A 110677-nucleotide genomic window follows, 5' to 3' on the forward strand; every position below is an offset into this window, starting at 1 on the left:
AGAATTAGTCTAATGGAATAATTAACCAATCTGTTTTGTGGGAAAATGAACATATATTGGATGTATGTATTAATTCAGACTGTATTTGGTTTTGAGCATATGTGTATTTTTGTTGAGCTTATTACCTCGCTCAAACTTTATTTGTTTTTGAGCATATGTGTATTTTTTCTGAGCTTATTAAATTTTATAAGTTAGATTTAATTTTTTCCCGTCGAAACTCAAATTTAACTAAGCTTATATTATATATAATGTTTTTGAGTTTTATTGTAATTTTTTGAGTTTAATGTTTTTAAGTGAATGAACTTAGAAACTTTAAAGTAAAACTCATGATTTTTAAAACAAAGCTCAAAAACTTTATTATAATGTTCATAAACTATACAACTGGCGGTATTACATATTTACATTAGATGTATAATCTACTTACTACTATTTTGTTTCATAATGTATAAATCACCATAATTAGCTTTTTGTAATAACTAATATAGTCCCGATTCTATAATTTCACTTTTGGCATAAAAAAAAGATACATTTTATGAAATATATAAAGGAAAAAAATAACTCGTAAAAAGATAATTACGACACTCTATAACGTATAAAAAAATATATTAGAATTAATTCGAATAGATACAGAAATAATAAGACGGAGTACCAAGTAGTCCAAGTTAACTCATGCATGTTCTATAATGATAGATCTATTTACGTCTTGTAGGATAACGAATAAACTAAAAACTATATCTTGTTGTACTAAGTAACAATTTAGATAAGACGACTTTCATAGTTGCATGCAACATGCCAGCCAATAATAATGGAGCATTTTAGTATAGTTTAAATATTCGGACAAGATATTATTGTTACAACATAATTTTTTATTTAAGACGGAAAACTTATAACAGTTAAATAACATAGATAAAACAAAAGCAGAATACTTATATACACAAGTATTAGTCAAAAATCATTGTAATCCGTATCTATGTAAAGAAAATATTATTCGACCCATTTTAATTTTAAGATCGGATATATTTGTCTTAGGAGAAACTAATCGTCGGCCGACCGAAATGCCACTTCTGTGAAATATTCGTATATTTTAGGGAACATTATTCGTATATATCCATTTAGTCGTTTACTAATTGCTATGGAAGAGTGGTGATTGGTTCAAACTTCAAACTTTAGTTTTCTATCCTTAGTTTTCAAAGTAAGCTTAGTTCTGAGGTGGTCAACTTAAGCATGATTCATGCATGCCACATATCTATTTGAGAGTTTATAATTTATTTTATTGATTATTACTCCCTCCGTCCCGGTCATTTGTTGTCCTTTTCCATTTTGGGGTGTCTCAATCATTTGTTGTCCTTTCTATTTTAAGAATGAACTTGATGAGTAAATTGATCATTCACACTCAATTTGTTCCACATGTCATTTAGCTATTAGCTCTCTCCTCTTTCCTTGGTCTTTGTGCCAAAACCAAAGGATAACAAATGACCGGGACGGAGGGAGTATATAATTATTTCATTATATTACCATATGACTTGGTTTTAAATAGTTGGGAGTCAGATCTTTAAATGTTTTGTTATGAAGTCAACAATTATTTTTACAACGAAATGATCGAACATCTAACATAGTACAGTAGCATGTAATTATTTGACCGCCCAAGGCCCAACGACCATACTTTGTTTAATAGTAAAATGAATCCAAGTAAATATCATATGACAAATGTAATCAAGTGGTAGTATTTAGGTTAAAACCAATATTACTATTTTATTAAGCAAGACTAATTCCACCCTTTGGTAGGTGCTTATAAGTTACTCCCTCCGTTTCACTCATATATTTACACTTTCTTTATTTTCACCTCACAAAATAAAGAAAGTGTAAATATATCACTGGAACATAGGGAGTATTAGCTTTTATATGTAAAAAGTAATTGAGGTAGTAATTTGTGTGTTTTATTGCACCCTTTCATTACATGGTGAATGCCAATTATGACTATTTCTTGATTTTGTTTAGATTTGGCTTTGTGGTAGAAAAAGCAAGAGAATTTATGAATGATATTCATCGAGTAAAAAGGGTGATATGTTGTTTAATTTGTAAGATATCACGTTGAAGCGAAATTTACTTAGTGCGTACCTAGAAAAAATGTAGCGGTTGTTTTCTTCAGAAAAAAAATATGTAGCGTCTGTGGTTTGCGGGTTCAGTCGTTATCCAAAAAAAAAATATATTTATTGTGTATTGTCTAGAGTTGAAAATAAGGTAAAGAAATATTAGGATATTGTAACAATGTGTAAATAAAAATGCAGGTTGATAAATACTCGTATGTAATAGATCACCGATAAGGCGATAACAGAACCACAAATAACAAAATATACCTTGAAACAACTTGAAAATGTCTAACATCTATGTTATCAACCATAGTACGTATTCTGAGTCTCATCTCATGTCCCATCTTCTATTCCGTCACATATCATTCGAGCACGTCATTATTAATCATATACCGGAGCATAAAAACGCGATACAAGGTCCGTGAATTTCTCGTTTTTCATCCTTAAACAATCTCTCTAGGCAGACCTGAAAAATGTGTTACCCGAGCCGGACACGGGCCGAGCTAGTTCGGGTCAGAATGCGGGATCCGATACGATCAGGTAAGGTTAATTAAGTCAGATTCAGATCAATTTCCGCTCTTTTATTATCGATTTATTTAGCGATAATGGGACGTGTGTAACAATAAACATTTGGATCGTGTCATATTAATCGGATCAATCTCGTGTTCTCAGTTCGAATATCGGGTCGGGTCAATTTTCAGAGGTCTAAGCAAGTGTCTAATTAAGCACCCTAACCCTACCAACGGCTCCAAAAATTCAAATTCAAAAATTCCCCCAAAACATTTCCATTACCTCCGAAACTCCATTATCAATCACTTCATCATTCACTCTCTCTTCCATCATCAACAACAATGGCGACACCATCAACATACCAAAACACTCCTTCCAAAACCCCTTCTAAATCATCCCATTCCTCCAAACGTCCCCACCACCAAATCTCCCAAAACCCGAACCCAAACCCTAATTCTTCAATGGATCAATTCAAGTCCAGATTCGAGGCGTATAACCGCCTTCAAGCCGCTGCTGTTGCATTCGGTGAGCAGCTTCCGATTCCAGAAATTGTTGCAATTGGTGGACAATCTGATGGAAAAAGCTCTCTTCTTGAAGCCCTTTTAGGTTTTAGGTTTAATGTTCGGGAGGTTGAGATGGGTACTAGACGGCCTTTGATTCTGCAGATGGTTCATGATTCTTCTGCTCTCGAACCCCGGTGTCGATTTCAGGTCCCTGATCATTGCCCTTATGCTTTTAATTTTGTTTTCTTGATTTTATTGTATAATTGTTTGATGATCTTGGGATCAATTGATACATTATTAGTCTTCTGTAAGGCGGTTTTTATGCTATTATTGTGTAGAATGGGTCTCAACTACGTAGAACATGACGCGTAAATGTGAAAAAGAACTCCTTAGTTACCAAAAAGAACCGTTTTACAATATAAAAGAACTATGAAGTATCTGTGATGGTTATTATATGTTGTTTCAGTGATTATTGTGTGGATTAATCTTGCAAATGTCATGAATGTATGACTGTGGGGGCATTAGAGGTGTTAATTGGTCAATAAATTGGTTAAAGGGTTTTAATTTCGTCGTTGGCCAATATGTTAGAATTACAGAAGTTACCCTTATGTTCTACATTTTGGGATAGTATTGAAATTGTAAGGTTTCCAATGTAGCTAGAGAAGATGATTCATCTATAATGGTTGTAATTAATCAGAATTTCGTTGTCGTTCCAAAGTTCACCCCTTTATGGATATATGGCTATTGCAACAGTAGATGTTTAACATTTGTTGATAGGGTTAGAATTATGAGTGATTCTGCTCGAAATTTTGTTGGGTTTAGGGCAATGAATTTGGGTATGTGTGTGGAATGTAGGCCCCTTCTGTTAATGTGGTATGCTTTGTGTGGGTTGTGATTCAGTTTATGTTGATAAATTCCATTTGCTGCAGTCTGAATTTCGATTTTGCGTGTGTTTAAGATTGGTTTCTTAATTTCTTAGCCGCCAAAGGCTGAATTCATAATTAATTCTTTCCTAGATTGATGTGTGCAGTTTATCTGTGTGCCCCCTACCCCGGCTTGAACGCTGTTTAGATGTTGGGTTTTGTCTGATTTTTTAGTCACATTTATTGTCATCTATTCATTTTACTACTACAAATATCACTTAGCGACAAACAGCCAAGTCAGCATCGATGAATTAATGGTGCAAACGTGGATCAAGGGTTTATGTTCTGGGCTTATTTATCCGGCTTCTAGAGCCTAGAGGTTTTTGGCGATCATTTTTAGTTTTAACTTAATGTGACATGAATGTCTGTTTCTCTCACAAGCAGGCTCATCGGGAAATTTAATGTGTTGAAGATATTTCTAGCAGTTAGATTCACTTGTGCATTCAGAAGTTACTTGTCAAATTATTGCAAGACTATAATTTACAAATCGAATAGTAGGTAGGTTAGATACGGTATTATACTTCTGTGATGGGTGTGCATCATCTATACCTGATGATAGCGCTGCATAGTGTTTCCTGGTAGCAGTGAACTCTATCCTGCAGTATGTAAACTGTGACTGTTGGTGACAGGAGGAGGATTCTGAAGAATATGGAAGCCCAATCGTCCTGGCATCTGCTATTGCAGATACCATAAAATCGCGTACTGAGGCCCTTCTGAAGTCCACTGGTACAGCAGTTTCTCCCAAGCCTATTGTTATGAGAGCTGAATATGCGCACTGTCCAAATCTTACAATCATTGATACCCCCGGCTTTGTTTTAAAGGTAATCTCTTCGAGGTTATGCTATATTTGTAAACATTTGTTTTTTTTTTCTCTGGAGTGGGGACTGAGATTGGATTACTGACATTGACAATTCTTTGGTTGGTATGCAGGCTAAAAAGGGAGAGCCAGAGAATACACCTGATGAAATCATATCAATGGTGAAGTCATTAGCAAGTCCACCTCATCGCATAATCTTGTTCCTTCAACAAAGTAGTGTTGAATGGTGTTCATCATTGTGGTTGGATGCTATTCGGGACATTGACCCATCTTTCAGACGGACAGTCATTGTCGTGTCAAAGTTTGATAATAGGCTTAAGGTACAATCACATTATGTCCTCTTGTTGATTGTTATGTTTCATGTTTTCCCTCGTGTTACTTTATTCGTGTTAATTACCTTTCCTACATAGAGATAGGTGATTGTAAGGGTTATTCCATCATTACCTTTTGATATTTAAATAGATTAACTAACATATCACATTTTTATCAGGAATTTAGTGACCGATGGGAGGTTGATCGGTACTTAAGTGCAAGTGGATACCTAGGGGAGAATATACGTCCCTTTTATGTAGCCCTTCCCAAGGACAGAAACACAGTCTCTAATGATGAGTTTCGCCGCCAAATATCTCAAGTTGATACCGAAGTTATGCATTACCTGCGTGATGGTGTTAAGGGGGGTTTCGATGAAGAGAAGTTTCGCCCCTTTATTGGTTTCAGCGCTCTTAGGGAGTTCCTAGAGTCTGAGCTTCAGAAAAGATACAAGGAAGCTGCCCCAGCTACTCTGGCATTGCTTGAGCAACGTTGCAGTGAAGTAACTTCAGATTTGGCTAAGATGGATGCCAAGATAGAGGCAACTTCTGATGTTGCTTATCTTCGACGATCTGCCATGTTACATACATCTTCCATGAGTAGCCATGTGGTAAGTAGATAACCCTGCTTATAAATTTAACTTAAATACAATGCTATAATCTTTTTGCGTCTTAAATGTCATTTATGGGTTGCATAATTAAATGAGGAATACACAAGGATTTGGGTTGGTCTTATATGCAAGATCGTCTCATTGAAGAATCACTACCAGTCTCGGTCATATGATAACATCTTGGAAGCAATGAAACTCACATAGACTTCCATGTTATTGATTCTTGAAGGGAGCGCTGATTGATGGAGCTGCTGATCCGCCTCCAGAGCAATGGGGAAAAACAACTCAGGAAGAAAGGCTGCAGAGTGGTATTGGTGGGTGGCCTGGTGTCACTGCAGCCATTAAACCCCCAAATTCCACATTACGGTTGTATGGAGGCGCTGCTTTTGAAAGAGTCATGCATGAATTTCGATGTGCTGCTTATTCCATTGACTGTCCCCAAGTTTCAAGAGAAAAGGTAGATTTTTTGTTCCAAACTTGATGACCATTAAATGTCTTCTGAAACGGTTTTTACGATAACTTCTTATAAAACAATCATTGAAGAATGAAGACACAAATAAATACCCATAGCATAAATTATTCGTGTAGAACCATATACTCTGCGACTATGCATTGTGTGATGAAGTTTGATGTTTGAAGATTATTTGGACCTTCTAAAAACAGGTTGCAAATATTTTGCTCGCTTATGCTGGTCGTGGTGGTGGTCGAGGAACAACAGAGGCAGCTGCTGAGATTGCGCGTACTGCTGCTAGATCGTGGCTAGCACCTCTGCTTGACACTGCTTGTGATAGGCTTGCATTTATTTTAGCAAATCTTTTTGATCTATCAAGTGAAAGAAATCGCTGCCTGAACTCAGACTGTAAGTATATGTATGATGCTTGTTCGTCTGTTCTTGATTAATTCATATGATTGAATGCAACTGAGTGAAGTTTGTTTCGTCTGTAGATGGGAAGAAAACAGGAGACATGGATGGCTACGTTGGTTTCCATGCAGCTTTGATGCACTCCTACAATAAGTTCATCAAGGATCTCGCGAAACAATGCAAACAGCTAGTTAGACACCATCTTGATTCAGTGACGAGCCCTTATTCGCTTGCCTGTTATGAAAATGAGTCAGGCTTCGGTTCTATGCTAAATCCGTCCTACAGATTCAACCAAGCGTCTCCTGCTTCACTTTGTCCCGAAATATCAGACAGTGTTCGGGCATTGCGTGATGAAACAGTGACAAATCAAGAGAACATACCCCCAGAAAACAGTGCCCGTGAGACTACACCAGGTACGCAAATTATTTTCTGAGACGGTTTAACAGTAACCCTTTAACATCATAAATTGGTGACCATATTACGACTTTTATTGTTAATACCATGTTACTGGACCAGGTAAGGGCCCAGAAGGTAGAGAAGCCCTTCGAGAGAGTCAAATAACGATTCCTGAGACACCTTCCCCTGATCAGCCATGTGAATTAGGTTATGGTTTGGTGAAGAAAGAGGCAGGAAATTGCATGGAAGTCGGAGCAAGGAAACGACATTCCAGAATGTTGGGTAACAGTAGAAATGCTGACGGTCCAAGAATTCAGAATGGCGGTCTTCTTTTTGGGTATAATAGTTCTAGGTCTGGCTCTGCTTATGATGACATATGCTCTGCAGCAGCTCAGCATTTTGCGCGTATACGTGAAGTTCTTGTTGAACGAAGCGTGACAACAGCATTAAATTCCGGGTTTTTAACTCCTTGGTAAGTAACACTAACTGGTTTCCTTTATCACCAAGCATCACTTGCTCTCTGAAATCAGTGCATTCTTTTTTTTTTTTTTTTTTTTTTTTTTTGATGACGAGGGGTTGAATCCCCCCGGGCCCATGCATTCCCGCACCACCACATGGACCATGTAAGTCACCCCCTTCGGGGGCTGCAGTGGCAAATGATATCGCCCCAGCTGGTAGTCGAACCCAGGACCTCTCAACTCCTGCATTTCTGCAAGAACCCGGCTATCACTGGACTAACACCACTTGGTTAACAAGAATGCATCATATTACGTAACCACACGACTTGAATTGTCTACATCCCCTTAAAACGCGTCATTGTGTCTCAAAATTAAGACGCGAGATACTCTATTAAACAAAAGTAACGCGTTATGAGACATGTCTTCAAAACTGAAATAATTTTTAAATATGTTCCAGTTTCGGAATTGAAATGGGGAGATGTTTCCGACATATTTATAGTACTACATGGTTCATGTAAACTGTACTATATGGCCTTGGACCTGCATTCCTCTGTTTATGTGTTCAGATTATAAATTACTCGACATCTGAGATTAAATTGTTTCAATAACTTGCAGTCGAGAAAGGTTGATGGTATCACTTGGAATAGATTTGTTTGCTGTAAATGACGAAAAGTTCATGGAGATGTTTGTTGCGCCAGGAGCGATTGATATCCTTCACAACGAAAAACAATCTCTTCAAAAGCGCCAAAAAATTCTTCAATCTTGTTTGAATGAATTCAAGAGTGTTGCCAGGACACTGTAATTAAGGTACATTTCCCTTTTCACCGCGGGTTACTTCAATTTCCTCAATTGTATTAGATTGATCATGTAAGCTGTCATCTTTGTTGTATGATCACCAAAATCGCCACTTCTTCGTGGTTGTTCTGAAATGTCACCTAGTTGAAGTTTGACAATAAGAGCCGAGTTCTTTGTACTTTTATAATCGATATGTTTGTCTTCGAGAAGATTGCATTTGGTTTTGCTTTTCGAATCATTGTCATTTTGCTCGCTCAGCGTTTAGTGAATCGTACAACAATGAAAAGTAAACGAATTCATTAATAGAACGCGAAAATGTTTACAAATACACATAATATGTATTTCTTTTATTTCGACGTAATAGTTTGCTTCATAATAAATCATCTTATTTTTCTAGTATATAGTTGTTGCATACATAGAAAATAAGAGCATATGAAAGGGGCATAATGGTAATTTCAGTGGAGATCCCTAGCACAGTGAGTGATGTAGGTGCAACCTCTCCGGTAAGGGTTCGCCCTAGCGTTGCCTCTGCAATAATAGTAGGACTGCCCACGTCGGTTGCATGGGACTCTGTCCTTCCTTAGTGCATCATTGCTTATAAACCTGTTTCAATTCATCACATATTTTGAAAAAACGTATACATTCAAATGAAACAGAAAAGTTTGTTTTCTACTTATGGAAGATGATCGACTTGTCATGTTTTGATAAGATGGTTTTACGATAAGATCGATAGATGGACCTATAAGTGCTGACATATTTTTCCTTCACGAAAAATATGGACTCAACAGGACCGGACCTTCTCTCGACATAACTAAGAATTTTTTTGATTTTTTTTTTGGCTTGGAATTGTATATACAGTATACTCTCAAAAATTTGAATTGCAACATCCTCTATCTACTAAATAAATAGGCGAACTCTATCCTTTTCACGCCAAAAAGTATATTCTCAAAAAAAGGAAACTAATGATAATTATGTCCATTCACTAAATAAGCAAACTTACAATTATAACTTAATTCATCTATTATATTTTCATTAAAATTAATTTTTTCATCAAATTATATTATTTTAATTAAATTCTAAATTATACAGTATTATTTTAATTAAAATAAAAAATTTGATATAAAACAATAAATTGCTAAATCTTTTATTAATCCTATTATTAGATGATGAATTGACCCATATTCTGTATAAAACGATGTTGTTATTACTTTCGTGACAAAGAAAATTGAAAAAAAATATATAAATTGAAACTCATTAGTTATATGCTATAAAAATATTTTCATCAGAATATATTTCAACTCATTACTCAATTAATTAGTTCTAACTTTTATTTATCCAAGCAAAATATAATGAGAACAAATATAAACAATTACAAGGTATCAATATTATATAAATAATTTTATAAAAATATTACACTTTAAATACCGTGCATATAATGCACGGAGTCTAAACTAGTTTGCATATTAACCAAGAACTATTTACGACCAATGTTCATGTTTTTCGGAAAAGAAGATTTGATGACGACGAGCTCATATATTAGGAACTAACTAACTCGTCGATAATTTTATCAACTAAGCTAGAAAAAATCATAATTATAAGCCATGCTTCAAATAGATGTACGTACCTTCTTACCCTGGCCAACTGACGACGACCGCTCTCAGAGTCCAACATATCCTCCTCATCGCCGATACAATCTCCGACACGTCCATTACACATTCGCGTGTTCAAAAGCCCATCATCACCGGAGCTCTGGCGAGTCATACCCCAAGTGGCATCATCAAATGATGTCGACTCGACCGCAATCACCAAAGCCAAGAGTAGAGCAATTAGCCATAATTTAGTAGCCATGCATGCAAATTAATTAAATTATATATTATATTAGATTTTGAAGAAGAGAGGAGAAAGAGTTTCAAAATGTATTTTTATGATATTTTTTGTTTGTGTTTCTCTTCTCTTCTTGTGTAGTAAAGTTAAGGGAGAGATGAAAGAATATAGGAGGGTAGGGTTATGGAGGGAAAAAAATAGGGAGATGGGTGATTGGTTAAGAGTATTTTATGGGGGATTAAATTAGCTAATTAATAATCATTATTTATTTTTATTTATTTTAAATTTTTGAGATTTTATGGTTTTTCTATTTTGGGAAAGTTATGATTTTTTTAGGGATGGGAGAAAAATTATGATTGAATTTTGGGTGATTGATTGTTTGATGGAAAGTAATTATGTAGGTGTATGTAATAATCTATGTATAGTTGCATGATTAGTTTCATTCCTATTTCCTACCTATTTATGATTTTTATTGCACACATTCTCATTTGAGGCGTTATTGTTTGTATTACGTTTAACACAGTTTAAGTACATATTATTTTTGTCAATAAATAATACATATGAAAAAAATAATATATTTGTCTTATACTCCCTCCGTCCTCGTCATTTGTTGTCATTTGGTTTTGGCATAAAGACCAAGGAAAGAGGAGATGGTCAATTACTAAATGACAAGTGTAACAAATTGAGTGTGAATGATCAAATTATTCATTAAGTTCATTCTTAAAATAGAAAGGACAACAAATTATTGAGACACCCCAAAATGAAAAAGGACAACAAATAACCGAAACAGAGGGAGTATAACACAAGTTGTATGTAACTAGATCTGTCTTAAACTTAAACTGAATAAAATCGTCTCATGGACAGTTACTGTTTTTATTGTGAGTTTTGAGTTTTGATATCATATACTACTACTAGCTGAGATGATGAGGGTATGACACAAATAAGATTATACTTCCAGTGATACAATATCATCATACAACCAAGTTATATCTTATCGAGCTTATGTGTAATTTTTTTTGAGTTTTCTTAAAGTTACTTTTTTATGTTTAAGTGAGTGAATTCGGAAATTTTATGGTATAGCTCGACTTCTTTAAAACAAAACTCGAAAACTTTATTATATAGCTCGGGTTTTAAAGCATACAACTGGTTATAGGATCTATTAACTAAGGGTATGAGACCATCTTTATTGGTTTGTTGCCATCTAGGCATCTACACACTTAATTTTTCTAATTTCTTTCTGTTTGATTGTACGGTTTTCAATGTGATACTTTAACCACATTTTATGTTAATTTTTTTAATACTTAATTTTGTGAAAGCCTTTTGGATGATCATTCGTTATCGTATTAGGTCAAAATAATATTTTGACCAAAAAGTCAAATGGTAGTACATGAAAAATTGGAGGCAGTATATATTGTAACACAATTAACGTCCATGTTCTCTTTTAGAACATGCATTGTAAATTGTAATGGCTACCCAAGGAAACGAAGGACAATATGCTTAAGCGATATATAGGACGAGAAAGAGCAATTTGTACTCCATATATATATATGATCAATATGCGTAACCTGTTTGCATGATTTAACAAAATGACTTGGACAGCCAGATAAGATAATAAGAATAACGTAAACAAATGCTTAGGACGGAAGGTGATCCGCGTCCTTTTTCAGAACATGCACTGTCTTTTTTACGCGAAGTCTAATTTTATGGAAAAAAACTTTAATTAAACTAAAGTCCGTCATTCAAACAATCAAATTAAACAAGCAATGTGATTTCAATGTCCAAAATAAATGAAATTTACGGAAATAAATATATAGAAAATTGCAAATTATTAAGTCTAAAACCAGGAAAGTAATGCGAATGAAATTGACAAAATTAAGATCGCTACGGTGAAGGTAACTTTGTGTCCTCCTGAATGGGCCGGAGCCGGAGCCGGAGCTGGAGATGGGCCATCGACTTCTTTTCCTGACGGTGATATAGTCGGGGACACCGGTGGTGATGGAGACGGAACTGGAGATTTTGAACTTGGTGACTTAGCACTGGATGGTGCTGGTGCTGACTTCGGTGGAGTAGAAGGGCTTGGTGACTTGGCAGATGGTGACGGAGGACTCGGTGACTTGGCAGATGGTGACGGAGGTACAGCCGGTCCATGTGGCACAGGATGTCCTGGACTCGGTGGTGACTTGGCAGATGGTGGCGGAGATATAACCGGTCTATGTGGCATAGGATGTCCTGGACTTGGTGACTTGGCAGATGGTGACGGAGATATAGCCGGAGGATGACTTAAAACAGGAGAAGCATTAAATCCCGGGAACGAGAAATAAAAATAAGAGCGACGAATGTTAGCGTCGGAGAAACTAATGGAGAGAATAAAAAAGAAAAATAACACCCAATATTGACTCAAAGAAGCCATTTTTAATAAAATTGAGAAGAAATAAAATCGCTTTAATCGCTTCAATAATGAAGTGTGTATCTTTATATTTATACGTGGGAATTAGAGGGCTAGGTTAAACTAAAGAATATTCAAAGAGAATGAAATGAAATATTTGTTGATTATTATGTGATATATAATACAAGTATGGTATAAATGGATTTTATATAGTTTATATAAATAAAGAAGATCATGGAATAATTTACATAGGTAAATAAATAATTATGTTACCATTTTAAAATGAAATCATTAATTTTTTAGGTAATGATTTGATATTTGATTTCCATAATCCTAGTGATTGTAGATCAAAGAATAATCGAAATCTTGCATAGTTTTCTTTTTAATTTATTGTTTTAGTTTTTAATTTTGTTCGTGTCTTATTCGTTTAAGTTTTCGGCTGAACTGGACTGAATTTAATGAACTTGGTCTGAATTGAACCGAAATAAATTGAAGTAAAAGCTAATTTGTGAAGAGATAACTGAACTGAATTGAACTGAAATTAAGTCCAAAAGAACAAGGCCTAATAATGTTTCGAAGTCACCAAAAAATAGTGATAGTGTACTAGTGTTTACAGAATAGGAAAATAAAATAGCGTCACCCGGTGATAACGAATTTCAGTAACATCCTTTCACATAGTATCCTCCGAAGTAATTCACAAGTCTAATGTACTAATCCCTTTTAAGTCAATTTTTTTGTACATTAATGACCATAAAGTCTAGTACAAAGACGGGTTTAAAGATTATTTTAACTATTAGGTTAAGACCGCCTTAGAACATGTTTTCAATTCCTTGTGATTCATAGACTAAAATCTCAACTCATTGTATAATTTCAGCACTTATAGGTTGTAACTGAACTGATCCCGGATTTTCGCCGTCACGAGACGGTTGCTCAAGTGCAGTCCATTTCTTGAGACAAGTAACTATAAATAGAGCACATGTTTGAGAGGCAATTCCAACAATTAGCCCAATCCATAGACCCTGTAATACCGAAAACAAGAGCTTAAAAGTTAAAAAATATCAAAATCTAAATAGTATAAAAGTTGAGTTCTTTAGAGCTCTCCTATTGGCCCCTTCAATTCAGGAAAAAAAAAAAAGATTTTTTTTTTAAAGTAGTCCCTAATGCAAGTAGTGGGGGTTAGAGTGATTTAATTTCTTTCCTCCCTCAATACAAACATACAACCATTATCTAACATTACAATATACAAAGCATCTGTTAAAAAATAATTGTGAACGTGAAAAAAAAAACGAAAAATTTGGCCAATTGTTTACATTCTCTTAAATTCAAAATATGACTCAAAATCATTTTTATTTCAAATATGTCGTAATATAATACCTAACTAGCATAGATCCCGCGCTATGCGCGGTATATATAGAGTATTTATTTTTTAGGGTGTTATTTATATTGAAAAAATAATTAAAGAGAATCAAGTAACGTTATGAAATGTGTATTTTTAAGAAATAAATATATTTTTTTACCATGAAATTAATGATTTCTTTATTTAAATAATTCTCCAATTGTTTTAATGAATTTTCTATTATCACAAAGATAATGATAGGTATGTGACGATTTATTCTCTAAAATTAAAATAATAACATTTAATAAAAAATTTACAACGTGCAGTTTTAGTTTAACATCAAATTTAATTTATTTTGATGAAAAAATTATAACAATTAATAAAGTTAATATTTTAATAAAAAAGATACTCCCTCCTATTCCGAATAAGTGTCCCATTTGGACAATGGCACGAAAATTAAGGAATATAGTTAAAATAATGAAAATTATTGTATAGGGATAAGAATATATGAGTTAAATAATGAAAAGTATTGAATATGATGGGTTATGGGTGGTTGGGGTGGTAAATAAATAAAAGAGCTAAGGGTAGGAAAGTAAAAAACCATGTCCAAATATGGCAAATGAGACTGTTATGTGAATAGACGAAAATGGCAAATGGGACAGTTATTTAGAATAGGAGGGAGTAGTTTATAATTTTAATCTATACTAAATAGTTTAATAAAAAAGATACCAGTTTAAAGAAGAAATATTTTACTTGTTTCTTGAATTAGATAGATGTATTCGGAGGGAAAGAAGAGAAATATTATTCTTTGAGCAGTAAAGGAGATTTTATTAGTAAATATAGATAGTGGATACAAATTAAATAGGAAATAAATATTATCTAGTATAATTCACTTGGGCGGGAAATGTAAGCGGAAAAATTTAGAGATGTGTTAATCTTTTAGTATATAGGAGATTGTGGATTTTATGACAATAAAATATATGTTTAACAAATTTTATCAATGCAGATCGTGCAATTTTTGCACGGGTATAAAACTAGTTTAACATAAATATGATGCGAATTAGCGAGAAAATTTAGCGATTTGTATAACAAGTATCGCTTTACCTTCGCGTGATAATGGAGCGTAAAGGCGAATAAGCAAGCAACCGGGATACCAATGCCGAAGAAAGCACTCAGGTTTATGAATGTAGTCAGATTTTGCCAACCACATCCCCTGCTCACTCCTAGTTTTTGCAATTAAAAACAAAATTAATTACGTAGTTAAAACAATTAATCACGAAATTTTATACTGAAATTATAATTACGCGAAATTATCACCTGATAATATGCATTGTATGGAATCCAAAGATAACCCTATGCAAAGCAGAGGGGTCATAGAAGCAAAAGACTTGATTATTTCGACGTTGTCACTAAATAACTGTGCCCATTTTTTGCATCCAAATCCTAATGCTAGTAGCATTATAGACGTTAGCACAATCGACAACTTCATGGCTACACCCATTGCGTGTTTAGCTTGATCTGGTCGGTTTGCTCCGAGTTCATTAGACACCCTTGTGCTGCATCAGTACACATAATCTTACAATAGTAATCGATTCTTCTCTATACGAAAATGAAATGCCGAATGCTAATGTTGATAGATTAGTTAGTACCTTGCTGCAGCACTCAAACCGTAGGTAATATTGTACGCGATTCCTCCAGTCGATATGCTGGTAAGAGTTCAGAAATAATTACATCAAATTCACAAAAATAGACCTGGCAAAATGGGTCAGACCCGATCCGAATAGGCTGACCCGAGACCCGAAAATGACTCGAACTTGCTTGACCCGAATATGACCCGAAATCCGAATTGACCCGACCCGACCCGACCTGAACATTGTCTGACCCAATGTTGACCAGACCCAAGGTGATCCAACCCAACCCATAATTGACCCGATCCCAAATGACTTGAAGTGACCCAAAACTATTAGTACGAAGTCATTACTATTATACTCCCTCCAATTTCCTTATATCTTCCCTCTTTCCTTTTTCACACAAGTTTGATTATCTTCCCTCTTTCCTTTTTTTGGTAAGTTTCATTCATTTTTTATTAATTTCTCTCTCCTAAAAAATCAACAACTCTCATTACTTTATCTATTCTTTATTCATCATTCATTCTTTATTATTTTCTCTCACCTATAAATTTCACAACTTACAATAATTTATTCTACTTTATTCCTTCTTTCTTCCCCTTTCTTAATTTTTGTGCCCAAAAGAAAGGGGAAGATATAAGAAACTTGGAGGGAGTATATATCTTCATTGGTTACAACAATCCCTAATAAATAGTTAAATTTGTAAAATAGTTTTCATAATCAAAATGGTACTAACTTAAGTGCTTAGCCATTAACTCAAAAGCAACCCGACTCAAAATGTTCCAACCCAAAACGACCCAACAACAGGTTACCTGAAATTGACCCGAAACCCGAAAGTGACCCAACCCAGCCCGAAATGTGTGACAGACCCGAAATGACCGGCCCACTCTGACCCGACTCATACCCAACCCAAGTGACCCGTTTTGCCAGGTCTACACAAAACTTTTCCTAAACAATGATTCGTGATAGGGTTAACCTGGCCCGGCCCGCCAGGGCCCGACACGGGTCCTAAAATTCCAACCCAGCTTGCTCTTGATCCGCCCCGGGCCCTGGCCCGGACCAAGCATATCACAGCACGGCCCAGCCAACCCCCCCCCCCTCCCCTCTCCCTCTCGGGCCTGGTCGGGTCTGACCAAGATAGCCCGGCCCAGCCCGAGTATAGGTCTAATTCGGGATGTAGGAAATGAAAGTATGCTTACCACATTGCCACTAGAGAGGTACTCGCTTTTGAGTTCGGCATAAGACCGGCTAACATTATCACAACCTCGAATGCCCAGTATTCTAAACTGAAACATTAGCAATATAGCATGTAAAACTTTATTCAAAACCCGTAAATGGCGTAAATGAAATGGTTCGGAGCAATGGTGAAGCCAGGATTTGAGCTTAGGGGGGCCAAAAATTTTTGGGGGCTGGATAAGTAATAATGTAAGGTACAGCTGAAAAAATCGAAAAATTTAACCAAAAACTTCGAAAATCTCAACCGTCGGGAGGGGTAACGGGCCCTGCTAGGTCCCGCCCTTCCACCCCCCTCCCCAGCTCCACCACTGGTTCAGAACATGATGAAAGGGAAACAAATGAGGACGAAGGACAGTCATATTACCAAACCATAGTAGTAGAAGGCAAGGCCAATTTCAAGTTAGTAAGGATGAAACGAAACAACTCTTTCGAGAAACCCTTCCATGTTTGCTTCAATGTTCCGGCATACCTCACATAAACCATTAGCAAAACAACCGAAATCCAGAATGTAATTGACGTTGCCAATGCACCTCCTCGAAAACCAAGTGTAGTATAACGAAGCAAGATATAAACAAGTCCGAATTGCAATAACAATGGAAGCAGAGAACAAAAGACTAAGGGCCAAACCACAGATTGAGTTTGAAGAAACCTCATTATATTCTGCAATGTACCATATGCATATATTCCCGGGATTTGGTATCTCATGTAGATAGCTGCTGCATCGGAAACCTCGTGATTTTGGTGAAGCAAAGTGATTAGAATTGGTTTTGTGTACCACCAGATTATGGATATGAGAATGGAGAATAGAAATGATATAATGCAAGATGTTTGTAGATATATTCCTAACATTTTGTATTGTTTTGCTCCATAGGCTTGTCCACATAATGTCTCTAGTGCAACGCTGAGGCCCGTCTACATAACAAAGTAACAGTCGTTCTTGTATAAGATGGTTGTATTATACAATAATAATGTGCCGTAATAAACATAGGATCGGTCAGTTGTACAGTAATTGAAGGAAGGGAGCCACAAGGGCGATTTAATGTTGGCAGGGTTTGAACCCAGGTCATAAGTACCACCAGCTCGTGACATTATCAATAAGATTAATAATGAGCGAGCTAAGTAATTAATTTCACCTGAATGAAGTTAATTAATAAAAATGAAACAAAAAAAAATTAATTTAGTTTAAAACAAGTTAAACATGATCGTCTGTACTAGAATTTTATAAACCGAATTAAACTCGTCATTTTTCCATCTAGTAACCTGGCAAACGGGTCATTCAATTTAGGTCATGTAGACATGTACCAATCGACTTAGTTTAAGTCAGTTCAGGTCGGTTAATAATGAGCAAGCTAATTAATTTCACCCCTGAATGAAGTTAATAAAAATGAAACAAAAAATTACAATTTCAATTAAGAAAATTGAATTTGAGAAAGTTAAACAGGAATTACAGGATCATATGTACTAGAACTTTATAAACCGAGTTAAACTCGCCATCTTTTCATATAGTCACCTGACAAACGGGTCATTCAATTCAGGTCGTGTACCAATTGACTTAGTTTATTTTAGTTCAGGTCAGGTATATATGATCATGTCTTGTTCAGTTCAATTTATTTCAGTTCAGTTCAGTTTAAGTCAGGTTTATTAAACCGAGACTAGAAAAATGAGAAGAGAGAAAAACAAACCATGATAGCATAACCAGTGACATTAGCCCAAGAATTAGCAAGAGTAGAAGCAGCAAGTTGAAGGTCTCCAAGGTGACCAGCAAACATAACTGATACAACTGGGATTAAATAAAATATGACATTTGTTAACACCATTGGCGTTGCAAATAATATCTGTCTTTTCGCTTCGTCGACGTCCACCACCTTTTTCCACCACCTTTCTTCTCCTCCTCTCAACTCTGACGACAACTCCGCCATTTGGCGCAATCAACCTTGTCACCAGTGAAAGGTCAGTGGCGGAACCAAGATTAAAATTCAAAAAAATTATCGAGTTTGCATATACAATTCTTAAAATATTAAAGTAAAAAAATTGATTTTGATGGGAATTTAGGGATATTTAATTTCTCAATTTCTTGCTTAAAGTATGGAAAATCAAGGGGGAAAGTTAGAGAAAGTGAGAAAAAATGTGAGGAATTTGGACATTTAATTTCAATTTCTTGGAACGTAGCAAGTAGTAAAGTAAGTGAGGCATGCAAACAATCGAAAGTAAGGGAGCAGTGGAAAAAACCAAACAGGTGGCTGCCCAATTTTGTTGGAAACATGCAGTTTAAATCATGAATAAGATCAGATCGTTTTATGGTGTGAGACGGTAATTTTATTTTCTCGATGAAATTTCTACTTACCTCCTCCATACCACACCAATGGTAATATTGAGAATCTTGATACTATTCATTGTCGTAGGGAATCTTCGATATTATTCTTAATCTATAAGACAAAATATAGTCATATGAGATCTTGTTTGATTTATCGTCATGAATGCTATAAGAATATCAATCTTTTATAATTTTTAATAATGTGTAACTAAAAATATTCACGTTGCAAAACGTGTCTCGATAAATGTGAAAAAGTCAATGTTACCATTGGTGTGGTATGGAGGGAGTAATTATTATGAGGTTTAAACTCTCGTACGTACCCAAAAAATCATACTCCCTCCTTTTTATATTATATAAGTCGTTTTACTAAAAAAAATATTTTTTTATATACTATTTTACATTTAAGCCATTAGAATGGTGAAAAAAAAAGATTTTTTTATTTTTAAAGAGCATTTAGGACACCTAACTAATACAAGTAATATACTCCGTAACATTTTCTAATACTTTCTTATTTTATATTGGACAATAATCTAAAATCTAAAACGGCTTATAAAAAGAAGTAAGCAGTAAAGCCGTTTTATACAAACATTTTTGTTACGACAAATACACCATCTTTACAATTAGATCATCACTTCTTTAGATTTACTCGTTTTAGTTACATAATTCTAGACTTCTTTTATATAATGGCCTTGGTCTTTAATTTTTCCTTAAATAGTGGAATTTATATCATCTTATATAATAATTAGTTCTCTGTTTTTTAAGTACAAAATGAGAAAGAAATTGAACAAACGTAAAAAAGGGCAAGAAATCAAGTTGATTGAGTGCCTAAAAAGAAAACGGAGGCTAGTAAAGACAAAATATGAAAAGATCAAAAAAGAAGAATCCCCACTAAACTAAAAGAATAAGAAAACTCAATATTTTTTCCGCCTAAATACATTCTCCTATAAGTGGGCCTATTTTTTTATTATCTTAATTCACTACAATTCAATACATTAGTGGGCCAACGAAAATTCAATGGGTAAGTATAATTTTTTTTTGGTAAAACAAGAAACTCGGTTGGCCCCAAACATTGATATTTTATATTAATATTACCTTATTTAATTATAATAGAATTTCCATAACTATATGCGCAATCTTTGTCACAAATAAAATATTCAGTATCCTATATTTCTATACATAGATTATAGAGTATAATTAATAAGTATAATTAATACAAATAAAATCTCCAAAATCTTATGATGTATAAATAAATTTTGGGTTATTCTACGTAGTAACCCTGTGTTTTTCTGAATTCTAGCTGGTAACCCTTCGTTTTTCAACTACCCACATGGTAACCCTGAACTTATGAAAAAAAGGTTCTCCATGACCTTCAACTTTTATTCCGTTAAAAAACTGCGTTAGTTTGAATGTTTATCCAGACTTGGGCTTGTCTTTTACACTTCAAATGCTTAAATGACCAAGTAACTATGGTTTTCTCAACTCAATTAAAATAAATAAACCACGAATTTTGCTAACAAATAATTATATTATAGGTGTGTTAAGAGTATAATTCATAACATTTTTATTATCATTCTTATTATTATCATCATTTTTATTGCTTAACAAAGAATATTAAAGTAGTAAATATATTGAAACACATCTTACTTTTGTTTTTGTTATAAATTATATTAGATTATAATTGATATTATATTATTATTATTTTTATAAAAAAAAACAAAGGTAAGATGTGGATCGGTATTTTTACTACTTTAATATTCTTTGTTAAACAATAAAAATGATGATAATAATAATAATGATAATAAAAAGATTATGAATTATACGCTTAAGTCTTACCACACCTAGAATATAATTATTTGTTAGGAAAATTTGGGGTATATTTATTTAATTGAGTTGAGAAGACCATAGTTAGTTGGCCATTTAAGCATTTGAACTCTAAAAAACAAGCCCAAGTCCCAATAAACATGCAAACTAACGGAGTTTTTTAACGGAATAAAAGTTGGGGGTCACGGTGAACTTTTTTTGATAAGTCAGGGTTACCATGTGGGTGGTTGAAAAATGAAGGGTTACCAGCTAGAATTCAAAAAAACACAGGGTTACCGCGTAGAATAACCCATAAATTTTTCCATTTTAAATAATGTACAAAAATTAACTTTGCTCTTTTTAATCTTTCCATCTTATACAACTATACAAGCTAACATGTTTTGTTTTAATGTCCATATAAAAATGTGTTATTATTATTGTTATTTTGCGCTTTTTTATATATTCTCTTCATAAAAAGATCTAGGATGCTATCACTATAAAAATTTCTTTGAATAATATTTTTTTTTTATAATATTACTAACATTATAATAAGTATTCAATACAATACAACATACTATTATAACTACAACTCATTTATGTAAAAATTAAAGCTCAATTAATTTAACCCTTACAAATGCCGTGCTTTAGCACGGGATCTCAACTAGTATTGATAAAAAGTAGAACGATTTTTTAAAATAATGGTCAAAAATAAAATATTTGTTATTTTGGGTCGGTTTTAAAAATATTTGTCAAAATGTTGTCCATGTAGGCTTGAGTTTTCAAAACCTAAAATACGGAACAAACACGCCATTATCAATAACGTGTTTTATGAAGGAAACACGCCATTAACATTGGCGTGTCTTTACAGTTTTTTCCCAACTGACAGATTCCCATTAACTTTAAAAAAAAAAAAAATTATACATACACGCCATTGGGAGTGCGTGTTTCCTCTCCGAAACCCGCCATTCCCAATAGCGTGTTTCCTTTAGTCCATTTTATATAATTTTTTTTTTCTTACTTACAATAAACACGCCATTAATAATGGCGTGCCTGTTCCGTGTTTCAGGTTTTGAAAATCCGAGCCTACGTAGACACCATTTTGACAAATATTTTTAAAACCGACCCAAAATGACAAATACTTTATTTTGACCATTATTTTAAAAATGGATTCTAAAAAGTACGGAATTAGGCCAAATTGAATTAAGCAGTTAAGGTCAACTGAAGATTGAATTAAGCTGATAAAAACTGGGCTTTGATGTTACGGGATAGGTGGCAATCGGGTCAGTCGGGTCTGGTTTGGGTTGGGTCAAGCCGGGTCGGGTCATATCGGATCAGTCACCTCTTTCGGGTCGGGTCGGGTTCGGGTCATTATCGGGTTGGTTCATTTCGGGTCAAATGATGTATCGGGTCGACTCGGGTTTGGGTCGGGTCATTATCGGGTCGGGTTATTTCGGGTCAAATGATGTGTCGGGTTTGGGTCGGGTCGTTACCAGGTCCGGTTACTTTATCACATTGCTTCAATTTTTTACCATTAAATTTAGTTTTTAAGCATTATTTGGTTTAATTACTTCATTATTAAGTCAAACATAACAATTTAATTACAAAATCACTTTCATTTTGATCAATATTAAGCTTAATAATTGTCGTTTCATCAATTTAATCGAGTCAGGTCAATATCGGGTCGGCTCTGGGTCGGGTTCGGGTCACTGATCATCAGGTCAAGTCGGGTTACGGGTTGTCATCGGGTCGGGTCGGGTCGGGTCGGTTTCGGGTCACTGGTCATGTCGGGTTACGGGTCATCATCGGGTCGGGTCAGACTTGTCAGCTCTAGATATATATATTGATCATTTCTTATTAATGTAGTGTCTCTTAGCAGATTTACTGTTATACTTAGCAGGATTTACTAATTAGATATTGGTTATTGAAACCCCGTCTCATATAAGTTTTTGTGTGGTATCTGACTATATAATGTGTGAAACCTAGGACCAGTCCTAACCATTTTGAGGCCCTAAGCAAGTGCAATGGAAAAACTTTATATAAAGTTCTTCCTTTGTCACATCATATTTTGACAATCTCAATAATCTCAAATTTTTTGTCACAATGGAAAAAACTTTAAATAAAGTTCTTCTTTAATCCATAACTAATTGATAATGTAATTAATTGGTTAATTTTTCATCGGAACTCACAATTTGTTCTTGTTTTTTGAAAGAATTTGGTATTTGTTTTCAAACCAAATTTGTTAATTTAAGAACAAACTTTTGTTTGCAATGGGACAAACTTTATTTTAGAGTTTGATTTGACAAACCCAATAAAAAAAACTCTTCATTGCTATTGCTCTAAGCAAAACTGTAATTTGGAGCCCTAACACTTTAAAAATCTTTGTTCAGGTAATTTATGTGTCATTATCTAAAACAATCCCCTATCTACTAAAAGAACTAGTTTGAATATCAGTGCGTTGCAACGGGGTAATTAACTTATTTATAATGCAAAAAAAAAAAACGTTATAAGTGTCTAATGTTTACATTCTATGTCTAATGATTTGTTTATATATTATTAAAATATCTCTTTCAAAAAAAATAAAAGATTAATATATATGTGGTTTAACTCTTATTTATAATCACCCTACCTTATACTAATCTTTCGATGTAGGACAATTCTACTATTTATAAGTAATATATTCACCAAACTTGATTATTTTTCTGATGTGGGACAACTATACTATTTATACGTAGTATATATTCATCAAACATGCATTGTTTTTCAATGTGGGACAAATAACATACTCAGAATTACACCATCTTTTTTTTTCACTTAGTTCGATATCCAACCAGATCCTGAATACCGAATACAGACAATTGCTACTCATTATGTCTAATAGTTATAGTTATATTTAATAATATGATCAAGTACTCTCCATTAATATCATTATAATATTGGAAATTTTTCATGGTAACCTTGAACTTTGATAGATTACACATGGTACCCCTAATTTTAAGTTTCTACCAATGGTACCCCTCTGATTAGAGTTGGCATAAAGGACCGCGGGCTGGTGGGCGGCACGGCCCAGCACGGCCTGGTGAGAAAATCGAGGAAGTACGGGCACGACACGACTAGGCTTGAGACGAGCTCCGATGCGACTTTCTTCAGAAATCTGTGCCCAAGCACGGTTGAGCCCGGCACGCACCAGGCCTAAATAATAAGTATTAAACCATTTTTTAGCGAGTATTCGATTTCCTCTCTAGACTTGTTTATTACACACTAGCAGCCTCAAATGTACACTATTCTTTCTCAAATTTGTGAGGTCGCTTAAACTGGCCCGAGAAATTGTCCTTATGATTTACAGACACTTTTGTTTCGAGTCCCGTGAATCCCGAAAACCATGTATTTTAAATTTCAGTTTGAGCCGTTCGAGAGGCCGTAGTGGGTTGTGCTTCTTTTTCTCCTGGTTTTCTCCACGTGTCAAGAGTCGCTTCAGAAGTTATCCTGTTCGATTTCAGCCCAAATAACAAGTATTAAAACATTTTGAACGATTCTCTGATTTCTGGCCAAGACTGATTTATCACACATCTCCCCCTCGTCACCAAATAAAAAATAATAAAAAATATCCAATTGACAGGAAAAAATCGGGTCATCAAATTAAGTTTCGAATTCAAATTCTTGATTAGTAGCATTTGAATTTTACATAAAAAGTACCATTCCATATTAATCAAGTTTCAGTTACAACCCAAATTTTGAAATTAGATTGGTTTGAGGGTTTGGATTTAGATTAGTGATCCGATACAAAATTGATATTGGTTCAGTGATCAAAATTGAATTAAGAACTAGTTAGCTGCTAACTAGACTAAAATTGAATTTCCTTTATCACTTGATAGTTCAATGCTCGCCCAATTCTTGAGCTTAGTGACTAGAAAAAGAGTACCACTTTGTGCCGCGAGGCCACATATTAAACCGATCCAAAGACCCTATACAAAAAAAACAAGGTAAACAAAAAAGTTGCATCAGAACATATACTAGTAATTTGTAAAAACGAGTTATCCTAGTTTATAGTACCGAGTTTCATTATCACTACGACACTAAGTCACATTTTTCAAATAATATGACTACCTTGGCATACATATGGAGCTTGAAGGCAAGCAGACACGCGATGGACATGCCGATGAAATAGAATGTTCCCAAATTGATATAAGTAGTCAACTGCTGCCAGCCACATCCTCGACTCACCCCTGTTACGCGACCAAAAAACGTTTAATACATCGGATATAAACAAATGTACACGAGAAGAATGAGTATTATGTACTCGCGTATATGTCAGACCTGATAAAATGCCTTGGATGGAGTCCAAAAATATGGTTATACAAAGAAAAGGCGTCATTGCAGCGAATGCTTTGATAATTTCAGGGCTATCACTGAACAAGCCTGCCCAAGTATCGTGTCCAAATCCTACGGTCACCATGATGGCTCCTAGCAGGATCGATAGCTTCAATGTTACACCCATCGCGTTCTTTGCTTGATCTGGCCTCCCTGCCCCTAGCTCATTTGAAACCCTTGTGCTGTCATGAGGATCAAAATCTCAGGTTTTACCATCTGGTTAGAATTTTATTATCAGACCGTCTTATATACGACCTTTTTTTTTCCTAGGGCCGTTATGAAGATTATTACCTTGCTGCAGCACTCAATCCATAAGTGAAATTGTATGCTATAGCTTCTGTATTAACACTGATAAGATCATAACAATTTTATTACATCAAATTAAGTCGGGTTTATGATAAGAATATATATACTTCATTTATCATACCATGTTGCAATAAGAGAAGTGGTTGTTTCCGAGTCGGGCATCAGGCCGGCTAACAGCACCAAGAGCCCGAACGCCCAATACTCTAAACTGTGATTCAATGCATTAAAACAGAGGAAATATGTATATAAGTTCAAAGATATATCGATACTAGTCCACATTTCGGCTGAAAGGAGCTGAACTGAACAATACTCGAGAATTGTATCTACCAAGGCCCTGTTCTTTTCGGCTGAAAGGAGCTGAACAGAACAGAACAGAACAGAACAAAGCCAGAAAGAACAGGGCCTAACTGTTATCTCACAATATAACAAATGGGGAGTATACTTACCAAACCATAGCAGCAGAAGGCAAAGCTAACTTCAAGTTAGGAACAACATAACGAAACGATTCCATAGTCAAACCCTTCCAAGTATGCTCAAACTTCTTATCAAATTTGACATAGATCAACAACATTAAAGCCGACACCCAAAACGTGATAGAAGCGGCCAATGGCGCTCCCAAGAAACCGAGGCTAGTACAGTAAACCAGGACATAGTTAAGGCAAAGGTGAAGAAGCAACGGCGCAACTGAGCAAACAACAAGAGGGAACACAACAGATTGAGTTTGAAGGAATCTTAGGATGTTTTGTAGGATTCCATAGGCAAAGATTCCTGGGATGAGACATCGAAGGTAGGAAGCGGCTTGTTTCGAGATCGTAGGTGTTTGATGTAGGAGAATAAGGAGTGGTTCTGTGTACCACCAGATGATTGAGATTATTATGGAGACAAATAAGGAGATTATGCATGATGCTTGGAGGTGTATTCCCATTTTGTTGTATTGTTTAGCTCCATATCCTTGACCACATAGTGTTTCTAATCCACCACTTAGCCCAAGCTACTATACACCAAAACAAAACTTAGCATAAGAAACAATCACATGTATGTAGTGCTATGTTAAACCGGCACTTTACTTTGGTTACGACACGACACTTAGATAATTCATTTTTAACCAAAAATTGAAAACTTCGCGAAAGGTATACTCATAAATTAGATCTGGCAACCCAGTTGTCTTAAACAAGAATTTGTGAAATTTCTACGAGTCCTTAGATATTAGCCCCTGTAACAGTGATATCTATTTGACCCATTTTTATGATAACGGATAAGTAAAATAATATGCCAGAAATCGAAAAAAAAAAAAAGAGGAGAGAATGAAGAAAAGGGAATAAACCCCGACCTAATAAAAAATACTCCCTTCATCCTGGTCATTAGTTGTCTTATTCCATTGGGGTGTTTCAGTCAATTGTTATTCTTTTTATTTTAGAAATGCATTTGATTAGCAATTTGATCATTCACACTCAATTTGGTCCACTTATCATATAATATTGGCTTCCACCTCTTTCCTTGGTCTTTGTGCCAAAATCAAAGGATAAATAATAATTGACCGTGACAAAGAGAGTAATGACAATGGGTTTCTTGTTATCAAACAAACAGAATAATAATAGAATTAGAAAATGGAATACGATAGTATATCTAAGACAGACTTGTGATACGAAAAGTATTTGGTTATAACTAGATTGTAGAAGGAATTGTTTCCGTAATAGCGTAGGATTCTCTATCTTTAAATAGAGATGATCGATTAATGTAATTGATATATATATGAACATACGAACATACGATAATCTTTCCCGAATATCGAGTCTAATATGCTATCAAAGCCCATGGCTTTCGAGAGCAGGAATTGGGTCTAATTGACCCCAGAAGTCTAATTTAAGTGGTCTCACATGTGAGGAGAGAGTGGAGAAACAATATATTTTCACATGTGAATGTTCCATATTAGGGCTGGTCAAACATGTGGGTTGGTCCAGTCCGGCCCAACCATTGGGTCAATTTCTACCCGGCCTGGTCTGACCTGGTACTAACCCGGCCTGACCCGTCAAATACAAGGCTCGGGTCGAGCATATCTTAACCTCCCTCCCCAGACCCGCCCAACCCCATACCCGCACCTAAGCATACCCTTAGCCTGCCCTCAAACCGGGTCCGGGTCCACCTCCACCAGGCTAAGATTTATAGAGCGGACTTTTTCTCATTGCCAAGGGGCTACTCCCTCTATTGCCAATATGTTTTACTCCCTCTGTCCCGGTTATTTGTTGTCCTTTTCCATATTGGGGTGTCTCAATCATTTGTTGTCCTTTCTATTTTAAGAATGAACTTAAAGAGTAATTTGATCATTCTCATTCAAATTGTTCCACTTGTCATTTAGTTATTGGTCTTCTCCTCTTTCCTTGGTTTTTGTGCCAAAATGAAAGGACAACAATTGACCGGGACGGAGGGAGTAATTTATAGTAGAAGCTCCTTAGACTTATAAAGCGGACTCTTTCTCATATCTTTTAGCATGGCCCAGACTAGTTTGTATAATTTCACACAAAAAGAAAGAAGAGAAGGGAACAAACCATGAAAGCAAAACCAGTAACAGTAGCCCAAGAATGAGCAAGAGTAGAGCCAGCAAGCTGAAGTTGACCAAGATGACCAGCAAACATTACTGATATTAATGGAATTAAGTAATAAAATACGATTGTTAATATCATTGGTAATGAAAATAACACTTGTACTTTCGCTTCCTCGACGTCCACCACTTTGTTGATCACCTTCTTACACCACCCGTCTTCGCCTTCGCCTTCCTCCACCGTTGCTGCGAGCAGCGGCGTTGTACCATTCTCGATACTCATATTATTACTCTTATATTTTGGGAGATATTAGGATTTAAAATTTTAAAAGTCTAACAAATTCTTGTAGTAGATAATACTCCGTATATTTTTTTTAGTCAATGCAAATGAATGATTAACTGGAAAACTCACGTGAGATATTTGTAGTATGTGGACCGACGTGGGTATGAGATGTACAAAAAAAATATCCTAAATTAATCATTTCATGCTTTATTTTTCTTCTGTAAGGTATTTATACGATTTACTACGATCGATAATATAATCACATGTTCCGGTTGGTCTAATTTTGTCACCTCTAATTATACATGTTAGATCAACTATATTTTTTTTTGGGAAAGGCATAATGTCACTTTAAAATTATTAATGTCACTCATATTTGTGAGACGGCAAATAGTAATAGGTCTTTCAACTTGACAGTTGACATATATTGTTGTGGCATTAACAAAAAAATATAGTGACATTTATCATTTCCCTTTTTAGGATGATACTCGTATAATGTAAACAGGGGCGTCTAATACCCCGGACGGCGGAACCGGGCCTCCAGTTTTGGCCATTGAATTTATAAGCTTTGCAGATAAATTCAATACAAACCTCGACATGTAGTACACTTATACATTCATATGTAGAACCTCATTTTTTATGGTGCACCAGAATGTAAGACATAGTTTTAAGTGTGCACGAATAATTGGTAAAGTCACGAGGGATTGGTACTCATGAGTCATGAACTAGTCTCAAATTTCGTGTGCAATAAATTCACCTTTGCGACTCCCTCAAGACCAAAAAAATTGTAAAGATGACATATCTAAAAGTATGTGGCGACCCAAACCCATTTGCGAATTTAAATACTTATTAGTAGCTTTTGAATTACAAAAAAAAAAAAAGCAAAACTCCAATTTTTTGTTGCAACCCAAATCTTGAACATAGATTTGGATCGGATCTCCGATCCAAAATTGGTATTGAATCGATGATCAAGCTTGAATTTATGACTAGTTAGCTGCTAACTAGACTACAATTGAATGTCCTTTCTCACTTGATGATAGTTCAATGGTCTCCCAATTCTGGAGTATAGTGACTAGAAAAAGAGTACCACTTTGAGTCGCGAGTCCACATATTAAACCGAGCCAAAGACCCTGAAAAAAAAAGGTAAATAAAAATTTGCATCAGTAACATATACGGTCATACGGAGTAATTTGTAGAAACGAGTTATCCTAGTGTATGGTAGAGCTGGCCATCAGCACGGGCTGACCCGGCCCGGCCCAGCCTCGACCCGCCTTGGCCCGTTATTTTATGCAACCTGGCCTGACCCGGCCTTGGCCCGCGCTGGCTCTGGCCTGGCTCTGTTCCTAAAATTCCAGTCCAACCCGCCATTGGCATATCTCGGGCCCGGGTCTGACAGGAGAACCCGGCCCGGCCCGAGTACAGGTCTAGTGTACGGTAGTGAGTTTCATTATCACTCAAGTCACATTTTTTCAAATTATGTGGCTTGTATTGAAACTCAGTGCCATGTATAATTACCTTAGCATACATATGAAACTTGAAGGCGAACAAACACGCCAAGGGCATGCCGATGAAATAGAATGTTCCCAAATTGATATAAGTAGTCAACTGCTGCCAGCCACATCCTCGACTCACCCCTGTAATTATCGACAAAATTTTGAGTATTGAAGTCTGATATATACAATGTAAACGAGAAGACGAGAAGAACGAGTGTTATGTATATGAGTAAATGACCGACCTGATAAAATGCCTTGGAAGGAGTCCAAAAATATGGATAAACAAAGAAAAGGTGTCATTGCAGCAAATGCTTCGAGTATTTCAGGGCTGTCACTGAACAAGCCTGCCCAAATATTGTGTCCAAATCCTAGTACCATCACCATGATGATTCCTAGAAGAATCGATAGCTTCAATGTTACAGCCATCGCTTTCTTTGCTTGATCTGGCCTCTTAGCTCCCAGCTCATTTGAAACCCTCGTGCTGTCACGAGAGTTGAAATCTTAGGAGTCGATGAATAATGCATATACTTGAGAAAACATCTCTTGTTATGAAGATTATTACCTTGCTGCAGCACTCAATCCATAAGTGAGATTGTACGCAATGGCTTCCGTATTAACACTGGTAAGAGGAATTACATAATTAAGATCAAAACAATTTGTATATCAAATTAAGTCGGTGCAATTCCGAATTAGTAAAGTTCCAGAGAGCCACAGAGGGATATATTCTCCATGTATCATACCATGTTGCAATAAGAGAAGTGCTTGTTTCCGAGTTGGGCATCAGGCCGGCTAACAGCACCAAGATCTCGAACGCCCAATACTCTAAACTGTGATTCAATATATTCAAACTGTTAGAGTATAAAATCGATCTTGTAACTCCAACCATCAGCTTAAGGTTAAGCTTTTGGTTGAGATGGTTTCTTGACATGGTATCAGAGCCACGGAATATTAAGCACCATGCAGAGGCTAGTAGTTTCATCTACACTTCTATCGACTAACTTTTTTTTTTTTTTTTTGTGTATGTGTAGAAAGAGACTCGGTTCATGAATTGAATACCACATTTCATGACTTTATCAAATAAGCTAGTTGACATCTGCTATATCGACTAACTGTTAGTCTGTTACTATCTCACAACATAACAAATGTTGAAATTGAGTATACAACCAAGTGGTGTTAGTCCAGTGGTAGCCGGGTTAAACCTTGAAGCTTGCAGAAATGCAGGAGTTAAGAGGTCCCGGGTTCGACTACCAGTTGGGGCGATAATCACTTGGCCACTGCAGCCCTCAAAGGGGTGGCTTACATGGTCCATGTGGTAGTGAGGGAATGCATGGGCCCGGGGGACTCAACCCGCTCGTCATCAAAAAAAAAAAAAAAAAAAAAAAATTGAGTATACTTACCAAACCATGGCAGCAGAAGGCAAAGCTAACTTCAAGTTAGGAACAACATAGCGAAACGATTCCATAGTCAAACCCTTCCAAGTATGCTCAAACTTCTTATCAAATTTGACATACATCATCAACATCAAAGCCGACACCCAAAACGAGACAGAAGCGGCCAATGGCGGTCCAAAGTAACCGAGGCTAGTCCAGTAAACCAGAACATAGTTAAGGCCAAGGTGCAGAACCAACGGCGTAGCTGAGCAAACAACAAGAGGGAAAACAACAGACTGACTTTGCAGGAATCTTAGGATGTTTTGTAGGATTCCATAGGCAAAGATTCCTGGGATGAGGCATCTCAGGTAGGAAGAGGCTTGTTTCGAGACTGTAGGTGTTTGATGAAGTAGAAGAAGGATGTGTTCTGTGTACCACCAGATGATTGAGATTATTATGGAGAAAATTAAGGAGATTATGCATGATGCTTGAAGATGTATTCCCATTTTGTTGTATTGTTTGGCTCCATATCCTTGACCACATAGTGTTTCCAATCCACCACTTAGTCCAGTCTGATAAATAGACACCATAACAAAAACTTAGAACAAGTTACAATCACATATTCACATGCATGTAGTGTTATGTTATGTTACACCGGCACTTCACTTCGATCATGTGTCGAGTGTCTGAAAAACACAACACTTCGATACTTTATTTTAGACTGAAAATTAAAAACTTAAAAGAACACTTAAGTAGAGGTGTCACATTGGTCAATTAGGTCGTCGGGTATGGGTCGGGTCAGTTTGAATCGGGTCATTTCGGGTCTGTTATACATTCCGGGTTGGCTTGGGTCGGGTCGGGTCATTTTGGGTTTCGGGTCAATTTCGGCTGACCAGTTGTCGGATCGTTTCGGGTCGGGTCACTTTCAGGTATGAGTCATTTTGGGTCGGGTCGTTTTCGGGTTAATGGCTAAAACACTTTAGTTAGTACTCTGTACTATTTTGATTAAGAAGAAATAGTATTTTGCAAATTTAACTCTATATTGATACATATTGTATAACATTAATACGGAGTATGACTTAGTATTTATCGTTTTGGGTCATTTTGGGTCACTTTAAGCCATTTTGAATTGAGTCAATTATGGGTCGGACTTTTTCGGTCAGGTCATCTCAGGTCGGGCCAACATTGGATCAATTTAGGTTTGGGTCAGGTCAACTCGGGTTCCGGGTCATATTCGAATCAAGCAAGTTCGAATCACTTTCAGATCTCGAGTCAGCCATATCGAATCGGGTCATTTAAGTCGAATCAGCTTTATTAGGTCTACACTTAACCATATCGGACACATTGGTATTGTGCGGTCCGACACTTATAGCTGAGTAACATGTAGTGTTAGTTAATGGGTGAATGTGTACTAGTTAAATTAGACCTGACAAACCGGTTGTTCGAGTGAAGTATGGAAGTTTGGTTGACAACATTTCACATATTGTATCAGATCCATTCTTCTTTTCTTTTTTTTTTTTGACAAGTCAGATCCATTCATTCATAATGTATTTCTCATTTATTTTTATGAGTATGAGATGAAATCAATACTCGTGTTTTTTATTTGTTTACAATATTGTAAATGATTTTATATGAGACGGTTTTACATATAAGACTAACCCTAATTTAATTGATTCATTTCAATTTAATTGTAAGACTGCGTCATTTTAACTTTCACATACGGCAAGTAATCTATTACTTCTATCACTGTAAGACAGTCTCACGTAAATTTTGTCTCTTACACATATTTTTTTTTTACTTAAAAAAGTTAAGGAAATTAGACAGGTTGTACCAATTCAATGCATAAAACATACACTTGACTTTTGGTGCACAACAATCTCATTTAATGGCTACACACCTTTGAACAACTAAATTATAAAAACTCAATCATTGAAATGGTCATATGCAAATAAGTAAAATAATACTCCGCATGTCACAATCAATAAACACAAATTCTTATTTCAGACAGCCATATCCGTCTGAAATTGTCAGACGAATACCATTTCCTCTCACAAAAAAACTCATTTAGGGTTCTATGTGCTTCTCACTTGTGAGAGGTCTTATTACCGTCTAAAGTAAGGCGGTCTGAAGCAAAACGGACTAATCAATAAATAAGTGAATGAAGAAGCTACATTCTTGTCTAAGACCATCTCAAATTAAGACGACGCTCACAGTAAATTTAAATACTGTTGAAATGAAAGAAGGGTTAGTTAATATAAAACAGATTTAAGCAAAACTAAGTCGATGAAAAAAAAGTAGCAACTGCGGATACTCTCGTAATCAGAAAAAAGAAGGAAACAAACCATGAAAGAAAAACCGGTAACAGTAGACCAAGATTGAGCAAGACTTGAACCAGCAAGCTCAGGTTCACCAAGATGACCAGCAAACATTACTGATATTAATGGAATTAAGTAATAAAATACGTTTGTTAATATCATTGGTAATGAAAATAACACTTGTGCTTTCGCTTCCTCTACGTCCACCACTTTGTTCACCACCTTCTTAGTCTTCTTACACCACCCGTCTTCGCCTTCGCCTTCGCCTTCGCCTTCTTGCGCCGTTGCCACGAGCAGCGGCGTTGTACCATTATCGTCGAGACTCATATTATTACTCGTATATTTTGAGAGATATTACGATAAATATTTTTTTTGTAATTTTTAATAGGGATTATCTAGTAGCATTGTGATTTTGTGGTAGTGTGTTATTTATTGATGAATGGTTGGTCAATCAATGCTGCAAATGAATGGTTTTTACAAACTTAGCTGTAACATTTATAACGTGTATAATAGTTTGTGGACGTGGATATAGCCGTATAGTATGTCCCATAAAAATCTTAAAATCAATAATTCAATGCTACCGTACATTTTTGTCTTAAATCCAAACTATAGGTATTTCATTGATTCATAAAAGTAAACACCAAAAAAATAAAAAAATAAACAAACATCGACAGTATTGATAAGAAAATCCAGATAAATGGATTCCAAGGTATACATTTGATTTACTTGTTCCTGAAACTATTTTATCACCTAGCCGTGGTAGAAAATGGAGAATTCTAATGTGTTTGAATTCAAGTAATAATAATGGTATGTATAGAAATATAGTATCTTATAACAGGAATCATATACAAAACGTATGGCTTGAAACGGTTTTAAGTTAAAAATAAAATAATCCCCTTTTTATTTTAATTAAATTGAGTGGAGTACGTCTTAACATACATAAAGCCGTCTGAAATAATAATTATGTTTTGTGTAAGATGGTTATACGATTTACAATGAGCTATAATATAATTTGCGCTTCATATAGTAACGGTAAATAGGCTAGATAAGAGTAAGATTATTGGTAGTTTTGAGATAAGACTCACTCAAGACTGATCTTAAGCCGGGCTTAACCATATCCGTCTCAAAATAGCACAAACCGGTAAAAATGGCTAACCGAAAGTCCGAAATGAACCTGACTGAAATGGAACTAAAATTTAAACTAAGGTCGATTCGATTAAAATCGCACGGATTTAACGCATTATCACTTAGGTCAACTGATAACCAGAAGCCTCAAGCTCAAGCCCTGAAATTGCAGCAATATTAAAGCTCGTGAAAATCGATGGTTTTGTTTGATGATTTATTTTCGACTATATGGTACTCGGAAGTCGGAGAACCTGAAGGTAGTTTTATATAGTTACAATCTTCTATAAAAGTTATTATATGCATCAGAATTTGTTATCATACACAAGCTATTTAGATTTATTAATGGAATAGGTTTTAGGTAAATATGATATTTACAAATTCTCGTTGAAAACGGACATATCCATCACAAGCTGAAAACATGTTAAGTAATGAATATCCAAGTGGATAGATAAAACAAAAGTAGAATAATACTTTCTAGGCATTTTGTTTTTTTCTTATCTACCCAATTTAATACGAAGTATTATTTAACCCGTCTTTACCTTATAATAAATATGTCCGTCTTTAATAAGACTTGTCGTATGATATTTGAGGTTAATATATATGATGAAACATTTAGGCGGATATAACGTTAAGTTAGGTAATAAAATATCATCATTAGTAGTGTTTACTTACAATGATGTATGACGTATGATGTATGATTAAAAGTTTTGTTGAATACTTTCCTCAAAAAAAAAAAAAAAAGTTAACAATCACATGTTCGGTGCGTCACCTCTGATTTTGTATGCATGTTTTTGAGGTGTAATGCTACTCATTTATTGTAGTTGGTACCTCGATATTATGATGATCATGATAAATGAATTTACCATGTTACTCCGCAGTCTAGATTCTCTTCATATCTTTCTCTCCATATATATTACCTATCCATTATTTATTAATAGTTAGGATTTCGTTGGGGTCAAAATGAAGAGATCGGATGCATTCCAGACATTTCATTTCCACCTCAAATTTTTCACCATCACAAATAAATCTAGGCCATTGATTTATTCTCGAAATTAAATCGTTTCCATTGATAAGTATGATAACTAATGGAGCGGGATAGGTAAGGGAGAGGATCCATTGTCGTTACTCCGTATTATGTAGCCAAACTCATATTACCTCCGTCCCGATCATTTGTTATCCTATTCCATTTTTTGGTGTATCAATAAATTGTTGTTCTTTCTATTTTAGGATTACATTTGATGAGCAATTTGAGCTTTCATACTCGATCAATTTGATCCACTTGTCTCCCTCTTACTTCCTTGGTCTTTGTGCTAAAACCAAAGGACAACAATTGAGCGAGATGAAAGGAGTATAATACAACTTAAACCATCAACTCGGTTTGCAACAACCATTTTTTACCAGGAATACTGTGCACAATGTAAACCCTGTATATATGCATAATAACTTGTAAACTACATATGCCAGATCAACAGATTTTTTTAAAATTATCATGATGATATAATCTACAAGAGTACAAGATATGGTTTTTGGACTAAAACGAAAAGCTTAAAGTAAATGGACTCAAACTTGAGGAAAACACGGTGAAATTGTGGTGGAAATTCGAGTTAATTGGACCAAGAACAAGGATATGAATCGAACAAAGCATAAAGTTAATGTTCGAGACTAAGAGGTTATCCCATCACACAACAAAAGACGCTACTCCAGGCTCCAAGTACTAAGCAAAGGAGTTGTTCTCAAGCACAAAGCCAAGAGAATCTTAGAGAAACAAAGTTTCATTCTTTTAATTCATTATTTAACTCAAATTTGATTGTTACAATGTGATGCCTTGGTTTATATAGGCCAAAGGCTTTACATCTTGATCGTTCAAAAGAAATATAAGGGCCACGAATAACACTACAATGAGTACAACAACCAACTATTTTATCTTACACAAATAACTAAATACAAAGACTAGAAAACAAGAAAAGCATAAAGTAATAATGCTGAATTTAGATTTGCTTGCTTACACAAGGTCAAATAAGATGTGTAAGGCCTTGGAAAAGGGTGCTTGGCAGCTTCAACTCTTCAAATAAAAAAGATAAGGAAGCCTTTCAAGCCTTGTCCAGCCCTTGTCTAGCCAAGAACGGCAACCAAAACAACTTATGATCACATGATGGTGTTGAATTGGTCCTTCCCGGACCCACTGATTTGTACTTAACTAAACGTGCATCTAAATTGTGAATTAGCTAAGACTCTCCAAGACTTTTCTCTTCCCAAGACTTTAAGATAGGAGTATTAGGCTTTGGAATCACTCAATTCTGTTTAGGGATTGCCTTGGACGATGTTCTTGATGATAGACCCAAACCGGGCAAGAGATATGACTTGGACTTGTTTGAGTTTCAGTTGTAGTACTTCTAATTCTAAAACAAGGCCTTTCTTCCTTCACTCCATGACACTAGGACTCCTTAAGGATCTTATGAAGGCTTCGAAGAAGCCCAATAAGATGTGGTAAAATAGACTTTCAAGCCCTTGATGCACAGAGGTACGAAACAGACATCTCAGGAATCAGAAACATCTTGTAGGAGGAATATCTCTTATATCGGGATTAATATCAGAGCTCATGATAGCTGATTTAAAAGCTAATGAAGTTAGCTTTCACCTCCAAAAAGAATCAACCTTAAACATTGAGTAAATCTTGAGTTATTGAACTTTTAGTGCTCATAGGTCATTCTGAAAACAGAATAACACTCTTCTGCCTAAGCTGCTTTTATCAACCATAACTCGAGTTATGCAACTGATATGGAGGTGATTCATAATCCGTTGTTTACCTAAGATCCCAAGCTTTTCAATGACATAAGAATCAAAGGATTTTTACGAGTACAACTTCAGATATGAAGCTTGGAAGTCAGGCCTGCTATATTGATTGACATTTCAGAAAACTATGAGAATACTCGCTTTGAACATGAATTTGTAACCTTTGGTGCAACCATGAGCTTGGAGGCTTCTAAGGCTTATTATGACCATGAAATTTATACTCCTTGATTACTCCCTTTCCAGCTTTAAGTCGTACATAACCAGGGGCGGTTATACAAATGGTTCAGTGAATGCATCTGCGCTTCATTTGTTAAAAAAAATATGCATCCTTTGTTAAAAAATATGCTTAATTTTATGTTGTTAAGGAACATATATATTAATTATGTTGGTTTAGTGTTTGTGTACTTGTATGTAGTTTTTCCTTGTTCAAGGTCATGGGTTCAATACTTTTTGTGAACATTTTTTTACCATTTGTGTTGTGTATATATATATTTTGCAATCACATAAGAAACTAATATATTAGAACCAAATTTCTCATTATAGAAACATAAATCTGTCACTTTTGTGATTTCGTTACTTTTTAGTATCCCGTCCACTTAATCCTGGAAACGCCTCTGTACATAGCTCCAAAAGATTGTGTTTAAATGGACACATGAGCCTCTATATTCCTAGATTTTAAGCATTAAACTCTACCCTTATATAGAGATGGAAGTGACTCGTGTCGTGTCGAGTTGTGCCTCGTGTCGGCCTACCATGCTTGGAGAAGAAAATGGCATGGCCCTGGCAAGGAAGGTGAACTTCGTCTCGGGTCGTGTCGTTTCGTTAGAATGGAAATGGCGGCCCAAGCGTGTCGTGTCCACTGCCTAGGTGCATAATTCCTTTGTATTTTGGGCGTGCCCAAGCGTGCAATACCAGCTGGGCAGTGCCGTGTTTAGATTAGGCACAATCTTCTTTCTCAAACTTTAGCCTAAGCACTTGCCATGGCCCATGCGTGTCATGTTGTATATGGGGTCATATACATAATATATATAGTAGGAGAGAAGATCAATATGATTTGCATATAAAATATTGTAGAAATCACATATATCAAATTAATATGAAAACGTCATAAAAATAGAATAACAAACCCGAGCCCAATGAATTCAGGTTGTTTTCTTAAGACAATTTGAGAGGTACCCAAGGTTAATGAACAATTGTCTCTTAGGACAGAATAGATTACGTTTCTCATAGTACTTCAAACTTGAGAAATCGAGCAAACGCTACAATGCTTGATAATCACATGACACTAATGCATATTCTAAATGTAGAGATAATCACATGACACTAATGCATATTCTAAATGTAGAGAGGAGCATGAGATTTACTTTATTTTTCCATGACTTTTCAATCTTCATGTAAGGCTGGGAGGGGTGGTGATCATGTATTCATAGAACACAAAAAGACACGAATGGAAAGGAACGATTGTAATTTCTTATTTAAATTACATAAAAATATCCAATAGGTTATACCATGTTGGGTCGTGCCGATCTCGTGTCGTGCTATAATGGAACATGGATCATACTGGGACGTCCCAGCGCATGCAAGAGCCCGCGTATCCACTGTCATCTTTACCCTTTTCCTTGATCGTCACTAGGGCAGAGCACGGATCGGATATCAATCCAAAGTGTTAGTTTGGATCCACTATCCATATTAGAAATTCCTGAAGTCAGATATTCATATCCATACAAAATGTTTTGGATATCCAAAAACGGAACGGATTCCGATATTCATTGGATATCCATATTTTTTAATTTACTTTAAAATTAAGTTTGAAACACCATCATATTCATCATCTTACATTGATTTCTTTAGTATTCTTACTCCAGGGTTCTCGACATAAAATTTCAGTACTACTTACATATTTCTCTTATATCGTAAACTTTTATTAAGTTGTATGTTGTATTAGATAAAATTATATTTTCTCGAAATTATACTTAAACTAGCACTACAAGTTTAAAACAACACGAAAAAAATGGAACGATTTAAAAATAGTAATTCAACACTGCAACGTCGGAAAATTTCATATAACCCCAATAGAAGGATTAAATCTAAACACACTTATTAAATAAAAAATGGTAATAAACGACAAGAAAATATTGTAAATAATAGAAAACTATAATTTCGGATCCGATTAAATATCCAAATGTTTTAATTCTAATATTCATATCCAAAACAAAACCAAAGATTTCAGATCGGATCTCCGGAAACTCAGATTGGATTCGAATCGGTTTTGGATAATCGGATTTTTTGCTCAGCCCTAAATTCGTCACTATTAACTCAAACTTCCCTTCTCAGTCTGTCCTTAGAAAAGAAAACATGTACTCCCTCCATTCAAACAAATTCCGTAAATTTGTTCAATAAATACTCCGTTTATGGAAGGTCTATTGAATAATCCCTCTCATCCAATTGCCGAGACACGTTTTGCAACGTGAATAAGGGGGTGTTTGGTTCACCCAATATAGGTATGAGGTATGGGTTTGGAATGAACCAAACCCATACCATGTGTTTGGTTGACAAAATTGAAGGTTTGATACCCATACCTCAAACCCATGAGGTATTGGTTTCTCATACCCAGAGAGGGGGGTGGGTATGAGATTGATACCCATGGTATCAAATTACAATATTAAAAAGTGATAAAAACAATTGTAAAAAAAATCATTTTATATATTTATTTGATTAAATTTTCTCTACATGATTTAATAGTATAAAAATTATTATTAAAAATATTGTATTTTGAAGAGTTTTTAGCTTTGATTATTTTCTAACCCCATACCCCCAAAATTGAACCAAACACAAGGTATGAGGTATCAAGTTCCAACCCGATAACACCCAGGTATGATTCCCGATTCCAAACCCATACCCACGCGTGAACCAAACACCCCCTAAAATGTATGAAATTGATTTGAACCAAGTGAATACTTCGTATTAAGTTTGTGTATGAACTTAGGCAGATCTCAGTTGTCTTGAACGAAAATAGCAAGTCTTCTTTGTGACGGGTAATACTTGTATCCTCTACGAGGCCAAAATGAAAAATGAGGAGGATGATGCTCCTGCTCCTCTTCGGGTGTAAGGAGGACGTTCCCCTCCCCGAAGGACACAAGTATTTCTCCGCAATTAATTACTATCTTCAGTCAAAACCTGCAAACTTTGCAGCATGAACGTGGGTATGTTACCTTTTTTTTTTTCAATTGAAAATTGCTTATTTAATCTGCAATCACTTATCACACAATTCAATCTTGAGATGATTGGGTTCTGAATTCTGATATTGTTGGAATATTTCTTTTTAATATAATGGGCCATAGCCCATAAGGGCAAGTATAATGCTGACCGGTTCGAAACCCCGTCTGTGTACCACCTCTCGAGACTTTACCAGCTTAACTAATCGCAAATAATAACTACTGTATGATGAATTAGAGTTTACTTTGGTGGAGAACTGGAGATTTGTGAACTGGTTGATACTTACCTTTAAAAAGGTGAGAACTTTTATAATTGGGTAAAATCAAGTTCTTTTAGTTGAAGTTTAAATCATTCTTTGCTGGACTTTAATTTTACCAAATGGGTTTTCTGGGTTTGATGTTATTTGGTCTGAAACCCTATGTAAGGCTTGTAATTCTAATGATCTTTTAGCATTGAAGCAAATTTACTGGTAATCTCACCTTTTGGACAAATTTTGTCAAGTTGGGATGGGGCTATTCTAACACAACTCTAGCTGATGTAATTGGGTTGATGTTGATTTGGTCTGTGTCGAAAATAGTTCTTTCGTAATCTAATGTCGAATTATTGTGCAAAAGTTGTTTCCTTGCAAGGGTAATGCCTGCTAGGAAATTACAAACTGTTGATCAATCGAAAATGGAAGTTCGGATTACTGGTTGCTTGAGGCCTGAGGGGGCATTAGACTGTGAGATTGCTGATAGCCCAATGCAGTTCATTGGCTCGCGTACCTGCATCAGGTCTTTCAACCCAAGATAGTCCACTGTTGCATCATATTCAGCAACCTTCTGTCTGTGAATGCATTGTCTGTAAGTCTGTATTTCTACTGGAATTTTGAGAATACAAGTGTAGCGGACCCGAAATAGCCAAACATGATTTTTTGACGAGTAATGAATGATAATATAATTATTTGAATAGTAAAATCCGTCAAGATTGACCATAACCCTTTTAAGTTAACCATCCTATAGACTTAAACAATTCTTTGTGCATATTGTACAACTGTTTATATTGTTTTCTATCACAACTTGTTCATTTTCATTGTTGACCTTTCAATTCTTCTGGTACGAAATTTCTTATTTAGTCGGAGTTGCCAGTCGTTGCTTCTTGGCATTGACTCTCAAGCTGGCATAATTGAAGAACAGCTTAGTGGAAGTAAGTTCTCTTTAACACTATCTTTAAGTTGATATTGTACCTGTTTTATAGCGAGATTCTGACTTTCCGTAATCTTCAATGATGCTAACTAATAATATGGTGAAATGGGTTATATGGGCTTGCTTGCTTTGTTCACTTCCATGTTCCGAACCTCTAACCCAAAACTCTGATTTGAATGACTCCTTGGCACTAAAGCAATTTCTTGGTAATCTTACTAATGCGCAAATTATGACGACTTGGGCTGACACTAAGAATTGCTGCAATTGGGAGGGTGTCTCCTGTAGAACTACAGCTAATACGAGTAGAGTGATCAAGTTGGTCTTAAGGAGCAAGGGCCTACAAGGAGTATTGTCGCGATCTCTTACTCAATTAGACCGATTGGAGGTGCTTGATCTCAATAATAATTCTTTTTCAGGTCCTATTAACCTTGATTTCACAGGATTACCGAATCTTTATCTCCTTAATCTTGCTAGTAACCATTTCTCTGGCGACATTCCTAGTTCAATTTCTACCTGCAAGAAACTGGTAACATTGAGTATCGGTAGGAATGATTTAACCGGAGAGATACCCATGAGCTTTGGCAATCTTACATCACTTTCGTTTTTCTCATCCTCGAACAACAGCTTGGTGAATTTGTCAGTGGCATTTACAACCTTTCAAGGATGCAGAAATCTTTCCGCCCTTATCCTTACAACCAACTTCCGCGGTGAAGAACTGCCACGGAATTTGTCAGGCTTTGGTAACCTGAAGATTTTGGCACTTGGGAAAAGTGACCTCCATGGTGAGATTCCTGATTGGCTTTTAAAATGTAGGATGTTGGAAGTCCTCGACTTGTCGTGGAATCATTTGACTGGTAACCTCCCTTTGTGGATCGAGCAATTGGAGTATTTGTTTTACTTGGATCTATCGGATAATTTGCTTTCCGGTCAAATCCCAGAATCTTTGACGCATTTGAAGAGCTTAATGTTCACACATTCGGCGTCAAAAAATTCTTCTGTTGATGGAATTCCTCTTTATGTAAAGAGAAACCAGAGTGATTATGGCTTGTTGCAGTACAATCGTCTCTCTAATTTTCCACCTTCAATATACTTGAGTAAAAACCTGCTCAGTGGAACAATACCGTCCGATATTGGAAGGTTGAATCAACTCCATGTGTTGGATTTGAGCATGAACTATCTAACAGGAACAATTCCTGATTCAATGTCAGAGATGCTTAACCTTGAAGTCTTAGATTTGTCGCTCAATAATTTACATGGATCGATACCTCCTTCACTTAACAAGCTCACGTTTCTTTCGATGTTCAGCGTGGCATATAATCAACTGCAGGGGCCAATACCAGACGGACCCCAGTTTCAGAGCTTTCCAAACTCGAGTTTTGAAGGTAGTCCTGGTCTTTGTGGGGGTGTACAAGGTATTGCTTGCTCTCTTACACGAAACAGTAGTCTTGGACCAAGCATTGTTTCTGATTCAAGAAATAATTTTGGTAGAATAAGCATACTTGGGTTAACTGTAAGTGTTGGTATTAGTATCATCTCGACTCTTGGTTGAAGAAACTTGTTTGTATGAGTTGAGTATGACACTTATCAGATGATTGTCTGTTTTGATTTATGAATCATCAGATAATGAGTAATGACTAGTGTTTTTCGAAAAACACCAATTCTTGTTTAAGACCGTCTCAACTTAAGAAGGCTCTCAACCCAGTTTACAAAGTATTCCTTGCTCTCTTACTGACTAATGATTGAGAGTGTACTTTGGTGGAGATTTCTTAGCTCGTTGTTACTTACCATTGAAAAGGTGAACACTTTCATAATTAGGTAATAAAATTCTTTTGGTTGAAGTTTAAATCATTCTTTGCTGGACTTTAATTTTACCAAATGGTAGTAATTCTTGCCTGAAATGGCTTTTCTTGGTTTGATGTTCTTGGATCAGAAACCCTATGTAAGGCATGTAATTATAATGATCTTTTGGCATTGAAGCAAATTTACGGGTAATCTCATCTTTCGGACAAATTTTGTCAAGTTGGGGGTAATTGGGTTGATCTGGTCTGTGTCGATAATAGTTCTTTCGTAATCTAATGTCAATTCTCAGGAAAACGTGACTGTGCAGCAGTGCAGGAATTACTGTTTCGAGTTTTATTGGCTGTAGCACAAAAAAATTGTTTTCCTGCAAGGGTAACATCTGCTAGGAAATTACGAACTGTTGATCATTCGAAAATGGAAGCTTGGATTAATGGGTTACTTGAGGCCTGAGGGGCATTCATGTTTGTTCTTTACATAACTAGACTGCGAGATTGCTGATAGCCCGATGTAGTTCACTGTTTCACGTTCCTACATCCGGTCTATCAACACAAGATAGTCCACTGTGGTCTATGAATGCAATGGTAGGTCTGTATTTCTGTTAGAATTTTGAGAGTAAAAGTGTAGCGGACCTGAAATTCACAAACACGAAATTTTGATGAGTGACGGTAAAATTATTTGAATAGTAAAATCCGTCAAGATTGACCATAACCCTTTTAAGTAAACCATCCTAAAGACTTAAACAAGTCTTTGTGCATATTGTTCAACTGTTGTATTGTTTTCTATCACAATCACAACTTGTTCATTTTCATTGTTGACATTTCAATTCTTCCTCTTGTGAACTTGTGGTCAATAACTACTGCCTAATCAATTATGATAAGTATGATGCCGGCCTATAATATTTGAGTGCCAGGGATTCATTGTAATTGCATTATTATCGGTCTTTGCTACTTTGTGTCGACTGTCGACTGTCGACTGTCAAGCAATAATTGAAGATCAGCTGAATGAAAGTAAGTTTTCTCTAACACTATCTTTAAGTTAATATCTGTTAATACTAGATTCTGATATCGCAATCTTCAATGATGCAGACTATGGCATTTTCAACTAGTATGGCAAAATGGGTTATGTGGGTTTGCTTGCTTTGTTCACTTCCATGTTCCGAACCTCTAAACCAAAGCTGTGATCTAAATGACTCCTTGGCACTAAAACAGTTTCTTGGTAATCTTACTAATGCGCAAATTCTGACGACTTGGGCTGACACCAAGAATTGCTGCAATTGGGAGGGAGTCACCTGCAGAACTACAGCTAATACGAGTAGAGTCATCAACTTGGTCTTAAGGAGCAAGGGCCTAGAAGGAGTATTATCGCGATCTCTTGCTCAATTAGACCGATTAGAGGTGCTTGATCTCGATAATAATTCTTTTTCAGGCACTATTAACCTCGATTTCACAGGATTACCAAATCTATATTTCCTTAATCTTGCAAGTAACCATTTCTCCGGCGACATTCCTAGTTCAATTTCTACCTGCAAGAAACTGGTAACATTGAGCATCGACAAAAATGATTTAACCGGTGAGATACCTATAAACTTTAGCAATCTTACATCACTTTCGTTTTTCTCATCCTCGAACAACAGCTTGGTGAATTTGTCAGTAGCATTGACAACCTTTCAGCAATGCAGAAATCTTTCTGCCCTTATCCTTACATCCAATTTCCGCGGTGAAGAAATCCCGGGAAATTTATCAGGGTTTCGTAACCTGAGGTATTTGGAACTTGGGATTCCTGACTGGCTTTTAAAATGTAGGATGTTGGAAGTCCTCGACTTGTCGTGGAATCATTTGACCGGTAACCTCCCTTCATGGATCGGGCAAATGGAGTATCTGTTTAACTTGGATTTATCAGATAATTTGATTTCCGGTCAAATCCCAGAATCTTTGATGCATTTGAAGAGCCTAATGTTCACACATTCGCCGTCAAAGAGAAACCAGACTGATTTTCCACCAGCAATATACTTGAGTAACAATCTGCTGAATGGAACAATACCGTCTAATATTGGAAAGTTGAATCAACTCCATGTGTTGGATTTGAGCAGGAATAACATAACAGGAACAATTCCTGATTCAATATCAGAGATGCTTAAGCTTGAAGTCTTAGATTTGTCGAGAAATGATTTACATGGATCGATACCTACTTCGTTGGAGAAGCTCACGTTTCTTACGGTGTTCAGCGTGGCATATAATCAACTGCAGGGGCCAATACCAGAAGGATCTCAGTTTCAGACCTTTTTAAACTCGAGTTTTGAAGGTAATCCTGGTCTTTGTGGAGGTGTACTAGGTATTCCTTGCTCTGTTACAGGAAACAGTAGTCTTGGATCAAGCATTGTTTCTGGTTCAAGAAATAGTTTTGGTAGAATAAGCATACTTGGGTTAACTGTATGTATTGGTGTTAGTATTATCTCGACTCTAGGTTGAAGAAACTTGTTTGTATGAGTTGAGTATGACACTTATCAGATGACTGTTGTTTTGATTTATGAATATCATCAGGTAATGAGTAATGACTAGTGTTTTTTGAGCAAATTCAGCTTTCTTTTAAAAATCATTCAAGATATCAGCAAGGAAACAATAAACAATCTGACATCATGCATCAGTTTGAAACTCAGATTGAGGACAGCATGCAGAACGGTCTTTGCATTGCTTGTGAATCTTATACTGTGACAAACAGGTCATGCTATGTCCGTTAAGTGATTCACTGTAATGTAAAACCGGGTCAGGTCATTTTGGGTTCAGGGTTGTTCGACTATGCCATTAAGAGGGTCAATCTGTGTAATTTCATATTGACTCATTATCAGGCCAATATTGAGTATTTGAGTCCATTAAAGTTCAGATCAATTACATGTCGTATTGGATCAAATTGAGTTATGGTGGTTTTTTTTAGTTCGGGTCTTGGATGAGACTATTTGTCTGATCATTATTCGGATTGTCGCTTTTTTTTTTTTTTCTGTTTTTGACAAGACCGTTTTTTTTACTCCTATTGAAATCTTCTCCAAGAAAACTACGAGGAAACTTCTTTTTTTTTTTAAGCCTAACCAGGTTTGAACATTAGCCAATAAATTCATTTTTTGTTGCACCTCTAATCTGCATAATAATATAATATCTCTATTTTGATCGCATATACGAAATAAAAAAGTACAAAGATAATGTCTTTCCTTTCATACAAGATGTTTATTCAATACGGAGTAATTATTCTGGTTCAACCAGGTGACATACAAGTAGTCAAGTAGAGCTAGCCAACAGCACGGGCCGCATGCGGGCTCTTTCTGCACACAGCCAAACCCACACAGCCCGCCTTCCCTCCCTGGCCTGGCCCGGGTCATGAAACCCAAACTCGGCCCGCCATTGGCCCGCCTATTTAGTAAAAAAAATTACATAGTCTAGCTCGGCCCGCCCTCCACCCACCACGGGCCTGACCCGGGTAAAAAATACTCCCAGCCTGACCAAGCCCGCCCCTCCCCCTGGCCGGTATAGGGCCTAGCCAGGTGAGCCCGGCCTGAAGACAACTCTACAAAAAGATTGAAACAACGAATATAACACATACCTTTATTACATAAACTTCCTCTTCTCCGTTTAATTGCATATGTTTTTCAAAATCTAATCGTATATTTTGAAAAACATATAATAACTAATTAAATGAAATGGAAAAAGTAGATCTTATTGAAAAGAGAAATAACGAGCACACACATATTGCGGATTACGGAGTACATAGTACAAGATGTTAAAGCCACTAAAGTTAAACTCCTGGATATTGCCACACCCCTTATGTCTACTTCCACTGCCCTTCTCATTATTCTATCAAACATTACCATTGATCAAAGGGTATAATGGTAATAATAATCTTAGACGAATAGCGAAACGACGTGTGACAATATCTATCAGAAACATGCTACATTACACATTAATAGTTAGTTGTAGACTTGTAGGGGACTTGGGGTCTTCTACTTCATGAGCATTGGCATTGTCATCAGTTATTGACATTTCAGGATCGGATTCTAGATCGATAGCATTGTTCTTGAACTTCGCGTATATTATAAGTTGAATTAACCCGAGCATGCACCCTAATATATTCGGTATCTGTAATTAAAATCCAAATTTAAACGTTAGTATTATCAAATACATTAAGTTAAATTGAGTAAGAAAAACTCTTATTCTTTAATAAGAGTTATTTTAATCAATGATAGATAAATGATTAAAACGGATATATGTAAGTAAAACGACTTACTAGTATGAAAGTATTTCTAGGACATGTAGCATAGATGGTCCAAACCAATCCGTTGAGGAATGAAGCTAACGATGTGCTACATGGCCAATACTCCACGTTTTTTGTTTTGATTACCTTCTTCTGCAATGAAAGAAAAACAAAAATACTTGTTCAATAAAATTTAAAAAATGTTCACATTTAAAGCAAAGTCAGAATTTAATTAAACTCAATCACAAGGTAAAATAGAAAATATCAAAAAAAAATAATTATTTCAAAAATTTTGATGACTAGCTGGAAGTCCGGAACAAGCGCCCTCTCTAGCCCTTTTTTAGATCCACCATTATATTTATTTTTGTCTACACAACTTTTATAAGAGACACTATTTATACGTCTCACAAAAAAAAAATTATTTCAGCTCGCGTAATGGATAGTTATTTCTTTTTCCTTTTTTTTTAGCTTATACTGAACTAGTATAGATCCCGCGCAATAAATGCGCGGTATTTATAGAGTTTTTATTTTACTTTTTAGTTTATTACTTGTTCATTCAAAATTTATACCTTAATATTTTCATATTTCACCTCATTAGATTTTGATATGAGAAAAAAATTAAACCGCAAAACTAATAAAAAAATTGAGTATGTCATGAAATATTTTTTTAATCACAAAATTAATTATTTAATTTTATAATTTTTCTTAAATTATCTTAATGAATTTTTTTCACGAAGCTAATAATATTTATTTATTTTATTGTTTTATACAGTGTAAGTATGCGCATCAAGTAATTTCTAAGAAAAATTAGCAATTTTGCATTTTATAATTTATACCTTTTTTTATTTTATTTTGATTAAATATTATAATTATAATTTAAAATTTAATGAAAAAAATCATGCTTTAAAAGAAAAACAATAATTTAATGGGAAAATCTCATTAATTTCTTTCCACATATAACTATATAAGTATGTGGGGATAAGGGGATTATATATTTATATTATGTCTCAAAGTATTATCTTTACCTGAGACGGTCTGCTAATAAATTACTTTAATATGATCGGATCCACGTTGAAAAGTCGGAAAATTGGAAAATGAGGAAGAGCCAAGTGTAGAGTTGTGATAAAAGAACGGAAAAGATGAGAATGACAAGCAAAGATATGATAGATGAAGGAAAGAACAGAAATACTTTTCAGGGCCTAAATCAAAGTGTGAAGATAATTCAGAGAAAAGAAACAAGTGATTTATCGATCTTTCACGTGAAACTGCAAAACTTGCATGCAAATAACCATGCTTGAGTAAACACACTCAAATCGTACGTACAATTGATTCCACCATTTATGTCAATTTCAGTGTTCAGACTTGCTTTATTAATTATTAAGTTATTTTAGTTACACGATTGTAATAATACCAACCGATGAAATTTGTGTCAAAGATATATGTGTAGGTGTACGTGGCCTTTTGGACCGTCGTCGTACTCCTTCACATTAACCTCCGGTCTTTTTTGTTGTTTTCTAACTTATCATTTGGAAATCGGGATAGGTAAATTATATCCTACTCCCATGAGTAGGGAGTAGGATACTCTCATCATTTAGTTATTGGAAAATTATAAAATTAAAACTTAAAACCATTAAAATTTAAATTTGATACATTTGAAAAATATAAAAATTAGTACCACAATTTATAATTTTCGTTCCTCTATAAATAGAGATCACTTTTGATATATTTTGGTGTTTATATTGATTATACTCACATAGTCACATATTCACATCACATAATTGACATATTCAAAACAATGAGATATTCACATCACGTAATTAACATACTCATCAGATATTCATATTACATAATTAGCATATTCACATAGATTAAAAATTATAATTCACAAAGTAAAACTCACATACTCACACAACTAATATAGATATTCAAACAATATAACAAACATGTTCACAAATTACTTGTTCATATGAACAACAAACATTTTATTAAGTTATTCACAGATATTCATTTAACAAAATATACATATTCACACAATTTAACATGTGAATATGTCATTTAAATTTTGTGAATATATATTTAAATATTATAAACGAGTTTCAAAATATAGCAAATATGATCTTTTTTTATTGAGTAAAAAATATTATGAACATTAGTGATTTTTTGTTTTTTAAAATTGGTAGTTAGATTAAAATAAAGTCATTTTAAATATATATGCACCTTTTAATAACTACCCATTAATTACATTACAATTAAAAAAACTGATGGGAGTACCATGCACCATATTCTTGGGTGCATGGTATAAGAATTACTCTTTTACTTGAGTACACATAACATGTGTAAGGCTGAGCAAAATTATACGATATGGTTTTATTATACGTATCTGATACGCTATACGAATTTAATTATACGAAATTCCGGATATCCGGTACGAATTTCTGAATATACTATACGGTTCTTTAAAAACCGTATCGGATACGGATCGCCAGAATATGAAATCGGATATACGGTATCCAATACGGTTGCCTTTTTTTTTAGAATACAATATTAAAATATATACATAAATCACAAAATATCCAATTTGTTGTTGATTAAACTTTATCAGTATTAAACTTTATAAGTTATTTACTTTTATAACTTTTTAAAACACTTTTAAGTTACTAAAAAACCAACAATCACACATAGAAAAGAAAAAAATAATAATTAAATTACATAAGTGAGGCTGAAAACCGAATATCAGATATACGGTTTCTGGATATACGGAAAAACCGGATATACGGTTTCCGTATATATGGAAAAACCATATCGGATAAGGATACTAAAAAAGGAGATTTTAAAAAACCGGATATCCGATACAGTTTTCAAAACCGTATCGGATATCTGGTATTGCTCACCCCCGATTACATGTGTAACAATCTCATATACTGAGTAATTATATTTAAACAATTTGGTTAATTAGAATGAGCAAGTCTTGTATAAACGGAATTACACTAGTATAGTACTCCGTATTCATTTCATTTGGTTGTGATCATTTCTTCATATTTGTCTTTTTAACGACAAGACCAAAAAAATGAAATCCATTTGCTTTAAGTAAAATAATCTTGCAAGTGTGATAATTACCAACTTAAATTTATTTAACACGAAAATGTATAGAAATGAGAAAATTATGACTTTAATCTCTATATACATGGAGATTATATACGAGTGTCATTGATTATAGGGTATTTATAGGGGTATATCCAAGAGCGAACCTAGAATAAAATTTTAGGGTAGCGAATTTTTCTAATATTATTTTATACTTATGTTAAAGTCCATATGTAAGAGCAAAAATCGATAATATTAATTATAAGGTTTTTTGAAAAAACTTTTTCCGTAAGGTTTTATAGTAGTCTTCTCGTTCCTTTTCAAGAAAAAAATTCATGTAGTAATTTGTTCTACTAAGAGAGCATTTTAGGTTTTAACAACTATTTCCTTCTTTCAAGTTATTTTCATACATTAATTCGAAATTCCTTTCATATAATTTGAATAAATGTTTAAAATTGAGTGAAAATGGAGGAGTAATATATAATATGGTTATAGAAATAATTGTAAAAGAATGAACGTAAATACGAGCTGTAAATACTCCCTCTTATTCACTAGAATCATAACATTTGAATAAAATAATTCCCAAAATTATTCAATTGATAATGGTATGATTCCGGTGAATGAGAGGCAGTAGTATACTAGTATAGTGAGATATATCGACACATACCGCGATTGACAATGGCGAAGCATAGAGAAATAAGTTAGCCATAACACCCAAACTCCCAAGAATCACTGAACCACGATGTTTCCTTAAGTTTTTGCTTGTGAAAAACACAAGAACAATTGAAGTCACAACACAAGCTAATATAACAATTTCAAGAACAATAAAAAGAAGTACTAAAATTCTTTTCCTATTCTCTTTATCAGCATAATAAGCAAAGAAAATAGTGTAGATTAAGCTAAGGAAAAGCCCTAGGCCATTTGTGGTTAACACGAAAAGTCGGTTCGACCCGTTTAAGAAGAGTCCATAGGCTAACCAAAGACCACAATTAAGCACCATGGCTAGGTAAATTAGTGGTGAAAATTGCCCTATTGATTTTTTCTTATGAATTTCTTTGCAAGTTGAAATTGGTGATAAAAAGAGAAATGTTGATGTTATATTTCCTAATATTCCCATTATTAATTCAGCTATGGACCAACCATCCATTTTTATTAAATTTGAGTGATTTTATGAATATATATTAAGGTCTTAGTTTACTTATTTTATAGTTTTATGTGGTGATGAAATAAAATGTAAGAAGCTAAAGGGTGGAGGGAGAACTCTTGCAACCAATGCTAGTCTATATATAGTGATTGTAGTGAGATAATTTGGACTATGAAAAATTCGTGTGTCCTCCAGGCAATCCATCAAATAGAATATTATACAGACTTAAGTGTAGGGAGTACGGTTCTTTTGAAAAACATGAGATTTCTTTTTGAACTATAGATAATAAGTTTTGTCTGGTATAAGAATGTTTTGATAGAAAAATATTAAGTCACATTTCAAAGCAAAAGTATACATATTAGGCTAATAGAGCAATAGCATGTCATTCATCATCACATGCACATTCACATGCAATAGCTCTTGGTTTTGCTTCAGACGGATCATTTTAATTTAAAGTAATAAAACGGGACTTTGTAATCATTTTACAGTTAAAATATGATTATTATTGAAAAACAAATTACCATAAATTGTAACATTAATTATACCATTGTGGTTACTTTTAACCATAAAATAGTCGCATATGCTCAAAGCTTCAGACGAAAAATAGCAGTCTAAAACAAGAATTTGTGTACACCTAGATATACAAGTGAATCATTAAGCACGCACGCACTACGAAAGTCACCACCCACAATAATTAGGAGTGATGAGGTGATCATGGGTCGAGCTCATACAGACTTGGGTTGGGCTAAGATAAAAACCAGCCCGTTAATATGGCTGGGCTGAGTTAGCCAAATGTATGGGCCTATTTTGTGAGCCCAAACCCAACCCAAATGGGAATGATTAGGCTTTTGGGCTCAAATGGGCTTTTCGGGTCCTAAATTTTGCGACTTGTTAGATGAGTTAAATAGCCGCATATCGTCCACTAGTACCTGAACTAAATACTTAGATTACAAAATTAATGCAAATGTAAAAAAGAAATAATGAACCCCATATTAATTGCTCGATAAAGAAATAAATATAGATACATAACAATGTTTGAAAGTTAATCATGTACTATAGATATAATCTATATTAAAAGGACATAGCCTTTACTTTTAATGAATATAAATAGGTTTTTACATGTTTTTCTTTTAAAAAAAATTATTATTACTTTTACATATAAAATACGAAAAAAAATTCCTTTTTAATAAATTTGGGCCGGGTTAAAACTTGGGCCCAAAGCTCAGCCCTAACCTAGCCCAAAATTACATAGGGCTTTTTTGCGCGGCCCATGACCTTATTTTAGGCCTAAATAAAAGTGTTCCGGGTGTAATTCCAGAGCAGTGATTAGTTACCACTCGTGGCTTGTAGAATAATGTCTTGGGCTGAATCCTTCTTGCTCCTATCGTCCCACTCGGCCTCTCCTGCAACAATGAACGAACTGAGGGCTTGGCCGTGTGCCAAGCGTACTCACTCCGACGCTCAAGTCAGTAAACTTAAAGGATTAAGCTGTGTTACTTGGCTAGATGCGTATTGTAGAGAGATAAGGGAGATATTACCAGATGAATAGTGTATTTAGGTTATAATTGTGAGATCCTTTCCTTAATGAAGGTTGAGGAGTATTTATAGACTTTCACCTTTTGTCACGTAGTGGCCAAGTGGCCAAGTGGCTAGCAGGTGGAAAGACTGATCTACCCCTCGGCCGAGGGACCTATGGCAGGCCGGCGGACAATGTTGACTCGCCGCCGAGGGGTCTTGGATATGAGTACGCGGATGTGTGTCCCTTTGGAAGGTTGTCACGCCGAGACCCGTGGTGGCGGAGGCCGATGGGATGCATCGGCTAGGCTATCTAAGTCGTTGACTTCTTTGTGGATATCCTTGACCTTGCTCGGTGTGTTGACTTGGTCAGCGGTGCAGAATATGCCCCATCAATTTGCCCCCCGCGTAGTCTATGCCGTGGTATGGGCTCCGATGTACGTTGAGCATGTATTACGCACAAGTAATTTTTAGAAATTTTTCGCATCGGCTTCTTCTTGTGCATCGGCGTGGCTCTTGCTAGGCCGTGCCGTATACCATATCCTAGGCCGTGCCGTATACCATATCCCCCCTCCACATGGATGCGTAAAGGGCACTCGATGTGGAAAAGAATATGACGGTGGCCGTGACCAAGGTTGAGAGTGCCGGTTGATTTTGTTTTTTTGCCGTGCTTCCTAGCTTGGTTGATCGGGTGGCGGCGGAGACCAGATACCTAGGAATTCGTTGAGGAAAATGAATAGTTGAAGGGATGTGAACGGGCGTGTTGAAGACGCTTGGTCACTGTTGCATTGATTGACGTTTAACTGTTGCGACGATTGACATTCCGTGGTTGCATGCTCGACACGTGTTTGCTCGTTGATTGGCTATTGCTTCATGGGCTGTGCTCTGATTGGCCTTTTATTATGGGCTCTTTCCCTATAAATAGGGCAGTTTTTCCGTGATTTTGGTCACTAATTTCATTTTCTCAAATTTTCTTCAAAATTTCATCTTGCTCAAGTGAAGGGTTTCTTTTTTTTTTTTTTTTTTTTTTTTCTTCCAATCTTCAGAGTTTTTGATCCGGCTAGCACTTTTTCCTTTGAAGGTAAACAAACGAATTTTTCTTTTCTTTGCTAGTAATTTGTTGTGAACATGTCTTCGCCGATGATCTTTGGACCTAGTGGGCCCGTGTCGGAGGGTCCTAGGTCTCCTTCTCGGAGGTTGATCCTCGATTTCGGAGGAATGGGAGGATGAAGATTCTTGTGGTGATTTTGGAGATGATTTTGGTGAGGAGGAGGAAAGGCCTCGTCCTAATGAGAGGCAGTACGTCATGGATCACGGTGATGCCTGTAAGGTTCGCCTTGACCGTGTTTGGTCCCATAAGCTTGCCAGTTGTTCTGGTGAGAAACTTTTCGAGGGCCATTTTTTCTTCGGTAGTGGATACGAAATTGTCATCCCCGGGAGGGTCGGTCCGTCTGTTGTCCTCCGCCGGGCCACACCGGTGTGTACATGCGGCATTTGGAGTATGGTCTCCGGTTTCCTCTGAATGGGTATGTGATGGCCATAATTAAGGCTATGAACGTTGCCGTTGCCCAACTGCACCCGTTGGCCATGAGAACCATAATCGGTTTCGTCTGGCTTTGCCTCTTCAAGGAGAGGCTCGACGGTGAATTTATTCCGTCGACTTCATTATCGAAACCATCAATCTCTGGCCGTGTCGGGTGGTACAGCGTGCAAACGGAGCAAGGTTACGTCTCTGTTGACAAGCTCTCTTCTAGCAAGGAATGGCGGGGTCGGTGGGTGTACGTTAAGGTACCGGGACGACTATCCGCCGCCCCGCTCCTTCCTTCCAAAGACCAGGTTAACTTGCGGTGTGAGACTAGGGCGGAGCATGACAGATGGGTCACCCGGAAACATCTGAAAATGGATGCCAGCAGGGTCCATCTGAAGGAGGATGAGAGGTTGGCGATGAGGCTCTTCGAGGTGGACAAGAGTGGGGTGCCGAAAAGATGGATTCCCCCGACGCAGATCATTCTCCAGGATGAGCCACTTTGCTACGTCGGCCTCATACCGGCCCTGGCGCAGGGTGAGTGGGGTCGGTGTGAGGCCCGTCACCGCTCTCAATGCTCCTGTTTTCTCGGACTTCGATTTATTTCCTCTTCTTGATTCTTTGTTTCTTTTGCAGACCACTTCGGACCGGACCTATCTGAGGATCTTCTTCGGAGAATGGGGCTGCATAAAGACAAAACCGTTGCTAACTTGCATCCCAAGGCTCTGGCCCATGATCGCAGGACGTCGCCGAATGACCTCATGGAACAGCGGCTGAAGGGCTTGAGCAAGGAGGAGGCGCAGGCCCGGGTGATTAGCGGCGTAGTGCGTCGGACGCGGAAGACGGCGTCGAAACCGGTTTCAACTCCCGTCCTCTCCCCTAAGAAGGTGGAGATTGTTGATATTCCTGATGAGGGGGACTCTGATGCAGAGGGATCTCCCCTTATCTGTAGGAGGAAAAGGACGGCTTCTGCTGCTGGCAAGGAAGTGCCTTCTCCGGCCAAGAAGGCCAGACATGGTATCCGTCTATCCTGTGGTTTAAACTTAGCCGTGCCATTAGGTGTTCCTGATAAGTCAGTTGATACTGATGCTTTAATTGAATTTTTGCAGATCAGCCGCAGTCGGCCATCGCTCACGTTGGGCGGCAGGCGGTGGGCTTCTCTGCGCAGGCTCGCGATCAGGGCGCCACCGTCACTTCATCCCAGAAGGTTTCCTTCTCCCAGCCGCAGGCTGGTGGCCAAAGTACCACTGCCGTTCCTCCCCCCCAGAAGGCTTCCGTCTCCCAGCTTATAGAGGAAGGCACAAAGCTGATTAGGGAGCTGGCGAGGTGGAACGTGGCTACCGGGGCTCGCCTCAAGGAGCAGGAGAGGGTCATTGCTCGAGCTGTTTCCGAGTGTAATGCCACTAAGCAGGTGGCTGCGTCGGCGAAGCTGAGTCTCCATAATGAGCAGAAGCTCAGGGGAGATGCTGAGAAGGCGCTCTTGGCTGAGCGAAAGCTCCGGGAGGACGCCGAAAAGGAGGTCCTTGCTGAGAGAGCTAAGGCCGAGGCTGCGGCAACCGAAGCTGCGAAGCTGCTGGAGGAATGTAGCCTTGCTCAGAAGCGTGCTGACCTCTGTCTCCAGCAGAAGGATCAATACAGGGGCATGTTTAAGGCCCAGGCTGAGCTGATTCGTGGCAAAGAGGCCATCATCAAGCAAAAGGAGGCGGACGTCGATATGCTCCAAACCGTCATGCTCCCCAAACTGTGCGCCGAGTTTCGGGACTTGGCCGAAGATCTTTGTCGGGAAGTTATCGGGAGCTTTTCCCCCTTGATGGCTCCTTCCCGTGGGACGGGTTCGACGTCTCGCTTGATGACGAGTCGCGGCTAAGGAGAAAGCCGTGGTGGAGGCGGCCAAAGAGGCGGCGAAGGCGAAGATGGAGAGGGAGGCGGCCGCGGAGAAAGCGGCTCTTGCTGAGAGGGCTAGAGTGGCTAAGGAGGAGGCCGAAAGGATGAGGGCAGCTGAGGATGCCGAGGCCAAGGCTGAGGCTGCTAGAGAAGCTGCTGGGTTGCCTACTGGGGAAGATGCGGCCGCCGATACTGATGGCAGGCAGCAGCAGGCCTAAGAGAGCAAGTTCACAGCAGATCTGTTTCAGCTCCTCACTAACATGTGCTGCTTGATGAGAACAAGTTTACTGGTGATCGATTTTGTTGTCCGTGGGCCAATTACTCGGCTCTTCCTTCCCGCCATCTCTTGGTATAATCGTAGCCTTTGCTTTTTGTACAACTTTTAGTAGGTTGTGTCTCGGATTATCTCGCGGGGGACGACCGTCGTCTGTATTCTTCTCACTTGTAAATCTTGTAACTTATCTTCTAATAATAATTCGTTTCTTTCGCCTGCGGCCTGGCCGTGGTCTTCATCTCATCTCTATCAGAGTTGTCTTCCTGTATTCTTAATTGAGCGCCCTTCTTGTTTTCGTCTCGGCTTTGCCGGGGTTGTTTTTGAGTACGTATCTCAACTGTGTTTCAACGCTTCCACGACACTTTGAATGTTTTTGCGAGTGTAATGTGCGATGGCTCTTGTTGGATTGACCGGGGAAGCCGGCGTTGGTTCTTAATGGCGTGTTACGTGGCGTCTACCACTTGGAGTGGTTGCGACGGCGTCTACCTCTTGGGGTGACTGCCGTGGCGTCTACTACTTGGGGTGACTGCGACGGCGCTGTAGTTCTTCGCAACGACTGCCGCTCTTGTCGGTATGACAGTGTGAGCCGGCGTCGGTATCTTGATAGCGTGTTACGTGGCGTCTACCACTTGGAGTGGCTGCGACGGCGTCTACCTCTTGGGGTGACTGCCGTGGCGTCTACTACTTGGGGTGCTGCGGCGGCCAATTTGTAGTTCTTCGCAACGATGCGCCGCTCTTGTCGGTATGACAGTGTGAGCGGCGTCGGTATCTTGATAGCGTGTTACGTGGCGTCTACCACTTGGAGTGGTTGCGACGGCGTCTACCTCTTGGGGTGACTGCCGTGGCGTCTACTACTTGGGGTGAGCTGCGCGCGGCGTTGTAGTTCGCAACAACGATCGCGCCGCTCTTGTCGGTATGACAGTGTGAGCCGGCGTCGGTATCTTGATAGCGTGTTACGTGGCGTCTACCACTTGGAGTGACTGCGACGGCGTCTACCTCTTGGGGTGACTGCCGTGGCGTCTACTACTTGGGGTGACTGCGACGGCGCTGTAGTTCTTCGCAACGACTGCCGCTCTTGTCGGTATGACAGTGTGAGCCGGCGTCGGTATCTTGATAGCGTGTTACGTGGCGTCTACCACTTGGAGTGACTGCGACGGAGTCTACCTCTTGGGGTGACTGCCGTGGCGTCTACTACTTGGGGTGACTGCGACGGCGCTGTAGTTCTTCGCAACGACTGCCGCTCTTGTCGGTATGACAGTGTGAGCCGGCGTCGGTATCTTGATAGCGTGTTACGTGGCGTCTACCACTTGGAGTGACTGCGACGGAGTCTACCTCTTGGGGTGACTGCCGTGGCGTCTACTACTTGGGGTGACTGCGACGGCGCTGTAGTTCTTCGCAACGACTGCCGCTCTTGTCGGTATGACAGTGTGAGCCGGCGTCGGTATCTTGATAGATAACTGATGGGAAAATTTCGCTTTGATCGAAGGCTTGATGGTTTCTCATTAGGTGAAAACATGCGTTGGGGTGTCCACAGATATTTTGGACACCTCCGCGGCTACATAAATTCTTACGAGATTACCGATGCCCTACCGGCTCATTACAGGCGCACTTCCTCAGTCAGCCCCTAGTTGTATCCATTTGGTCGTCCTCCTGCTGCAAGGACGGACTCTTCCCTTTTTCGGACTTTCTCGCCTCTTTGAGGGACTGCATGTTGCATCCTCGGGCAGCTATCTGGACGTTGATCACCTCATCCTTCTCGTCTTTGGAGACGAGCTTATGCGCTTCCCCCCGGTCCGAGACGTACATCAGTGTTAGGGCCCGGATGGACATCACTGCGTCGGCCTCGCTTAGGGTGACCCGGCCTATGAGAACGTTGTACGCGGACGAGCCGTCGATGACCACAAACTCGGCTAGGACGTTCTTGGCTGACGTCTTTTCGCCGAATCTCACCGGGAGCCTAATTGACCCCAGTGGTACCAGGCCGGCCCCAGAAAAGCTGTATAGCGGGTTGGTGCAGGGGCTTAAGTCTTTGATCTTCAGGCCGAGGCCGAGGAAGCATTCTCTAAACATGATGTTCGTGTATGCGCCTGTGTCAATCAGGCACCTTTTGACCAGGTGGTTGGATATGTCTAAATTGACTACGAGCGGGTCGCTGTGAGGGGCGATGACCCCTTCGTAGTCCTTTCTCCCAATAGTCATGTCGGGGATGCTTGCGGAGGGGATCCCTGAGTTGGGCACAAAGTTGATGGCCTGATACAGCTCGTTTAGGTGTCGTTTGTGCCCATGAGCGGACCCTCCGTTCTCGTTGCCCCCGATGACAACGTGAATCACTCCTATCCGTTCGAAAACGGACTTTTTATCCGAAGCGCCGGCGTCGGTCTTCGGCCTTTTGCGACGTACTTGCCGAGGCTTCCCTTCCGGATCAGTTCCTCTATGGCATTCTTCAGATGGCGGCAGTCGTTGGTTAAATGGCCGGTGTGGCCGTGGTACTCACAGTACTGGCTCGTGTCACCGTCACTTTTTGGCTTGGGGGGTCTCTCCCACTTCTGGCCCTCGTTTTTGCTCAGGGCGAAGACCTCAGCGGCTGATACGACGAGGGGGGTTTTTTCACTATACCGCCTCTGGTGGTACGCTCCCGAATTCCACCCGGCGCCCACCGAGTCTTGCCTCCGGTCGGATCTGTCCGACCGTGATCTGTTATTCTCACGGCGTTTTCCGTCGGACCGCGAACCGTTGTTGTCGCGGCGTTCTTCGTCCTGGCTGTCCTGCCGGTGACTCCTCTTTTCTGAGTGCTCGGCTTCGCTGGGATCTACCCAGGTCTTGTGATAGTCTTCTACCTTGATGGCCTGGTCGGCCAGCTTCCTGGCGGCGTCCCAGCCTAGGCCTCCGCTCTTGATGAGCTCGTTCTTTAAGGCTCCCCTCGGGAGGCCCTTCATCAGCGCGAAGGCCGCCAGCTCGGGATTAATTTCTCGAATCTCTGCTGGACCTTTCCATCAAACCTCTTCACGTAGCCGGAGAGACTCGCCCCCTCTGTCGATAGTTAGGAGGTCGGAGGTCTCTACGGCCCTTCTCTTATTGCGAGAGTCTTTGGGTTAGGAAGGCGCCCTTTAGGTCGGCGTAGTAGTACACCGAACCATCGGGAAGCCCTTTGTACCAGCTCTGAGCCATTCCATGCAGAGTTGTTGGGAAAATTCGGCACCAGACCTCGTCGGGCTGCTCCCATACCGACATGTAAGACTCGAAAGCCTCAGCGTGGTCGGCTGGATCGCTATCCCCCTTGTATGATAGGGGTGGCAGTTTTAGCTTGTTTGGCACCGGGACTTCTAGGACGTAGGCGTTGAGGGGTTGCCTGACCACGTGTTGAATGACACGTGGCGATCGGCTCCTCGCATCCCTATCCTGGCTTCTCCCCTCGTAGCGGGAGGGGCTCCTTCTTCGACTATGACTCCTTCTCCAACTCTGCTGAGTCGGACTCCTCTGGCTCCTTTGGGGTATGCCTCGTTCGTGTGGCGGGGACGCTGTCCTTCCGCGAGTGCGGGAAGGACTTAGGTCCACCGCGCCCACTTTGGGCTCCCCCGGCGTCTTGACTGGGTCAACTTCTCCTAGTGCTCCGTTCAGATTTCTCGGAGTCACGTTTTGGGCCCTGTTATCCTGGACGGTTTCCGCCGCTCTTGTCGGTGTGACAGTGTGAGCAGACGCATTGCTAATTAGGTCCAGGACCATTTTCAGTTTTGCTATGTCAACCACATGTCCCATGATGGTGACCTGGTTGGCTGGCAGCGGCGTATCTGGTATTATCGGCATCCCGAACTCCGGTTGGATTACTCCGCCGGTGGAGGGCTGCTCGACTCCAGAATTGTTGAAGGTATCATCTGGGTGGAGGGGCTCGTCGGTTACGAACACCTCTTGCTGTTTCGACATTTTCTTAGCTTTTTGGGTGGGTTTTTGTGTTTTTTCTTTTTGTTTTGGGAATGAATGTGACTAGCTTCTAGTGTCTTCCCCACAGACGGCGCCAATTGTTCCGGGTGTAATTCCAGAGCAGTGATTAGTTACCACTCGTGGCTTGTAGAATAATGTCTTGGGCTGAATCCTTCTTGCTCCTATCGTCCCACTCGGCCTCTCCTGCAACAATGAACGAACTGAGGGCTTGGCCGTGTGCCAAGCGTACTCACTCCGACGCTCAAGTCAGTAAACTTAAAGGATTAAGCTGTGTTACTTGGCTAGATGCGTATTGTAGAGAGATAAGGGAGATATTACCAGATGAATAGTGTATTTAGGTTATAATTGTGAGATCCTTTCCTTAATGAAGGTTGAGGAGTATTTATAGACTTTCACCTTTTGTCACGTAGTGGCCAAGTGGCCAAGTGGCTAGCAGGTGGAAAGACTGATCTACCCCTCGGCCGAGGGACCTATGGCAGGCCGGCGGACAATGTTGACTCGCCGCCGAGGGGTCTTGGATATGAGTACGCGGATGTGTGTCCCGGCTGGAAGGTTGTCACGCCGAGACCCAGGTGGCAGGCCGATGGGATGCATCGGCTAGGCTATCTAAGTCGTTGACTTGCTGTGGATATCCTTGACCTTGCTCAGTGTGTTGACTTGGTCGGCGGTGCAGAATATGCCCCATCAAAAAGATCCAACCCCTAAAAAAGGGGATTGGGTTTATGCCATTTGATCACCTATAACACAAGTTATGCTATAGAAGAAAACTAGTTTTTGAACCCGTGCCCGCACGGGCGATCTTCAAAACTGCTTTATAAATAATATTATTTATATTATTATTAAATAATCGTAATTTATATATAAAAAAATCATTTATTTGTCAATCGAGTATAAACAAATAACTATTTGTATATTCAGCATCGTATGATAAATAATATTAAATACACTAAATCGACCAGCACTGATGAACTTTTAAGAGCTCAAATTAAGTCCAGAAAAACAGGGCCTAAGTGACCATTATCCTCCTTGTAAATCCTTAAACCTACATACTCTAACTGTTAACTCCTCATACCCAAATCTGATTCTCTCCTTCAACTTTTCCAACCTACCCCAGAATAACCTAACAATGGCTGACCCAACTTCCAACACACCAATGACCATCAAGTCATGATCGATGTTCACCACCCAACACCCACCAGTCACCCGTCACCTGTCACGACACACGACCCATCATTCGTTGCTCATCAGTTTAACTACAATTCGACTTTCATTTCTCTTTTTCCAATTTTCGAGTTTCTTCTTCCTTTTTAGGCGGTGAGTGAACCGTGAATCGTGAGTTGCTTTTGAGTAATTGTGGTTTTCTTTTAAAACTTTGAAATTAGCAATTAACCGCTCAACTTTCAACAATGGCGAAATTAAGCTTCGTAAGTTTCAATTATAGCAAGTAAGGCTCATAAATTTAACTAAGAGTAAAATTCAACTCCTTTCTTATTTTTACTTTAGACTATCACAAAAAATTATTTTATAGTGATATTATACAACTTGTAACAATTTTTTTAAAATAAATTTAGCCGTGTTAATTACTGTACAATTAATTATTCATTTGAGAACAATTTAAATCCTTCTATAACATAAACAAAATAAAATCATATAAAATTCATGAATAACTCTTACATTGATAATAAATGGTCTAAAAAGTGTCGAAATTATTAAAAATAACTTTTTTATTTTTATATTGTTATATAAAGACGCAAAGTTGTAAAAAATTAAATTTTATATTTGATTAATTTGATTTTAAAATGATCATTTTGTGAAATATTTACATTTCTAGCTAACTTTGAATTTTGATTTTGTGTTGACTCTTATTCTTATTGGATTTCGTTAGCTTGAACGCACTAAGTAGTTTTTTTATATCATACTCGTGTTGTCTAAAATCACATACGAAGTAATAACTATTACTCACTCCAATCCAAATTAAAGATTACATTCAATTTTTGGCAATCAACCTTAAAAAATTTGACCATAACTAAGTTCTTATGGTCTTCTTTTTCCCTGTATATCTCTTGAACGTACACTATGTGCTTGATAACGGCTGGAGAAATAGAGACAGTGAGAATCTTTAGAGTTCCGTCACCATTCATACGACCATACCGTGTTGCTTTTATCACAAATTCTTATTTTAAGGCTATATATCCGTTTTAAACTTAAAACAAATCAAATAAAATATAAACGACAAAAACATAATATTTTGAGATTAATAAAAAGGTAGGGTATTTTATTTAACCCCATCTTAAAAAAGACAACTATGCATTTATAATGTAAAGTAGATCAAATAGTTAGAATAAACGGCTATTTTCACATGTTCTTATTTTATAAAATTAAATATTTGTAAAAAAAAAAGTCTCGTATATTATGATAGTTATGGCATTGGAAGTGTAATACCTTTTCATGTCTGTACCGGCTAAATAAACATTATCTATTTATATATTGAGATATATCGGAAACGTTTTTGCAACATTATATTTTACTCAAAGTTTCAAAAATTACAATGGAGTTGCAATCACTTTTTAAGTTCGTATTCGACAAAGTTATTTACGTCCACAACTATTACTTTCGATCAATCAGTGAGCCAGTGTATAAGGGCAGTATATATTAATGAAATACTATGTAGGAGTTAAGAAGTTATAATGCGTGATATATGATAGAGAGTACTCCCTTTCAGTCTCATTCATTTGTGTACTTTTTTATTCTTTGCGAGGAGTATTTTAATCAAAGGTAAACAAGTGACTGACGCGGAGGGGTAAATACTATATACACACTAATGTACATAATGATTCATCAAAATACAACCTCAATTATATAATTGAGCGCTAGATATAGTTGCAAGCTGTCCAAAGTTTCGTTTACTCCATTAACCGGGGATGTAACAAACTACCCATAACTAATGTATTAGGTGCAAATCAAACCCTTAAGTTTTCAAAAATGTGCAATTAAGCACCAATCAAGTTTTCTACTCATTTTTGAACTAAGTTCTATTTGTTTATATGACTATATTTGATTTTCGCTTTTCCTCATTTTCTAACTTCTAAGGATACACTTTGTATGTTCTTTAGTCTTTAAGTCCTTATTAAGGAAAAAAAAAGTCAAAAATAAATCGAGACAAATGAAAAATTAGCTTTTAGGGTAGCCGCTTCTTCTCATCTTAACATACTCTATGCCTTTCAAAGCGGAACCTAAAGAAACAAAAAAAATATTTCAATATATAAACTCTTGTAGCCGCGCACAATGCCCTTTAAATATATGTCTTGCTCTTAGCAAATGAGTATTTAGAGCTTTTTTTTTTATACTTTGTACCCTTAACATAGCTAAGTATAGCGGTCATGGCTAGGTACGGGCTTAAGGAGATATAGCCCGAACGTGACAGAGCTAATGTGACGACTAATAAAGTAGTTCTACACCATCTGAAACTCTTGTAGCACCATCTGAATTTGAACTCTTTGTATTGAAACTCTTTGTTTGGTTGTATTAAAATATATGAACATTAATATATGAACCTAAAAAATGCACTTTCTTCTTTGTTTGGTTGTATTAAAATATATGAACATTAATATTTAATTGTATCATACCTTTGAAAATCCCACGCATTCTTCCTCCAATCTACATCTACGATCTGTAGAAGCAAAAAGTTAAAAAAAAATATTACTATAAGTAATCAAACATATAGTCTTTCTCATAAGCAATTAAAATCAACAAATATTTAACAAAAAGAGATGTGATTGAGAAAGAAACTAAAAAAAATTACAAATCATAGAATAGGAAAATGAATGGAAAATCTCATATGCATAAAATGAAAAGGTGCATAGCAAATTAACAATAGATGACTGGATCGGAAGACATTTAATGCCTAATTTTATATGACATTTAACTGATTCATATTTTGGTTTGAAGTTTATTTGCCAAAAATATTGCCAATCAAGCAAATAAGTATATTAGTATAAAAATAAAAGAATCTTCTACCCCATAAAATACTCCATAAAACATGGCAATATCTTCTAATGCAGCGAGTTATATTAGGATAGGTAATGGGGATAATCTCATAAAATGACATTTTTTTTTGGAAAAGTCAACGTGATTTTAGGTGATTTTATATATGATTTAAATTTAGATATAAATTTTATATTTATTAACTATGAAGCATTTACTTTGGTTATAATTTCCATAATTAATATACCAAAATCTTTACTATATTTATTAACTCCTTAATTTACGCAAGAATAAAGTTCAAAATCAGTAAGTTACAATTTTTTTAGCATTGTTTACGTGATTGCAATTGCAATATCTTTTTTTTTTTATAGAATTGCGAGTGACACGTGGCATTTGTAGGGGCTGTGACACGTGGCGATCAAAGGGGTGGGCGGTTATTGCTTTACTATAGTATATGATTGTCCACTATACTTCAATTTTTAGAAAGAAATAAATAAATAAATAAAGGCATATCACTACATGTATTTTTTTTTTGTTTTCCAAATTCTAGCGCTAATCCGTAAATTTTAAAATCATGTGATACGTTCCTAAATTTAAAGAATAATCCACGCAAAAATACATATAATTTGTCTAAGTTTTTTTTTTTTTGATGACGAGGAGGTTGGATCCTCCCCGGATACAGGACCCCACCCTGCTAGGCGCCTGTACCATGTGAGTTCTTTCCCGCGGGGATTATTCCCTATCCGGGCGTCAGGTCCCCAGGAAAGTGTTCATCTAGGGAATCGAACCCAGGACCTCGCAATTCCTCCTTAGGAGGCTTTGAGGTTACCCTGGAATTCCACTAGACTCACACATCTTAATTTGTCTAAGTTAACAACCTTATTTTAGGGGAAATAATAACAACCTAAGACGAGTTTAATTATTGTTTCCGTATTTATTTAATTGTTTGTTTAACTTTTTTTATTCTTTATGAAAATTAGTAATAAACTAAGGGTATTGCTCTTTCACATACGCCTTTTACTCTTTCACATACTTTTTTTCATAAAGTTTCCATCCTCTACCCTTTTCCTAAATCTAAACAAATTAGGTTTTTTATATACAATTTTCCCTAAAATTAAAACCTAGTTCTTCAAAAACTTGAACAATGAATTACAATTCTTCAAATTCTTCAATTAATGAAGTAATACTAATTTGTTTAGCAATTATTAAAAACTTGTTTGTTGTTTATTAATTATTTTTGTCTTAAAATTATTTTTTCCAAGTTCTTCAATTATGTTGATAGCGGAAGGCATGGTGGTTTGTTTGATGGACTATGGTGTTCGGGGCAGAGGCATGGTGGACGACGGTTGTCGGAGGAGGGGTATGGCAGGACGGTGGTCGGAGCGGAGAAGGGCAGTGCGGGGGAGGGGTGGGCTGTGAAGGAGGGTTGTCGGGTCAGGTGGTCGGCCGGGGGGCGGAGTCGCATGGGGTAGGATGTTGCTGTTACTGTTGTCGGGTCGGGTCAGTTGCAGGGGAGGGGGAGTGTCGGGGAGGGGTTACTGTTGTTCTTCATGGTTTTTTTTTTTTTTTTTTTTTTTTTTCGAAAATCATTATTGGTTGGCTGGGGAGTGCCGGCAGTCGCAGGGGTGGCTGGCAGAGGTCCGGCAGGTGTGGGGTCGGCCGGAGTAATGGGTTTCCGGCGATGTGTTGGTTAATGGAGGTGTGTGGTGGTTAATGGAGATGGATGGTGGTGATTTAATGGTGAAGGAGGATTATGAAAGGGAGAAAAAAAATTGAATGGGTAAAGGAAGAAAGAAATGAGAAGGGTAACATTGTAAACTACGTATGTGAAAGAGTAAAAGGCGTATGTGAAAGAGCAACACCGTAAACTAATCATTAGTCAATTCAATGAACAATTTCATTTGTTACCTTGCAGATATATTAGATGATTTATAATATTTGTAGTGAAAAATTCTTCCGATTCTTTCTTCAATTATATTATTTGTTTGATTTGTTACCTTTTCTTGACTAAGAAAAATTAATATATAGGGCTCAATTAACAAATTTCCTATTCCATTAATCAAATATCTCAAAATCAAGTTCAATTACATTTAAATTTAAAAATGGGTTTCAAAATTTTTAACTCTTTTGCTATGATGCTCCTCTTCCTAGCTTTAATGTTTCAAAAAATTATTCCAAGAAAATTATTAGAAGAAAATGGTTTTACTACAAGTGAAATATTAAAACAAAAGGGTATTAGTATTATAAAGCCTTCAAATTTTTTTGATTTAGAATATAATATTTTCATAAACAATCAAATTATGGATGATAATAGCCCTCTTTATGTTCGTTGTCAATCTAAAGACGATGATTTGGGAGAGCATTATTTGAAGATTAATGAACAATTTTCATGGCATTTTCATATAAATTTTTGGCACTCTACTTTATTTTTTTGTCATTTTAATTGGAAAAATAAGGATATGACTTTTGAAGTGTTTAATGCCAAGACATGGGGATTATTGTGTGATTGGGACACCAATTGTCATTGGCAAGTACGTGAAGACGGGTTCTACTTCAATAGAAACGCCACTTACAGCACCGATAAAAAATATACGTGGTAGTTAGTGATATCCGTGTTATTTAGTGGTGAAGCAAGAAAGCTAACAGAAACAATGCATTCGTGTAAGAAAAATGGAATTACATGTTAATAGATTCAAATGGTTCCGGTTACTTATTCTTACAACTCGTGTTTTATGTATACTCTATTTTTACAGTTTTATTTGGGGTTTTTTGTCAAAAATTACCTTATATTTAGGAGTATTTGTAAAAAAACTACCTTATATTGTTTTTCTTGTTTTAAACTACCTTTGTTTTCTCTTATCTTGGTCAAAAACTACCTAAGCTCACGAGATGACGAGATTTAATCGATTTAGCGACATTAACCTATTTCACATGACCCTGTTAACATCAAACAACAATGGTCAACCGCATAAAAACCACGATTTAACTTCAGATGACCAAGATTTATGTTTTTCACATTTCAATAATAACTACGAGCATCTACTAAAATTAAGCGTAAGTACATCATGACTTCCCAAAATCTGGTCTAGGCATGATTTAAACATTAAAGAGTCGTATGAGATAGTTTAAAACCCAAAAACTAACCAAATTTGTCTATACTATTAGCATAGGTAGTTATTGACCAAAAATAAAGAAAACAAATGTAGTTGAAAACAAAAAAATTAATATAAGGTAGTCTTTTTACAAATACCCCTAAATATAAGGTAGCTTTTGACAAAAAACCCTTTTATTTGTGATAAATTTAGTATGATATCGATCATTCATGATTCATGTAGAGTCACAATTCATATGTTCGTGACCTATTAATTTAAAAATAAAAATAAAAATAAAAATAAAAAAAATACTCGCTACAAGTCATTTTCATAATTATATAACACAAATTTTCGTATAAAGTCGCTTCCCACAATATTTTTTGTAACAGTTACATGTATGGTGTATTACTCACTCTGTGACAATGATCCAAATGAAAAGATACAGTGTTGGGCTGGCTACGTATGTTCGAGAGCCTGGCCCATCAATCACTCTCATTTGGGCTGATTTACGAGTCTCGGTCCACCCCTATCTTCAGAATTTAACATTTGAGTATAACCCGTTTAATACTTTCACGATTGTTATTCGTCGTCAACAAATTATTTTAAATTGTCAACAATTTTAATGAACTATCTAAAATACTCCCGAACACTTCAATTAAACTAATCAACTAAGATCAAATTACTAATACTAGAGGTGACGATCGGGTCGGGTCGGGTCGGGTTAGCGTACCCTTTCGAGTTTCGAGTAGAGTCAAGTTTTTGGCCGGGTCATTTCGGATCAAATGATGTATTTGATTGGTTTTGATCGGGTCATTATCGGGTCTAGCGTTTTTATCACATTACTTCAATTTTTAATCATTAAAATTAGTTTTTCGACCCATTATTTGGTTTAATTACTTCATTATTAAGTTACCGGTATCAAACTAAACACTAAATCGCTTTCAATTTGATCAATATTAAGCTTAATAATTATCGGGTCATCAATTTAATCGGGTCAATACTGGTCAGGTTCATATTGGGTCGGGTTAGCTTCGGGTCACTGATTATCGAGTCGTGTTGGGTTATGGATCGCCATCGGGTCGGTTTCGGTTTGATATATACTCTGGTTCTATTGGGTCGGATTTGCTCGGGGTCGGGTCATGTCACTTGAGTCGGGTCAAACTCGTTAGCTCTAACTAACATCTTAATCAAAACAACGAATTAACTTGTAGTTGAGCCAAACAAAGATTATGTAATATTTTTTTTTTAAAAAAATTATGATTACATTTTTACAAAGAATATTTTCACTTTGGTGTGGTCAGTTTTTGAAATAATTTAAATTAGGCTAATTCCAATTTGATGACCTGATATTTTGAATTATTTTCCACTTTGGTGACCTAAGCCTAAGGCATAACGTAACTAAATTTCATCTAAATTAACACACATTTTAAAATAGTACTGATGGGGCATATTCTGCACCCGCCGACCAGTCAGCATATTGAGCAAGGTCAAAGATATCCACAGCAAGTCAACGGCTTAGACAGCCTAACCGACGCCACCTGTCGGCCTGTCTCTTGTGCCTCGGCGGGGACAACTAGCCAGCCGGGGCACACATCCGCGAACTCATATCCAAGACCCCTCGGCGGTGAGTCAACAGGGCCCGCCGGCCTGCCATGGGTCCCTCGGCTGAGGGGTAGATCAGTCTTTCCACCTGCTAGCCACTTGGCCACTACGTGACAAAAGGTGAAAGTCTATAAATACTCCTCAACTCTCATTGAGGAGGAGATCCACAATTGAACCTAAGAATCACTATTCATTTGGTAATATCTTCCTTATCTCTCTACAATATATACTTCACCAAGTAACAACAACTTATCTCTCTAAGTTTACTGACTTGAGCGTCGGAGTGAGTTCGCTCGGCCCAAAGCCGAGCCCTCAGTTTGCTCATTGTTTCAGGAGACCGCAAGGAGGATTCAACCAAAGACGTCATTCTACCAGCACGGGTGGTAACAAATAACTGCTCTGGAATTACACCCGTAACAAGTACAAAATAAGTTCTATGGAAATACTAAGGTAAACTTTCCCATAGTTGTCCAAATCCGATATAATAATCATATTAGTGTGAAATAAATGAAAATTTGGTTAAATATTTCAGGTCACTAAAGTGGAACCTATAACCTAATCTCAGGCACTAAAATAAAAATAATGATAATTCGGGGTAATAAAGTGAAATTAAGCCAAACAACTTCATGGTGGAAATTTTTCTTTCTATAATAACAACTTTAATATTTTGATGTCTTTATGTCTTTTACATAAGTATAATTATGTATTTTCTATAAAAAATTATCACTATATAAAAATGAGTAAGTCTCTTATAGAACGGTTTTACAATAAAACTGTATACGAAAGACTTTAATCTCCTTATTATGGGAAGTGGTAATTGTTCCGGGTGTAATTCCAGAGCAGTTATACGTTACCACCCGTGCTTGTAGAATGACGTATTTAGTTGAATCCTCCTTGCGGTCTCCTGAAACGATGAACAAACTGAGGGCTCGGCTTTGGACCGAGCGAACTCACTCCGACGCTCAAGTCAGTAAACTTAGAGAGATAAGTTGTTGTTACTTGGCGAAGTATATATTGTAGAGAGATAAGCAAGATATTACCAGATGAATAGTGATTCTTAGGTTAAATTGTGGATCTCCTCCTCAATGAGAGTTGAGGAGTATTTATAGACTTTCACCTTTTGTCACGTAGTGGCCAAGTGGCCAAGTGGCTAGCAGGTGGAAAGACTGATCTACCCATCGGCCGAGGGACCCATGGCAGGCCGGCGGGCCCTGTTGACTCACCGCCGAGGGGTCTTGGATATGAGTTCGCGGATGCGTGCCTCGGCTGGCTAGTTGTCCCCGCCGAGGCACAAGAGGCAGGCCGACAGGTGGCGTCGGTTAGGCTGTTTAAGCCGTTGACTTGCTGTGGATATCTTTGACCTTGCTCAATATGTTGACTGGTCAGCGGGTGCAGAATATGCCCCATCAATTTGCCCCCAGCGTAGTCTATGTCGTGGTATGGGCTCCGATGTATGTTGAGCGTATATTCTGCGCAAGTAAAAATTTTATGCCCCGGCTTCTTCTACCTCGGCGTGGCTCTGCTTAGGCCGTACCATATCCCCCCTCCACATGGTTGTGTAATGGACATCCGATGTGGAAAAGGCAATGACGCTGGCTGAGACCAGGGTGGAGAGTGTCGGTTGTTTCTGATTGCCCCCTGGCCGGTGCTTTCTGGCTTGGTTGATCATGTGGCCGGCGGATAAACGGGTACTTAGGAATTTGTTGAAGAAGATGAACAGGCAGAGAGATATGATGGGGCGTGTTGAAGACGCTTGGTCACTGTTGCATTGATTGACGTTCAACTGTTGCAACGATTGACATTCCGTGGCTGCATGTCTGACACGTGTCTGTTTGCTGATTGGCTGCCGTTTCATGGGCTGTGCCCTGATTGGTCCTTCTTCATGGGTTTTCCCCTATAAATAGGGCAGTTAATCCCTGAATTTGGGCACCAATATCATTTTCTCAAAAATTTTCTTCTTTCTAGCCCTCTTTGACGAAACTTCTCTCTAGCTTTCAGAATCATTACTCCGGCGTGGCATTTTTCTTCAAGGTAAACAAATAAATTTTCTCTTTTTAACTCGTAAGTTTTGTTGTAACATGTCTTCTGCTGGTATCGGACCTAGTAACCCTGCGCCGGGGGGTTCCCCGTCGCGTCTTGATGAGGAGAAGATACTAAACGTCATCCCGATAAGGTTTGGGGGCCCTAGGTCTCCGTCTCCTGAAGTCGATCCAAAAGCTTTGGAGGATTGGGAGGACGATGATGATGATGATGACGACGGTGATGATGCTGGTGATGATGCCGAAAGGGCTCATCCTGATGAAGGAGGCGATGCGTTATGGATCACGGCGAGGCTGTAAGGTCCGCTGGACCGTGTCGGACCCATAAGTTCGCCGATTGTTCCGGCGAGACATTTTTCGAGGGTCATTTCTACTTTGGCATGGGGTACAAAATTGTTATCCCTGAGGAGGGCCAGGCCATCTGTTGTCCTCCGCCGGGTTGCACCGGCGTATACATCTGGCACTTGGAGTACGGGCTCCGATTTCCGCTGAATGATTACGTCATGGCTATCATTAGAGCCATGAACGTCACCGTGTGGCCCAACTGCACCCGTTGGCTATTAGGACCATAGTCGGCTTTGTCTGGCTCTGTCTCTTCAAGGGGGAGGTCCCAACGGTTAATTTATTCCGTCGGCTTCACCACCTTCGGCCGTCGTTTCCCGGTCGTGTCGGATGGTACAGCGTGCAAGTGGAGCCGGGTTACATCTCCGTTGATACGCTTTTCTCCTGCAAGGACTGGAAAGATCGGTGGGTGTACGTTGAGGTGCCGGATGACTATCCGCTGCCCCGGTCCTTCCAGCACCAAGTTAATTTGCGGTGCGAGACTGAGGCGGAGCATGACAGATGGGTCACCCGGAAAAAGCTTAAGATGGACGCCAGCAAGGTCCCTCTTAATGAGGATGAGAAGCTGGCGATGAGGCTCTTTGAGACAGACAAGAGTGGGGTGTCGAAAAGATGGATTCCTCCGACGCAGATCATTCTTCAGGATGAACCGCTCTGCCATGTCGGCCTCATACCGGCCCTAGCGCAGGGTGAGTGGGGTCGGCGTGAGGCCCATCTCTGCTCTCAACGTTTCTGTTTCTTGAATTTTGATTTACTTCTTCTTAACTCTTACTTTGCTTCCTTTGCAGACCACTTTGGACCGGACCTGTCTGAGGATATCCTTCGGAGAATGGGGCTGCACAAGGATAAGACCGTTGTTGATTTGCACCCTAAGGCTCTGGCCCGTTATCGCAGGACGTCGCCGAATGATCTGATGGATCAGCAGCTGAAAGGCCTGAATGTGGAGGCGGCCCAGACGAGGGTTGCTAGTAACATGCCGCGCCGAACGCGGAAAACAAAGTCTTCGGCGGCGACGGCGTCGACATCCGTTCCACCTTCCATCCCTTCAGTCCAGAAGGAGACGGTGGAGATCGTTGACATTACCGATGGGGGGGACTCCGATGCGGAGGGATCTCCCCTTGTCCGTAAAAGGAAAGAGCCCACCCCTGCTGCTGATACTTCTGCTGCTACTGCTGCAACTGCTGCCGGCGAGGAGATGCGTCCTCCGAGCAAGAAGGCCAAGCATGGTACAGATATATCCTGTGGCTCAGACTTAGCCGGTTAATTAGGCGTTCCTGATGACAGGCTCTTCGATACGTCCATGTATACTGACACGGATGTTTTAATTGACTTTTTTGTAGATCAACCGTCGGCGGCCGCCGTTCTCACTGTGCGGCAATTGGAGAAGCAGCCTGAGAAGGCGGGTGATAGAAATGTCACCGTCGATCCCCTACTTCAGAAGGTTTCCCCCACCGAGCTTGTGGCAGAGGGGATGAGAATAGGCAAGAGGCTGGCGAAATGGACTCAGCTAGCCGGCTCCCACATTATGGAGCAAGAGAAGACCATGGCTGAGGCTTCCCCACAGCTCGAGCGGCTAAGGCTGGAACTTGACGCGGCGAACAAGGAGGCTAAGAGGGCCAAGGCCGAGGTGAAGAGGCGTCCGTGCCGAGAGAAAACTCGGGGAGGACGCTGAAAAGGAAGTCTTCTGCCGAGAAAGCCAAGGCCGAGGCTGCGGCATTTGAAGCCGCTAAGTCGCTTTGGAGATGCGTGACCTTGTTCAGAAGCACGCCGACCTTTACCTTACACAGAGGAACGAATTTAGGGGCTTGTTGCAGGCCCAGGGGAAGGTGGTCCGGAACAAGGATGTTATCATTGCCCAAAGGAAGGAGGACATTAAGAGACTCCAAACCGTTCTTCTCCCTAACATGTGCGCCCAATACAGGGACCTGGCCGAAGAAGCTGCCAGGGAAGTGATTGAGGAGCTCTTCCCTCTTGATGGCTCCTTTCCGTGGGACAGATTTGACGAGTTGTTTGATGACAAGCTCGAAGCTAAGGAGGAAGCCGCGAAGGAAAAAGCCAAGGAGGAGGTATGGGTGAAGAAGGAGGAAGAGGCGGCCGCGGAGAAGGCGGCCCTTGCTGAGGAGGCTAAGGCGGCCAAGGAGGAAGCCGAGAGGATGAAGGCACCGAGGCCGTGGTCGCCGAGAAAGCCGAGGCCGCCGAGACAGCGACACGGGTCGCCCATTAAGGGACAGTCTTTGCTAACGCGCGATGGCATGGCAAGCAACAGGCATATGGAGACGGGCGGTCGTCACCAGGCTCACCCGGCGTCTCGGATAGCTTTAGCTGTTCGGGGGCCAATTATTAAGTCTTTCCTCCCTGCCATCTTTTGGCGCTTAAATGATATGTCTGTAACCTTTTGCCTTTCTTTTCCTTGTATTTTGTACAACTTTGGTAGGTTGTGTTTTGGCTTATCCTTATGGGGACGGCCGTCGTCTGTATTTTCCTTGCTTTGTAACCTGATCATTTTTAATAAGAGTTTGCTTATTCTGCCTCCGGCTTGGCCGAGGTCTTTTCTTGTCTTTGTCTTTGTCTGAGTTGTCTTCTTACGTCATTAATTGAGCGCTTCTTTTGTTTCTACCTCGGCCTGACCGAGGCAGTTAGAATGCGTATCTCAACTGTGTTTAACGTTCCTAGGGCGTGTTGATCGCTTTCGCGAGTATCAACCGCGCTGGCAGTGACTGTCATGAAATCTGCTTCCTTATAGTGATTGCCGTGGCGTCTACCTCTTGGAGTGACTGCTGCGGCGTCTACCTCTTGGGGTGACTGTCGTAGCGTCTACTTCTTGGGGTGACTGCGACGGTGCTTATTTCTTGATGGTGACTGCCGTGGCGTCTACCTCTTGGAGTGACTGTTGCGGCGTCTACCTCTTGGGGTGACTGCCGTAGCGTCTACTTCTTGGGGTGACTGCGACGGTGCTTATTTCTTGATGGTGACTGCCGTGGCGTCTACCTCTTGGAGTGACTGCTGCGGCGTCTACCTCTTGGGGTGACTGCCGTAGCGTCTACTTCTTGGGGTGACTGCGACGGCGTCTGCTTCTTGATAGTGACTATGGGGGAAAATGAACATTTTGACGGAAAACTTGGACGATTCTTCATTAGATAGAAACGTGGGTCGGGGTGCCCACAGTTGTCTTGGGCACCTCCGCCGCTTATACAAAATTTTCCCGAGATTGTCAGTGCCCTAATGGCTCATCAAAGGTGCACCCTCCATGTGTCTCGCCCGGTGTGTCTCGAGGGATCGTCGGACTGGGAATGTCTCGTATCCGGAAGGACTTCAATTTGGCGGTGTCGGCTTTCACCCTTTCCAGGTATCTTACTATCCCGTCATCTCGAGCCTCGTACTCTCCACTGATTTGGTTGGCCACCAATAGTGAGCACGTTTTCACCACGACGTGCTCCGCCCCGGCAGCCCTAGCTAACTTGACTCCATTTATCACCGCCTCGTATTCGGATTCGTTGTTTGAGGTCGAGAGGGTAAGTTTCAAGGCGTGCTCAAACACGTCCCCGTTTGGGCTGGTGATAAGAATGACAGCTCCTGAGCTGTTCGCCGTGGGGGACCCGTCAGTAGTTATTTCCCATACGCCGGGATGCGGCTCTTCTTGGTCGGTCGGGGTTCCTTCAACCATGCCGACGTCGGTATTCATCGGATCGCCCCCCTGCTGCGAGGATGGGCTCTTCCCCTTCCCTGACTTCTTCGCCACTTTGAGGGATTGCATGTTGCACCCTCTGGCGGATATCTGGGTGTTGACCACCTCGTCCTTGGAGACGAGCTTATGCGCTTCTCCCCGGTCCGAGACGTACATCAGTGTCAGGGCCCGGATTGACATTACTGCATCAGCCTCGCTCAGAGTGACGCGGCCTATGAGGACGTTGTAGGCGGACGAGCCGTCAATGACTACAAACTCAGATAGGACATTCTTCGCCGCATTCCCCTCGCCGAACATCACCGGCAGTCTGATCAACCACAGGGGTACTAGGCCGGCCCCGAAAAAGCTGTACAACGGATTGGTGCAGGGGCTCAAGTCTTCAACCTTCAGACCGAGGTTGAGAAAGCACTCCCTGAACATGATGTTCGTGTAGGCGCTTGTGTCAATCAGGCACCTCTTGACCAGGTGGTTGGATATGTTCAAGTGGACTACAAGTGGGTCGCTGTGAGGGGCGATGACTCCCTCGTAGTCCTTCTTTCCAATAGTCATGTCGGGGATGTTGGAAGCGGGGACCGCTGTTTTGGGCACAAATTTGATGGCCTGATACAGCTCGTTCAGGTGTCGTTTGTGCCCATGAGCGGACCCACCGTTCTCGTTGCCCCCGATGACAACATGGATCACTCTTATCCGTTCAAAGACGGATTTCTTATTTGAACCGCCGGCCTCAGTCTTTTGGCCTTTGGCAACATACTTGCCGAGGCTCCCCTTCCGGATTAGCTCTTCAATGGCATTCTTGGATGCGGCGAGTTGTCGATAAGGTGACCGGTGTGGCGTGATATTCACGATCTTGGCTCGTGTCACCGTCCCCCTTCGGCTTGGGGGCCTTTCCCACTTCGGCCCTCGTTCTTGCTTAGGGCGAAGACCTCGGCGGCGAGATGCGACCGGGGGTGTGGCCATTGAACCGTTTCGGTAGTACGATCCCGAACTCCCCGGCGCCCGCCGAGTTCTGCTTCCTGGCAGACCTATCAGACCGTGACCTATTATTGTCACGGCGTGTTTCATCCGGGTTGTCCTCCGGATGGCTCTTCTTCTTTGAGTGCCCAGCCTTGCTGTGGCCTACCCAGGTCTTGTGATAGTCTTCCACCTTGATGGCCTGGTCGGCCATCTTCCTTGCGGCGTCTAAGCCCAAGCCGCCGCACTTGATGAGCTCGTTTTTTAAGTCTCCCCTTCGGAGGCCTTTCATCGCGAAAGGTCGCCGGCTCATTGTTCGGCTCACGAATCTCTGAACCTTGGCGTCGAACCTCTTTACATAGCTTCGGAGAGACTCGCCTCCTCTCCGCTTGATAGTCGGGAGGTCCGATGTCTCCACGGCCCTCCTTTTATTGCAAGAGTATTGGGCTAAGAAGGCGTCCCTTAGGTCGGCATAACAAAGATACCAAGCCGTCGGGCAGCCCCTTGTACCAACTCGAGCCATCCCATGCAAGGTTGTTGGGAAGACTCGGCACTGGACTTCGTCGGGTTGCTCCCACACCGACATGTACGACTCAAAGGCCTCGGCATGATCGGTGGGGTCGCTATCCCCTTTGTATGTGAACGCCAGCAACTTTAGCTTGGTTGGCACGGCGGTTTCAAGGACGTAGGCATTGAGGGGGCTGTCGACCACGTGTCGAACGACACGCGGCGATCGGCTCCTCGCATTCCTAGTCTGGCTCCTCTCCCCGTGGCGGGAAGGGCTTCTTCTCCGACTACGGTGGGTCGGGCTTCTTCTTCGACTCGGTGAGTCGGGCTTCTTCTCCGACTGCGGCGAGTCGGACTTCTCTCACTTCTCCGAGGCGAGGCCTCGTCGGTCTGTCTTGCGGCGACGCCGTCCTCCGCTGGTCGGGAAGGACTTAGGTCTACCACTAGCACTTTGGGCTCCTCCGGCGTCTTGACGGGGCCGGCTTCTTCCGGTGCTCCATTCGGGTCTCTTGGAGTCACATTCTCAGGCCCTGGTCTCCGGACGGGTTCCGCCGCTCTTGTCGGTGTGACGGTGTGAGCCGGCGTACTACCAATTAGGTCAGTAGCTTTAGTTTGTTGCATCGACCACATGTCCCATGATGGTGACTGGTTGGCAATGCGTGGCGTATCTGGTATTATTGGCATCCGTACTCGGTTGAATTACCCGGCCGGTAGAGGGCTGCGCAACTCCAGAACTGTGGACGGTATTATCTTGGCAGAACTCGGTTTCGTCAGTTACGAATACCTCTTGTTGTTTTGACATCTTCTTAGCTTTTTGGGTGGGTTTTTGTTTTGGTTTTTTTTGTTTGGGAATGAATGTGACTAGCTTCTAGAATCCGTTCCCACAGACGTCGCCAATTGTTCCGGGTGTAATTCCAGAGCAGTTATACGTTACCACCCGTGCTTGTAGAATGACGTCTTTAGTTGAATCCTCCTTGCGGTCTCCTGAAACGATGAACAAACTGAGGGCTCGGCTTTGGACCGAGCGAACTCACTCCGACGCTCAAGTCAGTAAACTTAGAGAGATAAGTTGTTGTTACTTGGCGAAGTATATATTGTAGAGAGATAAGCAAGATATTACCAGATGAATAGTGATTCTTAGGTTAAATTGTGGATCTCCTCCTCAATGAGAGTTGATGAGTATTTATAGACTTTCACCTTTTGTCACGTAGTGGCCAAGTGGCCAAGTGGCTAGCAGGTGGAAAGCGATCTACCCCTCGGCCGAGGGACCCATGGCAGGCCGGCGGGCCTGTTTGTTTACTCACCGCCGAGGGGTCTTGGATATGAGTTCGCGGATGCGTGCCTCGGCGGGCTAGTTGTCCCCGCCGAGGCACAAGAGACAGGCCGCAATGTGGCGTCGGTTAGTCACATCTAAAGTTTGTTGACTTCTTTGTGGATATCTTTGACCTTGCTCAATATGTTGACTGGTCAGCGGGTGCAGAATATGCCCCATCAGTAATTAATGGAAGTTATTTTAGTAGGGTTTTTAGGTAAATAATCATTTGATTTTACAATAATGATTATATAAACGGTTTTATATAAATATTGTTGTATAAAAATACAACTAGTTTTAAACCCGTGCAAAATTGCGCCGGTATTAATGTTTTTGGATGTATTTTTTTTTTTTTTTTTACATTTCTATTGTACTTATTCGGTATGTATAAAATTATTTCATAGTATTATTTCATAGAATTTGTTCTAAGACGGAATTTGTCGCATGTTTATATAGCCGGAATTCTGAAGAAATAAATACATTACACACTAACGAGTCCCACCATAACATGAATTTCCAAAAAAAAAAAGGCTGAATTAATGATGTGACACGCCCTGGATTGAGTATTGTCTTCTGAATTAATAAAGATGAGATTATTTAAAAACTGATTTTTTTTTAAATGAGGTAATAAGACACGTAGAGACACGTGCTATATCACATAAACGTGTCAATCAATGACTAAGCTATACCCTAACCATGCACCACGTACCAAGTACCAACAATGAATGCACCTTCATAAAAATCACATATTTACACTTTATTATGACGGTCCAAAATATACACTCAAAACGTAACAATATAAAGTAACAAACCTTGCTATAAAGAAAACTAGCTTAATTTATACTTTATCACTTTGCAAATTAACTACTCCATGATGAAGGTTTTGTTTAAAGTTGGGAGAAATTTTGTAAATGTTTCCAAATTTGGTTCATCACCTCAACATGATTTCATCAACACTACAAGGATTGCAAGCTTCTCCTATGTTAGCCACAACAATGAGGTAATTGAGTAATTATATTGCATGTTTATATACTTTGTCAATAGGCAGTGGCAGATTTAGGGGCTCACCGTGCTGGTCAAGAAAAAACTTGCAAGTTTTAGTTAAAATCCTGAAAACTTTTTTCAGTTATCGTCATGCCATTATTTGTTCGTCCCGCTGAAATTTTTCGCCCCCAACTATAAATCTCGACTATGCCACTCCTGGCACGCAATAGAAGTACCATTATTTGTTCGTCCCGCTAAATTTTTTTACCTTAGAGTAGTTGTACTTTTATTTAGTTGAAACTTCCTTTCAGTCATTTATTTACATTTACTTTGTAAAGCTAGTCTTTGTACTCCCTCCGTCCCCTCCCCGGTTTCATTTGTTTATCTTTAATTTTGGCATAAAGATCAGAGAGGACATTTGTAGCTATATATTATTGTGGTGACAAGTGGACAATAGGCTATGTAGATAATTGGATTATCAAATTACCTTTCAATAATATTCTTAATATAGAGAATGAATAAGCAATGGCGAGCCAGGATCTGATTTTAGGGGGCGAAAGAGGGCGAACGACTAATTACATAAGGTGCTCAAAACTATTTTGAATATTTTCTTAAAAAAAACTTCGAAAATTTCATCCGTCAGGGGGCAGTTGCCCCTGCTAGCCCCCTAGCTCCACCACTGTGATAATATGTAAATAAATGACCAGTGTATATTGTATAATACCGAGTTGTACTGATACAGAGACTACCATCACAATAATTTAGATTTGACTAGTGATACCTTTGGCTTTGGGTTCTAAGAATCATAAGCATTAACACGTTATTGCACTCACTTTTTTAAAATACGTACTCAGTAGATATGCCAGTTCTACATTTTGAGATATTTATTTCTCTTTTCAATATCGCTTAAAATGAAAATAGATAAACCTACATTAATCCATATTTCTACGATACAATCATCTAATATGCGAGTTGGAGATTTCTTTCATGTAACTTAATGACCACTTAGGTAGTTAATTGAACGCTATTAGTAATCTCGGTCCCTAACGAAGTTTTTTTTTTTTTTCTTTTCTTCTCGGTATATGTGAAATCAATATGAACAGCATAATGTTGGTGCACCTCCACCAAGAAGCCCACCCAAGGTCCACTTAACAGTGGATGACCCAAGAGATAACTTGAACATCAAGAAAAACCGGGAACACGACGACATTCGTGAGAGGACCGAGGACGTGACAGAGAAAGCAAAAAGAGGAACAAAAGGCGTAGTTGAGACCGCGTTAAATGCAGGAGCAGCGGTAGCAGAAGGGATGGAGAAGTCTTGGGGAGGCATCAAGGAGACTACAGAGAAGATAAAGGATTCGGTGTTGGGTGATGACGACGAGAATAATGAGAAGCGTTACGGGGATAATATGAGAGGTAGTGATCAAGGTTATGTAGACAAAAATATTGAGGATTTGAGAAGGAAAGCCGGAGGTTACGACCAAAGGCGGTCGCCCTAGATTGACCGTGAAAGATCAAGTCTATGGACATGCGATCCGCATGTCCAGACATCGCGTTTGTTAGGTTGTGTTGATTCTAATTGTTTTGTTAAGTAGACTAGAACTAGTTCTATATTTTCGCTTTCTTCGAAATATGGGTGTAATGGACTTGTCCATGGACCAAATTATATCTCGTTTTTCTGCCATTACTAATTTAGTTAGTATATTACCTCGCACCGAGGTGACTCCAATAGGAGTGCAAGGGAATCGAGACGCCTTTAGAGTTCCTGAAGGGAACTGGTCGAGTTTGTTTTGCTTGTGTTTATGAGCGAGTTATTGTATACGCCTCTAGAGAACGGGCTTGTGGATCCGTCTATCCCCCCGGATTTCTATGCTTTTTCTAATCTTGATTGTGTCGAATAACATCCAAGTCTATGTCTCTGTCTTGTGGTCAATATTAGAGCTAGGGGTAGCTGGCATGGGCGGGTTTGTGCCTTGGACAGCGGTGAATTATAGATTTACGATTTTTTTTCCTAGTTTGCTTAGTCGCTAGTAATGTATCGTATGAGAATGCACCACGGGAAGTAAGCGACAATCTAAGAGACGCTATGCAAGTATCACGAGACAAAAAAAAAAACGTAAAAGGGCAACCGTTAATTTATATGCCGCAGCAGGATGAGGCAAAATCGACTGACTAATCAGTCTTGGTCTCCTAGTAATGAGGCGTCGGAGTAAGAAAAAAAAAAAAGTAGATTTAGTTTATACATTACGAAAAGTCGTTCAAAATTATCACTATACCGTCTTCGCCACCACGCGTTTTGCGCTGTTCACTTAACCATATGCTTGGTTACCGGGAGACAAAACATAGATAACATAATTCACTTATTTGTGAGAATGTCGCTAGGCACATGTTCATAAAAATCGCTTCAATGAGGGAGATCGGAACAAAATTACCGTATAATGAGAGAACCAATCGATAAAGATCCGAACTATTTTTTACATCGACGATTCTAAAGGATGATTCATGTCAGCCGATCCCAAATCATTTTGGGATTAAGGCTCTGATGTTATTGTTGTTGTTGACGACTATAGAGACATAACGCGTACACATAGTATAACATGGAACCAACGTACTTTACGGGTTTGGTACCAAAGTTGAAAGCGAAAAGTCGTAAATGCACTAGCAAGAGAGTAAATAGTCGCGAAACGAGTGGACACAACAAAGAAAAGAAAAGATGGAAGGGAATAGTACAGATCTCATGAATTTTCACATAGTGTTGCATTAAGTGCCATCAAATGTGCGATAACATTAGTCGTTGTTGAAAGCATACAAGGTACACACCCACATTTATAAAGTCCTTCCTCTTCTCCTTGACTTGTCCCTCTCAATGGGTAACTTTGCTCTTTCTTTTGCTACTCAAAACTACTTTGCATCTCAGATTTCCGATTTTTGTCGGGTTAATATTGTCGAAAGAAACAATTCCGTCTTATTTTTGAAAGAGCATACAATTGTGTGATTATTTTCATTAAACCCGCCTACTTAAAATCGTAAAATGATTTCTTAATAATGATCTTAGGTTGGGAAGATGCAACAACTCGGTGAAAACAAAGTAGACACTGACGGACAACGTTGATCAGTGGTAAATTGGCGATATTGTGATCATCTTCGAGTCCTGCACGCTAGAGACAGGTTAAAACCAAAGAATCTATCTTAAATGCTCATGTAGGATGATATTTGACCTGTTTTAATGTTAAGACGATTAAGAAGTCTTAAGAGAGACTAACTGAAGAATCAAACATAGACCAAAATCAAGTAGCACTGATATGAAAAAAAAAAAAGGCTTGTAACTTTTGGAATCAGTACTATTCCCACTCCAAGCAGTGGTGGAACTAGGGGGGCTAATAGCCTCCCCTGGTGGTTGAGTTTTTCGAAGTTTTTAGTTAAATATTTCAAAAAAAAAAATCGAGTGTGCCTTATATTATTACTCATCCGCCCCCCTAAAATTTCTCCCCCCAAGCACAAATCCTGGTTCCGCCACTGCAACCAAGCAAGATGAAAGTGCATAAAATGTTAAATCGATTAAGGGACATTATAGTCGAGGCTGGGTTTACAAAATTGGTTCGACATCAAAAGCAAAAACCGGTTATAAGAAACCGAAAGAAGAAGAAAAAAAAAAAGTGAAAATGTTGTACACTAGTACTAATTTCCTTGAATTGTAGTCCTCATAATAACACTTCAATTCACCCCTTTCTCCCCACATAAATAATACAAAAACTCCCACAATTTTCACAAACATAATTTATCATGGATTTCCAAAAAACCCACATGAGAGGAGACGGCGATATGATTGACGGAGGAGAAAAGAAAGAGAAAAGGTTAGGCGGTGGAAAGCGAGGTGGCGTTAGTGGTGGTGGTGGAGGCAGTGTTTGTTGCCAAGCTGAGAAATGCACGGTGGAACTAACCGATGCAAAGCGTTACCATCGGCGTCATAAGGTGTGTGAGTTTCATGCTAAGGCACCTTCTGTTCTTGTGTCTGGTCTCAGACAACGTTTCTGTCAACAATGTAGCAGGTCCTCTCTTCACTTTCCCTTTTCTTAAAACAAATTTACATAGTACGCTTTTGAAAATCTATGTTGAAAACGACGACGTATATTCAAGTTAAAACGATATTCACATACGTCAAACTGATACTAGTAGTAAACCCCGGTTTAAGATTTGATCTCGACTCGTCATCAGGGTATAAACGTGCTTCACACGCCCTAAACTGTTGTTCTATCATTCAGAACTTCTAAGGAGTACATAACTCGACCAGCAAATATGTTGGTCTTGACTAGTGGCGAAGCCAGGATTTCTAGTTAGGGGGAGAGAGAAATTTCAGCGGGGGCGAACAAGTAATGATATAACGGAAACTTGAAAAATTTCGGAAATTTTAACCAAACTTGCGAAATTTTCCTTGGCTAGCAGGGGCGCTGTGGGCGAACAAGTAATGATATAACGGAAACTTGAAAAAAAATCGGAAATTTTAACCAAACTTCCGAAATTTTCCTTGGCCAGCGGGGGCCAGGGCCCCTGCTAGCCCCCCTAAAACCGCCAATGGTCTTGACCCGTGACATAAAACTCCAAAAATTCCCGCAAATATATGATCAGGATCTTTTAAACTTCGGAGGAAGTGGTTAATATTTACTACTCCCAGAGAATGAATAGCAACTAACTGTCCATTTTATAAATAGGTTTCATGAATTGACGGAATTTGATGAGGCGAAGAGGAGCTGCAGGAGGCGGCTAGCCGGGCACAATGAAAGGCGCCGTAAGACCACCGCGGAATCTCAAGGAGAAGGCAGCTCCTCAGGCCGGACAAGAGCTGAACCCGCTAACACTCAGTGTAGGCCATCTGATCCAGTAACAAGCAGAGTACAAATGACTACTTACCCTGCTTCTTCAAGTCCTACTTACAAACAGTTTCAGATCAGATAAGCATATCAACAAAATCGTGGTATCGATATTGCTCCCTCTCTTCTGTCACTATGATCACATCATTATTCGACATAATATTGTCAAATGTGGGATTTATTATGTCATTTTATCTAGTAATTAGCATTCTAGTTTTTGTGGTGTAACTATGACTTGTGAATAATTAGAGCTCATATATATGTGAGCTACTACTTTAATTATCGTCGAATCATGCATGAAGAGTTAAATAATAAGCACATTCCTAGTCTATCATATTATTCATACAAGCCGTCTTAGCTTTGTGGTTAAGACGGAGTATTGTCTAGTTATGTTGCTCACTCTTTTACAAGTATCCGACACGGGTGCGTGTCCAAGTGTCGGACTGGGCCATTTTTATGGAAAATATGCATAAAAATGGCTTAAAATGAGATGTCGTAGTCTCATACCCTTGTCCGAGTGTCGGACATAGGTACGTGGGGAATCAGAAGAGTCGGAGTAACATAGTTGTCAAGTGGCTCACTCGACAGAAGAAAAAGTATCACATCAGTCAAGGAAGTGTTTTTTACGGTAAAAGGACAAATATGAAAGCGTAAAATCACAACCCGGGTCGCTTTTTACGTTTTACCATGGAAGTACACGAAATAATGTGCAGCTACAAAAGGAAAACATTACTCCCTACAACAAAACACATCAGAAAGAGAGTAGGTTGCACGGAATATAATAAAAGCGGAAGCCGTGGTCCATGTAGCTTTGTTTGCTGAAATTTGGACCTACATTTCCTTGATGAAAGGAATAATTGGTATGATGTCATACTCAATTAGGAGCTCTCATCTTCCTCCACTGTTAGTAGAGGTTGGTGCACTTTTTCTTTTTCGGAGGCAAGGTTAATGCGGTTCTTGTCGCTAGGACAATAAAGGATCCCGTCAGGGAGACGGGTTCTATGATCGTAAGGGTTGAAGTAACCATTAGACCAGTAATAAAACCTGCGCAACTGAGATAGTTGCAATGCGGTTTCTAGTCTCAAATGTATTGGCACCCTCTCCGGTGATTTTCAATCAATTCTGCAACAGTGACCCGAGAAGCTGTCACGAGAGTGAATTATAGCCTAATATCCTTCACATTAGACTTTCGGAGGAATTCTAGACGACTGTGTCAAAATGAGTTGTGGCTATCCACACCACCTCATAGGCTCATATATAGTCACCTAAAGACTATTTTTGTGCCGCATAGGTGTTCTGTTCTACCGCCTAGGGGGGTTTCGGTACATTTATGCCCACAAGGCCACAACAAGGTAGAAGTTAGAAGATGGCTTTAAAAACCATTGTATTGTTTAATTATGCATGCATCAATTGTCATCCCCAAAGCCATTGTGAACCCATGTGATGGTTCTGGACACTTTTCATTTGATTATAACTCCGCTCCTAGTGAGCTATCCTAAAAGTGGATTACAGGCTTCAAAATTAACTTTTCGGAACCATTCCGGACGAGAGTGTGAGAATGGGTTGAGGTTGTTCAGACAAACTCATATACACACCCTAGGACTACTACCGTGTCACGTGAGTGCCCGGTTTAGCTCTTTGTGTTTCTCAAACCATCATGCCTCTACCATGAGAGAGTTTAAGAGGTAGGATGCACCATTTAATGTATATTATTCAATCCAAAGCCATCACAACATCCATGAAAAAGCCCTAGCATGTGCCTAAAAAACTAGGATGTTGATGACAATTTTTGTTTGATATTCGCACCGTCGTCCCTAGTGTATTATAGCCTTCAATATTGGCATTTCCGAATTCCGGATCACCCAATGTGAATTTTTCAAAATAAGTTAGCAGTTGATATAAAGGGGAGCCTTGGCGCACCGGTTAAGGTGTTGCTTTGTGACCGTGAGGTCACGGGTTCAAGTCCTTGGAGCGGCCTCTTGCCAAAATGGCAAGGGAAGGCTTGCCCCAGTTACACCCTTGTGGTGGGACCTTTCCCCGGACCCTCGCCTAGCGGGGACGCAATCGTGCACCGGGCTGCCCTTTAAGTTAGCAGTTGATAACACCAACTCATAGAGACCTCAGGACCGCAATAACCCTAGATCAACACTCATTTTTGTCTATAACATGGTAATTAGGACTACTATGCTTCCCCAAAGTCTTAAAAGTTGCATGATTTGCCGATTTTTAACGTCATATGAACTAAAGTGATCCAAGGTAACTAGACGGGTGGTAATTTGACCTAAGGTTGTGACTTGTGAAGTGTGCGGATGTCGGATGACTACTTTATCAATAGGCTGGGATCTATCCTCTATTGACATAAAATGGGAATGTCGAATACTACTAGTTAGCGATACTAGAGACAGAGACCGCATAAACCAACTAGCAAAGGTGTCAAATGGAACAATCCCCACAGCAAGAACCAATACCTCCGATTCTGCTTTAAAAATTTGGCATTATGGGTGCTTCCAAATGAAATCGATGAAATGAAGTCGCGCAAAAAAAAAAGTGAGATTTCAAAATATCAAGCAAAGATAGGTTATGATTAAGGAAAGCAACTTAGTAAAAAGGATTCCATGACTTAGACAGCCACATTGAAAGTCAACTAACCGGCATATTGTTATATATTCTACTAACGAGCAAACGACAAAACTGACCTTTAATCTCCAATAAGTTGAAGATATTTTGTCACTGGAATCTTACTACTATAACAGAGATATCATCTGTGCTGTTCCTTTTAAGTGCTTCATCGATTAAAGCTTTCGCAGCCGCCTGTGCATCGTCTATGCTCTTAACGCAGTCGACTGCCTCTTGGTTGTCCATTACCTAGAATATCAGTTAAGATATCAGTCTAATTCCAATATTTGGTTCGATGAGTGACACTCAATACGAGCATTTATGTATTTCGAGTCTGGTCGAATTAGTCGGGTCATTTTGAGCTGAAGTTTGTTTTGGCTGCGCCTTTAACAGGTGCGGTCAGTTTAACTTGAGGTCCTCTCCGATCGAGTTCAAGTTGGTCATTTCGTGTCACGTTATTTAACAATTTTGCCATTTGTTGAAGATATAAGTGATGGATCATATCCGATCAGGTTTATGGACATACGGTCAATAAAGGCCCAATGAAGTTGGGCCCAAGTCGGGTTCCAGTAAAGTTCAGTTATTCTGTTTGAATTTTCGGTTAGTCTGTCCGGATCTCCGGTTATTCAGTTTATCAGGGCCGGTGAGTAAAAATTAAAAACCACGTCACAGAGAGAAATGAGGCGCGTAAATAGGGCATCATTAGGGACTCACATGCCAAATCCCGTCGCTAGCAAGGAGAACAAGTTCCACATGGTCGTCTATCGTCTCAACCACAACATGAGGCTCTGAGCTAAGGTGGTCTTTTATACTCTTATCTCCGAATGCCCGCGCCACTGCCAGCTGGGCATCAACTCGTGCCACATCCCCTAAATCAATCATAAAGTATTAGCACTTCATCTTCACATCTATATCAAATTATCAACCATTATGGACGGATAATCGGATATCAATTTAATTATAACAAAAGCTAGACCGGTAATCGAGATGTTAAAATGCTGTAAACAATCTTATATACTCCCTCCGTCCCGGTCAATTGTTGTTCTTTGGTTTTGGCCCAAAGACCAAAGAAAGAGGAGGGGGCCAAATATAATATGACAAGTGGACCAAATTGAATGTGAATGATCAAATTGTTCATCAAATGAAACCCTAAAATAGAAAGGACAACAATTGACTGAGACACCCCAAAATGGAATAGGACAGCAAATGACCGGGACGGAGGGAGTCATTCAAGCACATAAGTGTAAAGGGAAGAGATGAATAAAACATGACATTTGCATACCGGGCAACTTGGTGACGAAACCACCCCTCTTCTCGACATCCTTTCTTTCTGAATCCGGTTCATGATCGATTGACAGTTGTTTAGCTTTACCATTCCTGCAGATAACAGCTCTAGAGTCGCCAACATTTGCGACCACAAGCTTCTCACAGTTAATTAGAATTGCTGTAACTGCAGTTGAGCCACCTTTGCCCAAAACAGCCGATTTTTTCAGAATCGTTTCATCAGTCATCTGGTATGCTCTCCTGATAGCTTTCTCAGTCTCGTTCCAAAAGTCCGGCTGCTCATCAGGAAATATAGTTAAATGAATCTTCAAGAAGCGGAGTACCATAGAGTAAAACTAATATAACAAAATACGGAAAATAGACTCCAGAGCCTTAATTCCAAAATGATTTACGGTCTGCTTACATTAAAATCCTTAAATTTGACAGCGCTATTGAAGTCGACAATTTTTTGAATGGTATCGAAATACTACCTCTTTTAAGATGTTGTTGAACAAATTGGTTCGAAGATAATCAGGGACTTCGTGGCTCACATGACCGTCAAATATGGCAAAGAGACCAAGCTCATTGCCTTCCACCTCCTTAAATTCTGCAAAAACAAAATCCTCCATCGAATGACCCGCTTTCCCTTCAGCAGTATGATAGCCATGTGTGACATGTTTTGATATCTTGCTTTTGCCTTTCCCAGTTTCTGCTGAAGTTTCAGACGGACCGCCTAAGGGTACCTTTTCCTGTAATCAAGTGACACTCATTTTAGAATCATACCACGTCATTGTACTCCCAACCAATGAGAAAAGCGAATTTTTATAAAACTCAAATGCTTTTAGACCATATATGTTTCATGTTTGTTTTTCATTCACACGGTAACACAGAGGTACGCAATTTTTACCCGTCTGTGTTTTTTAACCGGGAGAGTCATTTTTCAAGTATGTATCATGGTTTACCGAATTCGCTCGGTACCCTACAAATAGCGAATTGTTAAATGCGAATTCTATTATGTTGCTAACTGAAAATACATATAACGTACATTCTGTAAGAGCGAATCGCAAATTGGTAAGGACGTATTCATAGCGAATCGGGTAACCATGGTATGTATATGAAGTACAGCAAGTAATGCGACCAAAAGCATGTAGCCTGTAGGCCACATTTGTTGTGTGTAAAGGAGGACAGCCTCGGCGTTAATATGATAATTCATGTCAACTAGTTTCCGAACATAGGTGACGAGTAACCCTACTCAATTATTTTACTCGCTAGTCGACATTTTAGTTGTATTGACTAACAAAGATCAGTTACATATTTAAAGGTAGAGAAAAAAAGAAATGGAGCAATTCAATTAACACTTGATCGCCAATTCAATTAACACTTGATCGCCCTTAAGACGACAAGAAAGGGGTTAAATATATACATGAAGTGATGAAACAAAAGTTTGTCATTTCCTAACCAAATCTACTTTTTTTTTTTCTCATATATATACTTAACCCGTTTCTTGTTTTTTCGTAAAAACAAGAATTTATGTTTAACAAAATACCCCGAGTAAGAAAATGAGGCAATTTCGAGGAACCGATTCAAGTATATGGTAGATGTAAGTACTACTCCCTCTGTCCTGGTCATTTGTTTACCTTTGATTTGGCACAAAGACTATGAAAAGGGGAGAAGACCATTTACGGTGGTTTTGGTGGATACCAAGTGGACTACAATAGTACAATGGATGCCTATGATCAACTAGGCTAAAAAATCTTCTTACTTTCAAAGGTAAACAAATGAACGAAATACAAACTCTCATGAGACAAGACAAAAACACAATGCATTGAGGTTAGCAAAAGATTTATCTCATCTATGCATCTAAAAAATCTTCTTACCAGAGAAAAGTAAACAAATGAACGAAATACAAATTCTCATGAGACAAGTATCACACATAAGACAAAAACACAACGTATTGAGGTTAGCAAAAGATTTGTCTCATCTATGCAAGTTGTGTTATTTGACCCGTTTGTAAGGAAGACATATTGAGGAATAAGTAAACAGATGACCGATACGAAAGGAGTCGGTGTAGGTAGTATGTATTTTAATTGTGAACAATTGTTGTAACTCAAACTGAGAAATTTTCAACAAAACAATGATAAATGATTAAAATGCATGCAAATCTCACCTGAGAAGTAGCCATGATGAAAGCTCCCACCTAATTACAAATTATAAATTCTTCAACTGGTTTCCTGGAGTTTGTTCCTATAAATCAAGAAATTAAATCAATAAAAAAGTGTGTTTTTAACAGTTTTAGCTAATTATAAGAGGACCCACAAATTAAAACCAAAGAGTAGGCTAAAGGATAGGATCATACGAAGGACGATATTTAGAATTGCACGTGACACGAGTTGTTCATCATGCCACACGTTGCAACATTTGTCCTCGTATGTCAGTAATGTCACTGCCTCTTCTAAAAGAATGTATTTTACTAGCTAAATACTTAGGAATCTCAAACTTAATTGTGGAGGGTGATAACTTATGTGTTATTAACTCGATTCGAGGTACTTGGCAAATTCCGTGGGATGTGAAATTAGACCTTCATTTTTTCGATGAAGTGATAATTAAACATTCTTTAAATGAAGCCGATAAGGTTCTTGACTTCATGCGCTTGGTTGGACATTCATGTCCAACTCTTTCGAGGTGGTTTGATAGCCGGTGGCTTCAACTTACCTCCCTCATTCGAAAGGATGAGATAGGTTGGTCCTACCCTAGAGGATCAACCTAGTTTTCTTACCTAATCAAAAAAAAAAAAAAAAAAAAAAAACCACACTTTCCTCGTAACCTGGAAGCCTGCAAAAGTCTCGCTCCTGACCGACACAAATTTGTGACATGGCTGATGTCCCCACAAATACCCTTTTTTAATATTATTTGGATCGGTTGTTAGATGTCAGAAGTAAGAACTTATGGGAGTGGAAGTTAGGTCTCTCTTAAACCGTTGTATATGTAAAACGGATTCTCATATATATTTTCAACATTCTTGCTAATCTAATACCCGTGACTGAATATATGTAGAAAGTATTTTATTCAAATAGAATGAATCTAAAGAATGAGAAGAAATAGATGAAGTATTCTATAACCGTTTTATAGGTACAATGGTTTTAAACAAAATTTTGTATAAATCTATAGTAAAAAATTTTAATTATTATTTAAGTTATTCGTTTCAAGAGTTTCTCATTTTGTTTTATAACCGTCCCAATGAGTCTGAGTTGAGTAGGAGTTGTGTTAACGGTGTTGTAAAAAAGGGCAGTGATATGGGCATGTTGCCACAGATGCCTGTTGGCAAGGTTATCAGTGATTCCATGAGCGTATTTGCCAATATAATCGAGTAGTTAAAGTTGTAAATAGGTAGCGCTGCACCACATATACCCGTAATGTGACGCAAATGTCACTTAAGGTTGAAGGTGGAGCGCGAGATGAGATGATCGGATAATGTTGAAGAATATCGCCATCCATCTCAAATCCTATGCTCCTTTCACACAGACTGCCCTATCGACAGCACCTTTATGCGTCCATCTTAAACATTATAACGAAATATTTTCATGCAACATGATTCAACTAATTAGAAGTAAATTTAGAACGATCTTGAGCAAAGCCAATTTATTAAATTACCCCAGCGAGCCTTTTGATTAGAGAATTTTAAATATATGGGATACCTGAATGTGAAAAAAGGGTATCCCTTTTTCGTCGTCAACAAAGATGTCTGTCTATTAGACACCCCGCCTCTATCAAATATCCAATACATTTAACATGAGCAAAAAAAACTGACAAATGGGTCGAGATAGGGCAGGTTCGACACTGGCATATCAACCCTAAATCTATGGTCATTCCCAGTCACATGAATTATTGTATCAAATAGGCAGATCGAGTTTGCAGATAATATTAGACGGGTGTACAAACAACCCTGCAAAATACAGAAGTGAGAAAAGCTCAAATACAAAAACCAATTCATAGATTATACATCTGAGGTAGTACCTCTTATTGTTTATTTTCTGAGTTTTATTTTAAAGTTTTTGAGTTCTGCTTTAGTATAAAGTTTTTGAGCACATTTACTAAAACATTACATTAAAAAAATATAATATTGCTCAAAAACTATATTTATAAATGATAATATGCTCAGAAAAAATGTTTATATGCTCAAAAACTACAAGGTCTGAGGTACTACCTCAGATGCGTAATCATTTTTCTCTACAAAAACACACAACACTATCATAAGGCAAACATATTATATCAACAAATAGAACAGCAACATTACAATAGCTCTGCGCTACGATACAATCTATCTATTGCAGTGATCAAGCTGACTAATGGTGCTTTCACTGTAATTGCAAAATTATTTCTCGAAGACGAGAAAAGAAATAATAGCTATAACCCCAGTCTAACGGAGGGAATCAACTCATAGTGTTATCCACACTCAATATATATGATTAGGTCACACCCAAATAAGAAACCCAATCAAAATGTCCTATGTTAAAAAAAAAAAGACAAATTCCTATGTCGAAATTAGATCACGAGAAGCTTGGCCATGCCATCTGCACCCAGACGCAATATTTTTCAGTGCATAAACATTTACAGATAGTTAAGCAAAAGTTCAGACAGGTTCAACAGAAGACTACAACAACACGTGTCCATATTTGAACCCTAGAAAGTGCAAATGCTCTCAAGAGTTATCACTCAGCACACTACGTCGAAGAGTTTTAGGTTGATGATATTGCTGTTCTTGTTATAATTCATTAATTGTTCAATGATATAGTTTAGAGGAGAAGGAATTTGTTCACATAAAAGAGAATTACAGAATTGGAACTAACCTCGCAAGCAAAAACCTTGCTAGAGGACTCATGTTAGGATTGGAAAGTGACTCTTTGCTCTGATGCTTTTTCTTACTATCAGCATCAGACATCAAATTGCCCTGCTCTGCAGCTTTATCGCTCCTCGAGAAGATATGGACTGCCAACTCTTGCAGATCTTTCAAAGAGGGATCCCGAGAACTGGCAATTTTTCAAAAATTTCAGTTAACTTAATTTTCGAGTTTTTTCTCAGGTAACTATATTCTTGGGCCTCTACGTTTCTTGTTTGGGATATGAACTGCAGATTGGAATTTTGGGCTATAGTTTATCATTTAGCTTGTTCATGTTTTTCCCCATTGTGAACTGTGGCTACAAGGGAGAAGATATGAACTGCAGATTGGAATTTTGACGTGATAAAATAATTGATTGGAAAAAAAAAACATGATATATATCTCATGTATACCTTCCAAGCCGGTGAAGCAGCCTACTCACAAGGACGTCAGAAGAGCCGGGCTTTCTCCGCTCCATATCAATAAGAGCATTTCTAGTAGCACAAACAGCCCCTCCGGAATCCTCAACAATTACCTAATTCAAGGATTTCAATAGTTTGTGAGGCTTCTCATTGACAATGAAATGCTACATGTGTGCAGTCATTACAATCTACATGCAGACACTTGTGATAAATTCAGTCTTTCACTGCTTGACATCTCATAGTAGATTACCCAACACACCATCAAGCATCGCGGAATTCTGACATGCAAGTATACTAGAAATTTTGACAGTTAAAAAGTTGCAGCATGATGAATGACTCGGATAAACACATTTACGGTGGTCAAGCATTTACATTATCTAATAAAGAGCATGTGATTTTGAACCAACCTCCTTCAGCGATGGGATAAGCAGGGCTGATAATGATATAGATGATGAGACAATAGACATTCTAGAATTTTCTTCATCGTCCCTTTTGGGCGACCTCGAGAAAGCTTTCTGAGCATCCAAATAGTCACGGCTCTGTCTGCAACAGAAGCGGAACAATGAAATTTTGTCCAGTCATCAACCATAGCTATGTGACAAACCTAGGAGACTTAGGACTTCTGGCTACAAAAAATCCACGAAATCTTTCACCTAACTAACAAAGAAATCTAGTTGACAAACCTAGGAGACTCAAAACTATTCGGCATCTGATCTGAATTGTTATACTGCGTGTCTTTGCTGGCTCTGTTCAAGACAGGTCTTTCTCGAGCAAAACCTTTCCTCAAACCTTTTTGCATGGCCGCCTTTGCCTGTAACCAATGTTGTTAGGATCGGGATTCTACTTTGAATCGATGGGGAGGGTAGGATCAAATCGATAGAATCGGATCGTAGAATCGTAAGATTCTACAAATTCACTAAATATAGTTTTTTTTTTGGTAAATATATATAATTGAAGATCAAAACACTTATTTATCCACAAAATATTGATAATGAATGATTTTAGTATCATTTCATGAACATGTTTTTAATAAATATACGAAATTTGGGTTTTACGATATCATTATATAAAAATATATATTAATATGTTTACTATGGAGTCGGATCGTAGGATCGTAGGATCGTAGGATCGTATTATGATCCTACCTCTAAAAAATTTCAAATAAATAGGATCGTAAGATTCTACGAACGTGATAGAATCGTAGGATCCGGGATCGGTCAAGCATTTTTGGATCGTAAAATCGTAGAATCATGGGATCGAATCGGGATTCTGATAACAATGCCTGTAACAACCAACCAAGACCGATAATGTATCCACCAAAAATGTATAAATACTCATCAAGAAATGAGAATATATACACCATCAAAATAAAATTAAAAAAAAGGTTCAAAACCATGTCAAATTCTTCAAATCAAAATATCAAAAGGTATGATTGCCGTGGAAAAATATAGACAAATAGCTATACAAAAGCATCAAATGATCAAAACCAACCTCTGCCAAGTTAGTAGCACTGTCTTCATAAGAGCTAGAACTTGTTTCCTCAAACACAAGTCGAGACTTAGGACTTCTCGGAGACTCCAGTTCGTCACGTTGGGCACGAACACCAAGAGTGCCACTAGTAGTTGAGGTATCCTCAAAAGAAGCATAGGTGCCACTAGACTGTAAAAATTTATAAAAAAATAAGAAAACAGAAAAATACATATAGAAACGACCAAACGAGTACAACTGCAATCTGAGTAGGACATCCATATGACATATAAAACAATAATCATACCTGAGTGCTCTGATCACTGTGAAAGGGTGATGACTGACCTCTGGGAGATCGTACAACAACTGTTCCTGATCCACTCAGAGAGCCCTCTTCCTAAAATTTAAAGCATGAACATAAGATATAAATGCTGTGCAATACAGCAAGAAAACTGGGAATCGAACAAAAAAAGTAGTGTCTTACATTTGAAAGATCAACATAGATTCTAATAAATAACCCATGTTTGAATTGCCACACACCCCGCCTTTCCAGAACACAAATAAATCAAAAAAAAAAAAAAAAACTGTAGGCAAATAAATTTTATTCTCAGTATGCCCACATGTCAAGCCACTAAAAATACCAAGACACCTACTTTGCTTATCTAAACCGAAAAATAAGATTGTCTCGGGTCCCAAAGATTAAAAATACAGACAAGTAATCTTCATTTTAGTGAGCTGATTTACCTCATCTCTGGAATATCTGCCAAGGGAAACTTCTGAAGATTCATACAGCCCATTACCAGATGAAACATGCCATTGGCTGTCTCCATCAGAATTTCTCCTTGGAGTACCCACATTGTTTAACGTATCTTCTCTCTTAGCCTGCACCGGTGGCTGTCTCACAACACTACGGACTGTGCCAGTACTCTGAGACGCACCAATGCTGAAGTCCCATCCCTGATTCCTAAAAGTTTTTCCCTGATTGCTGAGGCTATTAATGTCAGTCAACTCATAAACAAAACAGAGACTCTTTTTTAATATTTTAACAGTCCAGCATTCACCCACCTAGATTTAACAGTTCCTTCGGCTCTCGATTCTCTTGCGACCTTGACAGTGTCAGAACCCTCACCGTAAGCTTTGAGATTACTCCTGACATTGTCAATATCATCCTTCACTTGATACTTGGGACGTTCTCTAAGAGAAGAATAGGATAGTTAGTTATACAGCTCCACATACTATGAGTCTATGACAGGAAACTAAACGATCAGTAAAATAGGTGCCCGAGATATACTTTATTCTATCAAGAAGTCGGGGACTTTTCCTGGCATTCCTAATGAACCTGTGTTTTAAAAGTTCCTTTGCACTAGGCCTCTGAAACCAAACAAGAAAATGAAAGAAAAACAAGAGTTAATGATCATTCCTGGCTCAATAAAATGACACATAGTTACAAGTTATCCAACTAAGACCCAGTACAAAATATTTGAAAAGTATGCCTTAATATGATGGTAACATTTGAGTATATAAGTAAAGGTAAAAGATTCGGTATAGAACATCGGCATAAATATGATTGATGAATATACTTTTGCAGCTTTAAATTTATTTTCAAGCTACAAACACAGAAATTTCACGAGGACAGTTGATGTTTATTTTCCGTCAGCTACAAAACTTACACTAAGACATACATAGATATAATAAACAGATGCAAATTATTTAACTGAAATTTTCACAAGGGTTCGAGAACTCTGCTCAAGCCTTCAGAGGAAATACTGATAACAATACCAGCATCGGGAAGGGGACGGGAGACATATATCCTCAGATAAACTTGCCTCAACAGGAACTTTCCGAAGACATAACGAGACAAATTCTTTCATGGGCCGAGAGAAATGGTCATCTAACTGCATTCAAGAAATATTCAATCTACTGTGAGTCAAGAAAAAAGAATATTCAGAGTACAAAATTTATGTTATCCCAAACCAATATTTATGAAGGCGAGAAGCCAAGAACCATGGCCAACCTGCGGAGGATTTTCCCGAGGTATGATAAAAAGCACTCTCATGGGGTGGAGATCTGCTAGTGGAGGTTCACCCTTTGCCATTTCAATTGCTGTTATGCCAAGTGACCATATATCCGCCTGCGTCAAGATAACAGCCACAAAAAGGAAACATTCTTCAGGTCCATTATAAAAGGATGACAGATTAAAAAGAGAGGCACTAAAAGTACCTTCTCGTTGTAGCCGTCTGAATTCTGGATTACCTCTGGAGCCATCCAAAATGGTGTTCCAACAAACGTCTGAAACAGTTAATACATGTAACAGAGTTAATATACTACTCCCTCCTAGTCTGATTGTTGGTTCCTCTTTCCTTTTCAATGCTAGTCGGGTGTTGGTTCCCCTTTCCTTTTTTAGTAAGTTTTGTGTGGTCTAAATTCAATTTCATGTGGGGTAGGGTGTTTTTGTGTGGTCCAAATTCATTTCCTTAATATATATTTATATTTACACACATATACCCATTGTTCATACGACATTGACAGCCCATAACATAAGATTAATTTAAGCCAGTTTAATACTCGATCACTATTTTCTTTTCTGAAGAAATTAGAAATTAGTATTCTTCCTTCAAACGAGGGAAACAAGGAACAACTACAAAAACCCCCCTAAACACGGTTACAAAACGCCTACAGCACTTCTAAGTTTTAAAACATTAGCCAACTAAGCTATCTAGTATTCCTTGCGCAGTTGCGCTTGTCCCACATGATTTATATGGCCTACAGGCTACCTCAAATCGAACTGAGCAGGTAATAGTACATACATCAGAGCATTTTCCAACAAAAATTCTACAGTTAGGCTCAATCCATCTAGAGTATATGACTGCAAGAATTGCAGCCCTACACAGTTGGAAAAATAGGTTCTTTTTATGCCCCAAGTGGTGTATCCATCGCAGATCCCTTTTCAAAGATCTAGGCCGTCTATGAAAACCAAGTCATCCTAAAAAAATTCCCCACAGTTGTTCCCAGTATAAACATGAGAAGAATAAAAGCTTGTGGGTTTTAGCGTGTGAGTAACAAAGGAAACATCTATCAGCCAAAGAGAATCATCTATGCTGTGGTCCATAGTAGCCAATCTGGAATGGTATGGACTCTGTGGAGGATGAGTGTTTGGTTACAATTTCCCTCCAAAATCTAAATCCCTCCCCCTCCATTTCCCTCCTATTCCTTTTGTTATCCAAACAAAGAATTTTGTATCCCTCCCCTCCCCTCCCTTTCCCTCCAATTCCCTTCATCCAAACAAAGCCTTAGGGTGTGTTTGGATTGAGTGATTTGGAGGGAAAAGAAAGGGAGGGAGAGTAGGGGATTTAAAATCTCTTGTTTGGATAAGAAATGAGGGTGGAGGGAAATGGAGGGGGAGAGATTTGGAAGGATTCAATTTCCCTCCTCCAAGCCTAATCAAAATCTCTCCACAATAGGCAAGATTTGGAGGGAAATTGTATCCAAACACCCACACTCCATTCCCCCTCTCCTTCCTTTCCCTTCCCTCCTTCCCCCTCCCCTCCCTTTCCCTCCTTTTTTCCTATCCAAACACACCCTTAATGAATTATTCAAAAACATGAACAAGAGTTTGTGCCACATGCAGATTGCAGAGGACAGAGGATGTTCACATTCATTTGATGCTTCCACGTAATAAACAATACACAATACACCGCATCTATTCAAAACTAATTCAACATCATCTAGCATACAAGTTCATCATTTTTCCTTATAAACGTAACAAAGCTGTCAGTAAAGCTTTACCAATCTCAGTATCAGAGTAAGGCCAAAAAGTCATTGTCATATAAGGGAAAAATGAAGAAAGCAGAATAGTGAGTACATCGTAGATCATAAACTAATCTCACCTAAACCATAACACCATACCTTTCTCTGAGATATTGTTTTCGTCAACTGTGCCGAGACACCGAAATCTGCAACCTAAACCAAAGAAAATGCATGAGAGAAGAATGAATAATAAGAAATCAAATATCTGATGCCCACCATATAACTCAAAAAATTACAGATTCCTGAGAGGTGTGTACCTTTACATCACCATTCTCAGATAACAAAATATTTGCAGCTGCAACATATAACATAGATGTTTCAGTCCAGAACTCAAGACTATTTTTGTCGCAATACAAAGCTTCAAACATGCACACACTATATGGAACCTTCCTACCAGAAATCACGTGGGGGAAAAACACTCACTGAAAGTAATATTGATGTAAAGCAGTTGACAGAGGTTTTACCTTTAATATCTCTGTGAATTTTGCCTTCTGCATGAAGATAATCAATAGCATGCAGTAAATCACGTAAGATACATGCAATCGATTGTTCGTCAAGAGGGTGGCCTGGTTGTAGCTGCATAGTTCATAGACATAATTAAGATTACATGAAAATTACAATATGGTTAAAGAGAGCAACGTAGATAACAAGAACCCATGCACACAATGCTAAATAAAAATGGGCATAGTCCTGCTCTAGTTGAGTAGAACTGATCGAAGCAACAGATTTTTGGACTTCAAGCCAACCAAGGGGCATTAGGTATCAACTATTAAGGTCACTTGAAGATCGAATATTTTACTATTAAGTCTGACATCAAGCTTTGCGGTTTGCACCATTAGCTTCCAACACGTACACCAAGTCATATAGCAGAGTCACATGGACACCACAAACTTGTGAGCCATATCACAGGTATAAAGCCCTCAGAAATCAGAACTACTCAAAGCCATTGACTAACCCACAATTCCTATATCAGTGGAAGGGAATTATGGTCCACGTCACATAAGAGCCTAGACTTTGTGAAAGGCTCTAGTCTAAAGGTTTCTTGAGTGTTGAATTTTGGTGTCGTCACCTCGGCAATGCGCGGATGATAAGCTACAGCTCCAGGTGTTTGCTCAACTCTGTACTGATATTTACAAGAATGGATCAATTTTTTGGGTAAATTGACAAGCTTCAATTAAACATGTAAAGGGCTGCGTACTGACGTTTTAAATCTGGAATGTCGCTTGGTAATTGTTATCACAAATTATGTGAGTACAAACTACATATGAAGCTATCTCCAAGAATCCAAGATTGTGTAATACAACTATTTGTAATGAGCAGGTAATGTGTAACCATAACCCTATAAGCCTTACTCTAAGTCACTTGATAAGATGGGCTGGACCATTCCAAGAATAAGAGAATATACATCATATCCATAAAACAAAAGCCAAACACCCTTAGTATTACATACAACCTGTAACCGTGTAATACAAGTTGTTCCTACTACAGTCAAATACATACTGAGACGAATAGATAATGTAACATAAATTGTAACAGATAACAGCAGGGGATAAAAGCAAGAGACAGATATCAGTAACCTACTAGGTCAGCAACAGAACCACCAGCCATATATTCCATTATTATCCATAGTTTTGTATGGTGTAGATAAGAGCCATAGTATTCGGTGATATATTGCGACCGGCATTGAGATAGAACTGATATTTCCTGTGAGCACATAAGATTAACATATATAATAAATAGTCGATACTTAACAGTTAATATCATGTAGTAATGAATAGTCAGCATCTAACAAAGCATACCTTTTGAATATCCTCAATTTCATCTTCGCTGAAAAAAAAAACATAAGAATAAGATGAAACAATTAACTTCGGATAATCATTTCATACCCAGTAAAATCAAAAAGGCAAAAACGAAAAGCAATCACAAGCTCAGCAATCATCAGATCATCACACGCCCTGATTTATAGAATCCACTCTATGAAACTTTAACAGCTAACAACTGCTTTCCATTTAAGAGTGAACAAAATGGAGAGAGGAAAGTTGATCTTCTTATTTCGAAACAGCAGTAAGTCTCAAGGCTATATCCACATGACAGAAACATCTTTAAATGGACAAACGTGTAGTAAGATTAAAATTACCAACGGAACAGAGTGGACCCAGGAGCTGATATTTAGCAGATACTCAGAAATCCATTGTGATACACGAACAGTCAAACGTGCATCCAGCAGCCAGCATAAATAAGGCACCCCAGATTTAAAAGATATCTTCATTAAAATTCTCATTAGGAGACCTAGCTAGTTGATTTCTTCTGTAATTGACAACTAATTCCCAAAGCACTGCATATAGAATTTCCAGTTTCTATAGAGATAGGACTGCCCTCATAACTGTAGTTCTACTCCTTTAGCAATAAGAATGAGATCATACTCAAATGTCATTCGATGGAATGCCAAAATTCTTAAACACGATAAAAACTAATCCTAGCCTAGATGGAAAGCAAAAAAATAAAACCCCTTAACATTCTTTTTTTACCCCATTTCATTTCAAAATGACTCAAGTTCAAGACCAAAACAGACATGTACCACTCACCTCTTCTCTTCATGTCCACACACCTTATATTGTTTCATAGATAGGACAATCTTTTTGTCCTATCCAAATGCTGATAGTGGATAACAAAAGAATTTTTTTCATGCTCTCCAAAGTCCTATCGAATTTCTTTCAAGTCATGTCATCAACCACATTGACATGAAGCATGAAAGCTGACAAAACGAACAATATATTATGTGCTTAACCACGAGAGATACTTCTATTTTCCTAATAGCTAGGAGATGCCACTTGGTAATAGTTTATGATGATAAACCTTCTAACAGCTCCGAACACTTCTTTTACCTTATAACCAGCATCATAGACAACAAAGAAATGACACGAGTAAACACTCCGTACAAGACAATGGGCATATAAATTTCATCGCTTCCACTGATAACCTTACAGCTAACTTTAACTAATGGGGCCTGATGGAACACGTATCTTATGACAAATAGTAAACACCTAGAGCAAAGATACATAATACAGTTCAAATCTTGCAATTGACAGGCTATTCATCCATTCAAACTTTTCCAGAAAAAAAAAAAGTACGCTGAAAAAATGAAATAAACCTAACAAGAAAAAGTATTGTGTAAATATACTCACGATTCCTCCAGGTCAATAACTTTGATGGCAACTACTTTGTTGAGTTCCTTATCAAAACTGCAAAACAGGGAAGAAAAAACTCTGATAAGTTGACAACCGTGCAAGTTGCAACAAGCTGTAATCAATATTGCACCACAAGACTACCACGCAGGTTACTATTATCATCAATTGTTCATGTAGTCTTATATCATTACTAATCATATACCAAGGCCCGCAAACTATAATCCAAAAATCCCATAATATGATGCTCATTCTTCGAGTTAATGTTATTAAATTGTACCAAAAATATTCATCACATTTCCAAAACAACAACATATTCATCATCTCTTCAAATAGAGAAATACAGTCGCAAGGCCAAGCATCAGGTGAATTAATCCTCATTCCAACTAACTATCTAATATAGAAAAATCATAACATCCCATGCGCTCCAGGAGTGACGGAAGCTCGAAAACCCTAGTCTCATGTCATACATTATTCAACTAATTAAGATATCAATAGGTCTCGTATAAAACAGTCTTACACAAAATTAGTGTAGAACCATCCATCACAGACACGTATACCCCTTACTGAAACATGGTTAGTTAAGAAGAAAATTTATGGAAAAGTGTTTAATAAATATAAGGTGGCTTTATAAATTCAATGTAAAACCATCTTACAGATGAATCTGTGTTAAGATGTTAAACCCGTCATCAAAAAATTTAATGTGGTGTGGTGGAGTAAGTTTATCACCCGAAAATCATAATCCTACCCAAAGCATAGTCCCAACAACCAATTCACTTCAATGTTCAGGCATCCTAGTGAATTAAGTTAAATTACAAAGACCATATAGTTGGAGTGCAGGAAAATCATAAATTCTCGGAAAAGGTGGTGCTGCAAATTCATTACCCCTTATAAACATCACCAAATGAGCCACGTCCAATCAACTCCAACTCGCTAAATTTAGCACCCGCAGCTTCCATAAAAGCCTCCACATCCGCCATTGCCGCAACAAACCTCCGTAACCCTAACTTATCGTGCTACAAACTACCTCACAAATCATACATCACCACACCCGCCGCAATAACTCACGCCTACATCCATCTCTCCACACAATGCACCTCTTCTTCACCACCTTCACCGCAAAATCTGCAAATTATACACAACAATTAACACTAAATTAAGCTAAAACAAACACGCAAACGCATAAAGACAAAAGAATTACAACCTACATTAATATACGAACATTAACGCAAATTCAACGCAACAAGCCAACAACAAAAAAAAAACAACGATTTTTCAAGTGAACAGTAAATTTACTGCTCTTAACTTCTAACGAACTTCATTAACGATACGCGTACAACAATTGCTAGAGTTTCGATAAAATCCTCGATAAAAACAGCAAATTTCCAGAATTACAAACATTAATATACGTACAAACATTAAAGCAAATTCAACGCAACGAGTCAACAACAAACTAACAAAGATTTTCAAGATAGCAGTAAATTAACTGCTCTAAACCTCTAACGAGCTTCATTAACGATGCGCGAACAACAATTGCTAGGATTTCGATAAAATCCTCGAAATAGCAGCAAAATTCCTGAATTTTTCCAATTATTACTAAAATTAATGTGATAACGATGCAATTAAATGTTACCTGCTTGAATCAAAGAATGAAAAATTGCAATTGACGAAGGAATTTTGCCCTAATTTGATAAGAAAAGTGTAGAATGTACAACTTTCTCTCTCTAAACCTGGATAATTTCCTCTCTCTAAAAGGAAGAACGAAAGCTGGCTGCAACTCTATTTCGTTCGTTGTTTGTTTTTCCAAATGCGGACGGGTTTCTCACCTGACCATTTTTTTCTATTTTTGAAGTGGGCCCTACCTATCGAGTTATCGAGAATGAATCATTTTCGGGTCAATGTAAATATTATTTGTATTTGCATTTTGAAACATGGCTTTGAAATTAGTAAGGATCCTCTCTATTTTTGTAAATAAAAAGGTAAATAAATGGGATTGAAATATATAATATAATATGTTTTGTGAGAGTAAATGGAGAGAAAATAAATTGAGAGGATTTATTTTGCTTTGAAATGGTGTTTGTTCACCTTACTCCTTAAGTCCGGTTCTTTTCGGCTTTTGGGGGTGTTTGATAAACGGCGGATTGGAAAAATTTCAGCATATTCAAGGCTTTTAGCATGTTTGACTCACCAATCTACTATTTTGAGTGTTTGACAAATGACATAGGGGGTGTTTGGTAAACGGCGGATTGAGAAATTCTCAGCATATTCAAGACTTTTAGCATGATTGACTCATCAATCTACTATTTTGAGTATTTGGTAAATCCCCACTAAACTAAAAGAATAAGAACTAATCAATATTTTTCCGCCCAAATGATTGACAATAGTGGTGGGCCCATGCTAAAATTATAATAATTGATGATTGATTTACTGACAAATTTGTCATATAATAAAATATCTCAATAAATTATAAAGTCAAATTAAATTATTCTTTCCGAATTCAATGCAATTGATATAGTACAAAAGAAAGTGGGGCCGATATTATACACTACCAAATCTTCCTACGAGATTATATACTTATATACTACGAAATATATTGACTGAAATATATTAATCTTTTAATCATTGACATACAAGATGCACCCATACTGAATAAATAAATTTGCATGGTTTCAATTTTATTTGCATTTTTTTTTAAATAAACTGTTTTTTTTTTTTTAAGTTATCTCATCCTTATTAATATGGGTAGTTCTTAATAAAGTATATGGAGTAAGATTCAATACTTTTAATTTTTCCTATTAAAAATAAAGATTCAATACATTTAATTTTTCCTATTAAAAATAAAAGAAAAAAGAGTATGGGGGTAAATAGTATTTTTAATTGTTTGTAAATCATCCTTCTAGATGTGTCGTATACTGTTTATATATGTTCCGTTATAAGGTCAATATGCACTTTAGATACATTTCGTACCTAACTCAATCCTCTTATCCCCCTATAATCCTCCTATAACTTTACATTTCGTACCTAACTCAATCCTCTTATCCCCTATAATCCTCATATAACTAAAACTAAAAGATTAAGTCATCTATAAATTTTTGTGATCAATGCAATAACAAAGTAGTGACCCTATATTAGATTATGTTGTTCCATAATCGCCAGCTATCATTTTTTTTCATAATAAAAATAGGTTCACACAAAAATAACGTAATCTAAAAATCCTTTGAATAATAGCCCTTTTTTTATATAATACTACTAACATTATAATTAGTACATTACAACATTTATTATAAGTACTCATTTATGTAAATATTTTAAATTTTTGCGAGCTCTAGCCTCTATATAACAAACTCTCACAAATACCGTGCTTTAGCACGGGATCTCAACTAGTGGCATATTGAAAGAGTAGATTGGAGCTCAATCTATTGTTTTCCAATATGTTGCTCTACCCAGCATATTCACATTAGTAGATTGTGAAATATGAATCCGTCAACAATCTACACATAGATACAACAATCTATTAACCAAAATCTGTTAATTACCAAACACTTTTACTAAATCTGCTAATTGAAATATACTAGTCAAACATGTTAATCCAATCTGTCATTTATAATCTGTTTAACCAATCTGCTTTTGCTAATATCAATTTGCTGACTACCAAACATGGCCATATTGAAAGAGTAAGTTGAAGCTCAATCTACTGTTTTCCAATATGTTGTTCTACCCAGCATATTCACATTAGTAGATTGTGAAATATGAGTCCGTCAACAATTTACACATAGATTCAACAATCTATTAACCAAAATCTGCTAATTACCAAACACTTCTACTAAATCTGCTAATTGAAATATACCAGTCAAACCTGTTAATCCAATTTGTCATTTATAATTTGCTTGACCAATCTGCTGATTACCAAACAGGACCAAAATAAATTGGACTGAATTTAGTGGAGTTGAACTAAACTAAACTAAATAAAGCTTAGCTGATGTTAGAGTAATTTTGTAAAAAAAATTGAGTTAAACAAAACTGACTCAAATTTAGGTGGCCAAGTTCGAAGCTCGCTCATTGGAAATCGGGAATAGAGGTAGCTTCTTAGAGAGTCGTCTATGTTTTCGAATGCGTATGTGAAAAAGGATATCAAGTTATGGCCACAAACTTTCGATCAACATGAAAATGTGAAGCTTAAATTAGATTGCTTGCTTTCCTTACTCTATTTATTACGAGTACTACAATAAGTGGGGCATATTTATTTTAAGGAAAATCAACATGTTCTGATGTTCTCTAAATTTATACTTCAACCAAAACTATATAAATATTTACATTGAAGACCCTTGGCGAGGTCTATCACACGGCGTTATTGATTAAAACTATATAGTATAATAATAAGTATATATTTATTTAATTACATTGAAGTTTCTTAATTTTCGGATTATATATATAGTATTGATTTTTTTAAAAACATAATTGTTGCTCGCTCTCTTCAAATCTTTTCCCTCAATAATACGGGTACAAATGTACAATATCTCCTTCAATTCCAGAAATAATTAGACTTGTGAAGACCACTTTCCATAAAAAGTTGTGTAAAAAAATCCAGTCACAAGAAAATCATGACCAATGTTAATAAAGAACAGTATAAGTACTAATTATTACTCCCTTCATTCAAATTCAGTTTTCCCCCTTACTTTTTCACGTTTGTCAATTCGCATTTTGTGCCGTTTACTCGTTATATATTAGTTAAAATTATAGATGTTTGATATTAATAATTGTTCCGGGTGTAATTCCAGAGCAAGTATGGTTACCACCCGTGGCTTGTAGAATAATGTCTTGAGTTGAATCCTTCTTTCCTTAATTGTTCCTCTCGGCCTTTCCTGCAACAATGAACGAACTGAGGGCTTGGCTTTGTGCCAAGCGTACTCACTCCGACGCTCAAGTCAGTAAACTTAAGGGATAAGTTGTTACTTGGCTGAATGTATTTTGTAGAGAGATAAGGAAGATTATACCAGATGAATAGTGTCTTTTAGGTTAAGTTCTGGATCCTTTCCTCAATGAAGGTTGAGGAGTATTTATAGACCTTCACCTTTTGTCACGTAGTGGCCAAGTGGCCAAGTGGCTAGCAGGTGGAAAGACTGATCTACCCCTCGGCTGAGGGACCTATGGCAGGCCGGCGGGCCCTGTTGACTCACCGCCGAGGGATCTTGGATATGAGTACGCGGGTATGTGCCCCGGCTGGCAAGTTGTCATGCCGAGACCCAGTGACAGCCGATGGGTCTGCATCGGCCATTTGTCTAAGCCGTTGACTTGCTGTGGATGTCTTTGACCTTGCTCAATATGTTGACTTGGTCAGCGGTGCAGAATATGCCCCATCAATTTGCCCCCAGCGTAGTCTATGCCGTGGTATGGGCTCCGATGTACGTTTGAGCGTATATTCTGCGCAAGTAATTTGTAAAAAAATTTCTGCATCGGTTTCTTCTGCGGCGGCTTCCTTTACCTCGGCCTGATCTTTCTTAGGCCGTACCATATCCCCCCTCCACATGGGTGTGTAAAGGGCATCCGATGTGGAAAATAAAGTGACGCTGGTCGAGACCAGGGTTGAGTGTGCCGGTTGTTTTTGATTGCCCCCGGCCGGCGCTACAAATGCTTGGGAATTTGTTGAGGAAGGTGAATAGGCGGAGAGATATGAATGGGCGTGTTGAAGACGCTTGGTCACTGTTGCATTGATTGACGTCCAACTGTTGCAACGATTGACATCCCGTGGTTGCATGTCCGACACGTGTCTGCACGCTGATTGGTTGACGCTTCATGGGCTGTTCCCTATAAATAGGGCAGTTATTCCGTGAAATTGGCCACCAATTTCATTCTCCAAAATTTTTCTTCTCTCTAAACTTTCAAGGGCTTCTTTGTCTTCTAATTTTCAGAGTTGTTACTCCGGCGAGTGTTTTTCTTCAAGGTAAACAAACAAATTTCTTCACTTTTTATTTTGTTAAATAATTATTGCTATTATGTCTTCTGCTGACGCCGGGACTAGCACTTCTGCGGCGGGGGGTTCCCCGTTGCGTGTTGATGGGGAGGGGATATTAGACGCCCTCCTGATAAGGCCTGGGGGCCCTAGGTCTCCTTCTCCTGAAGTTGATCCTCGAATTTTGGAGGAATGGGAGGATGACGATGATGTCGATGATGACGCAGACGATTTTGGTGATGATGCTGAAAAGGCTCGTCCCAAAGAGGGGAGGCGATGCGTTATGGATCACGGTGACGTACGTAAGGTACGCGTTGACCGTGCTTGGACCCATAAGTTAGCCGATTGTTCGGCGAGACATTGTTCGAGGGCCATTTCTTCTTTGGCGGGGATACAAAATTGTTATCCCCGAGGAGGGTCGGCCGTCTGTTGTCCTCCACCGGGCCACCTGTTTGGCGTATACATGCGACACTTGGAGTACGGGCTCCGGTTTCCGCTGAATGAGTATGTTATGGCCATCATTAGGGCCATGAACGTTGCGTTGCCCAACCGCACCCGTTGGCTGTGAGGACCATAGTCGGCTTTGTCGGCTTTGTCTCTTCAAGGGGAGGCCCCAACGGTGAATTTATTCCGCCGGCTTCATTATCTCCACCGTTAATCTGCGCCGCGTCGGTTGGGTACGGTGTGCACATGGAGAAGGGTTATGTCTCTGTTGACAAACTTACTTCTTGCAAAGACTGGAGAGATCGGTGGGTGTACGTTAAGGTCTTGGGATGACTATCCATTGCCCCGCTCTTTTCAAAGACCGAGTGAATTTGCGGTGTGAGGCGAGGCGGAACATGACGGATGGGTCACCCGGAAAAAGCTCAAGATGGATGCCAGCAAGGTCCTTCTTAAAGAGGATGAGAAGGCGGCGATGAGGCTTTTGAGGCGGACAAGAGTGGGGTGCCGAAAAGATGGATTCCCCCAACGCAGATCATTCTACAGGATGAGCCGCTCTGCCATGTCGGCCTCATACCGGCCCTAGCACAGGGTGAGTGGGGTCGGTGTGAGGCCCATCACCGCTCTCAATGTTCTTGTTTTTCGAACTTCGATTTATTTCTTCTACTTAATTCTTGCTTTGTTTCCTTCGCAGACCACTTTGGACCGGACTTGTCTGAGGATATCCTCCGGAGGATGGGGCTGCACAGAGACAAAACCGTTGCTAACTTGCATCCCAAGGCTCTGACCCATGACCGCCGGACGTCGCCGAATGATCTCATGGATCAAGCGGTGAAAAGCTTGAATGTGGTGGAGGCCGGGCGAAGGTTGTTAGTAACATGCCGCGCCATACGCGAAAAACAAAGCCTTCGGCGGTGATGGGGTCGACATCGGCTCCGCCTTCCATCCCCCCGTTCGAAGGAGACGGTGGAGATCGTTTATATCTCCAATGGGGATGACTCCGATGAGGAGGAGGGGTCTCCCCTTGTCCAAAAAAGAAAGCGACGGCCTTTACCGTTGCCGTTGCTTTTTTTGGCCGACGAGGAAATGCGCCCTTCGGCCAAGAAGGCCAAGCACGGTATTGATCTATCCGGTGGCTCAAATTTAGCCGGTTCATCAGCGCGCGATGACAGCTCTTGGCATGCCTATGTATGTTGATACCGATGCTTCTTTTTTTTTTTTTTTTTTTTTTTTTTTTTTTTTTTTTTAAATGTTGTAGATCGGCCATTGTCGGCCGCCGCTCTTGTTGAGCAAAGAAGCGAGAGGAGAACCCCGCGCAGTGGTGATCATAACGTCGCCATTGACTCTTCATCCCGAAGGTTTCCCTTTCCCGACCGCAGTGGTGATCGAAACGTCGTCACCGGCTCTTCATCCCAGAAGGCTTCCCCTCCCGACTTGTAGCGGAAAGCGCGAGGTTGATCAAGAGGCGGCGAGGTGGAACGAGCGACCGGTGCTCGTATCATGGAGCGGGAGAAGGCCGTGGCTCAATCGCACTTTTGAGCTTAATGCCACTAAGAAGGTGGCCGCGAAGGCGGCGGTGGATCTTCTCAATGAGCGAGAGGCTTAGGGGAGGCCGAGAAAGCGCTCTTGGGAGAGAAAGCTCGGGGAGGACGCGAAAAGGAGGTCCTTCTTTGAGAGAGCCAAGGCGAGGCCGCTGCGGCCGAACTTGAAAAGTCGACGAAGTGTGACCTTGTTCGAGGCACGCCGACCTTTATCTCCGCAGAGGAATGAATTCGGGGAACGGTTTCGAGATCCGGGGAAGGTGATTCGGAGCAAGGAGGCCATCATCGAGGCAAAAAGAGGACGACATTGAGATGCTCCAAACCGACATGCTCCCTAACCCGTGCTCGAATTCCGGGATCGGCCGGCATTTGCCCGGGGAAGTGATTGAGGAGCTCTTTCCTCTTGATGGTTCCTTTCCGTGGGGCAAATTCAACGAGCTGTTTGACGACAAGCTCGAAGCTAAGGAGAAGGCCGTGGAGGAGAAGGCCAAGGAGGCGGTGAGAGTGAAGATAGAGAAAGAGGCGGCCGAGGAGGCAGCAGCTCTTGCTGAGAAGG

At 38.7% G+C, this 110677-nt stretch overlaps 12 protein-coding genes across 16 annotated transcripts; 5 read left to right on the forward strand and 7 right to left on the reverse strand.

Moving 5' to 3' along the window:
- The first annotated feature begins 2812 nt into the window (after positions 1–2812).
- On the forward strand, positions 2813–8480 carry LOC141646981 (dynamin-related protein 5A). Its single transcript, XM_074455003.1, has 9 exons — positions 2813–3310; positions 4656–4847; positions 4957–5163; positions 5334–5762; positions 5992–6219; positions 6426–6621; positions 6708–7037; positions 7141–7492; positions 8094–8480. The coding sequence occupies exons 1-9, from the start codon at positions 2942–2944 to the stop codon at positions 8278–8280; spliced, it is 2490 nt and encodes an 829-aa protein (XP_074311104.1). The 5' UTR covers positions 2813–2941; the 3' UTR covers positions 8281–8480.
- A 248-nt stretch (positions 8481–8728) lies between these two features.
- Positions 8729–10121, reverse strand: LOC141648594 (protein RALF-like 19). The gene is made up of 2 exons (XM_074457322.1): positions 9898–10121; positions 8729–8876 (listed from the first exon to the last, which is right to left on the reverse strand). Exons 1-2 carry the CDS (start codon positions 10119–10121, stop codon positions 8729–8731), a joined length of 372 nt encoding a protein of 123 aa, XP_074313423.1.
- Positions 10122–13024: 2903 nt separating this feature from the next.
- On the reverse strand, positions 13025–18602 carry LOC141648595 (protein DETOXIFICATION 19-like). Its single transcript, XM_074457323.1, has 7 exons — positions 18366–18602; positions 17048–17595; positions 16647–16733; positions 15469–15525; positions 15137–15375; positions 14924–15042; positions 13025–13502 (listed from the first exon to the last, which is right to left on the reverse strand). Exons 1-7 carry the CDS (start codon positions 18600–18602, stop codon positions 13341–13343), a joined length of 1449 nt encoding a protein of 482 aa, XP_074313424.1. The 3' UTR covers positions 13025–13340.
- Positions 18603–24427: 5825 nt separating this feature from the next.
- LOC141646982 (protein DETOXIFICATION 19-like) lies at positions 24428–28455 on the reverse strand. Of its 2 annotated transcripts, XM_074455004.1 has the most exons (7): positions 28018–28451; positions 25918–26462; positions 25593–25679; positions 25457–25513; positions 25112–25347; positions 24902–25020; positions 24429–24759 (listed from the first exon to the last, which is right to left on the reverse strand). In XM_074455004.1, the coding sequence occupies exons 1-7, from the start codon at positions 28291–28293 to the stop codon at positions 24634–24636; spliced, it is 1446 nt and encodes a 481-aa protein (XP_074311105.1). In that variant the 5' UTR covers positions 28294–28451; the 3' UTR covers positions 24429–24633. The 2 variants fall into 2 exon arrangements, with proteins under 2 accessions (XP_074311106.1, XP_074311105.1); XM_074455005.1 differs by lacking the exon at positions 25593–25679 and having other exon boundaries at positions 24428–24759; positions 28018–28455.
- A 648-nt stretch (positions 28456–29103) lies between these two features.
- On the reverse strand, positions 29104–33941 carry LOC141646983 (protein DETOXIFICATION 19-like). The gene is made up of 7 exons (XM_074455006.1): positions 33496–33941; positions 31181–31725; positions 30524–30610; positions 30346–30402; positions 30026–30264; positions 29806–29924; positions 29104–29420 (listed from the first exon to the last, which is right to left on the reverse strand). Exons 1-7 carry the CDS (start codon positions 33793–33795, stop codon positions 29292–29294), a joined length of 1476 nt encoding a protein of 491 aa, XP_074311107.1. The 5' UTR covers positions 33796–33941; the 3' UTR covers positions 29104–29291.
- A 7924-nt stretch (positions 33942–41865) lies between these two features.
- Positions 41866–43389, forward strand: LOC141646984 (phytosulfokine receptor 2-like). Its single transcript, XM_074455007.1, has one exon. The coding sequence runs from the start codon at positions 41866–41868 to the stop codon at positions 43333–43335; it is 1470 nt and encodes a 489-aa protein (XP_074311108.1). The 3' UTR covers positions 43336–43389.
- A 336-nt stretch (positions 43390–43725) lies between these two features.
- Positions 43726–46114, forward strand: LOC141646985 (uncharacterized). Its single transcript, XM_074455008.1, has 2 exons — positions 43726–44593; positions 44672–46114. The coding sequence occupies exons 1-2, from the start codon at positions 44588–44590 to the stop codon at positions 46052–46054; spliced, it is 1389 nt and encodes a 462-aa protein (XP_074311109.1). The 5' UTR covers positions 43726–44587; the 3' UTR covers positions 46055–46114.
- A 1151-nt stretch (positions 46115–47265) lies between these two features.
- Positions 47266–52183, reverse strand: LOC141646986 (bidirectional sugar transporter SWEET5-like). The gene is made up of 3 exons (XM_074455009.1): positions 51574–52183; positions 47859–47978; positions 47266–47710 (listed from the first exon to the last, which is right to left on the reverse strand). Exons 1-3 carry the CDS (start codon positions 52051–52053, stop codon positions 47528–47530), a joined length of 783 nt encoding a protein of 260 aa, XP_074311110.1. The 5' UTR covers positions 52054–52183; the 3' UTR covers positions 47266–47527.
- Positions 52184–79424: 27241 nt separating this feature from the next.
- On the forward strand, positions 79425–81604 carry LOC141646987 (uncharacterized). The gene is made up of 2 exons (XM_074455010.1): positions 79425–79701; positions 80789–81604. Exons 1-2 carry the CDS (start codon positions 79573–79575, stop codon positions 81182–81184), a joined length of 525 nt encoding a protein of 174 aa, XP_074311111.1. The 5' UTR covers positions 79425–79572; the 3' UTR covers positions 81185–81604.
- An 848-nt stretch (positions 81605–82452) lies between these two features.
- Positions 82453–90847, reverse strand: LOC141646988 (putative protein phosphatase 2C 39). 3 transcript variants are annotated; one of them, XM_074455013.1, is made up of 6 exons: positions 90600–90695; positions 88924–89181; positions 88452–88728; positions 87884–88038; positions 87250–87418; positions 82453–82836 (listed from the first exon to the last, which is right to left on the reverse strand). In XM_074455013.1, the coding sequence occupies exons 1-5, from the start codon at positions 90612–90614 to the stop codon at positions 87281–87283; spliced, it is 843 nt and encodes a 280-aa protein (XP_074311114.1). In that variant the 5' UTR covers positions 90615–90695; the 3' UTR covers positions 82453–82836; positions 87250–87280. The 3 variants fall into 3 exon arrangements, with proteins under 3 accessions (XP_074311114.1, XP_074311113.1, XP_074311112.1); XM_074455012.1 differs by lacking the exon at positions 82453–82836 and adding an exon at positions 90789–90847 and having other exon boundaries at positions 87116–87418; positions 90600–90676; XM_074455011.1 differs by lacking the exon at positions 82453–82836 and having other exon boundaries at positions 87116–87418.
- LOC141646989 (squamosa promoter-binding protein 2-like) lies at positions 83256–84882 on the forward strand. Its single transcript, XM_074455014.1, has 2 exons — positions 83256–83734; positions 84395–84882. The coding sequence occupies exons 1-2, from the start codon at positions 83469–83471 to the stop codon at positions 84636–84638; spliced, it is 510 nt and encodes a 169-aa protein (XP_074311115.1). The 5' UTR covers positions 83256–83468; the 3' UTR covers positions 84639–84882.
- Positions 90848–92179: 1332 nt separating the features above from the next.
- LOC141646990 (uncharacterized) lies at positions 92180–104004 on the reverse strand. Of its 2 annotated transcripts, none has more exons than XM_074455016.1 (21): positions 103823–104004; positions 103075–103314; positions 102190–102246; positions 100804–100831; positions 100586–100708; positions 99469–99580; positions 99262–99299; positions 99104–99157; positions 97418–97486; positions 97212–97328; positions 97024–97092; positions 96489–96568; positions 96263–96391; positions 95942–96182; positions 95505–95594; positions 95222–95389; positions 94414–94541; positions 94138–94273; positions 93722–93843; positions 93280–93459; positions 92180–92375 (listed from the first exon to the last, which is right to left on the reverse strand). In XM_074455016.1, exons 2-21 carry the CDS (start codon positions 103167–103169, stop codon positions 92354–92356), a joined length of 2058 nt encoding a protein of 685 aa, XP_074311117.1. In that variant the 5' UTR covers positions 103170–103314; positions 103823–104004; the 3' UTR covers positions 92180–92353. The 2 variants fall into 2 exon arrangements, with proteins under 2 accessions (XP_074311117.1, XP_074311116.1); XM_074455015.1 differs by lacking the exon at positions 92180–92375 and adding an exon at positions 92679–93003.
- Positions 104005–110677: the final 6673 nt, after the last annotated feature.

The sequence above is a fragment of the Silene latifolia genome, chromosome 3 (genome assembly GCF_048544455.1).
Source record: "Silene latifolia isolate original U9 population chromosome 3, ASM4854445v1, whole genome shotgun sequence".
NCBI classification, from domain to species: domain Eukaryota; kingdom Viridiplantae; phylum Streptophyta; class Magnoliopsida; order Caryophyllales; family Caryophyllaceae; genus Silene; species Silene latifolia.

Excerpts from the sequence above, each read along its gene's own strand:
- LOC141646987 (XM_074455010.1), top strand. The coding sequence starts at position 79,573 with ATGATGAAGGTTTTGTTTAAAGTTGGGAGAAATTTTGTAAATGTTTCC. Across the intron at positions 79,702-80,788 it reads ATGTTAGCCACAACAATGAG|CATAATGTTGGTGCACCTCC; the intron begins GTAATTGAGTAA and ends CAATATGAACAG.
- LOC141646983 (XM_074455006.1), bottom strand. The coding sequence starts at position 33,795 with ATGAGTCTCGACGATAATGGTACAACGCCGCTGCTCGTGGCAACGGCG. Across the intron at positions 30,265-30,345 it reads GGATTGAGTGCTGCAGCAAG|CACGAGGGTTTCAAATGAGC; the intron begins GTAATAATCTTC and ends CTCTCGTGACAG. Across the intron at positions 29,421-29,805 it reads AGTTTCATATGTATGCTAAG|GGTCTTTGGCTCGGTTTAAT; the intron begins GTAATTATACAT and ends TTTTTTTTTCAG.
- LOC141646990 (XM_074455015.1), bottom strand. The coding sequence starts at position 103,169 with ATGGCGGATGTGGAGGCTTTTATGGAAGCTGCGGGTGCTAAATTTAGC. Across the intron at positions 97,329-97,417 it reads CAGACGGCTACAACGAGAAG|GCGGATATATGGTCACTTGG; the intron begins GTACTTTTAGTG and ends ATCTTGACGCAG. Across the intron at positions 93,004-93,279 it reads GCAAGGTTTTTGCTTGCGAG|ATGGCATGGCCAAGCTTCTC; the intron begins GTTAGTTCCAAT and ends GTCTGGGTGCAG.
- LOC141648595 (XM_074457323.1), bottom strand. The coding sequence starts at position 18,602 with ATGGCGGAGTTGTCGTCAGAGTTGAGAGGAGGAGAAGAAAGGTGGTGG. Across the intron at positions 15,043-15,136 it reads CATACAATGCATATTATCAG|GAGTGAGCAGGGGATGTGGT; the intron begins GTGATAATTTCG and ends TGCAAAAACTAG. Across the intron at positions 13,503-14,923 it reads CGCTCCATTATCACGCGAAG|GGTCTATGGATTGGGCTAAT; the intron begins GTAAAGCGATAC and ends TCGGTATTACAG.
- LOC141646982 (XM_074455004.1), bottom strand. The coding sequence starts at position 28,293 with ATGAGTATCGAGAATGGTACAACGCCGCTGCTCGCAGCAACGGTGGAG. Across the intron at positions 26,463-28,017 it reads TTACTGGTTTTGCTTTCATG|CTTGGGCTAAGTGGTGGATT; the intron begins GTTTGTTCCCTT and ends GGTGTATAGTAG. Across the intron at positions 25,348-25,456 it reads GGATTGAGTGCTGCAGCAAG|CACAAGGGTTTCAAATGAGC; the intron begins GTAATAATCTTC and ends TCCTCATGACAG.
- LOC141646986 (XM_074455009.1), bottom strand. The coding sequence starts at position 52,053 with ATGGATGGTTGGTCCATAGCTGAATTAATAATGGGAATATTAGGAAAT. Across the intron at positions 47,979-51,573 it reads CTTCGCCATTGTCAATCGCG|AAGAAGGTAATCAAAACAAA; the intron begins GTATGTGTCGAT and ends CTTTCATTGCAG. Across the intron at positions 47,711-47,858 it reads CTAGAAATACTTTCATACTA|ATACCGAATATATTAGGGTG; the intron begins GTAAGTCGTTTT and ends TTTTAATTACAG.
- LOC141646984 (XM_074455007.1), top strand. The coding sequence starts at position 41,866 with ATGATGCTAACTAATAATATGGTGAAATGGGTTATATGGGCTTGCTTG.
- LOC141646988 (XM_074455013.1), bottom strand. Across the intron at positions 88,729-88,923 it reads TCAACAACATCTTAAAAGAG|CCGGACTTTTGGAACGAGAC; the intron begins GTAGTATTTCGA and ends CCTGATGAGCAG. Across the intron at positions 87,419-87,883 it reads CTAGCGACGGGATTTGGCAT|GTAATGGACAACCAAGAGGC; the intron begins GTGAGTCCCTAA and ends CTGATATTCTAG.
- LOC141646989 (XM_074455014.1), top strand. The coding sequence starts at position 83,469 with ATGGATTTCCAAAAAACCCACATGAGAGGAGACGGCGATATGATTGAC. Across the intron at positions 83,735-84,394 it reads TTCTGTCAACAATGTAGCAG|GTTTCATGAATTGACGGAAT; the intron begins GTCCTCTCTTCA and ends TTTTATAAATAG.
- LOC141648594 (XM_074457322.1), bottom strand. The coding sequence starts at position 10,121 with ATGGCTACTAAATTATGGCTAATTGCTCTACTCTTGGCTTTGGTGATT. Across the intron at positions 8,877-9,897 it reads CAGTTGGCCAGGGTAAGAAG|GTTTATAAGCAATGATGCAC; the intron begins GTACGTACATCT and ends GAATTGAAACAG.
- LOC141646981 (XM_074455003.1), top strand. The coding sequence starts at position 2,942 with ATGGCGACACCATCAACATACCAAAACACTCCTTCCAAAACCCCTTCT. Across the intron at positions 3,311-4,655 it reads AACCCCGGTGTCGATTTCAG|GAGGAGGATTCTGAAGAATA; the intron begins GTCCCTGATCAT and ends TGTTGGTGACAG. Across the intron at positions 4,848-4,956 it reads CCCCCGGCTTTGTTTTAAAG|GCTAAAAAGGGAGAGCCAGA; the intron begins GTAATCTCTTCG and ends GTTGGTATGCAG.